At 31.9% G+C, this 122931-nt stretch overlaps 8 protein-coding genes and 3 pseudogenes across 11 annotated transcripts; 2 read left to right on the top strand and 9 right to left on the bottom strand.

Moving 5' to 3' along the window:
• Positions 1–4017: 4017 nt before the first annotated feature.
• Positions 4018–11481, bottom strand: LOC105769787 (protein LAZ1 homolog 1). 4 transcript variants are annotated; one of them, XM_052631262.1, is made up of 9 exons: positions 9736–11481; positions 9280–9640; positions 9108–9164; positions 7657–7765; positions 6394–6578; positions 6202–6290; positions 5783–6038; positions 4866–5111; positions 4018–4689 (listed from the first exon to the last, which is right to left on the bottom strand). In XM_052631262.1, exons 2-9 carry the CDS (start codon positions 9493–9495, stop codon positions 4399–4401), a joined length of 1449 nt encoding a protein of 482 aa, XP_052487222.1. In that variant the 5' UTR covers positions 9496–9640; positions 9736–11481; the 3' UTR covers positions 4018–4398. The 4 variants fall into 4 exon arrangements, with proteins under 4 accessions (XP_052487222.1, XP_052487221.1, XP_012446110.1 ...); XM_052631261.1 differs by having other exon boundaries at positions 9280–9651; positions 11100–11481; XM_012590656.2 differs by having other exon boundaries at positions 11100–11481.
• Positions 11482–24281: 12800 nt separating this feature from the next.
• LOC105770717 (uncharacterized) lies at positions 24282–27323 on the top strand. Its single transcript, XM_012592036.2, has 5 exons — positions 24282–24761; positions 25410–25486; positions 25590–25765; positions 26441–26549; positions 26830–27323. The coding sequence occupies exons 1-5, from the start codon at positions 24431–24433 to the stop codon at positions 27136–27138; spliced, it is 1002 nt and encodes a 333-aa protein (XP_012447490.1). The 5' UTR covers positions 24282–24430; the 3' UTR covers positions 27139–27323.
• A 6592-nt stretch (positions 27324–33915) lies between these two features.
• LOC105769844 (serine carboxypeptidase-like 42) lies at positions 33916–37830 on the top strand. The gene is made up of 11 exons (XM_012590759.2): positions 33916–34105; positions 34284–34583; positions 35232–35339; positions 35446–35538; positions 35661–35753; positions 36006–36091; positions 36234–36512; positions 36637–36770; positions 36947–37039; positions 37141–37258; positions 37348–37830. The coding sequence occupies exons 2-11, from the start codon at positions 34304–34306 to the stop codon at positions 37513–37515; spliced, it is 1452 nt and encodes a 483-aa protein (XP_012446213.1). The 5' UTR covers positions 33916–34105; positions 34284–34303; the 3' UTR covers positions 37516–37830.
• A 1082-nt stretch (positions 37831–38912) lies between these two features.
• Positions 38913–46786, bottom strand: LOC105769781 (putative transcription elongation factor SPT5 homolog 1; annotated as a pseudogene).
• Positions 46787–60069: 13283 nt separating this feature from the next.
• On the bottom strand, positions 60070–62163 carry LOC128032022 (stilbene synthase 4-like; annotated as a pseudogene).
• Positions 62164–63737: 1574 nt separating this feature from the next.
• On the bottom strand, positions 63738–65211 carry LOC128041279 (chalcone synthase-like; annotated as a pseudogene).
• Positions 65212–67917: 2706 nt separating this feature from the next.
• On the bottom strand, positions 67918–72188 carry LOC105766863 (chalcone synthase-like). Its single transcript, XM_052630254.1, has 3 exons — positions 72014–72188; positions 71587–71897; positions 67918–68055 (listed from the first exon to the last, which is right to left on the bottom strand). Exons 1-3 carry the CDS (start codon positions 72186–72188, stop codon positions 67918–67920), a joined length of 624 nt encoding a protein of 207 aa, XP_052486214.1.
• Positions 72189–89927: 17739 nt separating this feature from the next.
• LOC105769770 (thioredoxin M-type, chloroplastic) lies at positions 89928–91273 on the bottom strand. The gene is made up of 2 exons (XM_012590629.2): positions 90885–91273; positions 89928–90446 (listed from the first exon to the last, which is right to left on the bottom strand). Exons 1-2 carry the CDS (start codon positions 91108–91110, stop codon positions 90127–90129), a joined length of 546 nt encoding a protein of 181 aa, XP_012446083.1. The 5' UTR covers positions 91111–91273; the 3' UTR covers positions 89928–90126.
• A 233-nt stretch (positions 91274–91506) lies between these two features.
• LOC105769768 (scarecrow-like protein 1) lies at positions 91507–94719 on the bottom strand. Its single transcript, XM_012590628.2, has 4 exons — positions 94519–94719; positions 94169–94229; positions 93162–93474; positions 91507–93086 (listed from the first exon to the last, which is right to left on the bottom strand). Exons 3-4 carry the CDS (start codon positions 93433–93435, stop codon positions 91696–91698), a joined length of 1665 nt encoding a protein of 554 aa, XP_012446082.1. The 5' UTR covers positions 93436–93474; positions 94169–94229; positions 94519–94719; the 3' UTR covers positions 91507–91695.
• Positions 94720–98226: 3507 nt separating this feature from the next.
• LOC105785124 (polyadenylation factor subunit 2-like) lies at positions 98227–99105 on the bottom strand. Its single transcript, XM_012611063.2, has one exon. It carries the CDS (start codon positions 99103–99105, stop codon positions 98227–98229), a length of 879 nt encoding a protein of 292 aa, XP_012466517.2.
• Positions 99106–101151: 2046 nt separating this feature from the next.
• Positions 101152–101683, bottom strand: LOC128041000 (uncharacterized). Its single transcript, XM_052630253.1, has 2 exons — positions 101467–101683; positions 101152–101357 (listed from the first exon to the last, which is right to left on the bottom strand). The coding sequence occupies exons 1-2, from the start codon at positions 101672–101674 to the stop codon at positions 101152–101154; spliced, it is 414 nt and encodes a 137-aa protein (XP_052486213.1). The 5' UTR covers positions 101675–101683.
• Positions 101684–122931: the final 21248 nt, after the last annotated feature.

Here is a 122931-nt window from a genome sequence, read left to right as displayed (position 1 = left end):
ACGAACGTTTCGTGGTTGTTCGATCGGTAAGAATTAGTTATTGGACGTTCCATAACTAATTTACACAAGGAAGAGTTGGTGTCCGAGGCGTCCTTGGTAGCTATAACTAGCTTATTGGAAAAGAGGAGTTCATCCAATTTCGAGGATCGGTTCAAAGACGAGGAAAATTCGTGCCTAAAGCTAAGCTTATTCTAATTAAATTTTTCTTAATATTTATTTCACAGTTTTTATTATTCTGTTTTCAACTTTTACTTTTGACGTTATTTTTCTGTTAATTTCAGGTTTTCAAATTTTTATCCCCCCGAACGTCTTGGGCACGACAGCTGCCCCGACATAAATCTGGTCAAGCGAGCAACAATTTACAGTAAACCAGTCTCTGAGGGATCGACCCTACTCCCTATACTGCATAATTTGCAAACTAAGGCGTAGGTTTATATTGGTGGATTCGACACCCATCAATGGTGAATAATGACTATGTTTTAAGTTTGTTTCGTTGGTTATATATATATAGTTATAAGTGACATGTTGATGTTTGTATTAGGTTATGAAATATTATGTTTAGCTTAATTTTGAATGGTGGAATTGGTATGTATTTTGAGGCTAATTTGCTAGCCGAATAATTGAGAAATGAATTGGTTGTGAATATGAAATTTTGGCATGATGCTTAGCATATGAAAATGGTATGTTTAGTATTTAGTTAAAGGCATGAAATTGTACTAAAGGGTGTCTTAATGTATGCTCGGTATATGAGGTGAATTATGTTTAATTATGATTTAGGTATTCAAATGCCATGTAATTGATGGTCACATAGCTCGAACTTTGTATTTCTGAAGCACGTGTATTATGATTTTGATGATTGTTGGTTGGTTAGTAATTTTATTGAATAGAGGATATTGATATGATTGAATTTGAAGCATGGTTCGTATTTGTAATATAATTAATAATGCATGCTTTAATTAATTGGTTATGGGCTTTATATATATGAATTTGACTTTTATAAATAAGTGAATGGTTCCTATTTGAATTTGATAACTATTGTAAGAAGTCATTATAATTTCGTGCATGAATTGTAATAAATGATCATGATGAACTATGTTTTGTTCGGTAATACCTCGTAACCCAAATCCGGCGATGGATATGGGTTTGGGGTGTTACAGGTTAATTTCAAAGTTAGGACTCGAATCCAAAATCAAAAGTCAAATTTCAAATTTATGTCTCGAGACAAGGGTTTTCGTGTCTCAAGACAGGTCATAAATTATTATGGGATTTTTAGCTTCGAAGTTAACATGTCTCAAGACACTACATGTGTCTCGAGGCAAGGTCCTTTATGTCCCGAGACTAGGTCTCAAGACCAACCTCCCCTATTTTTTTATTTTTGCTTTGATGTTTGAATCTCTCAAGACAAGGGATTCTTGTCTCGAGACCTGGAGCAAGGCAAAATCTATTATCTTCGATATTCTTTTGTCTCGAGATAAAGACCACTTATCTCGAGCTTAGGAACAATTGTTTCGAGACCTCAAGCACTTAAATGTAAAATTTAAATGAAATTTATTTTAGCGATCTCGAGACAAGTTCTTTCTGTCTCAAGACTCAATGACCAAATGCTCGAAATCCTGCACTTTTAAGTATTTTAAGCCTTAACCAAATAAACCTAAACATGCCTAAAATGTACCACAAAACATATTCCTCCAATTAACCTATCAAACTTGTTCAAACATTTTCAGATCATAACCTCCAATACAACATTAGTAAACCAACCAATTTGTTCATTCAAATTAATATTATTAAGCTTAATTAACTAGCAAGCACAAGATAAATTTCAACCATTATAATATTATAAGTCACTTACCAAAAGTGTCAAAACTAACTTAGGCAACAAGCCAACCAACTTAATATTGGATGCTTGACTGTGGAATTTCTTTAGCTTTATTCGAAACCTGCGCACGAAAACACATAAATTCATACATTGAGTAAAGTATACTTAGTGGTGCTAACATAATTCGATTCAAATTTAATCCATAACTAAATTTATATCAATTTTCATTAGCATGTATATACCATAGAACCAAATACCCCATTATTATTCAACCATGTTCATTTCATTTAGATGCTTGTTAACATTATAAGATTTCTATGCACCCTCAAGGTATTTGCATCTGACCAAATCATATTTAAATCATATTTCATACTAGCATTAATATCTCTTTCCAATTACATATATGTTTAACATGCTATTTTTACATTTTAATCCCTATTAACTCAATTGGATACAAAAACGGATACACGGATCAATCCACCATCACACCAAATACACCGAAGTGTTAATCGAGTATAAATGCACTGATCCCACCAACCACACCAGAATACGCTCGTACCCCCTAAGGTATTTGAGTTGTTCTTGACCCCCAGGGTATTAGAGAACTATCACAATATATACGCGCAAAGTGCTAAATCTCCCACTTATTAATATAGACCCTATGACATGCCAGTTATATCTGTGACTCTATTCGACAACGATAATAGGACAATATATCATTATTAAGTATTGAATATTATCAAGTAGTCATATACAACTACAATCATTTCAATAATTTATCACAATTCACGTATTCAAGTATATATATACCTTTCAAGCATAGACATAGTTTGGTTTGGTACATTACTCTTCATAAAATTCCTCCATTTTGTCTCACATCTTAAGTTAAATTTGATCCATGTTGATTCAATGTTTTATGTTTATTAACAGCTTCAAATTTATGTCCAGTTTCAGTTTATTTACAATTACTATGTTCAGGTTGTTTCGCTTAAATAGATAGACATACAATTAAACATGTTTGTGAATGATTAAGATTATGCTCCTCATCCATAAATAAATAATTTTATATAATAATTTAGACAAACAACGAATAAGCATTTTCTTTAATTTCAAATCAACAATTTAGTATTCCTATTTTGATCATTCATTTTTTTAATGTTGTCACCTCATTAGGTCAATTTCAAATTATAACCATTCTACTATCAAAGATCTTTTAGATTGACTTAACAATAAATTTAATTCTTAATTTTACATATTATTTCAATTGAATTCTAAATTTGAAAATTCAACTAAATTAATCTTTAACATTTACACATTATAAAAACACAAGGTATAATAACTTCAAAAACCAAGCATTGAAAAAATTTGAGAAAGCAAAATTATTCTTGCATTTGATTATGCAACCCTAGAAAATCTTCATATAATAGCATACCTCAAAAATATTATAGATTTTTATTTAATATTTTAAAGCTTAACCATTTTAAGCAATTTTATATATTTTTAATATTTTAATTTATTTTGAATTTTTTTATAAATTTCAACAACTTTTTGTTTGTATATATATTTTTTTGTTTTTGAAGATATTAAATTTTTATAATTACATTTTAGATTTTTAGAATAATAATTAAATTGATCAAATATGTAGAACATTAACAATTAAATTAAAATAGAATTCTTTTAGGTAGATAAAAACAGACTAAGCGAATACAATAACAATCAATCCGTTGTACTTCCAATCCTATCAGCATGCAAAGAAGCTATTCGATTTCATGAATAACTAAGAGACTAGATTTGTTATTACACTAATTGAAGTAACGAGGCAACAAAATTATAAGAAAAAGAAATTTCAACTACCAAAACAAGAACCCCCTCCCTTGAACCATGATTGTATCAGTATAGTCTACCCTTTTACTAATCAGTTGCTGAGAACTAAAAAATAAAAATATTATTAATTATATTATAATCCGAACAAGTAACAAATTTATTCTCGGGGAAAAAAATAGAATGGGCCATCGTTGACAGAACCCTCAAAATCTAATTCGTAACTCCGTATATCCCCGCGTTTCGGTTCGCATAGTAAAGCAAGAAATAGCTTCTACAAAACATAAAAGCCTCAATAAGCTACTACCACTCTCAGGCTCAGCAGTGATCTTTGCTTCCAAACGTTTCTGTAGTTGAATATAAATTTGACAAAGGCAAAAGATCCAAACCAAAAAAGAAAAAGTAAATATTACTTGTACAATGGGGTGTATATAGTAACATCATGATTTTCACCTGTTCATAAAAGTGTATTCTATACAATTTACCAAACTGCAGCAAAATTTTGCAGTTAAGTCGGGGGGCCTCTGCTCTATACATTTCTCAATGTTAGAAAAGTATGGAGGTTTTGTTCCCTCCCAACCCCTTTCCAATGGGACCATCATTCCAACCAAGCATTTAAAAGGGGGGGGGGCGCAAGTGGGAGAAAACAATATCTGACAAGATTCGAATTTCCAAAGCATCTTTGATATTGTCCACTAAAATTACCATGTTCAAATACTTTTTTGTTAACTCCAATTGCAATGAACAGCTACCCGCACATACTATCTAGCACTTCTGTTCCGAGCTTGGATATTATTATTTCTCTTCCCGGTGGCTGCCAAACCGCTGTCGCTAACACTGCCTTCTACAACATTCTCACGAGCTTCAGAAAATTCCCTATTCCATGAACTTAAAGGGACAAGGTAACTGTCATCCTTAGAGTTCCTCCGCCGCTCCTCTTCATGGCGTTTCACATTTTCTGATATCTGATGGAAGGTCTTATTTATTTTTGCAATTCCCCTTTCAACTGGTTCAACAACATGTGACACTGTATACTTCATGTCATCAACAATCTAGAAATACGATACAAGGATGACAAAGTCAGAACATATATATCTATACAGCCATACATACATATATAACTATTTTTCCTGCTCTTTAGTAACTTTCATCTCAAGGCAACAAAAACTAAGAAAACAAGAAAACAGAAAAGTATCCTGCCAGACAAGCAGATACTTAAGTGTCTTACAATTTCACCACTTCCCAAGACCACATCACGAACACTCTGGGGAAAGTTCAAACGCTTCTCCCTTTCATAATGTCGATCCAAGCGCATCCTAGTAGTTCTTTCACAATCTTGGACCTCCTCGGGATCTGGGGGTGTTCCCAGAGATGCATAGTCAGTCATAACAGCTACATTTCGGACACATCTTTCTCCACGCTTGTAAGGTACCGCAGGGAAGACATAAAGATGCACAACAGCAGCAACACCCATCTATTTTGCAAAAATTACTTTAAACCTCCCGCATGAATATAACTTTACATTTGGAAATAAATTATAATTTTAGCAAAAGAAACAACAGTTTTTCAGCAAATGAGAATAACTACACATCATCAGGAAACCTAATGACAGAACTCATCCATAGTATGCAGACTCTCAGAAACATCACACCTCAAATACGAATCTAAATGCTAAAGGTACCATTTCAGGCATTTCCAACCTACGTTGCTCAAAATCAGGAATGTCAGACCTGGATCAAGACAAGTGTGTTTAACTATTTCTAGCTTTCTCTCACATTTGGAGTATCAAAAGACCCTATCACCATGCCAGCTTTGATGTGTTAGATATGCAAGCAACTTAGTTTTAAAAGAGGTTTCAGTCTCGAGAACAGGCACTTCATGTAATAATGCCTAAGAGGACAGGACAAATAACACCCTACCAGGACCCAAAAAAGAACAAAACAAGGAGAACAAGATCAGGAACATATCATCTTGTAGAGACCAGCAACAGGAAAATTTCGATACCTCAAAACATCATTGCTTTGTTGCTCAGATACTAGACTAGTTTGTTTCCAGAATAACCAATTTGTTGCCACTAAGATGTGGGGAAAACATCGTAACAGTTGCAGCGAATTGTTAACATAGATATATTATTTAAAAGAATACCTCAATACAGATAATATAATCTTGAATTCTTGTTTTCAGTTCCTGAGCCAATGACCCCTTAAAAGCTCCCATGGAAAAGAGAAATGCAACGGCTACACCTTGCCACCATGTCAGGAATACAATTGACTTGAATGTCAAAAACTTGGCCAAAGGTCTAATTGGTTCCAACTTCTCTTTAGTAACAGCATAGAACTGTAAAAGACAATATAGGGCCCAGGTCTGACTGAAATTAAGTACAACAGCCAAGTATGGATAACTGCCACAGAATAGGAGTCGTAAGGTCAGCATGTGATGATGTACACCCCAACAAAAAAAAAACTACTAAAAAAAAATATACAAGAAATCCATAGCCATCTATGATGATTATTTACGTGCAATGAAGTTTTCAGATTCTTAAATGTGGAAAGCATATATCTCACCCATATCTCCATTCGAACTTTCCTTCTCCATAAACTCCAAAGGATTGCAAAATCATTGCCAATAATGCGCAGATCATCTTCAGTATCATCTGAAAGACAGATGCTTTGATAAGCACTGGAAGGCTGTAAAATTTACAAAAAAAAAAAAAAAAGGTAATCTAATGGAGGCTTCTTAGAAATATAAACACATACATACTGAACAATTCCAATCTTTACAGCATGATAGAACTTGGGACCAAGATACCAATCCTTCAAGAACCAATTTAATGGAAAAGGATGTTCCACAACACCATATGAATATGCATCTTCCAAAAGAGGGGTGCTGGCAGTGATTACCGTCTGACTTTCCATAAATTGAATTGTACGCTCCTCCCCACCTACAGACACCATCTTTTTCAGCTCACAGCATAATTAGGGGGGGAGGGGTGCAAACACTAATGTATTTTCACTAGCCAAAAATGGTATTAGTAAGAAAAGTAAATGGAGGTTACAACACTTCTCTATGACCCTGTCAAGCAAAGCCATGGTAGGAATCCAAGCAGTCTGTTGCTTGCTTGTCAGTATACGTCCCTAAGCACACATCCAGACTAGTGCATATTACAAAGAAAAGTTCTACACATAAGAGCAAAATTATTCCACACATGATAATTCTTTACGTCAGATCACCTGTCTAGTGCACATAATATTACTACAAGATGAAATCATGGAACTGTCTAGTTTCATCTAATTTGTATTACAAATAGGCTACCATCTAGGCAACAGATTTCCTTTTATGATGTAGCTAACTAGACGAGCTACAGCACTAAATACTATAGGATAGGCTAGAAAAGACAGAGTCAAAGATTTCTTGCTAACTGATAAAACAAATGCGAAACCTCAAATGCCTAGATAAGAACCCAACAGCTTCAAATAAATCAAGAGAAGTCACTTAGCTCATTAAACCTCTATTGCAGTGGTTACCTACATAAGTCAAAGAGCCTACATAGGAACTCAAAGATTTCCATGTCTAACTTGTGATAAAAACCTCTTATATGCAGTGTCCACCAATTCAAGGTTTCTAAGGGGGCAGAGATTATATGTTTTCCATAACAATGTCGCTAGATAAAAAATGACTTAAAACATATCCATATAACACAGAAATTTCCTATTTCAATCAGACTCCTGTTGAGCCCTCTGAACGCAGATCAACGCACATATCATCTCGTCAGATACACAGTCCTCATATATTTCTTTGCACAGTTTATTCATACTCAAAAAAGTAAAAACAGATGAAGGCAAACAGAAGAAAGAAATAAAAAACGCATCTCCTAAGGGGGGGGGGAGAAATAGAAGATCTAAAAGGTACTTTATGAGAATGTAATCTATTATTAATCAGTCTATTATAAATAACAATTCAAGACATAAAGAATGTTAGTTGGTCAATGCACAAAGAAAAATTCGGTCATCTTAGCATACCTAAACAAGCTATCAAATATCTCTCAAAGCAGTACAACGCAAAAGCTTCATAACAGTCCCGAATTACTTCACAATTGAAAGCAGCACCTGAGTCCAACAGTGATAAAAACTGCACGAAAAAATATATATCCAGAATACACAAGGAATTAGATGCCATTTTATAATAGGAGCCCAAGTACTGCTTCTTGAATGGACAAACTTTTAAAGCTAACAGCAGCAGAAGTTGAAGCGGTAGAACTGTATACTTATTAAATAAAAAAAAGGTACTACATAATTAACAAATGAGCATCAGGACTGTTCCAATGTTAAATTACAATAAAAAGCCAAAGGCCTTAGTGAGGTCAAGGCAAGCGCCTAGGCGCTTAGTCCCAGTGCTAATGGCCACTACCGCCTCACCCACCTCAAGGCGAGGCGACTTTAATCAGGCAAGTGCCTGGTGCGCTTTTCAGGCACCTTTATTGCAAAACCAGGCTCAATAAAAAGCACGCCTCACTAAAGAGCCATTCCATTCTCCTGTTTTTTTTTTTTTTAACTTTTAAAAGAAAAATATAATAAAATATAAAAAACAGTTTTTTAAATTAATTATTGACCTAATTTAATTATATAAAAACCTAGTTAACTCTTAAAAGCTAAAACTTTTCAAGAGAAGATGAAGGAAATTTAAAGCGAGTTTCTGATGATGAGATTTAATTTCATTCTTATGGTGTTTTATTTTACAATACATTAAGTAAATTATTAAACTATTGAACAATGTTTTGAATTTATAAATTGAACTATATTAAAATCTTTCTTTTACTATTCAATTAATACTTATTAATTATATGCATCAGTTACATATGATTTTATATACATTTTACATATATATTTAAATTTATATGCTTGCGCCTCAGTTTACTCTGGCGAGTGCTTTTTTGCGCCTTGCGCTTCAGGCTATATAGAGGTCCTAGCACCCTTGACAACATTGGGCGTTAGAGACAGAGGCCCTCCACTTTTAGGAGGCTGTGAAATTATCCATTAGTCAGATTAATAACAATATGATATCTACTTCCCTGCCCCACTGCACTCTCCCAATGACTAAGTAGTTAAGACAATTAACAATCAACATACTACACTTCACAATTTGCCCCTCCAAAGATAATAAAAAATCTCAGTATGACATAAGTCCACCAAAATTGCTAGTAGTTCATGGTAACTTCAACATCACCAAATATTAGGAATATAAGCAATGACACTATCCAACAAGGTGCTGCCATCACACATTAAATCATGTAGTTCAGTTTAACTGAACCACCAATGCACACTTATGTAAATAAGTGATTGTCTGATAATGAGCAAGGAATATCCCCCATTCTAATAAACAGGATGCATTGAACTCATAATCTATTAACCATCAAATAAACAAGTGAAGCCAAAAGGGGTAGGGAAGAAAAATTGGTAGTTAATACTCATACCGATTCCAACGCATAAACAGGAACCATAAGAATGAGTCCTATTAAAAACTTCTGCTCCTGAAGTTGAGAAGAAAAGCCACGTCATATAAACATACAACACAATAATAACAATAAAATACAACAAAAAAGGAAAAGAAAAGATCCAGAAAAGGAAAGGAAGATGATAACAAACCTCTGGTTGATTATAAGAAGCTAAATGCTCAAAGATGAGGTACATAGAGAGGACAAGAGCGACAAAGACAAATATGCTAGCACTGAAGACTGGCCAGCTGAATTCTACAGCTTTTTGGGCACCCAAGTTTGAGAACAATATTTTCTCTGATCTACTTGAAGATTCGACTAGAGTGAGAAGAAAAAGTGAAGAATAGAAGACACCTCTCCATCCCATGGAATCGTAGCAGGCGAATCTTATTCAATGGTCCAACAGGAGTGTGCTTGTCACAATTTTAACTTGCTGAAGAATCTAAAACTCGAAAAATATATTCGCCACTCCTTGTTCTTTGGTCACCCAATATATGTTTCCCTTCTGCAAACTGCGAGAAAACTGCTATAAAACTCAAAATTACAAAGAAAACCACCCTTAATTTGTTGCCACAAAAATGCCCCAAACTGAACAAAATAATCATACCAAACTACAATTCCATTATCCTTCTCTGCTCATATCCTTTGTATGGTATTACCATGAAAACTTGCTTCCAAAAGAAAAAGAAATAAGCTAGGTAGACCAGGACCAAAATTACCAGTAGAGAGCATGGACACCAAAAATCAACAAGAAATACCATAAGAACCAACAGAACATTGATAACCAATATTTTAATGAAGAGAAAATGGCATTCAGGTTGAAAGGAAGTATTGCATAAATGCAGTTCCAAAGTTCCATTAATACAAAGAAAAAGAGTCGAGATTAAATATTGAACCATACTAACCTATAAAGAGGTAATAAATTACACGTCTATACAAAAAATAAGCTCAGCCAAATAACAAGAAGCACTGATTAATGACAATTCCAGTTTGAAAATATGGGAAGTAAGTTACAACCCATCTTAATTTCAAAAAATCAACTGAACAGCATGAAAAGCAAAAACAGATGAGCTTAGGAGTGACTCTATGAGAATGGTATAATCTGCCCACTTTCAGTAACTATAAACTGATGCTAAAAGGTGATTACTCCAATACAGATATCCAACAATTTTTCTGTATGCATAGATCCTTTTATCTTTTAGTGTTCACTCATCTACCAATCTTCTTAGCAATCCAAAGGTTATGAGTCATTACATTATCAACTAGAACATGCTAAAGCGTACAGTATACATTAAATAGGAATAAATACATAATCAGCAAGAATAATACAAAGCTCTTAGCCGCTCTGTTAGGAAGCATAGTTTCAAAAAGAACAAGGAGACCCCAATATCAAATTCATTTAGAGGAACAAAAACAACATAAAGTGAATAAATATTCCGAGGTTCGTTGCTTAGCTAGAAAGGTTCCTGCACTAAGAGACAAACATTTGTTTTGTATATGCCCAAATTTATCAACATTCAAGAAAAAACATTGTAATATTCACAAAATATATATCTAATGTTCAATGAAAGCAACCGAATTAGCAGTACGTACTTCAATTAAATTATCTCAAGCACACCAAAGCAAAGCAAAGAAAGGAACTGTACTTGAGTCAATTTTCGCCTAAATCAACGATTAATCAAAACTGCATTTTTTTTAGTTTTCTCAGCAAACAAACAAGAAAATTACTTAGCCCTAATTGCCATCGATAAACAAAAGCAACTAATAATTGACTAGAAGGAAAACAAAAGGCAACATTGAAAGAAACCCTAGAATGTCGATCATACTGAAGAAAAATAAAGCCTAATCTAGTGTTACTAAAGCCACTTAGAAAGAAGATAAAATAAAAATAACATAAATATTGCAGAAAACGAGGGAGTTATCATAATTTTTTTTAAATGAAAAGGGAAAAAAAACAGTTAAGGCTCAAACCTGTCGTCGAAATTTCCCCCCACTAAATGCAGGGAACAACAATTAGCCTTATCAATTCTAAGAAAAAGGAAAAATGATCGAGAAATGAATGAAAAGAATAGTGTGTTTGGACGAAAGGTAAACAAAAAACCGAATGTTTTTGGTTAAGGCGGTCGGGAAAATATTTCTTTTCCCCTATAAATGGATGCTAAAAGAGAAACTGTGACGACAGGGCTTTTTCTACTTTCTATACCGAGGCAAGGAAGAATTTCAAACCCTCTTGTTTTGGATCCACGTGGCTTTGCTCGTTGGAGGTAGTGGCTGAGGTGCGGGATCCAAGTGAGGCTGTGACGGTGGGAGTTGGTAACAGGCGGTCGTTTAAGAGGCTGGGATTAAAGAAGATTACTTTTTAACGAAGCACCAACACTCGGCCAAAAAGATAATGAAGGGGAGAGATGAATGCCACGTCAGCCGATGAATGGTAGTTCGTTGACTAAAAGTTTGACGTCTTAACGACGACTGCTTGTTGGCAGATGCGGTGGTCCCCCATTTGGATATGTTTTGCACACCCGATTACTTAATCCCCTCAGCTAAAACTAATTTAAAATATCTCCACAAAAAATATTTAATACATTAATTGTTGAATTTAGTAATTTAATCACATATGTTGAAGGATAATGCTATCTTTTCATAGCTAATATAAAAAAATTAAAAATTATTGATTGAATTTTAATTTAACTGATATTGTTATTATCATAAATTTTAAATAAATATTATCTATGTTATCACTAAAGAGCAATGTTATAAAACTTTAATATAATATGAAATTTAGTTTGAAATGTAATTTATATGTTTAGAATGGTAATTATTTATCATAATGAAAATTATGTGCATTGAATTAACGTAAGTTATATGAAGTTATAAATTTAGGGATTTTATAAAATAGAAAGTCGACAATAATACTATTTTTACATTAGGAAGGGTAAGATATTTTATTGTAGCTTACTTTCTAAATTTTATTTATTTTACTTTGAAAGCAAATCAAACTAATTTAAAATTAAAAGCAACAATTCTATAAAAAATAAAAATACATGAATTTCATAAGATATATTTAATTAAATTTATAAAATATACATTTAAAACTATTACACCCATCTTTTAGAAAGTAAAAGAAAAGCTTATTACGTTACTTTTAAATTATTTCTGTTTTAAAACTTTAGATTTTTTATATATAAATTGATTCGAAATTAAATATAAAATAATTTATAAATATATAATTTTAACTAGTTTTAAAATAAAAATATAATATTAAAAAATTAAAACTAAAATAAAATTACCACGCGTAGAGCAATAAAAGGAGACATTTATTGAGCATATTTAATTTCTAAGAAATTAATATTTGTATTTGTCAGTTTGTTAATAATTATCAATTTTATTAGAAATTCGTACTAATTTTAGACTATATTTGATAAATTAAAAATTAAGTGTTGGAAAAAATAAGTGTCCGAAACTTAAGTTATAAAATATGTTTGGTATATTATTTAAAATCAAATATTGAATAGGATTAGATTGCTTGATAAATATAATATAATTTTATATAAAATAAAATAAAAACAATTAAATTTATTCACAATTAAGTGATAAGTAGGTCTTTATCTATTTATTATTTTTATCTAATTGTTTTCATTTTGAGTTATCAAACATGTTTAAAAATAAAGTTGTTGAAAATATTAATTTTCAATAGTTTATCAAATATTTAAATTTTAAAATTATTACGTTTAAATTTAAATTGCTTCAAATATTTGCTTTCAAAGCTAAAGGAAAAATTTAAAAGCAAAATTACAAAACTTTATTCACCCTTTTTAATATTAAGAATGTAATTATACACATAAAAATTTAATTTAATTTGTTACTTAACGTGCGCGGTAATATATTATTTTATATACAAACAATTCTCTACACCCAACATGAAAATGACTTGATTTATATGTTTTTCTTGATCGTGTGAAAATAATGGCTTTTATTTTGACTTAATAAATGATTTCTTATTCGAGCTTTACAATTTTTATGTCATGCTTACGACTTTTTTAACAATATTAATATTTTAATATTTTATTTTATTTTAAGATTAAATTAATAAAATAATTAATAAATAATATTAACAATTAATTTTCAATAAATCAATTTTACAATTTCAATTATTGTATTTAACAAATTAAACAAGTAAAAAAAGTAATTCATAATTAACATTAAATTTAATTTTTAAAAATCGTGAAAGTTCATATTTAATTCGAATTGAGCACTAAAAGATTATATCATTACCTTTTGTACAAGCCCAATAATGCCCGGGCCCAAGCAAATAAATAAGCCCAATTATTAGTCCAAACTATCCCAAGCCCGAAATCAACAACAGAGACAGGTCGAGAAACCCTAGTGATGACGCCAAGATTCCAATCGTCGACGACTCGGGAAAGGGGACGACAACGCAAGCAATAACAGAGTAATGTGATAAAAAAGCAAGCGAATATTGAAGAGAGGATTTTTTGTTTATTTTATTGTCTTTTTTCGGCTATTTAAAGGCCGATTTTAATCTGTAAATGGGGGGAGACGAGTGCAAATCGGTTTTTTTTCGGTGTAAAAGGGAAGAGAAAATACATATATCGAAGCGTTTTTTTACAAAGGTTTTTTTCTGTTCATTTTTTCAGTATCCATTTTTATTTTCATATGTTTTATTTTCTTTTATTTTTCATTTTATTTTGTTAAAAATAACATAAAAGAAAGAGGGAACGCTTACCTGTGCCGCCACGGTGCGCCCTTCTCCGCCGTGATCGGAGACTGAGGCGACCGAGGGCGGGGGGCTGGCCTTGACTGAGAACGGCGGCGGAGAAAACAAAGAAAACCCTAGTTAGGGTTAGTTTTTTTTTTAAAGAAAGAAAGCTGAATGTGATTTTTTTTAGGAAATTTTTAATGTTATAAGAAAATTAAAACGACGCCGTTTTGGGGGGGATCCGCGCGTCAACCCGACCTGGTTCCAGGGTCCGCGCGTCAGACCTTAAATGGTCTATTTGCGCATTCGGTCCCCTTGGTCTTGCGGTGTGTTTAAATTAAGCTTCTGATTTCTTTTAAATTTTCCCGAAAGTTCTATTTCTGTTTCAATTTGGCCCATGCTGTTGCACAGCGTTTTGGGAGGCGGGAATAATTTCCCTTTTGGTCCTCCCCATTTGCGCGCTAATTCAATATGGTCCTGTTTTCAGATTTATTTCGAATTTAGTTTTTTTTTCCTTTTTTAGTTCAATTTAACCCTTTTTTATTTTATTCATCTTTTAAAAAATTATGTTATACTATGACTTGATTTCTATTATTATTATTATTATTATTATTATTATTAGTATTATTATTATTATTATTATTCTTATTATTATTATATAGTATTATTATTCTTACATATATACGCATATGTATGCTAATAGATATATACATATTTTAAATGTTTTTAATACATATACATATATTTTTATATATTTTGCTATTATTTCATTTTCTTAGTTTCTATGTACATATATACGTATGTACATTTATACTTTTATAATATTTAAACAGTTTTCATATTTTATAATCAAAATTATTGTAAATAGATCTTTCGTACTTTATATACATATATACACATATTTTCAAACTTACTTGAATATTGTGCTTATGTTTACATATTTTGTAAATACATGTACATATATATTTTAAATTTAAATATTTGCTTCATATTGTACATTAATTTTTAACATACCCTTTTTGAAAATATAGTTTGATTTTAACCATACATCAAAGTTATTTTCTTGACTCAAAGATTTTTTTTTTTGAATAAAAACAATATTCGAAGTTTGGGATTTTCGAGGGAAATTGAGCCCTAACGTATTGGGTTCTGATTTTCTTTGTTAATCTTAAATAACCGAGAATATTCTTTATTCAAAATGCATGAGCATAAAAATCATTTTTGGGAACTTAACTTGTCGTGCCCTAATGTATTGGGTGTGGCATGTTACTTTCTCGAAATGAAGATTTTCGTATAAAATAAAAGTGATATTCAAAGTTTGGGGATTATGAGGAATTATACCCTAACGTATTGGGACTCGATTTCTTTACATGACTTGAACAATTGATTATCCTTTTGCAAATTTCATCATTCAAGCTTATTTTAAAATATTTTTTAACTTTCGACACTAAGACATTAAATAGTCAATTTGGTACCGATTTTTGGGCGTTACGAGGGTGCTAACCCTTCCTCGTGCGTAACTGACTCCCGAACCTATTTTCTCAAAATTCGCAGACCAAAATAATTTTTAAGGTGGGCCGGTCACACCTTAATAAAGGATCGGTGGCGACTCCAGTTTTTATTTTTTTAAAAGTCGACAACTAAATTTTTTGTTTTCAAAAAACGGTTTCGACACCTTTTATTGTACCAAAATCTATAATTCTTGCCAAAATATAAATATTATATTCAACAAGAAAAGAACTCAAGTATTATTTTTGTGAAAATATACATATTAACGTTCTTTAACCAATTAATGTTACGTTTGTTAGGAGTATTATTTTTTTACGCATATTTTAGCATATAAGTGAGTAATAAACTAATTCAATTGGCAATATTTAGACATTCTCATCATGAATGTTTTTAGTAAAGAAAATGAAAAATTTTCATTTATTTTGAAGAGGGGTTTTTACAAAATAATATAAAAAACAAAATATTACCAAAATGTTATAACTTTTTTTTATTTACCAAAAAATATATAATTTTTTTATTTACCAAAATATATATATAAAAAACCTAAACTGATTTGACAACTCCCTGGGTGGAGGGAAGCAGGTTGGCGGCACCAATGGAGGGAACCAGGTTGGCGGCACCACCCTTGAATTTAAGGGTGGTCGGTTGGTGGGGGGAAGAAGGAGAGGGGAAGAAGAAGAAAGAAAGGAAGAAAGAAAAAGAAGGAAAAGGAAAGGAGAGGAAAGAAAGAAAAATAAGGAAAGAAAAGGAAAGGAGAAGAGAAAAAAAAAAAAAGAAGAAGAAGAGGGAAGGAAGGAAAAAAAAAGAAAATAAGGTAATTTTTATTATTAATTTAAGATTTTTGTAATATTTGTGTGTTAAAAATAATGTTAAGTACATTTTACGTATTTTATTAATTTATTTAGGATATATAATTTTGAGATATATTTAGCATGAAAAATTCATGGTATGTACATTATATGTTGATTAGGAATTTTTTATGAAATTGACTTAGGATGTTGAAATTAGTTTTGTTAGGAAAATAACATTAAAAGTAAAATGATAAAGAAATATATTTAAGAAAACATAAAATACGAAAAGAAAAAACGAAAATTATATATTCACGAAAGTAAGAAAATGCGAAAAAAATTATATCTTTAATAAATTTTAAACATAATGCACTGAAAAAGTATAAAATTATAAAATTTAAAATGACGATATTTTTAAAATAATAAAATGCGGAGAGAAAATACGAACAAATGGCCAAAATAATAGTGTATTACTAACTTTTAAAAATTGAGAAATAGTTAATACAAATATTTTAAAAAATGTAACGAAATAATATAAAATAATAAAATAAAAAATTTTTATTGAAAGTAATAAAATCGGAAAAAATACAAGCAAATGGCGGGGATAAGGATTTTTTCTTACACCAAATAAAAACCCGTTTTAGTATTTTTTTATTTTGGTAAATAAAAAATATATAATATTTTGGTATTTTTAATATTTTATTATTTTTGTAATGTTTTATTATGGGTTTTATAAAAAATAATATAAAAAATAAAAATTACCAAAATATTATAAAATTTTTTATTTACCAAAATATATATAATTTTTTATTTACCAAAATATATCAAAAAGTAAAAACAAAAAAATAAAAAAACAGGAAAAACACACTAAATTAATAAATTAATTTTACACTAAATACACTAAATAATACGAGTAAATGGAAGGGATAATGGTTTTTTTACACTAAATTAATTTTAAAAACACACTAAATTAATAAATTTAAAACATTATGTAAAATTATAAAATTAGAAATGAAGATCTTTTTTAAAGTAATAAAATGCGGAGAAAAAAATACGAACAAATGGCCGAAGTAAGAGTTTTTTACTAACTTTTTTTTTCAACTTCCAGGCATCGCAATGGCTTCATTGATTAGCACCAAAAGCTACATATCTGATGCGGCTAATAACACGGTATGATTTATTATTTATTAATCACGGGTTCTATTTATTTAAAAAGGATAGACGTACAAAGAAATAATGTTATCGTAAAATTTTTTCTGTAATTTAACACTATCAGGACTCGTACCGAGTTTTAAGAGGCCGTGTGAGTGTTTTGAAGAATACTCCGAATGCACGGTTGATGCCGTACTTAGAGCTAGCCGGATTTGGGTCCGTAGCACAGATCCGGTACACCATCTTGCGCTTTGATTTATTATCTGCGCTAGTGGAGAGGTGGCGCCCGGAGACCAACACTTTTCATTTTCTGTGCGGGGAGTGCACGGTGACCTTGGAGGATGTAGCGTTGTAGCTTGGGCTCCCAATTGACGGGAGTCCCGTAACGGGATTATCTGCATTTATCGATCCGGATGCACTTTGCTATCAGCTTCTATGAGACTCACCAGGGGACGGTGAGTCATATTTTTCGGGCTTACCATTTACATGGCTGAAAGCCAAGTATGGACAATTATCAGCGACAGCCACTGAAGGCGAGTTGATGTGCGCTGCTCGAGCGTACATCATGCATATCATAGGGGGAGAAATCATGCCTGATGCAAGCAACGACAAGGTGCATTTGATGTACTTGCCCCTGTTAGCTGACTTGTCCAGTGTTAGCTCCTATAGCTGGGGCTCAGCCGTGCTAGCAGTCTTGTATCGAGAGCTTTGTCGGGCGACAGATCCGAAAGTTCGCGACATTGGCGGATGCCAGTCCTGGGCGCTGTATCGGATGCCATTTTTGGCATCGGTTAGACACAAACCGTATGTTTATCCACTGCTGAACAGGTGATAAAATATAACTTCTCATTATTTGTAGTCATAATATATTGACTAATGTTACCAACTCTAAACGCTATATTTGTTTTTTGTAGGTGGAGTGCTCGTCCGGGTATCGGGAAGTCGTACAATGTCCCGCTATACCGCCTCATGATTGAACAGTATGCCCAGGATGGGGTAAGATGCTATTCTAATATTCATGCTATTCTAATATTCATGACATCTTACTTTCTATATCTTACGCACACGTTATGGCTAATTATAACCATGTTATTAATCATGCAGTTTATATGGACGCCGTACCGAACGCCAGAAATTACCGCCGTGGTACCCTCGTCTGCGTACGTGCATTCGTACATATGGTGCACTAACGCACCAATTATAAATTTCAACATGGTCGAGTGGTATCACGGGGATCGGGTGCTACGGCAGTTTGGCTTCATCCAACCTATCCCGGATCCACCGTGTGAGGTGGGAGAAGTTCACGGCAAGAATAAGAGAGGAAAATCGATGATAGATTGGGGAATTAAGCACCGAAAATTTGTGGCGCTGTGAAACGATCGATTTCGTCGAAGACCTCAGATGGTTATGGCTACCGACACGCAACCATCAGTAGAGTATATGCAATGGTACTATAGTTGCGGGAAGCCATATTTATACGGAGGCCAGTCGATTGTAATCCCCCCGCACATGCAGTGACATGGGGGCCGGCCACAGCGGCCCAACATGATCTGGATCCCATGGCATATTATTCTCCGGAACCACAGGAGCCCGAGCAGGAGCCCCAGCCAGATCCGGAACAATCTGGATTTGTCGGTTCAGATAGCTATCATCCGGATTTGTCAGGCACTGACAATTTGCCGAGCTTCTCAGGGCCAGAATATGCATACGACTTTGAACTATTCGGATCCTACTCGCCCGGCCCATATCCGTAGCTTTATGGGACTCCCTCAGGTGCATCAAGTTCATCGCTGCCGAACGAGGGACATGCTCAAAATGATTTCCTCCCTATTTTTACTACACCACCACCTGCGCCAAATGATAATGTCGGTCGTCCCGGGCACCCAGAACGTGACCGTCGACCTCCGAATAGGTATACCCCTAGGACTACACCATCGAACCATCAATTTTAGGGGTGTATGGCACATGTTTGTACATTAACATGTTTGTACTTTTTTGTATCAATTTAATTATTCTAATTTAATTATTCTAGTTTTAGTTATTGTGCTTATTGTTCAATTTCTTTTTACCAATTTAACTATTTTAAAGTTGCATTATATTAAAGCTTAATTTAAGGTTATATGCCTCCATTTTCGATATAATATTAATAATTCCAAATGCCTTATTTTTCTTTCTTTCCTCCCTTTTCCTTTTCTTTCCTTCTTTTTCTTTCTTTCCTCTCATTTCCTTTTCCTTCTTTTTCTTTCTTCCTTTCTTTCTTCTTCTTCCCCTCTCCTTCTTCCCCCCACCAACCGACCACCCTTAAATTCAAGGGTGGTGCCGCCAACCTGGTTCCCTCCACTGGTGCCGCCAACCTGCTTCCCTTGTTTGGTGCCGCCAACCTACTTCCCTCCACCTAGGGAGTTGTCAAATCAGTTCAGGTTTTTTTTTCTTCTGTTTTTTATTTTTTTTGTTTTTTTATATATTTTGGTAAATAAAAAAATTATATATATTTTGGTAAATAAAAAAAAGTTATAACATTTTAGTAATTTTTTATTTTTTTATATTATTTTTGTAAAAAACCCTTGAAGAGGTCTTATTTTTAAAAGAGTATTTACTCTTCAAGTTTAAAATTGTCTTGATTATTCTTTATTTTATGTCTAATTATTGTAATACATATGTAATAAATAAGTATTTTCATCATGTTCTTGCACTAGATTCAACCATCCGTCCAGTTTAAAAATATTGGTTTAAAATGCATATGTCCTAAGTTTAAATCCTATTGTAGTATTATTTGACTAAAATGAAAAGACAATAACACCCTTCTATAAAATATTTGTTACTTCTCAAAAGTAAGGGTATTTTACAAATTGATGTCTGATTGACTTGTGACATCAACTTAATCATTAGCTTAATATATATATATATATATATATATATATGTATAGATAGATAATAATAAAATTTCGGGTAAACTACCAAAATAGTCACTTTTGTTTGCCTCAGGTTACATTTTAGTCACTTTTGTTTGAAATGTTACGTTTTAGTCACTTACGTTATCGTGTTGTAACATTTTAGTCACTGAGTCGTTAATTGCCGACAATGGTGTAACGATAAGCTGAGTGGCACATTAAATCATCATATCAAATGAAAATTTTAGGTTAAATTCTACAATTGGTCCCTAAATTTTTTCATTTTCAACAATTTAAAAATTTTCTTTTATGTTCTTCTAACTTTTTTTTTCCATTCTCTTATGCTTCTCCCTCTATTTTCCTCCCTTCTTCATTTCTTTTAACATAGTTTTTCTATGCTTTCCATTTGTAACTAGTCCACAAGCTTGCCTCACTCGAAAAAATTAAATTGTTCAAAAAAATAAAACATAGAAAAACTACGTTGAAAGAAATGGAGAAATGAGGAAAACAAAGGGAGAAGCATAAGAGAATGGAAAAGAAAGAAAGTTAAAAAAACATAAAAGAAAAAAATTAAATAGCTCCAAACGAAAAATATGGGGACCGATTGTATAAATTAACCTAGAATTTTTGTTTGAAATGGTGATTTAACGTGCCACATCAGTTTACTGTTACACCGTTAACAAAAACTAACGGCTCAGTGACTAAAATGTTACAACGTGAAAACATAAGTGACTAAAACGTAACATTTCAAACATAAGTGACTAAAATGTAACATGAGCCAAACAAAAGTGACTATTTTGGTAGTTTACCCTAAAATTTCATTAGAACTACCTATTTAATTAAGATAATATATATATATAATCTTTAAATTTTATCACTTTATTCAAGGATGGAGTCAGAATTTTTTTTGGACTGGGATTAAGTTGCATATATTTACGATAATAAAAATATAATTTCACCATTTTAATAGCTTATATCTTTATATATTTTAAAAGATAAAATAAAAAATTTATCATTTTGGGGGCAAAAATATAATTTTATCATTATAAATTTAAAATTTTATAAATTATTAAAGGCTAAAAGGATAATGTTTGTATTTTAAGAGGTCGGGACCCATATTTCATGGAAATAGCTGTCTAAAAATAAATGCATGCTCCAAATTTGGTCTTCTTGCAGATAAAGGTCTAGATTCTGTATTGATACTCAATGAACATGCCCACTCTTGTCTCGTACATTACTCCCATGCAGTATAAAGAGATCATTCCAAGAATTTTTCAAGTATGTTGTATGAGTATTTAAGTTAAATCATAACAAAATCTTAAAAGGAAAATTGCGGAAATCAGCATCTCAAAACCTATCCAAAGAGTGAAGAAATTAGATGAAACTCCAACATCACGCACATGACATCAAACAGATCTCAAGCAAGACCATAACATGCTATGCTAGAAGACGTTAAGGTTGTAGGTGACAATCAAATCCCACCAACATTTACCATCACAAGGAATAAGAAATTAATTAATCCATACCATACACAATGTCTACTAGTGCAAACAATCATCAGGTTCAGGTGTTCTAACGCCTTGGCTGCCTTGTCTCCATAATTTGCAACAACGATGATGACAGCGTCTCGACTGAGATCGGAAGCAATTTATTTGTTTATTGAAGAACCCAAATTTGCATGAACTAATTTTGTCAAAATAAAATCCAGCTCAAGGTAAATAAACCATGGAACAAAAAAGTTAGAATGTCAATGGAACTATTGAAGATTGAAATGAAATAAGAAGAAATGTATCGATGAAGAAGTTGATTGGGCAGAGGTGGCCAGCTCCCCTCAATATTTTAAAAGATGTTGGTTTTTTCTTTCAATTTTTTAGAAAATCTTAATTAAGCACTCCAATTTTTTTTAAAAAATTGTCATTATATCTTTTATTTTTTGAAAATTACTTTTAAAATTCTCATTGATCTCATAACAATTTTAATTAGACTCCAAAATTTATTTTAAATATTCTTATTAAACTCTTGAAATTTCTCAAACTTTTACTAGCCTCTTAAAATTTCTCAAAAACTTTTTGTCTATACACCTTGATTTGCAAAGAAACAATTTAGGAAAAACACCAACTTTTAACTTTCTTAGAGTAAGCATGAAATTAAATCGCTCTATAACAATAAAAGAGAATGTCACTCGAATTGAGACCAACAATAATTAAGGGTTTTTGTTTCTCAAAGAAAATCCAAGAAGATAAAAGAATAAAGAAGCGAGTTTAGCACAAGAGTTAAAAATTGTGTAAAATGTTCTACGGATTTTACACTCACAACAAAAAAATGCATTCTCCCTCCATTGATCCGGAAAATATTTTACTTTAACCTAATTGGTTCTACACAACTAAACATATTTTACTTCAAACAAACACACCTTATGATACAGTCACAATGTGAAATAATTATGTAATAAATATAATTTATAAAAGCTTGATATAAATAACAAATGGTAAAGTATAACTATTGAAATTTATAGAGGCTTGAGTTAAAATTTTATCATGTGTATTTCTATTTTATTTTCTCTATATAAAAGATATAAAATACCTCTAAAATAAATACAATTTGCTTTGTAAAATAAAAATATTTTTATTATTACCCAATTGAATTTATGTCCATTTGACTTATGATATTAAACTTTATAAAGAATTTACTATTAATAGAGATTGTGTGTTTGAATAAAACAACATGTGTTCAATAGCATTAAAATACAATTTCATTATCACTTCACTTTTTATGGAAACTTAATATTTTTATTTGTTTTAAACTAAGCCTATGTTTGATCAATTGACAATTTAAGTACTGAAAAATAAGTACCGAAAGATTAAGATTAAGGTGTGTTTGGTAAACTAAAATTTAAATGTTGAAAAGTTAAGTACTAAATTTTTACTACTAAGTTTTATAAGTGTTGAATTTTATTAGAAAATTATTTTTAAATTATTATATATAATTATGCTCTTTGATAAAAGTAAATATTGATTTTAAAAGACTATCTATTTTTATTTTTAATATTATTAATATAATGTTTTATATTATTTTAGATAATTTTGGATCAAAGATAAATATGGTAATTTGAATATCTCGTTTTTTAAAAAAGAGATAATTTATTTAAAATTTTAATAAAATAAAACCCACTTAATATTTTCTACCTCAAGTGATAAGTGTTGAATATAAGTTATAATATCTATTTGGTGTATTATTTAAAATTAAATACTAATTATAATTAGATTGTTTGATAAAGGATAATATAATTTTAGACGAGAGTGTGTTCGATACCCTTATTAACTTTTTACTTAATGTAAACTTTTCAACAAAAAATGTTAATATGATAAATAGAGCTACTTATCACTTAATGTTGAAAACATTTTCAAAATTTATTTTAAAATAAACTATTTCTTCAATTTATTAAAATTAAAATATTCAAATTATTATCTTTAACTTTTATACAAAATTATTCAAAATAAAATAAATAATACCATATTAATATGGTTAAAATTATGAAATAATGAATTTTCAAAATTAAATGCTTAATTTTACTAAGACTGTTTTGATAAATCATTGAAAATTTTCAACATTTAATTTTTTAAATGTGTTTGATAATCATTTTAAATTTTTTATTTAATATAAAATTTCAACAAAAAAGTGTTGAATAAAATTTCCAAATTAACATATTTATCTTTCATCTAAAACCATCCAAAATTATTAAATTTCAGTTTATCAACCACATATATCAAACAATTTTATAGTATAAATTCAATACTTAATTTTTCAGTATTTAAACCCTAAAATAGACTAAAATAAAAAAATTGTTGAATTTATTCTCTATTAGATAAATAAGTCCCTATCTACTTATCATTTTCCACAGTTTTTGTAAAAAAATTATTTAATAAATTTCATTGTAAATTATCAAATGTATTTTAAAAATATTATTTTTTAGTTAATTGAATTTATTTTAATACTTTATCAAATAAGGCCTAAATCAATTATCAAAAAATTAGGTATCAAATAAAATAAATACTTGATAACAAAGCCGAAAACACGAAACTAACCAGTATCCGACACCGTTTAGTAAACTCTTTCCATAGGAGTTGCGTTTTTGTTTCGCTTCGTTCTATATCCTCAGACACATTTGCCTTGACAGCACTGTTGTTCATAGCATTCAGGAAAAAAGAAAATCAACACTCTTTCAAATTATTGGTGATTTCAAGAATGGATTTATTAGTTTCGGGTTGGAATTTTAAGCAGTTTGCAATTCCAGTATCACCTCCGCCTCCACTTCCACCACCGGTATCACCGCCATCCACCGCCACTACTTGTAGCTTTTACAAGCCTCCAAGCTCAGCACACAAGGTTTCGTCCCCGTTTCGGACATACCGTTTGGCTAGAATCTCAAACAAGTCGTCTTCTCCGTTTGCAATTCACGCCAGGAAGAAGAACTCCAAGTCTGAGCCGCTTTTGGAGCCAACCCTTGTTGAAGAAGTTTCAATGGACGACGATGACGAGGAAGATGAACTGCTTCTTTTTGATGACTTCGAAGATGGTAATTTTATGAATGCTACATACCCATTTGCTCTATGGGTGCGTGATTGTTGGTTTCTTTTTAGCTACAGTATTTCTGCTCAATGTGGTTGGCTGGTTGCTAATGAAAGGTAAACAGAAGTTAGGAATTTCAAGAAAAAAAATTACTGGTTTTTTTAGCCTTAGGGGGGGGGGTGAGTTGAGAGCTGACCCAACTCGGGAAATGCTCGGGACTAGTCGAATCGAGCTTGAGCTGGTTTAACTCGAGTAGTCCTGTACAAGCATCTTAGCAGCTCCTTTTTTTTTTTCTCTGAAAGCTATATATATAAATATCAATTATAGGTAAGTATACATACGCTCTATTAACTAGGTAAGTATACATACGCTCTATTAACTTGAATTCTCTCCTTAGTTGAGCTCAAGTTTGAAAAGTAAAACTCGATTGAGCATGTTGCCATGTTGAATTTACAGTCAGACTGGAGCTTGAGAGACGAGATTTATACTGTATTGAGAATTGACTTGACTAAGCTTTGTTCTACCCCTGCTTATGTTAATTGCTTAAAGTTTCTACCGAATAATGTTTACCTATTTCTTTCTTTACAATTTTAATAGAGTTCTTACATGTTGAATAAACTTCTCATGTCTAAATGAATGTTTCTTGACTGCATAGATGAATTGATGATAGACAATGATGATGATGATGATTTCTTTGAAGAAGAGTACACAGAAGACGAAACTGAACTTTATGTAAGTTCTAGTGTTCTACAACAATAGTTATTGGCAACATTTCCTATATTCTTTTTGGTCAAAGCTTACCCAATTTGCTAAAACATGAGTGTATATTTTTAAGGTCGGTGATGGAGCTGGAGGAGGAGGAATTTCTCTTGCTGGAACATGGTGGGATAAAGAAGCTTTATTGTTAGCTGAGGATGTATGTCAATCCTTTGGTGGTGATTTGGGTATATATGCCTTCAAAACGTTGTCGAATTCTTCCATTCAAGTCCGCATTGAAAGGCTTACAAATAAGTAAGCATTTATTGGCACTTCTTTCTTTCAATTGAGAAATGCTGGTAAACCTGCTTTCTTAATTAATAATGTGGTGATATTTTTTCCTGACAATCCTGTTATACTGTTACACCTGAGTGTATGGAGTTCTGTTTGCAGGAATCATCTAATGAATAATCAAAGTTTTAATGTTGAATGATACACATAAATTTAATGGGGTATTCTTGAACATTTCCCATCTTAATGCTTAGCATCTTATTGAAAGTGGAGCCTTTAAGTTACTGGTTAATCATTCAACTATTGCAAATTTCTTATGGTAAGATTTGAGGTTGTACGAGCAATTGAGCTTCAAGCAGTTGAATTTCCATATTGATGGTATCTTTTTACTTCTGATATGGTTTCCTTTATGCTGCTGATTCTAAAAATTCATGGAGTGGTGTCGTCCCTTTAGCCTTGCAAAGTGTCATGTTAGCATGTGAAATCAAAGAATTTGTGATGGCCTTTTGTTTATTAATATAGCTTCCAGTGTCATGATTTCTTTTAAGTTTTGTAAATTAACCAGTGTCATGATTTCTTTAAGTTTTGTATAATTTAGTTGTTCTCAGTCGGCTCTTTACTATTTTTCTTCCCATTATAAACCATCTTCTTAAAAAATAAAAGAATGCCTCTCGAATCTAATTTATAATGATCTGACAGATCTGGTTCCCCCAGTATGGAAGACATTGAAGCTTTTTCTGTAAGCTACAGAGCAAAATTGGATGAAGCTGAACTTGCTCGATCAGTAGCAGAGAATATAACCTTGGAGGTGATGATGTTTCGTAATCACTATTATTTTGCTTTCCATTATTTCTCTGTGATTGTGGTCAAAATAGTGTATTTTCTGAATGGGCAAACCTATTTAATGACCACTTAAAGCAGGCAACCTTAGGTTAAGTACACTAAATTCCAGACATGGCCAAGTACCATGGCTTTTTTAGGAGCAGAAATTAGTGGCGATTAATGCCTTAAAGCTGAAACTTGTATTTGGTTACACATCACACTTAAATCATTTAGCTGTCAGATCTAAAAACCTGTTTTACTTGCAGGTTTCATCTCCTGGTGTTGAAAGAGTAGTTCGAATACCACAGGATCTAGACCGGTTCAAGGACCGCTCTCTTTATGTGAAATATGTGACTGAGGTAGCTGACAGCGGTAAACTTTCGGAAGCTGATGGTGTTTTCAGGCTGGTCTCATTTGATATGGAAACAAAATGTTGCATCTGGGGTTTAGCAGACGTGAGAATAAATCGAGAAAAAGCTGGGAAAGGAAGACCACTTAGCAAAAAGCAGAGGGAATGGCGTCTGGAGACTAGCTTCGATTCTTTACGTTTAGTTCGATTGTATTCTGCAATATGAATGTTTTCTCTTTTCTTTTCTCTTTCCCCTCGCACAACATGCATAGTCAAGCAGTTAGTTGGTGATTTTTATTAACATTATCATCCAGCCTTTGAAATTGACTCTCTCAATCTATCTCCAAGTATGTGTTGTAAAGATATGTTCATCACTGTATTTAATTTGACAAGTCCTGTTTAAGCTCATAATTTGGTTGTTTATGCATTTGTTAAGGGGACAAAACTAATAAAAAATGCATACGTAGTAGTTTAGTTGGGTATTTGACAGGATACTTGGATGCTGTATACTGGAGATAAGTTATAAATCTCGAGCCTTGAATCTTTAACCTCCTAGGTTAGTACTTTCATCCTGGTACAATTGACCTTTATTTTTGCGATCTTTTTCAATCAATTGATTGGAAAATTTTAACAACTTTTTGGATTTTAGTTGTTCAGAATGTAATATTATTGCCTGGATGATAAACTAATAAATAGGTGAAAGTCTGATGATGGGATGGAGTCGGCCATTGAGCTCTTTAGGCTGGAATGGGATATTTCTCTTGGTATAGTATATTTGTTTTGTATATTTGTATTTTTTAAATAAATTGGTTTAAAAATAATATCTATTAATTATATTAATGTCCTTTGTATATTTTGTTTTTGTTTAAACTACTCATTTGGTAGCTATCTAACAAAAATAATATTTTAATAAATTTAAACTTAATAAAAGAATTTTAACCGTGTTAACAATTTGACTTACTTTTTAAAATTAAAAAGCAAGGGATTAAATTCCTACAAATAAAAGTAAAAGTACTAAATTCCAAATGTATAAAATTACCTAAACTTAAAAGCATATGTTAACGTAAATATTTTTATTATACTTTCCACCTAAAATTGAAGAAATAACCATACATAAAATCATAATTATTGACCATTGGAGATTGATTCGGAAGTACAAAATAGTTTTCTGATCTCACAATTAAGCTTTAGCAGAATGACAGTTTTGATTTCTTTCAGGGTAGGAGAAGTTGACTTTTACTGTTGAATAATTAGATGCCTATTTTAGAGCCATGGACAAACTCAAATGTGAAGAATAATGGTTGCTAGAAGGCCAATTTTAGAAATTAAATGTCATCAACTTATAGTCGTTATCATTACAAAGATGGGAATACAATAAGGTTCAGTATAACAAGTTCTGTTTACTAGTTTGTAGTTCTTATGTACGAAAATGATGGGGATTAGACCTTTGTGAGAAGAGAAGTAAAAAGATCCCATGTCCCACTCCTTTTTTTTCCTTCAAAAGGAGGGACATAAATATAGAAAAATATGAGTTAAAATGTATATAATTGAGAATGATGAGGTGGGTTTCTGGTACCTCCACCCAAGTAAGAAAGATAAGAAAGGTTAGAAAAGGTGAAGTTTATTGTTTCAGGTTTTGACATGCATAAGGGGGCAAACTGTTCTGACACTACTTAATGATGGAAAAGAAGAATTGGAAGGGGCGCAAGCTTTTTAATGGGTTACTTTGCTCGTGATATCAGAAAGCTCATGCATTCTTTGCTATCACCTTTTTTTCTTTTCCTTTATGAAGAGAAAAGTAGCATTTACCTGCGCCTTGATGATGATGATGATAAAAAAGAAAGCTCCTTTTGCTGTTTCAGTTTTGGAACTTTGGATAATTGGAGCATGCCCCCACTGTGAGTAAAGACAATGTGATGCAGACGTAAAGGGGCAGGAAGGGGTTTAGATTTTAGAAGGGATAATTGGAGCATGCCCCCATTGTGAGTAAAGACAATGTGATGCAGACGAAAATGGGGTAAATGCAGTAACGGGTTTAGATTTTAGAAGGATTTGCATGACAAAAAGTTTGAAGAATAAAGGGCTAAAAAGCAGGGGAAAAAGAGATTTGGGAAAGAATTTGGAGGATGAATTTGTGATTTTCTTTTCTTACTGCCAAACACACATTACATTCTTGATAAATGACTTATGTTGATTAAGTTTTTGTTCACATCATGTCCAAATTTAAATTTGGACAACCCCTTTTCCTACATCAATTTACAAGTGAGATAACTACTATTTAAAAAGAATTATTAATGTAGCGTTTGTGCTTTTTATATTATGATTTTTGGAATGTAATTGTCGGAAAATTTATTTTATAACGTTTGGTATACATTAAAATGTATTGATTAAAATCATAAGAAAGTTACATTATCATATTTGGTTCGTTTAGTATTTTTCTAATAATATAATAATAATTTATGAATTTAACCTTATTAAATAAAAGGTAATATTCATGTTTTAAATTTTATAATAAACTTTATTCTTAACAAATATTTGGATTAAATATTTAATAATCAAATTTAATTGATAATTTTAAATTATTTTTAATTTATAATTTTAATAGAAAGTAAAATTGTTTCAAATTTGTCTTGCATATATTTTCTAAATATAATAATGCATATATAAAATCATATATATATATATATATATAAAACATGTCTTGGAATAAATTTAAGAAAATATTTGAAATCACATTAACCTATAAGAATATATATAAAAAAATTGATTCTAAGTATTGCTATATATAAAGAAAACTACAAATAATTAAATCATAATAATATAAAACCATAAGCGATCTAACTCACGATTTTGACACAACTTAAATGGAACAATTATACTCATATTCTACAAAAAAATATTTATACAAATACAAATGGTAAATCAAATTTATAGCTAGAAAAATAAAATAAAATAAAATAAAATATAGGAATAAAACTTGTGAATTTATTGAAGTAAGAGAAAAAAAAGATGTAGGAAGGAGGCAATAGCTTTTTTTTCTTTTACCTTTATCAATAGACTAATATCCTAAACCAATATCAAATAGAATTAATTCCATCTTAATATATTTATTTTAACTTTTCAATCTACATTGGAAAATAATTTTTCACCTTTTATCATAAGAATCACATTATCATATTCATGAGAAAGTAACTCTTAAGGAAAATTTAGATTTCAATAAATAAATAAATAAAATTTGATATACCTAACATTAGAATTACTATCCAACTGGTTAAATTTTCAAGAAAGTGATTACTTTTTGTTGTATCAAATGTTACCTAAGAAAGAGAAAAGAAATGAGATGGTTTAAAGTTTAAACCCATATCATCTAAATGCTAAATGAAAATTTTAACTATTATTCTAAGTAAATTTTAATATTAAACACGCAGCGAAAGGTGAGTTTGAAAGGGTAGAAGTATCTCTTTCGTTCCGGCATATATTTGACGTTATTTTTTGAACAAGTATCAATAAGGTGTTAAAATGACACTCCAACCGTATAAAATTCACACCACCCTCGTAGTGAAAGTCGCAACTTTGAATTTAACTTCCAAATTTGAGTCATAATTTCCTGCTATAATGGAGTGCGTATTTGCTACAACTACTAATCGTTCGAGGTAGTTACTTATTTGGTTGCAATTTTACTACCAACCTAACATTCTATTTTTAAACTCATTTTTTGAAAGGTAAATTATAAAAAATAGTTATTTTTGTTTGTTTTAGATTACATTTTAACTTTTTATGTTTGAATTATTATGTTTCAGTCACTTACGTTATCGTTTTGTTACGAAATAGCCACTCTACCGTTAAGCTCCGTTACCTCCCTTACAATGCTTCTACGTGACAATCCAAATAGGTTTTAAATGCCAACTTGGTTGTCTTACGTGGTAGTTCAAATTAAATTTATTTAATTAAAAACATATTTTTATCCCAGCAACTCGACATCTAAGCTGATATTTAAAACTCATTTGGACTGTCACGTAGGATTGCCATTAGGGAGGTAACGGAGTTTAACAGTAGAGTGACCACTTGTTACAAAACGATAACGTAAGTGACTAAAACGTAACATTTCAAACCTAAGTGATTAAAATGTAATCTGAAACAAACAAAAATAACTATTTTTATAGTTTATTTTTTTTTGAATTACTATTTTTAAACATTTATTTTACTCATATGGGATCTTTCAATTGAGAAAATCGCGACAAGCTACCAGTTCCAGTGTTGTGAACATAACCTGCATGTGACTGCAATGCCAAAAGAGGTAGTAGACATAGCTACGTTTGTGCAATTTAACTCTGGTCAACATCAATAGTGGATTACTATAAAGGCACTAACCAAAGATGATAACTTTACTAGGCATTTTTAACTTCAACAAATGTTTTTGTTGGTTTGTGAGTGATTAGTAAAGGCTTCGGAAAATATAAATATTTTATTTTCTTTAAGATTTTATTCGCTTCTATCATATGTTGGTATATAAAAATTTATTAATAAATAAAGCTTGATAATACAATGAAGCCTAATAATTATATGTGTTTTGTGCATATGAAAATAATTCATTGAGTAGTGTATAATAAGAATATCAATTTTATAAAAAATTTGGATAAAAGACCTCTCCAGTCCCTCTCAATTTTTATATTGAGCAAATTGAACCCTTTCAAAAATCTAAGTAATTTAGTCATTGTCGGTTTTGAGAGTGGGCAATAAAGGATAATTAATCATAATGTTAATGTTTTTCCGTCAATTTTACATAAGTTTGATTGGGATAATAATAAATTGAGCTATTATAATTTACACATTCTATCAATTTGGTCATGATTTAACAAATTTAGTCTGCAATATTTTTATAAATGTGTAAATGTTTAGCTAAATTTATCGGATTTTTAGAATTAAGACTAAATTAACAAAATATGTAAACATCAAGGGATAAATTTGTCATGATTAATAAAAGACATTAATGCCATGATTAATTGCTCACTTTCAAAATTAACAGAGATCAATAATTGCTCCAATTTCTTGAGAGTGACTAATTTACTCAATTTTAAATTTGAGAGAGACTAGAGTGTTTTTTACCAAAATTTTGTAGAATAACCATTGAATATGAGGGAGAATAAAATAAATTGTCTCCATATTTTTTTCTAGTGTCTTTTAGTGTGTCAATCCAAATAAATTTTAAATCCTATTTATGAAAAACTTCTCATCCATTCATACAAACACAAATTTATTTTAGTAATAAACATGTCTATTCAATTTGGTATTCTTTTAATAATCACAACTCTTAATAAATAATTAAGAGATATGGATACACCTTTTTTTCGTGTGGAAGTGAGGGTCAAGCTTTGATAAACTTAAAAATTCAACATCACAAACTGCAGTGTGCGCAACACTATTAAGATCATCTAATAACAATTTGCAGATATTCATGGGCGGTTGCCTAAATCTATGAAGATAGAGTCATAAGTATTGGTAATCTTTATTATATGATCCACAACCTTATTTATCTCTTTGAAAATATGCTTGAACCTGCCTTGTTAATCTCTATTACATTGCCTTTCAACTTCATCCAATGTATGTCGAGCTTCACGACCATTGTTGTTACACATGAGGAGATCTATAGTAGTAGAACAATCACTCTCCAACTCTACCATGTGAAATCTGGCTTCCCAATTGCAATAGTATAAATTATGAATGTTGGAAAATTATTTTGGACATCAATGGGTCATGAAATCACTTCATTAATAAGCAAGTATAAACTTTAAAGCTGGCATATATAGTATGGTATAAACTGAATTTCTTTTTCATTCTCATAATACTTGTGATGATAGTAAACCTTACATTTTAACATTAAAACATTCTTTTCAATACAGACGAGGTCTCAATTGTTTTTAGTCATATTCACCATTTTCAACTTACCCTTAAAACGAGGAGCAGAAAACTTTGTTTTTCATCAAGTGAAACAGAACAAAAGGACCATACAGCACAAAGATTTGCAGCTAGACAATGGGATTCCATGTATTTTTTTTTTAATTATAAAAATAAGATCTCTTATGAATTTTTATTTTTTTCACACAACTTTAATCTTAATTTTTTATAATTCTAGAAAAATAAATTATGAATTTCATATATATTTTTTGAATTTTCTAATAATTTTGGATTTTTGTTGAAAAGTCTAAACATTTTAAATTAATATTTTAGTTATAGTTGAAAGATCAAATTAAGTAGTAAGGGTAAATAAATATAAAATTTATTAAAATTTAAATAATTGAATGATTGAAGAATTGAAAGAGAAAGTAAAATGTTAAATCCAAATTGAAGTCACTGGCGCGTGCCTTGATTTTGTAAACAAAAATAGATTCCTTTCAAAACCTATTCAACCATTGGTCCGTGCCTTTCAATCTCCCCAAATCATGTTAAAACCCACTTTGCATGGAGCAGCCGAAATAGCGACTTTTCCTTCCTTTGACTTATTTGACTGCAGAAGTTGTCAGACTTTTTGTCTATCAGAATCTGATCAGTTTAGAAGATGCCAAGGGGTATCTCTTTTTTTCTTCTCCATTATTAAATTACTATCTCAATTGCGGGGTTATACGAGGGGAAAAAAATAATCAAAATAATAAATAAGTAAATAAAAATGAAGTAGAAGAACCCAGATTTCAAATGAGTAAATTTAAACTTGAAAAGGATCTTTCTGATTTTCGAAGAATGAGGGGCAAATGGATTGATCGAGAAAGATCTCTTGTTCTTATTATAAGATCGTGTGATTAGATTCGCAGTCAAAGAAATAAAATAATAAATTAAATTAAGGATATTTTATTAAAACTAAACAATTATACGTACATATTTTTATTTTAAAAATTACGGATTTTAAATTAAAAATAAGAATAGGTTTTGCATGCTTTTGTTTTGGCCTACAGTTAAAAAAAAACCCAAAGGGGTAGTAATAGGTAGGTAGTAAACGGTAACACAGCTTGGCAGCAACTGTAAGGATGAAGCTTCTTTCCTTCCTCAATTCAAACCCCTATATATCTGTTTATAGCAAGTGTTCCTATATTGAGCACAATTCGGATCTCTTCTCGTTCCTAAAAATTTATATATAATAATCGTATTATACTCTACTTTTCTTTTTTGTTACAAGCAAACCCAGAATTCACGTGCTACTTGTAAGTATATGTAACAGAAATTAGATGTTAATTTGTATATATATATTGGTTAAAGATATTGCTTATGTTATCATTATCACCATCGTAATTATATTTTCTGTTTCTGTTTCTTTCTTTTTTTCCCTTACTTTATTCATTTATGTACTTCTTTTTTGGTGTTTTTCCTGACATTATATAGGGTTCTGAGGTATAATTCATATGTGTGAAGATAAAGGGTATTTTGAGATGGGTAGGTGGAACAGGTTTGGTGGGGTTTTTTTTAGCATTGCATTGGCGGCGGTGGCGGTGAGAGTGGGGGTGAAAGGGTATCCAGCGGAGGATCTGGTAGTGAAATTACCTGGTCAGCCGCCAGTTGGGTTTAAGCAGTATGCTGGGTATGTTGATGTAGATGTAAAGGCTGGGAGGAGCTTGTTTTATTACTTCGTTGAAGCTGATAAGAACCCTGAGAAGCAGCCCCTCACTCTCTGGCTCAATGGAGGTTCTGTGCTTTTTTGCTCTTCTATAAAACTTGAATCTTCAGTCCATTATTTTCAAATCTTTTTGTTGTTGTTGTTGTTGTTGTTGCTGCTTTGTGGACTGAATTATTGAGTTTTGATATGAAATATGTTCCCATTGTTGTCTGTGTGGTTGTTGTGTATTTGTACTTTCATTCTTTCTTCTGTCACATTGTTTTCAATTTAGTACTTAAATTTTTTTTGGGTTTTGTTTTCTGTCTTTCCGGGGTGAAGATTCATTTTCGTTGTGTGAAACCACCGTTTTCTCCCACATGTTGTACTTTGGTTCCTTTTATCAATGCTTGGTATTATTAACTTATTTCTGAAAGAGTATCTTTTGAGATTCTAAATATATGTAAAAAAAAATAAAACAAAAACTCTAGAACATTAATGAGTATATTTGTATTCAAAACGCCCTAAATTCGGGGGTAGTAGACCTTGCTCCTGCTATATTTCTCTCATTCATGTTTGGGCTTATGAACTTGGTCATGTTTAAAAGTGGAGACCCTGGTTTTAGCTTCAAAACTAGTTCAAATGTATTGAGAGAGAGAGAGAGTGATGATATGTTGTAGCCATGGGAGTAGAGATGATTCTCTGTTTATATTGATTGTTATCCTCAAATTTCATTTCAGGGCCAGGGTGTTCCTCCGTGGGAGGGGGTGCTTTTACAGAATTGGGTCCATTTTATCCTAGAGGTGACGGCCGAAGCCTTCGAATAAATTCAATGTCATGGAACAAAGGTACAAAATATGTTTATTGCATTAAAATGCAATGAGATTTCAGTATTTGATTGTTAATGAATACAAATAATGTTCTTTCTTCTTTTTTTCATTTTGTTCTCAATAGCATCAAATCTCCTGTTTGTTGAGTCCCCTGTTGGTGTAGGCTGGTCTTACTCAAATACATCTTCAGATTATATCCGTGGGGATGCTTCCACTGGTAATGTGATTTCACCAACTGATCTTAGGATAATTCCTGCAACAAGCTTCATTGATAGATATTGAAATTTATAGTTTTGGAGAAAAAAAATTGTTAAGAACTTGATCTCTTTTTCCTGTCAGCCAAGGATATGTATATTTTCATGATGAAATGGTATGAGAAGTTCCCAGAATTCAAGTCCAGAGAACTGTTTCTTACTGGAGAAAGCTATGCAGGTAAGTTTAGTTTACAGAAACACTTTGGAAAATGCCTGTCTACAACTACATGTTTCTACATGGCAAATCAGATGCAATAGCAAAATTCTATGTCATTTCCTACTCTTTTACAGTATCAAAATAGAATATGATATATTTTAGATTTGGTACCAAGTCTTAGTATTGTTGTTATTTAAGGCAGTAATCAGAAAATTTTCAGTCCACCTTTTACCTTGATTCAGTTTTACAGTTGCATGACGCGTTGTCATACAGGACATTACATACCACAGTTGGCTGAAGTTCTACTGGATCATAATGCACGATCAAAGGGTTTTAAGTTTAACATCAAAGGAGTTGCTGTAAGAAAACTTGCACTACCCTATGTTATTTGATAAGAAATAAAAGAGAAGATGATATTGGGATCTTGTGGTTCTTCCTTTGATTTGTTTAACATTTTTACTTGGCTTGTTTCATTTTATTAATTTTCTTTTCTGATTTTAGATTGGGAATCCTCTTCTACGACTTGATCGGGATGTTCCTGCAACATATGAATTCTTCTGGTCACATGGGATGATTTCTGATGAAGTTGGCCTTACCATCATGAATGAATGTGATTTCGATGACTATGTCTTTGAGAGTCCTCATAATGTATCCCGCCCCTGCTCCCAGGCCATAGTTGAAGCAAATAGAATCGTTGGTAATTATGTGAACAATTATGATGTTCTCCTAGATATTTGTTATCCATCTCTCGTCGAACAAGAATTGAGATTGCGGAAAATGGTATGCTTCTCTTTTCCTTTCTTCCTTCTTACAAGTAGTTGCATGAACTAACTGAATTAAACCCCGTATCCGTCATTTCTTTTTTCTCACCTCTGCAATGATTAACTTTTCCTGATATACACAGGCAACGAAGATAAGTATTGGTATTGATGTGTGTATGAGCTTTGAAAGGCGTTTCTACTTAAACCTACCTGAGGTTCAGATGGCACTTTATGCTAATCGCACCAAATTACCTTATGATTGGAGTATGTGCAGTGGGTAAGTTCAAATATGGTAGTGGGTTTGGGAGTTGTGTCAACATTTATCCTAAGGATAGTATGTAATGGATCTTATGGTATCTTAAATCAGTGACATGCTTTTTATAAAAGTATTGTTTAGAATTTCTAATGATCCTTTACGCCATGATGGTGGTTTTTTGTGTGTGCACTGAACAGTCGTTTAAGCTACAGTGACAGTGATGGTAACATAAACATCCTTCCTATTCTCAAAAAAATTATCCTGAATGGCATTCCTGTCTGGATATTCAGGTAAAATAGAGAATCTCTTTACCTTATTTCACACATGGAGCATGGATGCTATAATTATATATGTGTGTGTGTGTGTAATTAGTCAAAATTAATGATTGCAGTGGGGATCAAGACTCGGTAGTGCCATTGCTTGGCTCGAGGACACTGGTTCGTGAACTAGCTCATGACTTGAAGTTCAAGATTACAGTCCCATATGGAGCTTGGTTTCACAAACAGCAGGTTTTTAATGATTGCCAACAAATCTAAAGAGTTATGCTTTTAAGGTTTGCAACTTTCTTCACTTTCTTGGGTCTATGTTTTTTGGTTAGGTTGGAGGATGGGTGACTGAATACGGAAATTTGTTGACCTTTGCCACTGTGAGGGGGGCTGCACATATGGTACCATATTCACAACCATCAAGAGCCTTGCATTTGTTCAGTTCATTCGTCCATGGCCGGAGACTGCCGAACAATATACATCCTCCCATTCATGAATGAGAACACTGTAAACCATACAGCAAAGTGTGATACAGTTTCAAGTTGTTCCGAGTTTCAGAATATGCTCGTCCAATAGGGTAATAAAGGAATAAGGGGGTGTCTCCAGAAGAAAATGGGGGCAAACCTTGATTTGTAGTGGCAGAGAGAGAGAGAGAGAGAGAGAGAGAGAGAGAGTTTGATTGTAGGACTAAATTCTTTATGTGATTGAAATGGATGATCAGGCTCCGATTAATTTGATAAGAGAGAATATGGTTTTGATGATGGGAAAATGTAATTTGATTCATTGGTTTAAGGTTTATAATTGAAGTGTCTGCATCTGACAGCTCAATGAACCAATTCTCTGGAAAATATACACATCTCTGATGCATGATGTGGTTAATTGAACCTTCTTCCATATCCAGTTCCAAGGCCGTCCTGTCATTGTTACAAAATCTATCCTTCCTTGATTAAAAAAGTGTTTTTTTTCCAGCAGTCCAAAGCCAACAAATTATTTACTCTCTTAAAGATTGAAGAGTTGCAGCAGTAGTGAGTTGGTTTTCAAGCGTTGGCAGTCTCCATGTATTGTTACCCACCTTAAATATAAAATATGTGAGAAAGCCAACAAAGCTTACATGCCAAGCAGCATTAACTCATCCATTCTCCCACACTATGCTTTTTTACTTAATTATTGTTATGAAGCCACTAAATACCGAAGCCTTGAATGATAAAAACCTTTTTAATAATTTTTACATTCATGGTATGGGATTTTCAACCATTTTCCCATATTATTTTAATCACATTATTTTATATATCCCATCTAGTACTATCCAAGGGTCGGATAGCCTACCCGGCCCCGTAAACCCGATCTGAGTTAGAGCAAGCCTGGAGAAGAATTTTCACACGTCAGCCTGACCCAATTTCGGTTTAAATAATAAAAATGTTATATAAACTTAATTGTAAAAATATATAAAATATCAATTAAAATTAAAAAAATTAAAATATTATTATTTTTTGAAAAACGAAATGGGGGGAGGCCAACCCAGCCCGATAACAAGCACCGGACTCCTCTAATCCAATCGTATTTAATCTATTATTGGTATAATGAAATGTGACCTCAGTATCCTTAATAGATCCTGAAAGATATTCCATAAAATAAATTCAGGCTTTCTTAAAGATAAAGAAACAACAGCTGGAAAACATGCACAGTCTTGCTTAACATTACTTGATCCCGTGACATTTAATTAAAAGTCCAAATACATGCATGCATAGCCCCTCCATCTCCATTGAATACGGAAAAGCATAGATATGATAATAAAGAGTCATGGTCGACCTTTTGCCGCTACTTGCACCCACATTTTTTATACATAACACTGCAGCCCCATACATGAAAAATTACATCAACCATTGAAATTTGGGCATTGAGAATCAAATCATTCGTACTAATAAATAAGTTTGACTATGCACCAATGCAGAGAGAGAAAGGGGGAGAGCTCATATTATTAACAATTCCTCACAAAAAAATTGCTCAATAAATAATAGTAATAATATACTGTTAATTTTGATGTTTATTTTTTGTATATGTTGATTAGGGTAATTTTGCTAGCATAACCAAGTCCAAAATCTTGACATCAAGACTGTCATCTATCCTTACAATGCCATCCGTGCCATCCACACCAATTAACTTGCCAGTAACCCCACGAAGTGAGCCACCCATGATTTTGATCTTATCTGATTTCCTTGGGGGTACTATCTCCATCTCACTCGGCATCACAATTATGGTATCGCCACTGCCATTTAATCCGAGCCCCACCTTACACGATCCATCCTGTATTTATGGACCATCAATTATTTTTCAAACACTCCCATTACAGTCAATAACAGTGCCTTACAACATGCCTCACTACAGATGAGGTTTCAACAGCAGCTTGGTCCCATGAGGTCTAAAAACTGACCATTTTTTGTGGTAATATCTATTACAATACTAGAGTATATGCCCTGACTATGCTTCAGAAAATTAAGAGTTAAAATATCATAAATACCCGACATATGAAAACTTTAAAATCTATATAAAATGAATACAAAAGTTAAACTTCACATAAATTGTCATACTTTGGAAACAAAAATAACATATACACTATACAAACACAAATTTCTCTAAATTGAACCATTATGACAAATTACGAACACTTATTTGCCCTCTAAATTGAACCACTACCAAAAACCATGCAAGATATAAAATGAATTGAGACATTACACAAGTATAACAAGAAAAAAAAATCGCAATACGAGAAATAACATGAAAAAGACAGGAACACATGAACATGTCATAACATACATAGAGGTATCAATATTGTATCTAACAATAAAAGATTATTCCCATAACCAAACATATAATCTATAATTATAAACCCAAACAATTCATGCCATAAGCTATAGCCTAAAGTTGATTAATACCAATGCTCAGCTCTCAATTAAACATGGATTCAATTTCCTTAGCCTAGTATTGGTTTTGGGGACAACTTTTAAGAGGACTACACATGAAAAACTGAACCGAAATGCAAGTATTTCAAACAAAGGACATTCGTGGATGGTACATGCACCTTTAGAACATAGATATATTTGAAATATGTAATCATTAAAGATAATAACCAATTAAGCAATTGTAATAAAAATTAAACCAAGACCACTTCAATTTTCATGGCACTGAAGAAAATAATTTGTAAATGTATATTTATACAGAAGCAAAAGGCAAATATTTTTAGAACATTGATGGAAGACATACCTGAAGCACCTCTTGGATAATTCCAAGAGTCTCATCTCCAGATTTGTGCACATTGACCAAAATATCAGGCATGAACCATGGTCCTTCATTGTCAGCACCTGCAAGCACTGAATGTTAAATTGGAGGGATATTTACAGTTTACTTTTTTCTTTCATTTTCTTAAAGTTTTGAACTGCAATGCAGGAAATAAATTAACATAAACTTAAAGCATTCTAGAAAAACTACAGAAGTACCGAAGCCTTCATTTCTTCAGTCATAATGAAAAACAAACTCAAAATGGGTTCCAGGGTTAACAACAGAGAACTAATAAAAGAAATTTTAAGAACTGATCAAAAAGGTAAGTTATTCAGAATTTGTCACCAAAACAGATCAGGTATAAAAAGAATTAATGAATTATATGGGAAATAAAATTTAAATCCCATAAAAACATCCAGAACCTCCAGGCAATGACCCAAATAAAAAATGTTCAGTATTCTAAAAAAAACAGGTGGGGGAGACAGAAAAAGTACCTATTACAGGAGAGATAATATCAAGACCGCCAGTTCCAGGTGTCATTGGCTGCCCTCCAGGTGTACCTGGAATATAGAATCCCGAGCTTGGCGTCATAGGCTGCCCACTGGGAGTTGATGGCATATAAGGACTAGGAGCATTGGCTGAAACAAACATACAATATGAGCAACAGTGCAACACTAAAGAACATCAACACATTCAAATAGCAAAAGTAAGCCAAAATATAATTACCATAAGCCAAATTGCTATCCCTTGGTGTTCCAGCCTCACTGTAATTACCACCAGGAGTACTAGCCCAACCTGAACCAGGAGTAGGTGCTTCATATGCCCTTGAAGGAGGACTTCCAGGCTGAAAGGAACAGCATTACAGTTATTTTACAACGAACGAATCAAATTCATATACTTTCAGTTAGGAAAAATAGCTATATCACTAATGGCACCAAACCGTGGAAGAAATCTAACCTGATACTGCGGACTAGTTCCCCAAGAGGCAGGATTTCCTTCCTCCCAATTATCCCTAATTTGCAGTCATAATAATAATAAAAAACCAATCGTTAACCAGGCATGATTAAACCACTGAGGCAGGATGCACTCAATAAATGGAATCTACAAATAAACCTGGGTGGACTCATTGGTGCATAAGGATTCCATGCCCTGTCACGCATAGGTGTTCTCATGCCATCATGGATTGGTGTTGCTACAGAGAACATAAAAGTAACCAATTACTATGGTCCTAGTATATAACAATATCAGTTATTAATGGAAGTATCCACACTTGAAAAGCACAAGAAAACACTAAATACATGAAAAAAAAGGTACCTCCAGGATCTCTCATAGGAGTCATATATAGATGTAAAGGAGTTCGTGAAGGGTGCATAGGTGTTTCACTTCCCATACCATATCGAGATGTATCACTGGTGAAAAAATAAAACATACAACATCAGAACACGTAAGAAGAGAGCTTTCATAGTCAAGAAACAACAAAATGGATGCCAAGGAAATCATATTTACCGAGTGGGTGTTGAATAACCACATTATCAGATATAAAATTGCGATCGACTGCAGACATGAACAAGTTCTATAAGTCATAAAGATGCTAGAGAAAAGGAGAAAACATTTCGAACATTAACCTGAACTTGCCTGTAACAACCTTCATTTGAGACTCCAACTCAACTCTAACTGATTGACCTTTAATATCTACAACACGTCCACGGTAACCCTTAAAAGGACCCTGTCGAATTTTCACAGTAGTACCAATCAAAGCATCATGCCCTCCTCTTCCACCTCTGTGTCTCCCGCTGGCTGTTTTGAATAGGCAGAAACTAATAGCATCAAGCTTATACTGAAACTTAATCACTTAACTAGAGAAAATGAAAATTCAGACAAATCCAAAAACCATGTTTGTACAAACAAGAATGACAAAACCAACATACAATCAAATGGAGGACCTCCCCTAGCAAATCTGCTTGGTGATGGTGGTACACGTGGTGGAGTCTTGAAGCTACCAAATCTTGAGAAAGAATCACCCTAAAAGATTGAATCAAGTTCACTACCTCAATTAAATGGTGTTAATTACACATGAATTAACCAGCGAAAAAATGAAAAGAAAAGTCTAACATTTCTGTTCCCATTGGAACGTGATCCTCCCACTATACAACAAGAATCAGCTTTAACACATATAAACCCAGCATGCTCAAGGTGATGTCGATCATACACGAACAAAACTCCTTTGTATATGTGCTCTACAGGGCCTTGTTTCCCCTAAATTTATAGAAGTGGATGGTTAGTAAACTAAAAATTCATAAAGTGAATACTAGGACAAACCAAAATGAAAAACGAGAATCTTACTTTACAATGACCCTCAAGTATCCTAACCACATCTTTCACAGAAATAGGATTCCTATATCTGTCTTGCACATTAAATTTTTTGTCAAGCTTGCATTTGATTTCCCTCAATTTGACAAGAGAAACCTCTGGCCGCTCTGGAACACCCTTAAGAACCTAAAAGAAAGTAAACGACCATGAGAACAGTCAAAAGAGTAGCAGTGAAAATCCGGTTACTTAAGAGAGGTCACTCACCTGAAATGCTTCACTTTCTACACGTATAATTACTCCAAAGCTATTGTTACTGAAACATAATTAATACCTTAAGACCCCAAATTAACTAAAGACAAGTCCAAATCCTTCAGCGAAAAACTACTTACTCTAGTAGCACAAGGTCATGAAGCTCAAAGTCCCCAATTTTTGTAACACCAGTAGTTACTTCAGAGCTCTCAACGACATCATCAGCAAAAACACGGATCTAATATAAGAAATGCCAATTATTTTTCCACAAAGATATTCTTTAGGTCTGGACCAGACTTCAAAAGATGTATTACTTACATGTTCTTTGGTTGTATCAGATAAAATGATGAGAACATGCTGCTCAACCTTGACAACCATACCGGTTGCACCTTCCTTCGTCCCAGAAACAACCTTCACGTGATTCCCAGGCTCGAAGTACTTACACAACTCTTTTTCGTTAACAGTAAGAGTTTTCTGAAAAACATCGTTGAAGGCCAAGTATGACCTAGCAATAAGATATCTTACATGCACACTAGTGATCAAAGACTTAACTCAAAGAATACCAATATTGACTTACAGGAAGGCCTTTCATTTCCGGTCTAATATGGACATTCTCTTCCTCAACCTTTTCAACCCATCCCTTTAAATTTTTCAGATCTCCCTTGACAACAATAACTGCATCACCCTTCAAGAAATGGTTTTTCTTTCTGTTTGCAAACAAAGTTGATAAACCAACCATTTCACCTTCTCCATTATTGCCAGGTGTCCGAAACTTTTCGAGTTCATCAAACGTTGGTTTTATGTTATGAGCACTAATTGACTTCATCGACACCGTTTTGTACAAGAACCCATCTTTAAACAACATGCCCCCAATATTCTCAAAGTAATCACCAGTGATCGAATTTCGTCTGCGCTCTACACGAATATGAAGTTCCCTAAAAAAAGCACAAATATCAAGACATGTGAGCTTAAGTTTTCTGAAACAAATAAATGTGGTAGATTTTTCACTAGAGGTTGGAACCATTTAACCTACCTAGCTTCATCAACATTCATAAAACGAGGAGGAGGGACGAAAGCTTTCTTCTTTGCAACTTCTCTTCCTTCCTGTATGAAACAGTATAAGACCAGATCAAAGATGATGGAACCAGGAAAGAAAGCCAAATAGTTCATGTAAATCAGTTAAAATACAATCATATATAGACAACAAACAAACTATACCTGCATTGGAAAATTAAAACACTATCTTATTGTAAGGCTTTCAACATGCACAATCCATGAGATAAACACCTAAAACAAATGCAATCAATTCCATACCAATTTATTAGCAAGAGCCTGTAAGTCAATCCTAGGAATCAATTTCACAGTGACTCTCTGCCGCACATTATCCACATCAACCACCTATGAAATAGAAATTACACAGTCAGACTAAGATTTTTCAAAAGGGAATATTCATGAAAGTAGAAAAAGACAAAAGGCATACTTGAGCAAGATCACCCTTGTATGTCCCAATCTTCATTCTGACCCAGGTATCTCTAGAAAGATCAGCCGCTTTGCTTTCCACTGATAAAACATCAGTCATTTCTCTTATTGGAACAAGCATAATCTTTGCTGCAAATATGGTACGCAGACCTTTCACAGCCTGAAGCAGATCAAAATTGGTCAACAGAAATATATGTAGACATCTAAAGCTACAATATCCATCCAAAAATTAAAGCAAAAGAATAAAAGATCGCAAACCTCTCTCACATGGGCATCCTTGTCTGCTTCAATATAAATATAATTTTTAAGGTGATCAAGGGCAATAACAGACCTGATTTGTAGTTCAGATCCTTTATCAATGCATTTCTGCATGAGGCAAACTGCAGTTTCTCGTTCACGACCAATCTAGCATGCATGAACATGATCTTAGTTGAACTCCGCAGCTAATGTACTAACCATTTCTGCCCAATAACAAGTTTTCAAAACTTAAACTGCACAGGAAATCATCATCATACCGCACATTTCACCATCCACAGCTTTGGATCTCTTACTGAAGGCAAAAGTGCTTGCTGCTCCACATCAGTTGTCTCCTCATCATATTCTGTGTGACTTGATCTTGCATACCTAGCCTGAATGCTTCTCTCAAGAGCTTCAACATCTTCTTGTTCATCCTCCCGGAGTGGTAATGGGCGACGGTGCATCCTTCTACCAACGTCTTCATCAGGTAGATCAGCTCCAGTCTCAACTATGAAATCTGCATTTCCAGACATCAATATATCAGCAACATTAAGAAAATCAAGGATGAAAAACCAGGCACAAATAGAAGGTTCAACAGAAATCACCATACTAAGATATGCCACTTATTCATTACACTCTTATCAGCGAAATAGCTTTCTATGACAATTCCATAAGGGTTTACCAAATCAAATCATTGTGCTGATTATGCATGCCTCATCAGTCAATCTGAACCGCATTTATCTTTTTCAATCAGAGCAACATGTACGATAATTGAAAGCAATATTGTTTGGGGCAAAACATTGAAAATGTGAACAAATGATACCAGCCATGCTATTCACATGAATGCTTCTACACATCATTTCTATCCGAGTTACTGCTACTGCAGGAGCTATAACCAATTGATTATAGGTGGAATAGAAAGATTCTCAAGAATAATATGCTAAAAACTAAGAAGCATAAAAAAATGACTAAATTAGAACTCAATAACCAGGGGAGGAGTAAAAGAAAAAACAAAACCTTGAAATTGCAATTGAATAATTTAAATTTCAAAAAAAGGAAGTATTCTTAGAACTTGCAAAACATTGAATACAAACCATCCCAATACAGGTCCAAATGCAACAGAACAGTAAAAAGTGAAGCAAGAACTATGCAGAAATGAACTCTTCTTCAGTTCCTACAAATGATTGTGATTCAATGTAATGAAAGAGGGATTCATCACATAAAAGTTTAGAATAAAAAAACAATTAGAAAACAATGAGCTCGCTGAGATTTTAACAATTATCGAAGTAGCAAATTTTCAAAGTGAGTGATTATGTCCAAAAAGGAGGAATTCCTTGAATCTGCAAGCATCAAATGCCAAGTATGCAATGTAGCATTATTTCGGCCTTGCCTAGCCAATAATAGTCACATTAAGAGTTCATTGTAATGAATGAGACTTTTCGACAGACACGTTCAGAAGGAAAAGGTTGGAAAACTACCAAAGTCATTCCTGATGTTAAATTACACTACCATAACAATGTTGAAAACAACATTCTGATAATTGCTTAGATATCAGAATGACATACAACCACCTAAAGAGTTTTGAATTTAAGTTGAACTATATTGAAGTTGAACTAAATTTAAGTTTTGAATTTGAAACTAATTTCTAAAAAATAACTTAATTTAATTTATCTCAATATATGATCAATTAGAGCACATTAATCATCAATTTTCCCACTTCATTACCAATTTCAAGAACAAAATTAAGCACATGAAATTACCGTCCTCTCCCTCATCCTCTTCCTCTTCCTCATCGCTATCGACTTGAGCTTCAAGATCAAAAAACTGAGCGCCAACACGAGGAGCCTTGCTATGCTTTTTCCCACCACCGCCATAAAGCTCATCGTCATCGTCATCATCTTCGTCTTCCTCATCGTCCTCCTCTGCCACGTCATCGATGAAATCAGATCTCCGCCGCTTCTTACTTGAACTGCCACGGCCTCTCCCTACGTCTTCGTCCTCGTCGTAATCCTCATCGACCAACAATTGGTCGTCATCTTCGTACTCTTCGTCTTCAATGTCATCATCTTCCTCACCTCTTCCTCTGGCCATTGCAGCAACTCGATGGAGGATCTAAAGTCTAAAAAAAAGATTGACGATATCATACTTCTGAATTTTTTGTGAAACCCTAGATAAGGAAGAGAAGCTTACGAGACTTTGTATATAATTAATTAATAGTTTTTAGGTTACCTGCAGCAATTCTTTTTTGCTAATAAATAACTAATCAAAATTTGTATTTTGTGGCTCGCTCTTAATCAAAATAATGGTTCACTCTTCTTATACTGAGAGTTTAGATACAGATAAATTAGGATTGAAATTAGTTATATTAATATTAAATTAAGAAATATTATCATAAATATTAAATCAAATTTAATATCTCACATTAATATTAAATTAATAAAATACTATATGTCGTCAAAGAATCATTATCATCGACCATCTATCGGTCGTCGGATCGTTGTCATCACAACCATCGTGCCCGATGGTGTCATTGTCGACGCAACTTCCCCCTAGCACCCGAAACCATCATTGTTTTTCTCGAATGGGTCTGGTCGGCTCGGTGCCTCCTTACGAGGTCATCTGTGTCGTGGCTAGGGTGGAGCTAGCCCTTTGAACGGCTAGCTCTACGCCCAACCTCCCATTTTTCCCAATTGATAGGTGTCTTCTCAGGTCGATCGTTCGCATGACCAGCCGCACAGGGTGCAACATCCCTCGGCTAGGCGTTCGCACACCTAGTCCGATGCTACCAATGGGGTTGGCCGAGACCCCTAGCAAGTTGTTTGAATAGCTTGCTATCATGGTTGGGGCACCATGGGTTAGACATTCGCATGTCTGGTTGGTGTGACAGTAGATTCGGTCTGGACCAATGACAACCTGGCCGATCCAGTCCAACCACCGATTGGATCGTTAGCCCAGTTTCATACACAGCTCGGTTTATCCAATTTTTGGGTTTCGGTCTTGGGTTCAATTTTTTAATCTTAGGTCTAATTTTCAAGTTTAATTACCCATTGGGCCAATTGTCCGACTTAAAAATTAATTTTAAAAAATATCATATTTATTTTAATTAATCTAATCTTACTTGATAAAAAAATAATTTTCTCAAAAAGCACTGATATTTTCTAAATTAATTTTTGAAAAAAAATCTTTAATTAAATTCTTTAGTTGAACAAACTCTCACGACTGTCTAATTTAATTTATCATCGAATAAATCGACTCAATTAAATTATTTCCGAAGTTGTAGAAATTTTTTTAATTCAAATGCAATCCGGTCGAGCTTTCATTGAGCTAGTGGAGAGACCAAACAGACATATACAATTAGACTCGAGTAATTGCATTTATATCTAAAGGAATCATTCTGATAATTTGTAATTTACTTAATTATGGAGTCAGTCCACAAAAAGTACCATAATTGAAAACTCCTTATTGTATACACTTTACGAAACTAATTCATCCAATTGTTTTATCCAATGACCTCGTCATGTGTGTGTTACTTTCATATGATATTATTGATTCATTTGAGTTAAATCCGTTCACTCAATATAATCCTATTTTATCCCATTGTTACCATTGTGTCTTCTTAATGATTAATATGATCACTGTCAACTAACGATCATGATAAATTGCTCATTTGAGAACAAACAACCTGTGGCCATGTTTCATATTTATTAATCCAAACAATGCAAATGAGAAGATATCGTTAACTCTTTAATCGAGTTATAAATTTCATTATTACTAGTAAAGTCATGTAACCAACATACTGGCTATTGGCTCAATCATCTTTAGAGTATAAACCTCCACTTATATCAAAGCACATGAGTCACATACGCATGGTCAGTGACTAATCCAGGATTTAGGTAAGTCACACCATGAACGTCACAAGTGAATCAATTCACAAATGGATTCAGAATTAATTCAACTTGGGTCCAGTCCAATGTATCATTCTTTCAATGAGTACATGTATTTCTCTACCCGTAGGGTCAACTGTTCTGATAGCCAAGACTAACCATCTCCCTAATTGGAGTTGGAGACAACATAATAATCCTTCTAAGTATTTGAATCAAATGCTCACTTTGATTCTTTTACGGGATTATGGATTCGTTTAAATTATCTACTGAAGTAAGTTGTCTTTCTCGTAATGTAAACATTCTTACAGTGCCACTTATCATCAATTTGAACTTAGACAATCAATGGGATAATATTTGCTTATCACAACTTCGCTATGTATATAGAAAATGAAATACAAACACAAAATATATATTAGTGAAATGTGATATTAATTTTATCTATTTATTCATCGTTCAAATACATAAAAAAATAATTATATATTTAATACAATATAGGTATATTTCCCAATAACATCTTGAAGGTCAAGAGATGTTATTTCTAATATCCAGAATATCTTCCCACAACAACACTTGCTCATCATTAACATACTGGGCATAGATGTTAACAATAGCACAAGTGAAATCCATTTGTGTCCATTTTTCTTAAAGCACAATGTATCTGTCTCTACATAATTGATCTAGAAACACTGAAATCCTCTTTATCTCAAGCACAATGTATCTTCTAACTTTGCCTTTCCCCCACACCTCTCTCTCTACGTTTTGATCTTCAATTTTTTATCATTTTCCTGCGAGCTCTTTTTGCCAGTAGTAACCGACAAAGTTTGGTTAGGAAATTTATAATCCAAAAAAATAAAGGAAAATTAGGCATAACTTATTACAATCCGTCAATTTAATAGGGATCCGGTGATTCTCGTAAGCTCGATAATCAATAGTCACTATCTCTAACTTTTTTTTGTTATGGGCCCATTAAAAGCCAATTTTCACACATTAAGATCATTCACTTGATAATGCTCCACATTATCATATTTTTATATCTATTTGTTGTTGGGAGATAGATCGCATTCCTAGAACAATAAATGTTGAGCCTAACAATCTACTTAAGCCAAGGGTCCTCTGCAAGTACACACAATATCTTTGTCAATGTTAGGATTTTTGAAAAAATTAGTTTAAAAAAGAATATTTTTAGGTATAAGGAGAGCTTAAGTTTTTTTAAATTGAGCATTATAATATTTATAACAATAAATTCTTAATTGAATTAGTACTTGTGTTTTGTGCGATGAGATTAACGTTGTTTCTCAACTTTCTACCGACCACCTTCTCTATCATCCTTAAACCCAGATTTGCACGAACCAATGCACATAGTGAATTTTTTTTTTCTTAACTTTCAGTAGGCTTGTTAATTCTCTCTATAAGAACCGAAAACTATGAGCTCTCAAAAAATACTAATTAGGTTAACTTATAGTTCTTATTTATAGAGAAACAATACAAGAGTTTTGTTTAAATAAAATGTAATTAAATAATAATAGTTTAATAGAAAATACAATCTTCTACTAGAAGTGGAACACAAGGGGTGCAACACATTCTAGAAAATTCTAGAGTTTTTCGCCCCTTTCATAGAACAATGTTTATTGGGCCTCTTGTATATTATTTACAATTATATACGTTATCCGGATTTTTATCCAACACTTATAATTTATCTAACCCAATTATTATTTTCTATTTCTCAAAATATTAATTAAATTGATTTGGCTTAAGGGTCAAAGAAGCCCTTAGTAAAAAATGGAAAAAAAAATCATTTGAGCCCTTTAAAAAAAGTGTCCTATTGAGTCATTAATGACCAAACATAATCAACTAGGCCCTTCTATTAACAAAAACAATTAGTTGACCGGTTTGACTATTATAGGTGGTGACATGGTAGACTACAGCTACTAGAAGTTGACCACGTGGAACGATGTTGAAATAATTAATAAAAATTATATCTAAAATGAACCTGGACATATGATTGTCTATGTTCATTTGAATCTTGCTAACCATTTGATTAGAATTGTTCTAGATGAGTTTAAAACTAAAAAGTTGGAAATTATAAAAAAAATTAAAAAAAGTTAAAAACTAAAAAAAAGTTCAAGTTTGTATATAAATATATATTTTTCATATTCTTGTTGTTTAAACAAGTTCAAAACTGGATTCGCATCTCTGGTTTTCATTTTTCTCCTTTTTACCTTACTATTTTCCTTCCTCTAAATCCTTTCACAAGCTTCCTTCTCCAGGTTTCACCTGATGGCTATTTTACTAAAATGACTTAAAAAGATTAAATATTTATAAGAATAACCCAGGTTCAAAAACATTAATGAAAATAACCTGGAAGGAACAATGCACGATGGTGCCGACAACCCCATGGCTGGCACCCATGTCAGAAAGGATTAAGTTTTTTTTTTGGTGTCGGTAATGTAATGACCGGCACCCATGTGTATTTTTTTGCTTATATTTTGTACAATACATTTTACACATGGCTTTAAAAAAGTAAATTTTTTGGTGTCTTGTAGCAGGTGGGCAACAACAATACATATGGGTATTCCATGATAAAAAAACCAAAAGAAAAAAATATGCAAACTCATCTATTTCTTCCCAAACTCTTTCATTCCTTTTCATCATCTCCTGTTTCAAAAAATTAAAAAGAAAAAAAAAAAACTTACGATAGTTTAACTGTTTCAGAAAATGAAAAGCCAACAGAACATTGAAAACCAACAAACAAGTAACTAAATAAATAAATAAAACTAAAACAAAAAGAAATGAGTTGTATCCCTCATTGAAAACCCAACTGTTCCATTCATTTTCATTTTCCATATCTCAAATTTTTTTTTCTCTTCCTCCCTTCTTCTCAATTTTTTTTCATTTTCTAAAATGTTTTTGGCTTTTCATTTTCTGAAACAGATAAATTATATCATAAGTCTTTTTTTTTTCTTTTTAGTTTTCTGAAACAAGAGATGATGAAAAGGAGGGGTTTGGGAAGAAATAGCGAAGAGAATCATTTGCAAAAGATGAGTTTACATATTTTTTTCTTTTTGTTTTTTGATCACGAAATTCCCATATGTACTGATGCCGACCGATGGGTTCACGAGATCAAGAAAAATAATATTTGTCATTGAAAATGGGTGTTGGCTACCTCAGTACTGGCACCAAAAAATTAAGAAGGTTTGAAAATGGGTGCTGGCCACCTGCTACATTGCACCCAAAAAAATTATTAATTTTTAAAACTAAGTATAAAATGTATTGTACAAAATACGGGTGAAAAAAATATACATGAATGTCAACCATTGTATTACCGGCACCAAAAATATATTTTTTTAATCATTTCTGACATGGGTGCCAGTCATGGAGTTGCCGACAGCACTATGCACAGTTCCTTCTAGGTTATTTTCGTTAATATTTTTGAATCTGAGTTATTCTTATAAATATTTAATTTTTTTTGTCAATTTAGTAAAATAACTGCCTTTTTAACTCTCTATATTTTGAATATCATGGAATTTCTCTATAAACAAAGAAACCCTCTTTTCTATATATATATTTATCCCCTCCACTGCCTGACAACCATATGTTCCATTAAGCTATTCTTTGCAAATATATACTGTATCCGTATGTATGGTCCGCAAGTAGAAGCCAGACATCATCTGTAACTTGATTGATCCCTTTTTTCAAATACAATAAATTCTGTTGAAAAATAAAAGTTGCTGCTAAGTTTTTATTCTATAAAGAAAATGATTAGCGATAGTGACAGATGAGAATTGAACTAATTTCTACTTTTTATTAGCCACTAATCAATGCCTTTAAATAGGCAAAATTCCAACAACTAATAGTTAGGAAATAGGAATCCTACTACAACAAAATTTCGAAATTAGAGGAGCAATAACAATAAAATATTGATAAATTATTAACAGATTATTTGCACAAGACATGATCTTTTTAACCAACTACTTGACTCAATCAAACTCCACACACACACACGTATAGCTTTAACAAACTCTCCCTTAAACCAAAAACTCGCAAATATTTGGTTTAAAAGATTATAGCTTCAAACTGATGAATCTTCCAAAGTGCAGACACCAAGCAACCTTCTTAACTTCTGAAATGCAGCTCTCTTTAAAGATTTAGTGAAAATATCAGCACTTTGGTCTTCACTCCTACAACAAATCAAATCAATGACGCCATTATTTGTAAGATCCCTCAAATAATGGTACTTCACATCTATATGCTTGCTTCGTCCATGTAACACCAAATTCTTGGAAAGTTTGATTGCAGAATTATTGTCATAGAAAATTGTTGTTGCTCCTTGTTGCAATAAGTGTAGTTCAAGTATTTTCCTCAACCAAATAGCTTGACAAGCACAAGCTGTTGCGGACACAAACTCGGCTTCAGTTGTAGATAAAGTGACAATTTGTTGTTTTTTTAAAGACCATGAAATAGCCCCTGAGCCCAGCATAAATGCATAACTTGAAGTACTCTTTCTATGCATAACTTGAAGTGCTCTTTCTATCATCTCGATCACCAGCACAATCATTGTCTGTAAAGCCATACAAATCTGATTTTTCACCCTTTTTGTAGAACAGACCATAACTAGCAGTACCTTTCAAATACTGAAGTATTTTTTTTGCAATTAAAAGATGAATTTCCTTTGGGCACTCCATGAACCTACTAATGAGACTTACAACATGCATAATGTCTAGTCTTGTTGCAGTTTAATACATCAAGCTTCCCACCATTTGCTTGTAGATGGTGCTATCAACCTTCCTCCTTTCAGGATCTCGAATAAGCTTCATGCCCACTTCAGTAGGTGTGCAAACGGAGTTGCAATTCTTTATTTGAAACCTGTCTAAAAATTCTTACACATATTTATTTTGAGAAATAAAAATTTCAGCAGCAGATTGCACCATTTCAATGCCCAAAAAATAATTAAGCATACCGAGATCAGTCATATCAAATTCAATCATCACAAACTTCTTGAATTTGTTAAACATGGCAACATCACTCCTAATAGAAATAAGATCATCAACATATAAGCAAACAATAATCATTTTACCTCCATCACCAACCTTGGTAAAAAGTTTATGCTCATATGAATAACTTAGAAAGCTTTCTTTTAGAAAGTAAGCTTCGATACGACTATACCAAGCCTTTGGGGCTTACTTCAACCCGTAAAAAGCCTTCTTTAACCTATACACCTTGTGCTCATTTCCATGCTTTACACATCCAAGAGGTTGCTCAACAAACACTTGTTCTTTCAAATCACCATGTAAAAACACCGATTTCACATCTAATTGGAAAATAGGCCACGAATTTTGAGCCGCAAGAGTAATCACCAGCCTGATTGTATCATAACGAGAAACAGGGGCAAACACCTCTTTGTAATTAACACCAAATTCATGCTTATAGCCTTTAGCTACTAAGCGTGCCTTGAATTTGTCAACCTCGCCATTTTCCTTCAGTTTTGTCTTGTAAACCCACTTCACACCAATTGTTTTGTGCCCTTTGGAAAGATCAGTCAACTCTCAAATGTTGTTATGTTCAATGGCTACCATTTCTTCATTCATTTCTTTTTTCCATTTGGACTCTTTTACGGCTTCTTCAAATGCTACTGGATCATAATCTGAAAATAGAGCAAAATGTGTAACTTCCTCTTCATTAATTCCCTCTACCACAAAATTCTCCATCCATGCAGGTCCCTTCCTGTTACGTTAAGGATGCACATTTTCTAGTTCAACGACTTCAGGCCAAAAAGCTTTTGGAACTCCGCTCCTTGCTAAAAGACTTCGTACTATGTTCAAAATTGTGCGATTCTTTCTTTTGCAGATGCCATTTTGTTAAGGTGTGTATGTTGCTGTTAGTAGCTTCTTATTTCCTTTCTTATCACAAAAAATAACAAATTTTTCTGAATTGTATTCTCCACCACGATCACTACGCAACACCTTGATTGGAGTCCCTGCTTCTTTTTCAACTAGAGCTTTGAAACTCTTAAAGGCTGTGAGAGCTTTAGATTTTTCATGCAAATAATAAACCCAAGTTTTTCTACTAAAATCATCAATGAACGATATAAAATATCGTTTACCTCCATTTGACGTAGGAGCGATCGGTCCACATAAGTCTGAATGCACAAGCTCCAATGCCTTCCTCGCTCACCATGATTTTCCTTTTTGAAATGATTCTCGATGTTGTTTACTAATGACACATTCTTTACATACATGAGAAGGAGTTTGGATGTGTGGGAGGCCTGTCACCATATTCTTTTGCTGTAATATTTTTAAACCTCCAAAATTTAAATACCCATACCGAAAGTGCCAAAGCCAACTTTCATCTTCCAACCTTGTAGAGAAGCATGAGTTGGTGATGGTGTAGAGGTGCAATGAAAACATTCTGTTAGGTGTCAAATCAACTTGGGCAATTAATCCTAATTTTTCATCTTGTATTCTACAAACTTCATCTTTAATCGAAATCTCATATCCCTTTTCTTGTAGTTGGCCAATGCTCAACAAATTTGTTTTCAAATCTAGAACAAAGAGGACATTAGATATAGTATAAACAACATTACGTTTCATTTGAATTGTTATCTTTCCCTTCCCTATTATAGAGACTTTTGAATCATCACCAAACTTCACATTGTCACGAATAGACTCATCTAACACCGAAAACGCAGACTTGTCGCCACTCATATGATTGCTGCAGCCTGTGTCCAAATACCATAAATTCTTCTACGTTTCTTATTTGACATGATAAGCCATCAGCAAAGATACTTCTTCATTTTCTGCAAAGTTAGTTCTGTCTCTATTTTTATTATTCAAATTAACTCGACATTTTGATTGATAATGGCCATACTTGTGACACTGAAAACACTCAACATTAGATTTGTCTGTTGACTTTGTTCTGAAAGATGTAGAGTGATGACCTCCTCTTCCTCTTCCTCTTCCTCTCTTTTGGGAATGAGACTCGTGCTGGTGGTAACCATGATCATTGTTTACTCTACCTTCGCCTCTACCTTTTCCTCTACCACGACCTCCTCTAGTTGTGAGATGATTATCTTTAAAAGCCTTCAATGCATGATGCTCCTTCTCTTGCTAGCAAATTTTCTGCTCATGTATCAACAAAGAACTTTGTAGCTCATCAATTGAAAGTTCCTCGATGACATGAGCTTCCTCAATGGAACAAACTACAAAATTGAATTTTGTAGTCATGGAGCAAAGTATTTTCTCAATCACAGCAACATCTATTTTATCTTCATGAATTCGCATTTTGTTGACAATGGCCATTGTACGTGAAAAATAATCGATTATCGACTCACCCGATTTCATTCATAGAGTTTCAAACTCCGAACGAAGTGCTTGAAGTCGCTGCCTCTTTGCCCTCGCAGAACCCTGATATTTTTTCTTCATGGAATCCCAAATATGCTTGGACGTGTCTTTGCAAAGGATGGTTTCCAAGATTGAACAGTCAATTGTTTAGAAAAGATAATTTTTTGCTTTTAAATCTTTCAAGCGCAACCCTTCTATTTCCTTCTTCTGAGCCCTTGTCACTACTGTGTCATTTGTTGGTTCCTCAATTCCCTCAGAAACAACCTACCAATACTCCTCGGACCTCAAGAAGTTCTCCATCAACAGACTCCAATGATCGTAGTGTCCATCAAAGCGGGGAATGGATGGTTGAACAAAGTTGTAGATGGCCATCACTTTGCTTACTGTTGCTGCTGAAAAATCTAAGGCTTAAACCTAGCTCGGATACCAATGTTGAAAAATAAAAGCTGCTGCTAAGTTTTTATTCTATAAAGAAAAGGATTAGCAATAGAGACAGATGAGAATTGAACTGATTTCTACTTTTTATTAGTCGCTAATCAATGCCTTTAAATAGTCAAAATTTCAACCTTAATAGCTAGGAAATAGGAATCCCACTAAAACAGAATATTGAAATTAGAGGAGAAATAATAGTAAAATATTGATAAATTATTAATAGATTATTTGCACAAGACAGATCTTTTTAACCAACTACTTGACTCAATCAAACTCCACACACACGTACAGCTTTAACAAATTCAGGGTGAATGAATGCTTTGATTCTTGTGGAATTAACTCAGTTCCGGCCTCATAACCAAACCACTGGAAGGTGGATTGCCTGAAATAGGATTTGCTCTATTTAACTTGAACATGAAATACAACCCCATTTGCAGTCATTGTTTGAAAACTGGAATATGCATTTCTGAACACCCACTTTAACCACATACTCAGCAAAAGCCACCATCAACGACAACAGGTTGCAATCACATTCAATTCCAAAGCAATATATTGCTCCTTTTTTTTCAGTTTCTGGTTCCCATTTATTTTTTTTTATTATAAATTTAGACACTCACTTGGTTCAAAAAAGGAAGTCAAATGACCGAAAGTGGAAACCGACAGCACAGGGAGATATGCTGTTGCAAAATAGCATAGCGGGTCTTAATCATAGGGCTGAAGTTAGGACCTTAATCATATATTATCTTCTTTTTTATTTATTTATAATTTTTAGAATTTCTAAATCATTATTAATATTTTTTTATAATTTTTTTTAAAATTTTGAACTCATCTAAAACAAATTTGGACAAGTAATTATCTAGATTCAAATAGATCTGGACAACAATATGTCCAGATTCATTCTAGATGTAATTTTTATTAATTATTTTTTAAATAAATTTTTTTTAAAAATATTTATTAAAAAATGAATTTTTTGTTGATGTGTCATGTCATATCAACATTCTTTCACATGGCATGCCATGTGTCATCTCTTAGTGATTGTCGTCAGTCATGTCAGTGCCTTTAACGGTCAAACTGGTCAACTAACGGTTTCCATTAACAAAATGACCTAGTTGATTAATTTTTTGGTCATTAAAGATTTAACAGGGTGCATTTTTTTTTCTTAAGAGCTCAAATGATTTTTTTCATTTTTTTACTAAGGACTTTTTTGACTCTTAAGCCAATTAATTTCTCAATTAAATTATTTTTCAATCCAATTCTAATTTCGTTAAATTTATGACAACTTTATGGTATTAGAATCTATGAGGAAATATATGTAATTGTCTCATTCAATAAATTATGATGAGTAATTAGTTGAATTTTCACTTTGAACTTCACTTATTTAATTATAAATAATTAAATAATAATTTAAATAAATGAATTTAATCTTTTTGTACTTAGCGGAAAATGCATTCACTATAAATTGTGATACATGCGATCTATTTTTCCTACTTATCGTTCTCATTCATTGCACAATATCAATTTTAACATGTACTTCGTTCTTGATTATATTGAGTTAGCGATAGACTAGCCGGACAAATATAAATAATACTCAAATAATTTGTAATTAAGTTTTAACTTTTCACCTATTAATTACAACATTATTTAATCATTAAGTCGTTCCTTTGTAATACCATAATTAAACTCTACCTTATTATATGCTATTACGAAAGCTACTAGTTAAGTACTCATTCAATGATCTTGTCATAAGTGTGTTACCCTCATAAAATATTCTTAATCTCTTTGGGATAAAATTTGTTCTCCCAATCATAATATCTATTACATTTTTCGATATAAAAAGGTCAATTACTAATTCAAAGTAACTAAATAATTTGTCTTATGACAAATGACCTATAACCACGTTCCTTTTTCATCATTATGTCAGTAAAACAAATGAAGCCTAAAACATTGATTAAAATGGTATTCCATATACTTGCGGGACTTATTTCTGGTGTTGTTTTGATTTTGATTGAGTTAGGCCTAGAGCTAAGTGGATGCCCTCCTAATTTGGATAAGGAGCCCTTCATTTTTTCTTTTATCAAAGTCAACCTAAAAAAAAAATAGGCTAAATTAACCGGAAGCCTTTAAATTATTCATTTTGTTTGAATTAGACATCTAAACTATTTTTTAGTTGATCTATTTTTTAACCAATAGAATTGCACCATGTCACCACCCATTAAAAGATAATTTTATATAAATATTAAACATAAAATAACTATCCCTCCCCACGTCCTCCTCTCTCTCTCCATCTTTAAACGAGATGTGTTTCTTTTTAAATCATAACACCCCCTTTCTCTCTCTCTCCAACTTTAAGCCAAATGTCTTTCCGTTTAAACCCATAACAATAACTCAATTACCAAATATTAACCGGTAACATTGAATCAAATAAAACAACAAAACGATCAACCTTGAAAAAGTTTCAGCTTCAAAATGAACCAGAAATCATTATTCTAAAACCCAAATAGCAACTCAAATACATAACTCTTGAATCCATTCTTCAAAATCTGTCATAACATAACATCTTTTAAGTAAGTCACGATAATTCATGTACGAATATCATATATATATATATATATATATATATATATATATATATATACAAAATGTGAAAAAAAACTATAACAAACTAAATAAAGCAGAATCATCATTCCAACCGAAACCCAAAAACCACTTATTTCCCTACACTATATTAACTTATCCAAAATCACTCATTCATCCACCGGAGCCCCTCCAAAACCTTTGAAGATGGAGAGAGCGGGAGGGGATGCAATTTTTTAATTTTAATATAATTATTCTATTTAATATTAAAATAAAAAAAAATTAAATATATTTTAAGGGGGTGATTTGATTGGGAATGTTTTTAATGGTATTAAAGGCAAGTACCAATTTTAACACGGATTAACAAAAAAATAATTGAAGAATGTAACTCAAACAAAACCTATAAGATCAACAATAGCCAAAAAATAGAGATAAAATATGTGTAAAAGAGTCAATTTATAATTATATAATTTATGTAAGAACCAAATTATAATTCCGGCCCCCTAGCGCTCATTGCATTTATTTTTCATAATAACAAAATTTCTGTCTTATTTATTGACACGTAAATAATATAATTATATACCAATTAACTGAATTTTGCCGTCAACATAATATTCCGTTTGTTTTCTCTTTGGGTCAAAGACCTTCCCTCCTCCAAATCCACTGATCTGTTGAATGTTGCTTTAACAGGTACGAAATTTCAAGGTAATGATTGAAGTATATAACTTCAACTATAGCTTATTTTGGAGATTTTAGAAGAAAAATCACTCTTCTCTTTGTTTTTTAATTCAACCCTAACTGGCTTTCTTTAAAAAAAAAACGGATTCTACAAAGACAATACTATTTTTCTAGGTAACAAAAAGGAAGAAACTATTAAGGTTTAATGGGCACAATTCTTATAACTCCTAAAGTTTGGGTCAAATTTTGAGATGATTAATCGAAAAGAAATATGGTGGGTAGAATTCCTTAAAAAAGGCCACATAATGGTCAACTTCAATTTGATCCATTTTCCTGGCATTTCAAATTTGTTAAAGCAACATTCAATCGGTTTGAAGAAAGAAAAACAAACGGGGTATAATGTTGATGGCAAAACTCAATTATTACCTTCAAATTTCAGATCTGTTATCGCAACCTTCTGGATTTGGAGAAGGGAACACAATTCCCTCTTTGACCACAAGAGAAAACAAAGATTGACCACAAAACTCAATCCATGTGTCAGGGGAACACTAAGAGGCACAGAGTATACTGAAATTTGAAACAATAATACATGACGGTTCATTTTTCTAGATTAAATATTTTTTAAAGTTGTTTTTTAGAGAAACATGTATCAATCCTCTCATTTTATTGAGTATGCGTCACATTTGCATATTGATTTACACACTAGAAATTTTGTTCAACAGAAATAAAGTTATAGCTATGGACTATGGTGCTGTATTTGTAGCAATGCTACGAAGCACTATGGTCTCCACCGTGAGACCTTGCCCAAACCCGAACAACAAGCCCCACTCAAGACCAGCATCAGTTGTGGCTTTGCCTTCTAACATTGACATTTTCCTCATCTCGTTAAGAACACGGTTGGACTTCGCATGTTTCCATATTCGCTTAGTACATGCCAACTCGCTTTAAGCTTCTCCTTATTCAACCCAAGTTTTTCTTCAACTCCTTTGAGAATTGCAGCTCCACCAGGATGGACTACGTAAAACAAGTTTTCCCATTCGGTGATGCCAAATGGAGTAAACGCTTCAGCCATGCATTGCACGATGTTGTTAGCAATGTACTTAGGCAAATCTCTTGACATATAATACTCTATTCCCATTTCACGTACTTTCCCTATCAGCATATCATCAGACTCAGGGATAAAGGTCTGACTCGCTGAAACAATTTGAAATAAAGGACGCTCGTTGATGCTGGCAATAGGATTAGAACCAACAACCAAAGCTGCTGCCCCATCGGCAAAAATTGCAGAGCCGATGAGTATGTCTAAATGGGTGTTCGAAGGTGGTTGAAAACTAAATGGGTGTTCGAAGGTGGTTGAAAACTCGCAACAATAATCTCGGAGCACACGATAAGCACTCAAGCACTAGCATTGTTCTCGGCTAAATCCTTGGCAAGACGTAGGGCAGAGGCACCGCCAAAACAACCTTGATTATAAATCATGAACCTCTGAACGGAAGGTTTGAGGCCAATGAGCTTAGCAAGCTTATGGTCGGCACTAGGCACTAGGCTTTCAATGCCGCTTCCATACCTAGCTTAGGTACTTCAGTTGCAAGGATCTCCTGACGAATATCAAAAGATGGAGCCTTGTAGATAGTTAAGTTGGGATTTTCTTTTAGCATGGCCTTAGTTAAGTACATGCAACGTTTCTTTATTGTAGATCTCTCACCTGATAAGATATATAAAGAACATTTATATTAGTGTAGAAATGGAAAATTCACTTGATGAAAGATTATATATATGTAGGTATAAAATAACAGTCAATTCTTAGCTTTTACGAAATTATGATACTTAATATTCGTTAAATTTGTCTTTTAATTGCATCATGTGTTCACTTTTAATCACTCAAAAGTAAAAATCTGAATAGTCAGCTTGATAGAAATAGTTAGGTGGATTTGTTGTGCCAATAGCTAGAATAGCAACTAATTTCTCAACTTGAGAAGCCTCCAAGTTATTTTTTGTTGCCATATCTAAATATTTTTAGTTTCTTACTTTTTAGTAAAAGCTTTCAAAATTGAGTTTATATAAAAATTATTTTGAGGACTTCAATTACAAAAATAAGTGAATTAAGCTTTAATGTTAATAATTTCCCCAACCCAACTTGTCCAATCCTAAAGCTCCAAGAAGATTAAAGCCTATTTCACAAGTGTTTGGCAAATTCTCTTATCCGAAGATAAGTGGATTTTTTTTTTTTTGCTATTTCAATAATGCTCTTATCCGAATATAAGTCAATGTGCATTGTTGTTCAAAAAAAAAAGTCAATGCGCATTGATCTAGTTTTAGAGCGGAACAAGTAACACCATTTTCCGCACTGGTGAAAATTTCAATTCATATAATTTACATCAGCTCATTTCAATCAATTCCAATCACACCGATTGGAACATGGTGCATTGACCAATGCATGAATAATAGTAAAAAAATAAAACTTTTAACTATTTACTATTATTATAAAGACTTAATAACTGTTTACTTACATATTCGTCGAAATATGTCTTTCAATTGTGTCATATGTTCACTTTTAGTCACTCAAAAGTAAAAATCTAGATAATCATCTTGGTAAAAGCAGTTGGGTGGATTTGTTGTGCCAATAGCTAGAATAGTAGTTAATTTCTCAACTCTACAAGCCTCTAAGTTATTTTCTCTTGCCATATCTAAAAATTTTTGGTTTGTTGTTTTTTAGCAAAAACTTTCCAAATTGAGTTTATATAGAAATTATTTTGAGAACTTCAATTGCAAAAATAAATGAGTTAGGCAATAAAGTTAATGAAGTTTTAGTATTTGGGCAACCTAACTTACCAAATCCTCAAGCTCCAAGAAGATTAAATCCTATTTCACTAGTGTTTGGCAAATTATCTTATCTAAGGATAAGTGTATTTTTGGCTATTCAATATGATTTTATTAATCACATGTGCCTTCATTCATTTAGGGTTTGAATATAATCATGGATTAATTTATAACTTTATAATAGATAAAACCGGCTCCTCTTTTTATCATTAAACATTTATTCGTGTGCTATTATCATTTAACTTTACAATACTAATTTTGAACCTAATATTTTTTTCTATCAAGATTATTGAGAAAAAAAATTCGGTATTGGTTGACAAGAGCTTTGGCATATCTATTGAGTGTACAATCGCAACATCGATAAATATAATACGAGTAACGATTTTCATGCACAAAATATACATAAAAAAATTGAACTATTGTGGTTTAAGTACGAGCTTTCTTGTTTTGAATTAGAAAGGACAATGAAAAAGTCCATGAGAGTGGTAGAAAGAACATGGTGGTCAATACTGCATAAGTTCCAGTCATAGTTAAAGTACATTGATCCAATTTTAAAGAGTAACAAGCAACACCATTTTCTGCACTGGTGAAAATTTCAATTCATATAAATTACATTGACTCGTTTCTATCAAATCGAATCACACCGATTGGAACATAGTGCACCGAACAGCGCATGCATAATATTAAAAAAATAAAACTTTTAACTATTCACATGATTATCACAAAAAAAAAGCCCTACTCACCCTTTAGTTCTTTCTTGTTAATTCATTAAATAATAAATTTTATTTGTGGAGTTTATTGATGAGCATTTTATATAACTGATGAATACTTTATATTTAAAATTTATTGTAACGCCCCAAAACTCATCCCAGAAGTTTCGACTGAATTCCAGAGGTCACGTTGCTCACCAAAGTGTCCCAAATTAAAATACTGATCAAATCTAAAAAATCTCTTTTTGAAAACCCTTTTCTTTTAATGCTTAACAAAACCCACTAAAATCTTTACTTATGTTTTGCAAATTAGGGGTTTAATCATTGTTAGAATTAAAATAAAACCAATTTAATAATTGTAAATATTTAGTTTGCAGATAATTCAAGTTTTGCTAATCGTCAACTGAAATTTCAAAATTAGGTACAACAGAAAATAAATCTTTTCGGTGTGCTAGGAGCTCGGTTATATCTCTTACTAGATATTTTATTGTTTGTTTAAACTTTAAATAACGTATGTTTTCGGACTATGGTTTGTAAATTTGGATGTGGTGTTGGTTTAAGTAGTTAAGTGTTTTCTGTAAGATGAATTTTAAGATACTTAGAGGTTGGTTTTCCTCAAACGTTTTGATGTACCCTTCAGATTTTGTCTTAACGTCTAGGCAGAGTATGGGGTGTTACATTTAAGTGTTACAAAAGGAATTTTGTTCTGAATCCACTAGGAAAAGAGACTGAAACCTAAAATAAAAATATATAAAGATTATTATTTCATACATGAAAATTTTAAGGGTTCCATGGTTCATTATTGTAGACTTATATTTTTAAGTTGTTTTTTTTAAAGAAACATGTATCAATCTTCTCGTTCACATTCGCATATTGTTTCACACACCGGCAATAACTATGGACTATGGTGCTGAATTTGTAACAAAGCTACGAAGCACCAATGTCTCCACTGTGAGACCTGGCCCAAACCCGAGCAACACGCCCCACTCAAGACCTTCACCTGTGGTGGCTTTGCCTTCCAACACCGACATTTTCCTCATCTCATCAAGAACAAAGATCACGCTTGGACCCCTCATGTTTCCATATTCACTTAGCACATGCCTACTTGCTCTAAGCTTCTCCTTATTCAACCCAAGTTTCTCTTCAATTCCATTAAGAATAGCTACTCCACCAGGATGAACTATATAAAACAAATTTTCCCATTCCCTGATTCCAAATGGAGTAAACGCTTCAACCATGCATTGCTTGATGTTGTTAGACACGTATTGAGGTAAATTTCTCGATAGATAATACTCCATCCCCATTTCACGTATTTTCCCTATTAGTAAATCATCAGATTCAGGGATAATGCTTTGACTTGCTGATACAATTTGAAATAAAGGACACTCGTTGATGCTGACAATAGGATTAGCACCAACAATCAAAGCCGCTGCCCCATCGGAAAATATTGCGGAGCCAATGAGTATGTCTAAAATGGGTCTCCGAAGGTGGTTGGAAACTCATGACCATGTTCTCGGAGCAAACAATAAGTACACGGGCACTAGCATTGTTCTCGGCCAAATCCTTGGCAAGGCGCAGGGCAGTGGCTCCAGCAAAGCAACCTTGATTATAAATCATGAATCTCTGAACAGAGGGTTTGAGGCCAATAAGATTAGCAAGCTTATGGTCAGCACTAGGCATGTCTATCCCTGATGATGTGCAAAATATAAGGTGAGTGATCTTTGAAATGGGTTGTCCCCATTCTTTGATGGCTTTCAATGCTGCTTCCATACCAAGCTTTGGTACTTCCTTTACAAGAATATCTTGACGAACGTCAAAGGATGGAGCCTTGTAGATAGTTAAGCAGGGATTCTCTTTCAGCATGGCCTCACTTAACTGCATGTAACGTTTCTTTATTGTAGATTTCTCACCTGGTAACATATATAAATTGCATCTATATTAGTGAGGAAATGGAAAAGTAATTTGGTGGAAGATTACATATAAAATAACAGTCCATTCCTAGCTTTTACAAAACTATGGTACTTACATATTCGTTGAAATTTGTCTTTTAATTGCGTCATGTGTTCACTTTTAGTCACTCGAAAGTAGAAATCTGGATAATCAACTTGGTAAAAGCAGTTGGGTGGATTTGTTGTGCCAATAGCTAGAATAGTAGCTAATTTCTCAACTCCACAACCCTCCAAGTTATTTTCTGTTTCCATATCTAAATATTTTTGGTTTGTTGCTTTTTAGCAAAAACTTTCAAAATTGAGCTTATATAGAAATTATTTTGAGAACTTCAATTGCAAAAATAAGTGAGTTAGGTAATAATGTTAATGAACTTTTAGCATTTGACCAACCTAACTTGCCAAATCCTAAAGCTCCAAGAAGATTAAATCCTATTTCACTAGTGTTTGGCAAATTATCTTATCTAAGGATAAGTGTATTTTTGGCTATTCAATATGATTTTATTAATCACATGTGCCTTCATTCATTTAGGGTTTGAATATAATTATGTATTAATTTATAGCTTCATAATACATAAAAACAGCTCCTCTTTTATCATTAAACATTAATTAGTGTGCTATTATCATTTAACTTTATAATACATAAAATATTAGGTTAAAAAATAAAACTTTTAACTATTCACATTATTATCAAAAAAAAAAAGCCCTACTCGCCCTTTAGTTCTTTCTTGTTAATTCATTAAATAATAAATTTTATTTGTGGAGTTTATTGATGAGCATTTTATATAACTGATGAATTCTTTATATTTAAAATTTATTGTAACACCCCCAAAACTCAGCCCAGAAGTTTCGACCGAATTCCCGAGGTCACATTGCTCACCAAAGTGTCCCAAATTAAAATGCTGATCAAATCTAAAAAACCTCTTTTTGAAAACCCTTTTCTTTTAATGCTTAACAAAATCCAATAAAATCTTTACTTATGTTTTGCAAATTAGGGGTTTAATCGTTGTTAGAATTAAAATAAAACCAATTTAATAATTGAAAATATTCATTTTGTAGATAATTCAAGTTTTGCTAATTGTCAACTGAAATTTCAAAATCAGGTACATTAGAAAATACATCATTTATTTTTAAAACAGAAACCATAAGTTATTTTTTCGAAACCGTGTGTTCTTTATAAAGGAATACTAATTGATTAACTATAGTCCATGCATGATAAATCATAACTTCCGTTCAAAACCAAAATCTCGCATTCTTACGAGTCCTAACGAAATCAAAATCCATACCACAGTTCCTAAAACTTATTTCTAGTCCAAATTAAACAGATTATTATAACTCACAAAAACTTAATTAAATCAAACCAAAACGTGTCGTTTCAAGATCTCCAATTTGCTGAGTCCATCCTATTTTAAAGTGGAACAAGCAACACCACTTTCTGCACTGGTGAAAATTCCAATTCATATCGATTACATCGGCTGATTTCGGTCAATTCTAATCACACCGATTGGAACATGGTGCACCGGCCGATGCATGAATAATATTAAAAAAAAACTTTTAATAATTTACTATTATTCTAAATACTTAATTGGAATTTACTAATGAATCAAAATGATTACATTGAAAAGTAAAGTTTAACATTTTAAACATTAAAGGTTTTAGTTTTGGACATACTTTCACAATTAAAATATAAAAACCCTATTCACATTATTACAAAAAAAAAATCTCTACTCACCCTTAAGTTCTTTTCCTTGTTAATCCATTGAATAATGAATTTTATTTGTAGAGTTTATTGTTGAAAATTTTATATAATTGATGAATATTTTATATTTAAAATTTATTTAGTGTTATTTATTTGATATTGTAAATATTTTTATACACATATATTAAATACCTTTCTTTAAAAATAATGATACATCGAAACAAACTAATACGTATTAATTTTAATAAAAATAATATATCTATAAATATGATACTATTTACCTTATAAAAAACCCATGTCAATTGTCCAACAATTCATACACGATTATGTTGGTAATTATTGATCGTACTTTCACAAACTTCAGATTTTTATAGAATATGGTGGCTCTCAATTCTTGCTGTAGCCTGCGGTCATGTTATTACTTTCTTTGGCATTAGTTTATTGCAAGTACCACCTATTTAATTTTAGTGAAAAGCTATTATAAGTTGAAACATTTTCAAAATATGTATAATATTCTAATAGTGATAATTGGAAAATTAAAAATATTTAAAAATTATGTCATTGCTTATTAGTTAAGAGTTCACAACCAAGAATTATCACTATTTATAGAGATGAGTTATTTCTCTTGTTACTAAAAGTTATGTTGATTATTACTAAAAATTCATAAATATTCAAGTAGAGATCTATTGAATAATTATGTTTATTATTAATAAATGTGACCATTCATTTGGATAGTTATGTTATCACTACAAATCAAAATATTTCGAACCTCTGATTGGGTTAATCGACTAGAAAGAGGTGAGTGAGCATGCGTATTTGAATCAAGAAAGGATTGAAATGATTTTAGATGTGATGGAAAATATGATTCCTATTTGTTTTTGTGTAATTGATGAATGGTTAGTTCTGATTGTATATTGTGTTATTCTAATTTTATCTTTTAGCTTCACATTTTAAGCTCTAGTTCATTGATGTATGAGCTATAGGCTTTTATTATTATTATTGAAAATAGATATTTACATAAGGGGTGAAGGAATTTTTTTTCTGAATCCACTAACAAAATATATTGAAACCTTAAACAATAATATATAAAGATTATTATTTCATACATGGAATTTTTAAAGGTTCCACGGTTCGTTGTTCTAGACTTATGTTTTTAAGTTTTTTATTAAAGAAACATGTATCAATCTTCTTGTTCACATTCACATATTGTTTCACACACCGTCAATTTTGTTGAACAAAAAAAAGTTTCACACACCATCAATAGCTATGGACTATGGTGTTGAATTTTTAGCAAAGCTACGAAGCACCAATGTCTCCACCGTGAGACCTGGCCCAAACTCGAACAACACGCCCCACTCAAGACCTTCACCTGTGGTGGCTTTGCCTTCCAACACCGACATTTTCCTCATCTCATCAAGAATAAAGATCACGCTTGGTGTATTACCCCAAAAATTTTTTTACAATAATATATTATCTTTGATATAATAAAATAAGGAAATAAAGCGACAAAAAGGGAAAATTTTGGAGTTATGTCAACATTGGGAAGTATATTCTGACATATTAGTTCAAGAAAGGATTAAATCGTAAAAGTGAGAAACGTTTTGTTGCCCAAGAGTAAATACTCAAAATTTGAGGGGTTAAAGTGTAAATATAAAAATTTAAAGGACCAATGGTGTAAATATTTTAAGGGTGGTATGATCTAGAAACTAAGGAAAATGGATGGATTAGGACCAACTTGAAAAATGTGAAGAATTTTGAGGGACTAAATTGCAATTTTACCAAATTAAGTGATGACTTAAGGATGGAATTTTAAAAGATCATAAAGGGCAAAATGGTCAACTAGAATAGAGATAAATCTAGAAGATAATGATGATGTTGAAGATATTTTAGATTAATTAAATAAATAAATATTAGTTTATTAATATTTTAATTTGATTTTTAAATGATATTTTATTATTTTATTATTATTTTATTTAGTATATATATAAGAAAAGGAAGATGAAGAATCATCATCAAACTCCCATGCATTCCAACGTGTGGGGAGAAAAGAAAGAAAGAAACTTTCTTTTCTTTACAATTTGGTCCTTTTACCAAAAATTCACTATTTTCACTTACAAATCAAAAGAATTTCCATAGCTTCCAAAAGAGAAAAATAATAAGGAGACAATGGGGAGCTAGAATATCAAGTTAGATTCAAGAAATAGAAGCTGGAGGAGAGAGAAAATCAAGTTAAAGATTGAAATCAATAGCACAAGGTAAGAACATCAAGATTTCAATATATTTTTGAGTTGGATATTATTGAAAAAGTAGGAAATTAATGTTATAGTAGAGTTTTCTTATATAAGGTCTTGTGTTCTTGATATGTTAGTGAAGAGAAAATAAGAGAAAGTGATGAGAAATAGTGTAGAGAAAGAAAGTAAGGGTGTTATAAACATGGTAGTAAACATCTTGCACTAAAATAGTTTTGGATAGCAACAGTAGGGTAACTTTGAAAAATCACCATAAATTATGAAAATTGAATTAGAGAATGAAAAAATATGGAATTAAATATTATTAAGTCTAGTTTCTCATAGAAGAAACGTTGTAAGTAATGGAATTGTAAATCATGAGATATAATAAATTTTGTGAGATAAGGTCAGAATGAATTCGAGTTTCCTGTTCGACTTTGGAAAATCATAAAAATTTAATAAAAATAATTAGAGGATTAAATTCCTATGTTTAAAATACTAAAAGAGTATATTTTCAATAGAAACAAACGAGAACATCATCTGAATTCTGTACAAAGAGATAATTAATTTTTAGTGAAAAGGGTAAGAACTATCAAAGAGTGAAACAGAGAAAACTTTAAAGAATAAACTGTACTTATTGGCTAAACCAAAAATTATGAAAATTTTATGGTAAAAATATATGTGAGTCTTGTTTCATGGAAAATTTGTGGATCTCAATTTGAAGTTCTGTAGCTTAAGATATAATTAATTTAGTGACTATAACTCAAGTGAACGACTTGTTATGAGTAAACAAGTAAATAGTGGTATTATGTATATATCAATGATGTGGAATGGAGTGGAGGAGGATGAAAATATATGTGAATATTCAGATAATATGAGTTTATTTTAAAATAGCTAATTTACATGTTTTAGATTCGGGACTAAAATGAATAAAAGTGAAATTTTAAGGGTAATTTTGTAAAATGTCAAAAATGACCAAATTGCATGAATTGAATTGTTTTATTATTTAAATTAATCAATTGAATGAAATATTAATTTAGATCAAGATTGGGTGGAAATTCGAGGAAAATGGAAATGTATCAAAATGTCTCTGAATTTTGGTATTTCTGTAATTTAGCCTTGTAAGTTTGTCTAACTTGATTTATATTCTTAAATGCTTGAAATCTATGTTATTGATGTGAATATGATTTGAATGTTTATTATATGAAAATTGATGAAACATTGATATAGTTGATAAAAAGGGGAAGAAATCCCGGTTGAATGAAAGAAAAATTCGATGGATCTCTGAAAAGGAATTGATGGTAAAAAGGATCTAGCCCAGATGGGTGATCCTATCCTGATATAGCCCTCCCGAAGAATATGTGGAAAATGGATTTAGCCTAGACGGGTAATCCGAATTAGGGTCTAAATTGAGCCTAGACTGGTAATTCAGATCCAAGCTCATTGGAGTAATTGTCATTGTAGGGGATTTAGCCTGGACTAGTAATCCCGACAATACTCTATGAGTTTATATTACAGGGGATTTAGCCTGGCTTGGTAATCCCGCTATAAGGATGAGGTTCGCGGGACTGTGCTCTCTGAAATGGAAATGTGCACACATGAATATGAATTGATGGACTCGGATTTGTACACTTAGGTGTACCCCTGAAAATCCATCGAAATTCCAAGTAGTTCAACGGGATAAATATGAAAAATAATAAGGGTAATAGAAAACATGAAATTGAATTATTATTGGAAATATATTATCGAATTTAATACCCAGTTTGGATTGAACGCGGGATTGAGTACAATCGTTCTGTGCCAAAGGATGAATTGATAAATAAGACCATAACTGGGCTATGGCATTACAAATGTAAAGGATGAATTGACAGTAAATTACCCAAGTAAACCGAGGTTCAGCATTTGTTGCAGACTTTTGTGTTTACTATCTGTTTAGCTCTCATGAGCTTAAGTTCAGCCTTCGGGCTTCTGAAAACGATGTACTCATATCCGTAAGTCGTTCTTCGATACAGAAAGAAACGGTAAAAGACTTTTGTGGTTGAATTGAAAGATTTATAGATTATTATTGGTATTGATCTAAAATAAATGTAACCATTGATATTTAAATTATATAACGGGTAAAGTTTTGAAGTGAGATAACATGAGAACTATTACCGGTATGTACGCGAAATTCATAAAAATGATGGTACATGAAATATCGAAATAATGAAATGAATGATATATACCTATTAAGAAACGATAAGAGAATGATATGTATCATGACATGTAAATGTATGATTATCTTTAATATGTTGAAACAAGAAAATTATGCATGATGAGTTTATATGTAATGTGTGCAAGTACACTAATCAGTGTTGTTGCTTGATGCTTAGGCAAGTGCCAAGCTATTGGTTGAATAGTAATTTGATTTTTTAATGGAAGCATTGAATTGATAAGTATTTGAAGGAAAATATGCTAGTGTTCATGAAAAAGTGGTATGGTTTAAATTATGCAATTTCTTATGAAATGACTTATCATGTGATCAGTTCAGGAAAGGATTTGGGTAAATGCACTAGTTTGTGACCATGGTTGAATGATATGTTTAGGACTTGTGTGACATGTATATGGAACAAGCGTAGAAAGTAAAGAAATGCAAATGAAAATAAAGAAATTATCAAGAGTTAAAGTTATATAAAATCCTACTAAGCTTGGGATAATATGTTTAAGTGATACTGTGGATTTATAAATCATGAATCTCTGAACAGAGGGTTTGAGGCCAATAAGATTAGCAAGCTTATGGTCAGCACTAGGCATGTCTATCCCTGATGATGTGCAAAATATAAGGTGAGTGATCTTTGAAATGGGTTGTCCCCATTCTTTGATGGCTTTCAATGATGCTTCCATACCAAGCTTTGGTACTTCCTTTACAAGAATATCTTGACGAACGTCAAAGGATGGAGCCTTGTAGATAGTTAAGCAGGGATTCTCTTTCAGCATGGCCTCACTTAACTGCATGTAACGTTTCTTTATTGTAGATTTCTCACCTGGTAACATATATAAATTACATCTATGTTAGTGAGGAAATGGAAAAGTAATTTGGTGGAAGATTACATATAAAATAACAGTCCATTCCTAGCTTTTACAAAACTATGATACTTACATATTCGTCGAAATTTGTCTTTTAATTGCGTCATGTGTTCACTTTTAGTCACTCGAAAGTAGAAATCTAGATAATCAGCTTGGTAAAAGCAGTTGGGTGGATTTGTTGTGCCAATAGCTATAATAGTAGCTAATTTCTCAACTCCACAACCCTCCAAGTTATTTTCTGTTTCCATATCTAAATATTTTTGGTTTGTTGCTTTTTAGCAAAACCTTTCAAAATTGAGCTTATATAGAAATTATTTTGAGAACTTCAATTGCAAAAATAAGTGAAAAGCTATCATAAGTTGTTGAAGCATTTTCAAAATATGTATAATATATAATTGGAAAATTAAAAATATTTAAAAATTATGCCACTTGCTTATTAACCAAGAGTTCTCAACCAAGAATTATCACTATTTATAGAGATGAGTTATGTCTCTTGTTACTAAAAGTTATGTTGATTATTTATAAAATCCATAATTATTCAAGTAGAGGTCTATTGAATAATAATGTTTATTATTAATAAATATGACCATTCATTTGGATAGTTATGTTATCACTACAAATTAAAATATTTGAACCTCGATTGAGTTAATCGACTAGAAAGAGGTGAGTGAGCATGTGTATTTGGATCAAGAAAGGATTGAAATCATTTTATATGTGATGGAACATATGATTCCTATTTGTTTTGTGTAATTGATGAATGGTTAGTTCTGATTGTATATTGTGTTATTCTAATTTTATCTTTTAGCTTCACATGTTTAAGCTCTAGTTCATTGATGTATGAGCTATAGGCTTTTTTATTATTCAAAGTAGATATTTACATAAGTGGTGAATATGATCATGTGTTATTTTATTTTATAATCACATGTGTCTTCATTCGCTTTCTGATTTGAATATGATCATGTATTAGTTTTTAACTTTATAATACATAAAACCAGCTCCTCTTTTATCATTAAAATTAATTGTTTACTATTATCATTCAACTTTATAATACTAATTTTGAACCTAATATTTCTTTCTCTCAAGATTATTCAAAAAAAAAATTTCGGTATTGGTTGACAAGAGCTTTAGCATGGTATTGAATGTACAATCGCAACATTGATAAATATAATACGAGTAACAATTTTCATGCACAAAATATCCTTATAAAATCTGAATTATTGTGGTTTCGCTACGAGCTTTTCTTGTTTTGAATTAGAAAGGACAATGAAAAAGTCCATGAGAGTGGTAGAAAGAACATGGTGGTCAATTCTGCATCAATTCCAATCATACCAATTAAAGTACATTGATCCAATTTTAAAACGGAACAACCAACATATTTTTTGTACTGGTGAAAATTCTGATTCATATCGGTTACATCGGCTTGTTTCAACCAAATCCAATCACACTGATTGGAACATGGTGCATCGACCGATGAATGAATAATATTAAAAAAAGAAAACTTTTAACTATTTATTATTATGCTAAAGACTTAATTGGAATTTACTAGCGAATTAAAAATGATTACACTGAAATGCAAAGTTTTGTTATGAATATTTTATTAATTGGATGTCCATCAAGATCTAGATAAGTTTTTATATACTTTAAATTCTAATAGTCATTAGAAGTAAATCTCTACTTGATTTGTACTTCTTATGCCTATAAATTGAGACTTTGGAGAAGCTTTGTAAATATTCCGATTGATCAATAAAATATGCTCTGTCTTTGCTCTCCCATTCTCTTTTCTCTCATTTTCTCTTTGTTCTTTACTTTCTGTCCTTTTATTTTATAAAATGTTACCAGAACGATTCTCTTTTATTTTTTTTCTCCATAAGTCACAAGAATATCCCCAAATTTTCGAATGTCTATTGTCTCTTAGGGTTGCTGCTATTTCAATTGAGGCCTGCGCACTATGGGTAATTATTAGAGCCTTTAACAACTCAATGCTCCTGATAATAACCAAGGTGACGACGATGTTGTTAAAGATCTTCAGGTATATTTTACTATGATTTATTTATTATATCATGTTTATTATAATTGGAGACTAATCATGACAAACATGAATAGATAGATTTTGATTTGAAATCCACGTATGTTTCCGATGGTGATTATGAAATAAAGAATCTATTGGGACATTTATAAGTTTGTCCTAGTAAATCTATTGCATTACCCAAAGTGAATACAAGCATAAAAGAAAATAAAGACCAATATTATTCCAATATTTGGTAGTACAAGATTAGTCGAAAGCTCTAGAAGAGCTAATATATTAATATCTTGTAATGGTTAATCCATTGATTTTAAAAGATATTCATAATGGATCTCATATTGAGATTGTGAATAAGGAAAATATTATATTTCATTTGAATCAAAAGAGGATTGAATTATTGATTACTCTTGATCTTAAATGGAATTGATTGTGACTACCTTTATGACATGCTTTTGTCATCATCCCCATTAAGGTGTTGAAAGAAAAATATTTGATTGTGAAAGATTTATGTAAAATAAATAGAATGTTGGTAATGACAATATGTCACAAAGAAAAGAGAAATAAAAAATAAAGAACACACAGATTTTACGTGGAAACCCTTTCCGGAAAAAAAAAAACTACAGGCAAAGGAGAAGAAAATTCATTATGTCGAATTCAAATGATTATAAGAGGAGTAGACTATGTCTATTTATAAGCTTGTAAAATCATATTCTAATAGAAGTATAGTAAGATTGAAACACCTTATTTTAATCAATATCAAATAGATGAAGTTTAATAAGGTTTTAAAACCTTATTCTAAAATAAAATAAAAGAAGTGTAGTTTTATATGGATTTTACTTTTATTTTATTTTACCACTGTATTTTATTTAAATAAGGATTCAACTCACTTAATTCTAACAATCTCCACCTTGACATGAATTCTCAATGAACAAGTTCTTCATCGTGAACTCTCAACGAACAAGTTCTCCATCTTTTCCATAAAACCCCTTAAGGGTTTAACTTCAACAATGAACACTAACCAAGTCTAAGCAATGCTCAAACTTGGTTATAGGAAGTGACTTAGTCATCATATCTGCAGGATTTTCATGAGTACTAATTTTGCTCACAACAAGATAACCACGAGTAATAATATCACGAACAAAATGATACCGAACATCAATGTGTTTTGTTCTCTCATTAAACATTTGATCTTTTGTAAGGGAGATGGCACTCTGACTGTCACAAAATACTGTACTGATTTGAAGGTCTTTGTTGAGTTCACTAAAGAGTCCCTTCAACAAAATAGCTTCTTTACAAGCCTCAGTAATCGCTATGTACTCAGCTTTAGTGGTAAACAAAACGACTGTAGTTTGCAAAGTGGCTTTCCAACTGATTGCTCAACCTCTGATTGTAAAGACATAACCTGTGAGAGATATTATTCTATCAAGATCTCTAGCAAAATCAGTATCAACTTGCCTAATGACTCCATTTCTAGTTTTTCCAAATTGTACACAAACATTAGTAGTACCTCGTAAGTATCTTAAAATTGACTGAATTGCTTTCCAATGTTTTTTACCGAGATTTTCCATATATCTTTTTTTATCGGGATTTCCATGTATCTGCTAACTACACTGACTGCATATGATAAATCTGGACGTGAACAAACCATAGCATACATGAGAGATGCCACTGTACTAGAGTATAGAACATGTGACATGTACTCAATCTCATCATCTAATTGTGGAGACAAAGCCGATGAAAGTCTGAAATGGGCTGCTAAAGGAGTATTAACAGGCTTAGCACTCTGCATATTGAACCTGCAAAGAATTTTCTCAATGTACACCTTCTGATTTAGGTACCATTTACTTGCTTTTTATCTCTAAGAATCTTCATACCAAGTATCTTCTTTGCTAGTCCCAAATCTTTCATCTTTAATACTTCACTTAGTTGGCTTTGACCTTTCTTATCTCTCCTTTATCTTTCGCTGCTATCAACATGTCATCAACATAAAGGAGTAGATACACAAAAGAACCATCATTATTTTTCTTAAAGTAAACACAACTATCAAAGCTACTTCTTTTAAAATCATGAGAAGTCATAAAAGAATCAAACCTCTTATACCACTATCTTGGTGATTGTTTCAAACCGTAAAGGGACTTTTTCAGCAAGTAAACATAGTCCTCTTCTTCTGAGACTATAAAACCCTCTAGTTGTTGCATGTAAATATCCTCCTCAAGTTCTCCATGCAAAAATACAGTTTTTACATCTAACTGCTCAAGCTCCAAATCATGTATGGCCACAATACCAAGCAAAGCTCAAATCGAACTATGCTTCACAACTGTGAAGTCAGATCTGTGAAGTCCACTCCTGGAATTTGACTATAACCCTTTGCAACAAGCTTTGCTTTATATCTGGGTTCTTCAACTCCTAGAGTCTCTTATTTCTTTTTAAACACCCATTTACAACGAACAACCTTTCTACCTTTCGGAAATTTCACAAGATCCCACGTTCTATTTTTGTGGAGTGATTTCATCTCCTCTTGCATAGCAAACATCCACTTTTCTGAGTCTTCACAGCTAACTGTCTCAAAATAATTAGATGGCTCTTGGTTTGCATCTATATCTTTAGCCACATTTAAAGCATAAGCAACTAGATCAGCCTTGTCATACTTCTTTAGAGGTTTAATTTCTCTTCCAGTTCTGTTTTTTGCGATAGAGTATTGTGGTGAATAAGCAACTCTATTATGAATTTTTGTGCTAGCTTGAGGAGTCGGCTCTATTGTAGATTTTGGATTAATCTGATGCTCCACTTGCTTTTGATTTTCTTTATTGGAAGAGTCTTTAAGGGATAAGTTAGGTAGCATAGCAGTTTCATAAAAAACAACATCTCTGTTAATCACAACTTTTCTATTTTCAGGACACCATAACTTATACCTTTTTACACCAGCTTTATAACCAAGAAATACACATTTAATGGATCTCAGTTCCAATTTCCCATTATCAACATGAGCATACACAGGACACCCAAAGATTTTTAAATCAGAATAGTCAGCAAGATTACCAGACCATACCTCTTGTGAAGTCTTTTTCTTAATGGCAACGGATGGAGATCGGTTGAACAAAAATTATGCAGTAGAGGCTGCTTTGGCCCAAAATGACTTTGGTAAGTTGATATTTGACAACATACATCGAACCTTCTCTATGATCATTCTATTCATTCATTCTGCAACACAATTTTGCTGTGGGGTATGACGAACTGTCAAGTGTCTCATGATCCCTTCTGACTTGCATAGTTTATTAAACTCATCAAAACAAAACTCTAAGCCATTGTCTATGCAGAGGTATTTTATTCATTTTTTCGTCTATTTTTCAATCATATTTTTCCAAGAATTAAATGCGAAAAACACATCGCTTTTCTGCTTCAGGAAGAACGCCCAAACTTTTCTGGAAAAATCATCAATAAATATGCCCACAGATCAGAATGAATATACTCCAACGTTTCCTTTGTGTTATGAATTCCTCTGGTGAATCAAACTCTCTTTTACTTCCCAAAAACGCAGTGCTCACAAAACTTAAGTTTGCAAATTCTTTACCTATCAAGAAGTTCTCTTTTGCTCAATTCTGCCATGCCATTCTCACTGATATGCCCTAGACGCATATGCCAAAGTTTAGTAATATCATCATCTGACAAGGAAGAGGAAGGGACAGTTGCATCACCAGTAACAGTAGAACCCTACAAAACATATAACTTGGCAGTATTTCTCTAGCCTTTAATCACAACAAGGGAACCTTTTGAATCAAGAGTACTCAACAAAATTAAATTTCTCTTCAATTCTGGAACATGTCGCATGTCACTAAGTGTTCTGACAACTTCGTCAAACATCTTAACTTTAATCGTTCCAACACCTGCAATTTTACACGAAGCATTATTTCTCATCAAAACAACACCTTCGGATACTAATTCGTAAGTTGTAAACCAATCCTAATTGGGACTCATGTGGAAGGTGTAGCCCGAATCAATGATCCACTCATCGCTCACTTTAGAATTGTTGATAGAAGCAACTAGAAGTTCACCATCGCTGTAGTCTTCTACAACATCAGCTTCACTGGATTTTTCTGGTTGTTTTCCCTTTTGATTTGCAATCTCCCTTTTGATCTTGTTCTGCAGCTTATAGCACTTAGATTTAATGTGCCCTTTTTTTCTTGCAGAAGTTACAAGTTTTACCTCTATTTGAAGACTTTGATCTACCTTTAGATTTACCGCGAGGATTTCGTTCTTATGTCCTTCCATTATCATCACTAGCATTTCGATCTTGTCTCCCACGAACAATGAGACCCTCTCCTTGAGACTCGGGTTTAACCAAAAGATGTTTCTCTTATTATACGAGGTCAAAGAATCATAAACCTCATCAACTATGAGAGACTCGCGGCTATATAAAATCGTGTCTCTAAAGGTTGAATAAGACGGGGGCAACGAACAAAGTAGAATCAACCTTCGATCTTCCTTATCATACTGAACCTCCATGTCCTCCAAGTTTGAGAGAATTTATTTAAACATTGTTAAGTGTTCCTACACAGACGCACTGTAACATTCCAGTTTAGACCTTAGTCGGAGAGTGATTTCGGGACCACAAATCCAAGTTAGAAAAATATTTTAATATTATTTTTCATGCTTATAGTATGCGAATTGAAATGTGTGAAATTTTCGTGAATTAATTTTATCGTTTGCGCCGATTTGCGAAAAATGACTTAATCGCGTAAAATGCAAAAGTGGCTAGCTATTTGTTAAAGTGCTTTATTGTTATGGCTTTTCTAATGTGGGGTCCTTATGTTGATATTATACCAATGAAAGTATGATTGGACTTTTATGGACATATGGTAATGGATTTTTAACTGAATTAGTTAAGATTAAAATAGTAATTAGTAAATAACATAATATTAAATAAAACAAAACACAAAATGCCATGCATTTGGCTTTGTTCTTGCCGAAAGTTGAAGAAAAAAAAACACATTTTGTGTTTTAAGCATTCTGCACTTTGGAAGCTAAAATTTGGTATGTATTTTGCTTGTTTTTTTTTTGATAATTTTCATGTTTTTGAGATCGTTGCTTCGTATTCTAGCTAGCCCGTGTCCTAATTTTTGAATTGGTTGTGTATTTTGTGAATTTCCATTGATGAGAAATTGTTGTTTTTGTTGTTTGATGATGAAAAATAAATATTTGTTGATAGATTATTAAATTTTGTTAAGTAATTTTTGATAAAAATCCAAATTAGGGATTTATTTGTGAAAATAAAAATTGAAGGGATAAAATGTAAAATAAATGAAATATGTGGGCTTATATGAGCTATAGGGATATTCAGCCAAGCTAGGATATTTTTAAAGTATGTGTATTTTGTGTTTTGTGAAATAGGGACTAAATTATGAAAAATGTAAAATGTTAGGGGCTAAAATGAAAAGTATCCATTTATATGTTTTTGGAATAAATTTGAATGAAATGTGTTATTAAATAGCCAAATTCGAATTTATTAGATCAAGAAAAGGAGAAATTGGATTTGGATCAGAGGAAATCAAAAGTTGTCAAATAGTCGTCTCGGTCAGTTCGTCTTCGTCCGAGGTAAGTTCATAAGTAAATACATGCTGTTAATATCGAATATATATAAATTATAAGTTCTGAATTGAATTATTAAATATATTTGGGTAAATGCCGAATTTGATATAAGCATGGGAGAATTAATTACGAGCTCGATTCGATCAAATTACGACGTCTGAAAGCCCCGTATGAACCATAGGAATAAATAGGATACATATGTCATGACATAGGATTCTGATATGTGATCTTGTGTAAGACCACGTTTGGGACGTTGGCATCTATTTGAGATTTACGTCTAAGACCATGTCTGGGACATTAGCATCGTATATGATTTCGTGTAAGACTCTGTCTAGGACAGTGGTATCGATATTTGATTACATGTAAGACCACGTTTGGTACGTTGGCATTGTACGAGCTTTTCGAGTTATCTGAGTATCCTATTTGATTCCGAACGGTTCAACGGGCAATGATACGGTAAAAACCGAATGTAAGTTTGAATTAAATGATTCAGGTATGTTTAAGTTTATATAAAGTTTGATAATAAAGGTAGGTGTTGTTGTATAATATGAAATTGTGAACTAATTGTTTAAATGTGATTATAATGCATGTGTTTGAGATTGGGAGTACTCGGCCTACTTGAAATAACCATATTAATGTTCGTTTGTTAATTTAATTACTTATGACTTACTAAGCTTTCCAAGCTTACTTTGTATGTGTATTTTTTGTTTTATAGATTTTTTTTGAAAGCTAGCTCGAGCTCGGGATTGTTGAGGAACATCATCACACCATCGCTATCTATTTTGGTACCTTGAAAGAAAACTTTTATTTATATCATATGGCATGTGTAGTCTAGCTTGATATGCTTTGTTTTGAATTGTAGATATTTAGCCATGCGAAAATGGCTTAATTTTGATATTAATGTTATGCATATTCGGTCATGGCAATAGTTTATTATAGAAGTGGATTTCATGGTATATATATATGGTGTTTGGTTATATAGTTTGGTAATAATGTTAAAGTTTGTCCATATATGGCTAGAACTTGATACTATTATGAAAGCGAGTTATTTATTTATATATGATTGAGATGTTGGTTATAAATCGGTATGGAGAATTGATAGGTAGATTAAAAGTTGGTTTGATAGTCGATTAATTTTGGAAATATGAGTTGTGGAATAAATATTGAATGGTGGATATTTTTATAATTTAGTTTAGTAATGTAAAATGATATATATATATTTGTTGGAATTTTGATTATATAAGTTCGATTGTCCAATGCAAGAATGGGCATTTTCTATGTTTGTTTGATTGATGGTTTTGTTATGGTGTTATAATTTGAGGAAATTTTATATTAGAAATAGTTTGAGAGTTAGTATTTGATGTGTACGTGAATTTGGATATTCATTAGTGAAGGTAAATGTATATGCTAGTATTGTAATCACTTAAGGTTGAATTACTATGATTAGGTTCGTGATGGTATGATATGTTTCAATATAGGTGAAAGAAATTTGCTCAAATAAAATGATCATAAGCGCATAATCGCATGATGAATGACGTGGTGTATTTGGTCTTTTTTTTTCTAATGATGGTTTTTGTGTAAAAATACACGCTACTAGGCCGTGTGAATGGCTAAATTTTGATTAGTATGCTATTTGAATAGTTCATGAGGTGAATAAATAAATAAATGTGGTTTGGCTTGATTATGAAATTTGTAATTTGAGTGCATGATTTTGAAGCTTAAAAATTTCATACATGACCATTTGTTGAGGTTATTTAGGCTGAATATGTTGGGGTTTATATGCTAGGTGATATTGCGTAGTAATTATAATATACATGATATACATTATATATTAGTTTAAGCTTAGATAATATTTTTTTTTAAACGCAAATGAGATGAGTATGGGTGATTTGAGATCTAAAATTTAAACGGGCTAAATGTATTGATAAGGTTAATTTACGATCATAAGTTGAAATGAATGTCTGTTTTAAGCTGTAATCTGTTTGATAATACCTAGTAACCCTAATCCAGTGACGGACTCGGGTTCGGGGTGTTACACGCACCTTCCTCCAAACGATGAGTATAAAGACGCTGTTGCATATGCAGCTTGCTGGTTAGTATTTTCGACATACATATTTGTTCCAGCTTCTTCCATAATGCAGCGGTGGTTTTCTCCTTCATCACATCCTACAAAATTTCATTAGACAAATGTAGATGTAATTGTGTTAATGCCTTTCGATCCTTACGCTTCTTCTCTTCATTCGTTAATGTCGAAGGCATCTTATCTATCCCTAGCAGGGCATCCTCCAAATCCATCTACGCAAGAACTGCTTGCATCTTAATATGCCACAACACAAATCTGGTGTTACGATCCAACAACGGAATTTCATACTTCAAAGATGTCATTACCGTGATCGAGATGAACAACCTGGAAGCTTAGATACCAATTTGTAAAATAAATAGAATATCGATAATGACAATATATCACAAAGAAAAGAGAAATAAAAAATAAAGAACATACAGATTTTACGTGGAAACCCTTTCGGGAAAAAAAATCACGGGCAGAGGAGAAGAAAATTCACATTGTCAAGTTCAAATGATTACAAGAGGAGTAGACTATGTCTATTTATAGGCTTGCAAAACCATATTATAATAGAAGTGTAGTAAGATTGAAACACCTTATTCTAATCAATATCAAATAGATGGAGTTTAATTGTTTAAAAAACCTTATTCTAAAATAAAATAAAAGAAGTGTAGCTCTATATGGATTTTACTTTTATTTTATTTTACCACTGTATTTTATTTAAATAAGGATTCGAGTCACTTAATTCTAACAATCTAGTTATGAGCAATAAAATATGATAATTCTATCTAAAGCTCATTATAGTTGGACGCACCTGAAGTTGCAAGGTTTTAAAACTGTAAGTATAACTCTACACTATTCAGAATAAGTTCTCAATTAAAATTATGTGGAAGAATAATACTGATGAGAACTTGTAAGAGAGAAAACTTATGTATGAAAAATTCCTTGGTTATATACCTGTTGTACACCTGGAAAATAAGATCCACTCTTAAATTTTGCTATTAATAGATTTTGATTGGTTTCAAAGTTTACTACTGAAGTTAAATTTGCTTACTTTATTGGTTATAAAAGCTTGCAAAAGCTCTAATGCTAACTCGAGGGTGAATTAGGACTAAACTATAATATTTACAAAATTCGAAGTTGACATCGCGATGTCGAGGGTTCCTTGCCGCGATGCCAAATACTGACTTGGCTCCTTATTGTAACGACCCATGCTCAATGTCGGGTTGTGGCATGGTGGCTTGATCTCGTCACGACGTCACTTACTTGACGCTGCGACGTGACATGTTGATTCTCAATGTACCAATTAGCTCCAATGAGTTACACCTAAAATAATAATTCTTTTTAATTACAATGCACCAAGTCAACCAAACCATACCATTTACAAAGGTTCAATCCTAGAATATTTTATCACTTATGTCTTTAAACTACCTAAACACATATATTAGTTAAACAACTATACCATCTACCATATATTAAGCAATTTGTTATACATACATTCATACATAAGTTACCAAAATAACCAACTTTCATACAACCAATTATGCAAGCCAATTCGCATATGCATCTCCATCATTTAACCATTTTCAAGCTATCTATTCAAGCCTCAATACAACAAAATCATCAATTTGACCGTAAATTGACTCGACCTAGGTACATGCCATATTTGAAACGAAACGAAACTATATGAACTTTGTTGAGTCGGGGATCGCCTCCTAAATGTTGGATCTACTTATAGCACTCTCGAAAATCTACTAAACTTGCGCACGGAGAAAACAAACCGTACGCTGAGCGAAAACGCTCAGTGGTAATTCCATGAATTAAGATAAAATAACATATGCATTAGTAAATAATCACAAGGTATATAATATCAATGGTAAAATCAATTCAAGTCATTTATCAAATACCTATCTATAAACCATTTCCAATACATTCAATTCTATTTTCATTTAACATCTATATATTGTCTAACCCACCATCTAATCGCTTTCTGAAGTCTATCGACTCATTCATATTCGTTTGGCCCCCAGGGCTCGTTTTCAACTGATTCATATAGTATTTTACACACCTCATCTATCATAACACACATATAAGCACAATATACTAATTTATCAACATGCCATATCTTTTTATACTATTCTTGTCATCTCGAGTGGCCCGAAAATGATGACTTTTGCTATCTATATTCACTATACCATCTCGGGTGGCCCGGTAATGATGGTTCAAAATATACAATATATTACCATCCCCGATGGCTCAAAAACGATGGTTTACTCTATTTCAGTATACTACCATCCCGTATGGGCCGAAAATGATGATTCTCTAATCCAATATTCTACCATCCTAGATCGCCCGACAACGATGGCTTTCACTATTCTTACATTTACCCATCCCGGCTGGCCCAGTAATGATGGTTTTCACAAATTACTTATCCTACCATCCCAAATAGCTCGACAATGATTGTTTTCAACCTAAGGCATGCCAACTAATTCAACGGTACTCGAGATTGTTTTTAAGGTAACATCGAATCAGTATACATTATAACCATATATCACAATTCAATCTCACCATCAATATAATTCATACATTACATACCATTCAACATACTGTGTTGTACTCATTTTTCCAATATTCAACCAGTACAGAGTTTTGACATTCAATATCGTTATACAATTTAATCTAATACATGCACTCAATCACATTCATAACCACAATACAATTCATTTTCTAAACACATATATTCATATTTTACACATATTCTACTCAACTTCCATAACATATATCACATTTCAAGATAATTCATATCATCTTTCATTTTATTCGATTTGGTCCATATCTCGATATTCAATCTCAACTATAGCAATTCAATTCAAGTAACCATTGACAACTCACTTCAACACCATATAATGCAAAATGTCATGAATATGCAGTAATTAAATTGATCCTGAACCATAGAAATACAAACTAGGGGTCTCGTGTCACCCGTCAACGACTCTTGCTTTCACTTTCCCTTTCGATGACCCAATGCCGACGTTAGCTACATACGATCATAAAACATATATCAATATAAATTTTCAGCCAATTCAAAACCAATTACCAATTCATGCATATTTTTCAATTTATTCCATTTAGTCCCTAAATTGAATAAACATATCTTTTAATTTCTAGCCTCAGATTAAAACTAGATTTCATATATATTCATTAGTGACCCTATACTTTATATTCCTAACAAAATTTCATAATATTTTTGCATTTTATTCAATTTAATCCCTAATGTACGAAATCAATAATTAAGCTTTACAATTTAGTCATTTCCATAAACTAAGCTTAATTTCAATCAATTTCACACCTAATTCTTCAAGAAATCAATAATGAAAACTTTCTAAAACTTTAACAATTTCAAAAATTAGTACATGGGCTAGCTAAATCAAGCTCTCATGACCTTAAATCTACAAAATTAAAAGAAAATGACTTAAATTTACTTACCAAGTTATAGTCGAAAGGTAAGGAAACCTTTTTAAGTTACTTTAGCTTTTATACATGGCTTATGGCTTAAAGGTTAATTAAGCTTAATTTATTTAATTAATTATGTTTACTTAACTAATTAATCTTCAATTTCTTAAATTAATTAACACGCACGTTATCGTCCACTAGCACATGATTAATCATTTTGGTCCTTTGGATAATTGCAATTTAAGTGCCCAAGCCATTTCCTAATTAAAAATCTATAGAGAGTGAACATTACAATTTAGTCATTGGGTTATAATTAACTATTAATTCAACAAATTTATTAAATCAATCTTTAATATATTTTTATATAAGCTCCATAAATATTCATATTTAATATTTAGAGACTCAGTTTATGGAATGAGGTTCTGAAACAACAATTTCCGGTACCAATAAAAATTTGGTCATTACTATTCTCCCCCCTTTAGAAATATCGTCCTCGAAATTTTACCTGAAACTCAATGGGGACGATGTACTATTGGATCATTTTCTCTTCACTGTCTACCCCTTGTGATTGAGCCATCACGATTGATTTCCCGACCTCTAACTACAAGTGTACACAATCGTTAGCAAGTAATATAATAGTAAATACTAGAGTTAGTGTTTCCACATGGACTGATTTTAAAACATTAATTGCAAAATTAACAAATGACAATTTGGAAAGTAAATAAAAAATTGATTAAATTCAAATAAATATGCAAATAAATTTAAAAATAGCAACACAAATTAACATCAATGAATTGAAGAGCCAGATTAATTATTTCCCCCTAACAAGCAATTACCGGTAATGATGCTGCGACAATGCGACAATTTATTAATCTGAAATCGACAGTTTATAGCCTTCTCTCGAAGTCACTATGATCAATCCTATAACTAATTTAACATATGTCTATGCCAAATTAATTTCAAGAATACAACTACAAGCACCATTCTTACAGGATTATGCACTGTAACAATATATGTCTATATCATTACACATATAAAAATAAAGAAACTAAACATGCACTATTCAAGTTTTATGTTCATTAATCACAACCTTTTCAGAATTAAAAATTAACTCAATTACCCATTAATGTTGATCAAGCAATAGCAAGTCTTAAACATGAATAACACTTAAATGAATAAACATCATATTGCAACAAGCATACTTATCAAAATACCAATAATCTCATATTAGGGTTCCATAATTATTCTAGCTAATAAATATTTAGTCCATAATCATCAAATTAAAAACAATCAAGCAAAACTCAGCCATGGTTCAAATTAGCAAAGGAAAATGATTAAAAGGCAAAGAGAAAGGTGAAGAGATGATAAGCCGAATGATGTGGTTCTCCTCCAGTCGTTCTTCTATTTTTTTCCTTCTTCGGATCCTCTTCTTCTCCAACGTGCTGCCTTCTGAAAATTGATGTTCTGTTTTTTTTTTGCACCCGACGGTTTCACCTCTTTATTTTCTCAAAGTGTGATATTTATATCCCCCAAAAGATTGTGGACTAGGTTAACTCACTTTCCTATTCTATTTTTCTCCTCTTGAGAGTGTTTGAGCCTTTATATTTTCTCATAGCCTATTCTTTTTTATTATTGGTCATTATCAACATTTGTTAAGAGACGGGTTAAGCCCAAAAGCTGATGTGATGTTCTTTAAGTGTGAACTTCTCAATCTCTTCCTGTCAAGCTCGATGCTACGACATTGCTGCGGCATTGGGGCTTCAGATGTCAAAATTCAGCATATTCTTTTCTCCACCTTTCCGATGTTCTATTAGCCACCTTGAAGAATAAAATTTCACATTTTTAGTGTCTAATTTGACAAAAATATATTATTAAAATAAAAACTTTAAAAGTTACCTACTTAACATAAACATAACTAAAACAATTAAAAAAACTCTAAATCACTCTTAACTTGATTGAAATATAAGGTTAAGAAGAATAAAATAACTCTATATCTTAGAGTTACATTCCCTAATTAAAAATCTATAGCGATTGAACTTTAGAATTTTGTCACTAGGCCATAATTAACTATTAATTCAACAAAATTACTAGATCAATCTTTAATATATTTTTATATAAACTTCATGAATATTCATATTTAATATTTACAAACTCAGTTTATGGAAATGAAGCTCCGGAATTGTAATTTTTAGTACCACTAAATATCAGGTTGTTACACGCTCCACTATGCGAGCAAGCCTATGCGCAGTAAGGTATTAACACTACATTTTTAAAATAAAAATTAATTCATTTATTCCATGAACGAGACCATACAATCTGAGGAGAAAAAAATAAAGAAACAACAAATAACCGTCATTGGTAGTGAAGGACAAGTTTTGTCAATACAACAAAGGCTTTAGCCTTAACATGAATAGAACATTACAGCACGTTGACAATTGATTTTTTCATAACTCAAGTATGGCATATCTAGGTGGTTGCAAGCACCTATCATGATAAGGGAACTAGCCTTGAAAAGTCCAAAATGAGGGGCAAATCGGCCAAAGAACTAAGTGTCCACCAAACTTGAGAGGACGACGATAGAACCACTCCTAAAAGCTCTTGCAAAAGCAAACCCTCTTGAATAAATAAGACTATAACTTGTAGATGACAAGACAAGAAAATTTTCAACATTTTCATAAGAAAAAGAGAAGACTTATTAAACAATGGGAAACAACACAAAGCACATAAAACTTAAAGACAACACGTGCCCTAATTGACTTGTGAAATCATTTATTATTCCCCTCAAAATATAAATAGATCAATGAGCCAACGAAGAGCTAGCATTCGAGTACTTACAACCAACTTACTTTTTAAGAGAAATTGTTAGTGGCCGATGGAGGTTCAACCACGATAGTCATTGATATTTGTCCATCAGAGCCCACAAAGACAATAATGATGCCTACAAAATAGATCTATAAAATGAAGAGAGACAAAATATGTGGAGCGATTGAGAGAAAAAAAAAGGAAAATTGAGTTGGTCGGAGGAAGGAAAACTCGAGTGGCAACCAATTCGGAGGCCACCACCGTTGGTGAGCAGAATAAGGGAGAAGAAACAAGTGGTGATGGGGAAGGAAGAGGGAAAAGTACCAAAAATAGAATATTGAAAGTATACAAAAAATTCTTAGGGAATACCAAAAATATAAGGAAGTACCAAAAATTATGAGGAAATAAAAATTATTGGTTCGTTTTAAAATTTTTGCATTATTTATTTAACTTTCTATATTTTAAAATTTATTAATAGATATAATAACTTTTATTAGTATGCAAAATAATATTTTATACCAAAATTGATTTCTCATGTCAAAACTTAATTTTGAAAGCATATCATACTAAAAATTATGAGAAATTACAAATAATTATGAAATACAAAAATTACGAGATACAAAATTTTAAGAAAGTAAAAATGTATATGAAAAAGTACTAAAAATTATGAGAGAATACAAAGAAATCGTGAAGAAATATAAAATAAAATAAAATAAAAAAAGAGAGAAATTTTTGTTCTTTTCTTTTACCAAATTACCCCGTACTTTAGTATTAAAGGGGAGCTGACAGGAAGCTAACTGTAGGAGCTTTCCTACAAAATTCCCTATAACTTAAATTCATGCGAGGAAAGTTTTTTGAGAGAATATCTGCGAGATACGTCCTTTTGGCTTTATTAGATTTATAAGTTAGTCCCTATTTTTAATTTAATTTATCTATTGAAATTAGTTTATGTTTTATATGATTTGAATTATTTGGTAATACCCTTTCATGAAGCTTCAATTTATTGTATAATTTATTTAGCTTCACTGTGTTTTGTATAATTAATTTTGATTTTGATTTTGTTTGAGTTGAACTTTAAGTGATATGTTTTGTTAGTGAATTCTAACATAAGATTAGTTTGTGTTTTTCTATTTTAACTCATTCAAGATTTTAATTACATGCAAGTTGGTCCTCTCTAATCAATTTTAATTCAGTGAATCGAAAATTTATAATAATTTGCACTTTTAGTCCTATTTTTTTGAAGTTAGATTGGGTAGATGTTTAAATCAGCTTTTAACTCCTTCAAAATTTTAATTACGTGTAAGTTAGTGCAAGTTTTTATGAAGCAAGTTGGTTATATTTTCATAATTTACTTACAAATTTAAATTTAATTAAAATAAAAAATGTAAAACTTATTTAAATATACTGTTAAAATCATAAAGAAAATTTTAAACAATTTATTATTCGTTTAATTTATATAATAATTAATTCAAAATAATTATTTAAATTAAAAGCACTTTGTTATACACAATAGTTTAAAAACATATTACAAATAAAAATTTGGATGGTGATAATGGATTTAATAATGAAATAATATTTGTTATATCTGTCAATGGAGTTCTTAGACTCTACAAGAAGGGTTAGAAGCTTGACAAGTGTTACGTAGAGTATAGGAAAATATTAAGCAATAAATATTAAAAAAAAACATGTGATAATTTTTAAGGTTGCTTGTGAATATAAAAAGTACACTCCCAATTTACTAAATACTAACCTTAATTTTAATAATTAATTTAGGATAATAGTTATATATTTATTTAAAATTAAACATACATATTATTTTGTTTTAATTTCTTAATTTTTTTAAAAATACTTAATAGTATTTTATTTAATACGTAGATAATGTAATCGTTTCATTAAATTCCTCATCTTGAACAGAACATAATAGGGTTATACATATTGGTACATAATGAGCTGAAGTCCCTCTGAAGCGCACAACATCCAAAAACTTGTATGTAGCATGCATTACATCATTAACGAGGAACAGAGGAAGAAAAAAGAATGAAGTATCGTTGAAAATGCAGGTTAATTAAAGAGCATTGTAGATTAGAAAGAGAAAGGATTTTTTGTCACTAGTATTCACGAGATAATTAAACAAGGAAAAATGTTGATAGATGGATTGGGCAATTTGAATGAATGATATATAAAAACTGGTATGTCATGAATAGACCATGTACGTAGCTCTTACATTCGATTCCACGTACACCAATCTTTTGATTTGTTTTCAGCTATCAACATATTTGTCGATGCTAGCGGCCAAGGTGGACTTTGGCACAGCACCGATGATGCTCTCTTTCTTCTCCCCATTCTTGAAAAACAGCATGGTCGGGATGCTCCTTATCCCGAACTCCGTGGCGATGTTGGGGCTTTCATCAGTATTGAGCTTGTAACAAGCTATCTTTCCTGCATATTCTTTTGCTAAGTCTGCGATCACTGGCTCAATCATGCGGCAAGGTCCGCACCATGGTGCCCAAAACTCCACCAATACTGGGGTCTCACTCCCCAGCACAAGCTCTCCCCAGCTTGCTTCTGTCACCGCTTCAACTGCAAATGTGCAGAACCTTAATCAAATTCTGCCTATAACTTTATTTCCTACAAAATTTCATCATTCATGCCACTGTATGATAGTTGAGATATTTTTCTTTTAATTTAAACCTTTGGGATAATCAACCACCCAATTTAACATAGCAATAGAATCCTTTTCCTATGACCCATCAGGCCTCAATGCCTCATCCTCACTATTCCTTAAAAGTATAAAATTCAGGTCATTCATATTTCATACAATAACCAAATTACTTTAGGAATCTTATTGATAGGCAATGCATTTAACTTCGTATCTCTAATGCTTACTCTTTAATTTTAAGTACATACCATGGACGCTCAGCTACTGAGCTTGTTTACTTTAAAAACTTATACAGGACTTGCATAGCATTAAAGGCAACAATAAAACAATGTTTTAATTTATAAGAGATAGCTGCGTACCCTGATCAACAGCTTCACTAGCTTTGCAGATGAGCCTGGATTTTTGGCATCTGCCTTTGAATGAATGAACAAAAGATGAAGAGAATGACAGATTGGGTTTGTTGAACCCTCGAAATGTCGGCAAATGAATCTTCTCAACAGATGAAATTTGATGGCGGTAGCTTTGCATCACACAAGTTCTAGTGGTGCAAACTGAGCTCAATTGAAAACAGTTTTCCAAGGCCATCTTTAGCTCTTCCCTTGAAAGTCTCGCAAGGATCGATGATAGATGTTAAAGATATGGACCTTGCAGGGAGTGCCTTTTTTTTTTTTTTTTGTTCTTTGGAAATTTTTGGCTTGATATTTGTGAGGTGCTGGAGAGAGCTGAAACTGAAGTGGATAACGTTTAATATTTAGTGAATTGTTTACATTAGGCAAAAAGGGAAAAATAAATCATAAGGCAGTGGAGTGGTTTCCTTGGTTGACCACAAATTTCTCATCCATTAAGCATTCACAAAATGTAGGCCTTACGTACATTGGTTGGCCATCGGCCCCTCAGCTTGGTAGGGGCAGGTTAAACCCTAAACTGTGGGCTTCTCAACGGGTTCTAACTTTTGAGAATATCTAATTGAAGACCCAATCCTTAAATGGGAGCAAATATTTTATATGGATCAATATTATATTACAAGAAACAATCCCTATTAGTCCCTGAGATTTGACATCAGCACAAAAGAAGTGCATCTGGATCCTACACAAAATTATAGTTACAATGACCATACATAACTGAAATAAGCCAGGTACCCAGGAAAAAGGTAACATTAACATGATAATTCTACCTCCATGCTGAAGCAACAATCAAGCTTTTGTCTTCCCAACCAAAATGAAGTGCTCCTAAATCCTCCTTCAGCTTGTACCTGTCACAGTACTCCCTGATTAGCTTCCGGATCATATCGATCACATTTGGACTCATTGGACAAGAAGTGAAGCCAGCCATCGTCATCCTTGCCCTCCACTTTCCTGCAACTTCGTACCGCTCTATTCTTTCCTCTCCCTCACAAGCGACAATGTTGACTATGTCCCGTGCCAAGCACTGCCTTTCAACATTCATCCTGTCTTGACTCTCCCTTGGAAGTGTAACGTCCAGGGACTCGAAGACAGTGGAGTAGTAACTGTAGGCCTCAATGAACCTTGGGAAAAAGGGAGAGGTGTTTGTGTTCACATCTTGCTCAACGACAGTAACAAGTTTTGGATTTAAGCTCTTAACCATCCGAAGAAGCTGGTCTCGCTGATTTATTGTTGAAACACTCTCATCAGGCATGTGGTGCAGCTGAAATGCGAAGTTCACTACAAGTGCTTCTCCAGGCCGGCAATCCAACATAGATGGAGTGACAAGTGAAGTCCTTGAGGCAACAGCTTGAAACTCGAATGAAACGCCAAGTACTTCAGCTAGCTTCTCGAGTCTTAGTCCAATGATTTGAAGACCTCCGTTAAGACGTTGAACGGAGTCGGGATCATCAACCCCAGTTAACCTCAAGTGAGGTGGCTTACCAGGCAACTTAGCAATTGATTGAATCAGTGTAATATATTGGCTACCTTGATTTATATCGAAATCTATTATATGTACCCTCTTTTCAGCTTTAAATGCCTCTATAATTGCACCATTTGCTGCCATAAATCCGAATTTAAAACAAGGGCACACCTCAAAGAGGATTTGCATGGCTGCAAGCCTATCAGAAGAAGGGGGCTCTTTGCATCTTAAAGCTTTATAAAGATATTTTCCAGATGCAGCCACGCGAGCAGCAAGACCTTCAACCATGTAGGCTGCGATTCTCTGAGGAGGATCTCCATGAATCGACACCAGCTGGCGAAGCTCATTTATTATGGCTGAAGCTCCTTCAATGTTGCCTTCCGCGAGTACAGCAGCACACTCGATAAGCATTTGCTTAGGAGTCCTAGATGAAAAATGTGATGCCTCTTTGTTGCTGCTGATGCTACTGAGATTAGATTCTGAGGAAGATGACTCCTTTGGTGGTTCATGAATTGGTTCTGTCCGGACAGGACCGGACCATTCACCATCTATTTCCATGTTCAGACCAGTGCCAAACATATCACCTACATCAACATCATTATCACCAAGCAGATCTCTCTCCAGTTCTTGAAGCATCAGTTTCATCTTATCTGTATCATCGTCTAATGTATCTGCACTTTGAACTTCCAAGTAATCTGACAAAAGAAATCAAATTAAGAAAACATAAGAGTTCAATGGTTTCTGACCAGTTAAGGAGAAAACTGAAGTACCTCTTGGCTGGTAAGAAGAGACATCCTGCTGGCGAATTGAACTTTCTGAAACATCAGAACTAGATGGATGCATAAGCTCTTCCGAAGGAGAGCCAACAAACAACTTTTCATAGCTCTCACTGCTGTATGAATCAGTAATGCATCTAGGCTTATGCTTATCAGAGCCAAACATTTGAGTGGACAAGCCAGAACTGTCACCGCTACCCTGTACTGAATAGAGCTTTGTATTTCTACATGCTGTGATAGCTGGTTCTGTGGATGTTACTAAAGACATGGTTTCAACTCTCGGGATGGTCGTATTACAAAGTGAATCCTGAAGAAAAAATTGCTAGTGCAAGTTAAACAGTTGCTTATCTCATGTTCGTAGTAGGAGGAACCTAGTATGCCTGCTGATGGAAGACATGAAATAGAAGAATGCCTCTTCAAGTAAAACTGGCTATGAACTTGAATAGCTTATGAGTAACATAACATAATCCATGCTATGTGACTAATCATCGGCAGCAAGGTAAGAAGTTTCTGCATTCAAGACTAGGAACATCTTAAGGAGGAGCGAGATAATGAATTAATAGAACAAATTTGCCCATGATTTGGTAACATCATGAATGCACAAATAACAGAGAAGGTAAGAAAGTCTATGATGCTGGAAGTATATCCCCAGAATAAAGATTGGCAGTCTTTCAGGTAAAGATCCCTAGGCAAAGAACACTCTTTTGGGACAAACATAAATCCCAATAGGAACATAACCAAAAATGAAATTATGAATAAAGTCTAAAATCTAGTTTCTTACAAGGACCAAATTCCAAGAAAAGACTGTTATGATAGAAAATAGGCAGCATACAGGGAAAAAGCTAAACATTCAAATTCTGGGGTTATGGAAAACACATCAAGAGGATCATACTGTAGTTAATTTTAAGACGAGATGCGGATTCATATCATTTGAACAATAATCTAAAAGGGAAAAAGAAAATCAATGAAGATCAAGAGGTTCCAAGGCTTTTCTACTTCACCTGACAGATGAGAAAGGACTTTAGTGAAAGCAGCAAATACCATCATTTGTACAGTCAAATCCTGCAATTTAGCAGATAACTCTCAATATAAAGACGACCCTCCCAAGGGAGAAGAAAAGAAAGGCATTTGACCTTTGTGCTGAAGTAATTAAATACCTATCCAAAAGCAAATATGACTCCTTTATTGTTATTCTTTAATCATATATTAAAAGGAAAAATAACTTTAGAATATGAGGTTAGGTATGAATGAAATAACAAATCCCAACAAAGAAGTAGAAACAAAACAAAACTTGTAAGAAGAAAAAATAAAGAAACAAGACCCAGATAAGGAAATATTTAATTATATATACCACGGGTGATTGCAAAGGGTTTAAACTTTAAAGCTATCCCATCATATACACAACTTGGTGATTCGAGTTTAAGCTGAAATTTCGTTTTGGGATTCCGACTAACGTAGTTACTGAAGGCACGGGAGTAAAAAAAAAAGCTACCATATGCAAGAATCTGAAGATATGAATATTCTATGACCTCATTTTGAACAAGTAGAAGAAAGAAATTGGAATCTCGTGAAATCCGAAGTAGAGAGAAACTGACCTTAAAACTCCAAAAACTTGCATTTCTTTTGGTGGGGTTCTTAGTTTCTAAAGATAGAAACTTCTTGTCAACAACTCTGCATCCCTAAAAAGGGTTAAAACAAACACTTGTTATTTTCTTTGTATGCGTTTTAGTCTGCATGTTTATACCAACTTGTCTGACTCAGATAAGCATGGTGTGTTCCAATAGCACCATCACTTCTCATCACCCTATGTTATTTTTTTACCTAATTATAAAATTTAATTGGGGAGGGGAATGGGATTGTTGGCATTAAATTAAGAAATTGTTGAGATTATTAACTTTTTTTATTCATGAATTATAAATTATTTAATACTATTTTTACCTCAACGTTATTAATTGCTTACAAATGTTTGTTTTGAAATTTTTATATTTGTCAACATGAAATTTGTTTTATTTTATTTTAATATTAATTAGTACGTTGTCAATTATTTAATATTATTTTGTAAAATATTTTTATAATAAGGATGGTTAGACTTAATTTTGAATTTCTCTATTAAATTACCATAATTTAATAACAATTGAATACTATTTATATTAGTTACAAATTATAATTTGATAAACAGGAATTCTTTTAGAATTAATGTCACATTTATTTAGTTTTAAATTTTTAAATACCAATTAAAGATAACTTATTGACTTAAAAATTCATCAAACAATTGTTATGATTATTTAAAATTTTATATAATTATTCTATTATGTAATCATTTACTATTGTTTTATCCTAAATTTATTAAATTTTAAAACTTTCTGATAACAAATTTTACTAAAAGAATCCATTGATTAGAAAAAGTAACAGGCTTTACTTTCTATATTTAGTTCATTTGAAGTTAAATAAATTAATAAGAACCATATACGAAAATTTAATTAATTCTAATTAAATAAGTTAATAAAAAGTTATATGCTTAAATAGACAAATTTAATTAATTCTAAAATTAAATAAATGAATAAAAATCAATCTTAACCCCTCTTTGTTGATATATATATATATATATATATTTCTAGCTATGTTTGAATCTAAAGTTCAGATAGACATATTATTATAAAATCTCACTTAAAATAATAGTGTTAATGTTAATCACAATATTTTATATTTTTAAACATTACCTACACACTTAAAAATAAATAACTAGGCACATGATGATTGAGCTTTAGTTTAGTTGATACAATTACTATTGCAAAGAACCATTAAAATATAAGTTTGAACGCATTTAAAATATGTTTTTTTCTATTTAAAAGTTTGATAGAAATTATGAGTAAAATAGATATTGTATAAAACAAATAGTATCTATCCACTTTTTTTTCTTTCATAAACTACTGCTTTATCATATATTAATATATTTAATTATTTTCTTTTGTTAATTTATGATAAGGGATAAGACAACATTAAACTTGATCCTAAAACTTTTTTGGGTTTATACTTTATATTAATTCTTAAACTTAAAATTTTTCTTAATTTTAATCCATAAAATAAGGTAGCATTTTGATATTGTACCACTTCATCATCTACGTGTTATGCTATCTCTTATATCATAACTTTTATTTTATTATTATCTAGAACCCATTTTAATCTCTCTCTCATCCACATGTAATAGAACCCTTTTTTTCATGGGCTTATATGAAAAATAGGTATTCAAACTATGCAACTTTTCTCATTAACTTACCTAAAGTTTTAAATTTAATATTAATTAAAAGGGTGAGTATTTGATACCACTTTCGTTAACTCCTGTTAAGAAAACTTCTAAATTAATCAAATTATGGCACATAACATTTTTTTTTGTACAAGAAGAAGGAATAAACCACAGCTACACTAAGCGAGACCAAGCCATTCCAGAGTAGTCATCGTGCAATAAAAGGAGCACTTCATTCGACGATTGCATAAAAGTATATCTACCTAACGGTCTTGAGAACGCCATTAAAGCCAATCCATCAGCAACCCTATTGCCCTCTTTGAAGATATGTGCAATCCTAACCATCCAAGGAAGTTGGAGTAGGTTCTTGATGGCTCGCATACAACAAAATAGTATTGATCCGCTTCAATTGTTTGAATCACTTGGATCACTTTAGTACTGTCCATCTCAAGGATTACTCGTTCAAGCCCAAGATTCGAGGCTAATTGGAGACCTTTCAATGCAACCCAAAGTTTGGCGGTTATGATTGAACAACAACCAATATTCTTTGAAAAACCAGCAATCTAGCTCTCATGCTTGCCACAGATTAGTCCACCTGCTAACGCATTCCCAAATCCATTACAAACAGCACCATTCGTGTTCACCTTCAGCCATCCATCATCTGCCAGAATCAACTTTATTAACTTGCAAATTTTATAACTCTATGCCTCGACAGACTTACCAACCCATGATTGGAGGCCAGATAATACTCCCTCATGTGATAACTCTTCTCCGATAAACTTCCACTTTCTATGAAATCTGCGTTAAAAACATAATTGTTCCTTCTGAACTAAAGTTGCCAACAAATGAAGCCAAAAAGTGATTGTCAGTCAGTAGAATCACAAGAAAAATATTGAGGATTAGAGAGATTAATCTAAAATCACTTAGCCAACCCAATAGAGAAAAACTCCCATCTCTTTACAGCCTTGATTACCGAATGTCATGTTGCTATAGTTGGAGTACACATATGTAGTACATGATCAACGCTTTCAAATAGGCTTCCACATACCTTGCAACTTGCATCCGAGGTTAGTTGTCTTCTCACTCGGTTCTCATCAGGGATTTAAATTGCGGTCGCGGTCGCGTTTTCGGTCGCGTCGCGTTTGTCGCGGTCGCGGACATAACGGACGCTATTGCGGTCCTTCATGCGGTATCGCGGTCGTGAATTTTTCAAATTCGCACAACTTCTTGTAAAACATAGTAATTATAATTATAATTATAAAAGTCACTTTTAATGATTTTAGAGTGTTTTCTAACACTTATGAACCTTTATTAATATGACATGAGAACACAACTTTTATAATCATTAATTATTCTTATATTTATTTACTTAATTTTCTAAGAATGTTATATTAACTAATAACAAAGTAAAAAAAGAAATATTAAACATTTATCATATTTAATAAGTTTGAAAGTTTTATAAATAAAAGAATTGAGAATTCATACATGAGAGATGTCTTCAATATTTCTTGATGACTTTGAAGATAGTGAATATATAAATATGTTTTAAAAGGAAAAAGGAATAGATAAATTAATGAATAGATTCTCATTAATTATTCCTATTTCCTACCACTTATTCTCATCTCATTCTACTTTCATATATAATTTAACATGCTTGATTCTTCATTATCTTTTCATAAAATATACTTCATTCATTTATCTAAAGATATATATTATTTTAAATGTTTTAATATCATCAAAATTAAGAACAATAACAAAGGATTTCTTTAAAAAAAAACATACCTTACAAATAATGATAGTGGCACGATTTAGTTTTCACCAATTAGTGGAATGACGAGGAAGATCAAATCCTTCACCTTCACTTTGGGAGCGTTCTTGACTTGATTCTCTTGGCCTTTGTCCAAAAATATATCCAAAAAAAGCAACATTTTCACCTTGGTTTTCATTCAATTGATATGGAGGATATATTTGAGGAGGAGGATACATGAAAGGTGGAGGTGGGTGATACATTGGTGGAGGAGGATACATTTGAGGCTGGTATGGCACACCATAATTAGGAAATGGTGGATAATAACCATATGGTTGTGGATAACCATGTGAAGGTTGTTCTGGTGGATAAAAACCTTGAGTGCTAGTAGATGAATCACTATACCCAAGGTTACTAGAACTCGATCTCCTACCACTACCAGATGAAGAGCCTATAGAAGTATGCTTCTTGCCTTTTCCCTTTGATGGAGCTCTAGGTTCACTTCTATCTCTCCTAGGTTCAGGAAACATATTTCCATCAAACTCTAATCTGTCACGAAAATGTCCACCAGTGGTACCACCCCCATATTCTCCTCCATACTGACTAGAAGACCTAATTTCACCTCTATCACCACTATATCCGTCATCCTCATCAATTGGACTTAAACCACCACCATCGGGTCCATCGCCACTCTGACTTGGAGTTGAACTAGAACTTGAATGAGACAAAATTTGTTGTTGCGATTGATCAACATCCATTTCATCATCAGAGGTATCCACAGGCAACACACCGACATTTTCACCATCTAACAATGGATTCTCTTTCTCATGAAGCCATTCTGATAGTGGATCAACATCTTCAAAGATATAATCAAGGCCGATAGGATTAAAACTAGCATTTATATCATCAGTGCTCATTCTTTGTTGATGCCTCATCTTAAGCCTCATATTATAATAGGTAAACACTAGTTTTTCAAGTTTTTTATACTTTAACCTATTTCTTGCCTTGGTGTGAATATAACTAAATGTGCTCCAATTTCGTTCGCAATTTGATGCTGAAGTTGTTTGACTAAGCACTTTAATTGCTAATTTTTGTAATTCGGGAACACATGTGCCATATATCATCCACCACTCAGTTGCATAATATTATTTAAATTTCAAAATAACTTTAAAATGTACAATATAATTAAATAATATAAATTAAATTAAATAATTTAATTAACTGTTTACCCGGATTCATTTGCTTCCAAGCTCTTTGTGCTTGTGGAGTACCGAATGTCTCATGTTTATCTCTAAATAATAACAATCGCATAAATAAAAGATAGAGTAAAAATAAAATAAAATTCTATTTCAAATTATTTAACTAAGTTACAAATAATAGTAGTTGAATCTAACTTTGATTAACCATTCGACTTGAGTATCCATAGAAGGTTCTAATCTTTCAATTCTTGATCGTGTACCTTCTAATGTTTCTATTAATACATTCTCAGAATGCTCCACCCCAAATTGAAATTGAGGGTTGAGAAAATAACCTAAGTATAATTTATAAGAATATCATCAAATAATAATAATCTAAAGCTTAAAATAATAAAATATAAAAATAGTTCTTAATTATATGAAATATTTTATCTTACCAGCTGAATGCAAGTCGGAATGCATAAAATTCCATCTATTGTCAATAATCTTTTCATACTCTGTGAAATATCGACAATTTTGTTGAATTGCTCGTTTAGCCCTATCAACAGCCTCATAAATAAAGCCCATCGTTGGTTTTTCATCGCTATCCACAAGTCTCAATACTCTTACTAAGGGCTCATAAACTTTTATGAGGTCATTGGCTTTTTTCCAAAAATCTTTTCCCAAAACAATTTTTTTGGCTTCATAAGCAGGCCCTGACTTTTGCTTTCCCCATTTTGATTCTTTAAATTCCTATATATTCATAAGAAAAATTTTAAAATAATATAATTTAAATTATTTGGAACTAATAAAATCACTAAAGGTTACTATATTTTAGTAATTATATTAACTAATTATAAAATCTCGACCTTTGAATTAAACATTTCTCTCAAACCTTGCTTTTGTCTTGTTATCTCTTCAAGTTGAATGAAATGAGTTACAAATCGAGTAAGAGCGGTCAAGTATTTGTTTCCTTGTGTATACTTCTTCATCAAATCAACAGTCCAAATGTGATTGTATATAAAGCAAGTCACTTTCTTTGCCTCATCTAACACTTTTGCTACATCGGGCTTTTTCCCAATATCTTCAAGGCATAAATCTAAACAAAGGAGTGCACATGAGGTCCAATATAGATGTTGTCTTTTCAACATTAACTTTTTTCCAGCAGCTTTCATTGCTGCCTCATTATCAGTCACTATTTGGACAATGTAATTTTCTCCAATTTCTTCTACAACTGAATCTAACAAACGGTATTAGAATTCAGCATCTCTACTACGGACACTTGAGACATCTACCGATTTCCAAAAAATGGTTCCTTTACTGCAATAAACAAGGAAATTAATGATGTGCATTTGATTCAAACTGTTGGTCCAACCATCACACATTAGAGTTGCACCCAATTCTTTCCAATGAGTCTTTAGTACATTTACCCAATCATGAACTCGTTGATACTCTGACTCCAAATACACATCTGAAACCTCATAAGGTGTTGGGAGCTTTACACCTTGTCCAACTTCTGTTGCCACTTGAATTAAGTTATACAACCATGGAGAGCTTGCTAATTGAAAAGGAAGTCTTTCATATATTATAAATTTAAATACCGGTTCACCTATCTTCCTTCGAAAACTCTTTAAAAAAGAGTCATTGACCTTTGGTTGCTTTGAACTTTTGCTTCTAACCAATTCAGGTATAGCTCCCCTTAAGGTAAACTCAGACTCACCGAATAGATTTACTTGTTCTTTCTCTATTATGTTCTCTAGTGATCCATGAGAAGATCGCCTTCTTCATAAATGTTATCCCAACCACCAAGATTTCATCTCAATTCTTCCTTCTATGCCACTCGTGTTGTGATTGGATACTTTCTCGAGTTGCTTGCCTTATAGCAGAAACCTCATCAATGAATCCCTCATGCTCATCCTCCTCTTCTGTTAATTGAGATAAGAATTCATCTTTTCTCCTCTTTTTGTCTATTTTCTTTGTGTTGCTTTCTTTTAGTACATTCATCATACTTTCTCTAATGACACCTGTTAATAAAATAAAAATAATTCACACTTTATATTATTATCAATTATATATAATCTTTATTGATAATTTTACAATAACATTTAATAATAATAATAAAGTATCACATACCAGTAACATTAGGGCATGGTGCAACATTGCCGGTTTTATGAGCAATGTGCTCTTTAAATCGTGTTATTCCTCCTTTCACAACTTTACCACAAAGTTTACATACGATACTTCCTCTCGCATTTGGCACTGGAGTTCCAAAGTGCCAACCTATATCATTACTTGGTGCACCCTCCAATCCTTTAGTCGGGAACTCTTCACGTGGTGGCATGCTTTATTTTTATTTATATAAGAAACATAAAATTATATTTAGAAATATAAGCAACTCATTATTTATATTATCAACAATATAATACCAAAAAAGTAAACAAAATTTAAAGCTAAAGTAAAGACCTAATATTATAGAAATAAATAAATAAATATTGTGTAAAACAATTTAATAATAATAATAATAATAATGATGATGATGATGATGATGATGATGGTATTAATAATAAATAATAACAATAATAAAAATTTAAATAATAATTAATATTTTTTAGATATAGATCTAGGATAAAATCTCAAAAAATCACTCTATGTTGCGATTCAAGACATGCAAAAGTGTGATTCAAATAACGGATTTTTGAGATTTTTATCCCTAGATCTATATTCTACACAAAAAAGGGGTTTAAAATGTTTTGACGATTTCGACCACTGCTGCAACGCCATGGCTGATCACGGTGACCAATAACGCCACTATGGTCGATGGCCGATTCGGGTAACTACAGAGAAAAAGATAATTGAGAGAAAAAGGAAAAAATTATTTGAAGAATGGTCAAATGAAGATTCAAAAAATTTATTTAAATAGGTTTTCAAAACGACGCCTGCTTTGGGCAGCCACTGGCACTAAAACGACGCCTGCTTCGCCTAACCTGCACTTACCCGAACCCGCTTCCTAGGATCCACAGTGGTTTTAATGGAAGGGTTAATTTTGCTTTTAGCCCTTCCTATTTTTTATTATTTACAATCAAGCTTATTTCTTTTTTAATTTTGTCCTATAATTTATTTCAGATTTCAATTTGGTCCACCTTGAAGTCGTATGCTTTGAAGGATGGGGATTATTTCCCATTTGATCCATTTTTTTATTTGTGCATTCAATTTGGTCCTTTTTCGTTTTATTTATTTCGGATTTGCCGCAAATTTATGTTTTAAGTTCGATTTAGTCCCTTTTTTGTTATTTTGCTATTTTATTATTAAATTAATTAATTTAATATTACTATTACTATTATTATTTTTCCTTTTTTATTTTATTATTTATTTACTTGTTATTATTACCATATTATTAAAATTTAATTAGTTTTGCATTATTATTTCAATTATATTTCTTTTCATATTTATTTACCTAAATATTTTAAATACATTTATTTTATTATATCATTTTATTTATCTATATAGTATATCCTTTCATATAATTTTTAATTTTAAGATTTTTATTATTGTTATTATTATTATTAATACCACCACCATCATCATCATCATCATCATCATCATCATCATCATCATCATCATCATCATCATCATCATCATCATTATTATTATTATTATTATTATTATTATTATTACCATTATTATTATTATTATTATTATTATTATTATTATTAAATTGTTTTACACAATATTTATTTATTTATTTCTATAATATTAGGTCTTTACTTTAGCTTTAAATTTTGTTTACTTTTTTTGGTATTATATTGTTGATAATATAAATAATGAGTTGCTTATATTTCTAAATATAATTTTATGTTTCTTATATAAATAAAAATAAAGCATGCCACCACGTGAAGAGTTCCCGACTAATGCATTCCGACTTGCATTCAGCTGGTAAGATAAAATATTTCATATAATTAAGAACTATTTTTATATTTTATTATTTTAAGCTTTAGATTATTATTATTTGATGATATTCTTATAAATTATACTTAGGTTATTTTCTCAACCCTCAATTTCAATTTGGGGTGGAGCATTCTGAGAATGTATTAATAGAAACATTAGAAGGTACACGATCAGTAATTGAAAGATTAGAACCTTCTATGGATACTCAAGTCAGAATGGTTAATCAGGTTAGATTCAACTACTATTATTTGTAACTTAGTTAAATAATTTGAAATAGAATTTTTATTTTTATTTTTACTCTATCTTTTATTTATGCAGTTGTTATTATTTAGAGATAAACATGAGACATTCGGTACTCCACAAGCACAAAGAGCTTGGAAGCAAATGAATCCGGGTAAACAGTTAATTAAATTATTTAATTTAATTTATATTATTTAATTATATTGTTCATTTTAAAGTTATTTTGAAATTTAAATAATATTATGCAGCTGAGTGGTGGATGATATATGGCACATGTGTTCCCGAATTACAAAAATTAGCAATTAAAGTGCTTAGTCAAACAACTTCAGCATCAAATTGCGAACGAAATTGGAGCACATTTAGTTATATTCACACCAAGGCAAGAAATAGGTTAAAGTATAAAAACTTGAAAACTAGTGTTTACCTATTATAATATGAGGCTTAAGATGAGGCATCAACAAAGAATGAGCAACGATGATATAAATGCTAGTTTTAATCCTATCACCTTGATTATATCTTTGAAGATGTTGATCCACTATCGAATGGCTTCATGAGAAAGAGAATCCATTGTTAGATGGTGAAAATGTCGGTGTGTTGCTGTGGATACCTCGATGATGAAATGGATGTTGATCAATCGCAACAACAAATTTTGTCTCATTCAAGTTCTAGTTCAACTCCAAGTCGAGTGGCGATGGACCCGATGGTGGTGGTTTAAGTCCAATTGATGAGGATGACGGATATAGTGGTGATAGAGGTGAAATTAGGTCTTCTAGTCAAGATGGAGGAGAATATGGGGTGGTACCACTGGTGGACATTTTCGTGACTGATTAGAGTTTGATGGAAATATGTTTCCTGAACCTAGGAGAGATAGAAGTGAACCTAGAGCTCCATCAAAGGGAAAAGGCAAGAAGCATACTTCTATAGGCTCTTCATCCGGTAGTGGTAGGAGATCGAGTTCTAGTAACCTTGGGTATAGTGATTCATCTACTAGCACTCAAGGTTTTATCCACCGAACAACCTTCACATGGTTATCCACAACCATATGGTTATTATCCACCATTTCCTAATTATGGTGTGCCATACCACCTCAAATGTATCCTCCTCCACCAATGTATCACCCACCTCCACCTTTCATGTATCCTCCTCCTCAAATATATCCTCCATATCAATTGAATGAAAACCAAGGTGAAAATGTTGCTTTTTTTGGATATATTTTTGGACAAAGGCCAAGAGAATCAAGTCAAGAACGCTCCCAAAGTGAAGGTGAAGGATTTGATCTTCCTCGTCATTCCACTAATTGGTGAAAACTAAATCGTGCCACTATCATTATTTGTAAGGTATGTTTTTTTTTAAAGAAATCCTTTGTTATTGTTCTTAATTTTGATGATATTAAAACATTTAAAATAATATATATCTTTAGATAAATGAATGAAGTATATTTTATGAAAAGATAATGAAGAATCAAGCATGTTAAATTATATATGAAAGTAGAATGAGATGAGAATAAGTGGTAGGAAATAGGAATAATTAATGAGAATCTATTCATTAATTTATCTATTCCTTTTTCCTTTTGCAAAGATATTTATATCTTCACTATCTTCAAAGTTGTCAAGAAATATTGAAGACATCTCTCATGTATGAATTCTCAATTCTTTTATTTATAAAACTTTCAAACTTATTAAATATGATAAATTTTAATATTTCTTTTTTTATTTTGTTATTAGTTAATATAACATTCTTAGAAAATTCGTAAATAAATATAAGAATAATTAATGATTATAAAAGTTGTGTTCTCATGTCATATTAATAAAGGTTCATAAGTGTTAGAAAACACTCTAAAAATCATTAAAAGTGACTTTTTATAATTATAATTATAATTACTATGTTTTACAGTAAGTTGTGCGAATTTGAAAAAAATTCACGACCGCGATACCCGCAGTGACCGCAATAGCGTCCGTTATGTCCGTGACCGCGACAAACGCGACGCGATCGAAAACGCGACCGCGACCGCAATTTAAATCCCTGCATGCAGGTTAGTTTTCTACTTACTTGATCTTGATCTATTGCTTTGCTTGCTGTCCGTGCCTTGTGGTTGTGTTTTTTCACTTGCCGAATTATGGAGAATGAAGAAATATATTTTGCCTTTTCGTTTGCTTGTGTTGTGACTTGTGAGTGAGTTTTTAATCTGACTTTCAGTCTTTTTTACTTTACTTTATTTTACTTTGTTTTGATTGAAAGTTTGAAACTTGACCGATTTTGCAGGTTGGGAGGGAATATATTCCCTTGCCTTTTGTTTTATTATAAAGTACATACATTGATTCAATCTTTTTTTCTCACTTTTCACTATTCACCTCCATCTACAGCACTTGATTTTTTGTTTTTAATTTACGGAAACGGAAAATAACGGGAATAGCGGCCCGTTATTGCCGCAATTGTCCGTTATCCGTTAAATTGCGGCCGCTATCCACCGTTATCGGTGTGAATCCGCTTCCCTCCGTTATTTTCAGCAATAGCGGTTTCGGTCGGCGGCGCTACCGCTATATAACGGCCGCTATTCTGAAAACGTTCCGTTATTTGAATCCCTGGTTCTCATTCATAAGGATCCTATTTAAAAAATCCAGCCAGAGAAAAACACGTACCTTTTGAGGTCCCGGATTATGCCAAATACTACCCTTTCTAGCCATTTCCATTCCGTAGTTAGTGGAGTAGGCAGAACGAACGAAGCAGACCTCTTCTCATGTCGCCATCCAATAAAGTCATCCACATCCTAAGCTGATGGAGGTTTATAAGCAGAAATGCTCAAAAGAACCTGGGATGGCAAACCAAGCAAATCACAGACCAATTCCACTCCCCACTCGGCATAGTAGGGATATTTTCAGATTGTGTGCACACATTAATAAGTGGTCCCCAATCTTTAACCCAGTAATCTCTCCAAAAATCCACATACGAGCCATTTCAACATTCCATATAATACCATCGCAGATATGACTCCATGCGTGACCTGTCCCCTTCTATAATCATGACGCATTTCTGGCAAATAAAACAGCAGGTAGGTGACCTTTCCTTTTATATTTCAATCTCAACACTTGAACCTAAAATTGCTTAGGGTTCTTGATAATATTAAAACCAATCTTTATGAGGAAAGCATTGTTGAGGTATTCGAGCTTCGTGAAACCAATGCCCCCTTGTTTTGTGTCTTTGCAAATATCATCCTACTTAACCAGATTAAGCCCTTTTATTTTCCTCCGTGTTCCCCCATACAAAATTACAAATGATCTTCTTTATTTCAGAGCAAACTCCCCTCGGAATAATTGCCAATTGCATAGCATAAATAGCATAAATATTTAAAATTAACATTAAATAAAAGGGTGAGTATTTGGTACATTGGCAGTATACTTTGTAGTTTTAAAAAAATTGACATGTGCCTATTTTTTAAATATTTTACTATATCCCTATGGATCATTTGTCAACCCCTTGACTCCACTTATGGGGTTAAACCTTTCCACATCAAGTGTACCAAATAATTATCATTTCTTTTTTGCTATTTTATTTTCTATTTGATTACATAATATGGAAAATGGGAGTTTGTTTTAATGGGGTTTATTTTAATATTGAAAATGATGTTTGTTTTAATGGGAGAAATTCGGAATAGAATTTATTTCAAAACTTTGTAATTTTTTTTGTAAAGAAGATGAAGATGGGGAACATGAAGATGGAAGGAGAAAGATTGAGAGATGATATTTTATTGAATATTAATTTTAATTATTTTAATTTAATTAAAAATATTATGTGTTTAGAAATTTTTTTATCGGAGAGTTAATAGTTGATACTTAAAGTGATAATGAAATAAAATTTGAAATATCTATTTTAATAAAAAAACGTTAAATATTCAAATAAAAAATTGAATAGTATTAAATCTTTATTTTTCATATAACCCCTTGAACTATATTTCTTAAAAAATCCATCCGATAGAATTACCCATATATTCACTAAAATAATGGATGTCCATACACGTTAGATCGTTAAATTAAATTTTTTATGTGTTTGCTTCGCCTTTCCAAAACGCGTGAATAGATAGGAAGACGAATAAGGCCTCGGGAAATTACTTATTTTACATCTTCGTTCTTAATTCATTGTGACCGAAAAACACGTCGAAAGTGGTAACTATGGAAACATGAGAAACAGTCAACTTCACAGTAAATAGGTTGTATTTTATTGTATTTTAGAATTGAGTATACTTCATCACAAACCTATTCAATTATATAAGACCAATACCTCACTCCCCAAATTATGTAATTGGATAGGTTGTTAGAAGTTATCTCCCAATTTTGTAATTTGGTGTAGATATGGGTCCTAGCATCCACTTGAGTGTTCACTTTCTCACTCCCCAAATTATGTACTTGGATAGGTTTTTGAAAGTGCCTCCCTAACAGTAAATAGTCCAATGAATTGCATCATCAACAATAATTATAGTGCATCCTTTTCTCTCCTAAACCAACAAAAAATAATGTCAAATTCATGATGATTAGAGACGACACACGATTCAGCTCATTCCTTCCTTAATGAATCCGTATCCTTTTGCTTTTACTAGCAAGCCATTCTGCATAGTTTAACAGATCTTTTGCTTGTCTAATTACTGTAACCGAACTTGGAGAAATCTTGTCAAACAAAACTCTATTCCTATGGCACCAAATCAACCACAATTTATACGTCAATTTAGGCCCTTTTCAACACTTAATCTACTCAAGTATTTATAGCTTTATTTAGTACTTTTTAGTAATTATTAGATTTTTCTTTAGAATTTTTTTTATGCATTTGAGTACTTTTTGAGATCAAGATGACAAAATCATGCCTTTGGAAATTTATCGACTAACTTGAGCTAGTACAAAAAGTGATAAAGGCCAAAACTTGAAGAAATGTTGCCATTGGTGTCACAACATCAAAGTCTTCTATCACCACGAGGACTTAAACTTCAACAAAATCACACTACAAGTAGATTGTTGATGGAGTCGCGACATCAACCTTAGGAACGCGACATTGAGCCATCAATGTCACAACATTGTGGGCAATCACTAGGTTTGAGGAGTCCAATTCATCCAAAGGTGCAAGTTGCGACATTGGAGATCATGGTCATGACACTAAAGCTAGCAAACATCCATGGGAGTAGACTGTTTAGGTTACTACGACATTAAAGTTTGGGTGTTGCAATATCGAAGCTCAACGAGGCAAGTTTTGCAAGGGGCATTTCTCAATCAATTCAAGCCTAAGTTAACTGCTAAATAGGGACGTTTTTATCCATTTTAGGTTAACTTTTGTCAAAACATTTTTTTTGGAGAGCTTTTTTCATTAGAGTAATTTTTAGGGTTTAGTTTCTACTTGTTTTTAGATATAAATTTCTGCACTTTTCTTTTGGCACTCAAAGGTACCGTGACCATTTATATCCTTTGATTTTTACACCCAAGTTCAATAGATTTTAGATTTATTTCTTAATCCAAACTTGCAATTGAATAATCAGGGTTGTGGATTTCGTGTTTACGCTTCATTTCAACGACCAAATCGAGGACTTCATTGAGATTTCTGAACATTTTCTAAACTCTATTATTTTTGTGTGATTTAAATCTTTAAATTAATATGAAAATGAAGGGGTTTTGTTTGATAAATATGGGCATGGACTAATTTTCTATTGTGGTTGATTAATCGAAATGTTAATTAATTAATCTAAGGTTTAAGGGCTAATTGAATAAATAGAGGAACCTAGAATTGACAACTCTATGTGAATAATTAGATAAGTAAGATCAATAGGAGACGTTTAGTATATATTAATAGTTCCTATTTAGTCTAAGTGGTATTGAGAGATTAATGGACTAAATTGTTTAATTGGTTAAATTAGTGATTGATAGGTAAAATTAAACCGATTAGAAAATTTATCAATTTGGCTCCCTAATCCTAGAATTAGTTATTAACATGGACATTGATCAACTACTACATTATTCTCTGATTATTTCAATTATAATTTTGGTACATTTACAATTCAATCCTTTAGTTAATACATTAGTTTAATTCGACAAGTTCATGGTTTGTAGTACCAGGCTTTTTAGATATTAAAAAAATTATAAAACTAGTTCAATTGGCTTAATTAATTTTTTAATTCAATTTAACCGATTTTGTTACCTTACTTTAAACTTGTATACTGATCCGTTCTTGATCCAATCAACCGGTCCAATTTAGTTTCAACAGCCATGGTCTTAAATTAATTCTAATCACCTCAATTCTTAAGCTTATTTATTTAAAATTTAGTAATATACCATTTTTGTATAAGAGGTAAACAGTAAGGATTATTTAATGATTAAATTTAAAATTGATGTCCACTTGTTATTCAATTTGCTAAACTGAACCTCTATTATTAATTTTTAATATGAAAATGAATAAAAAAAAATGAAGTTGTGATAAGAATGAGTGGGGTCCTAATCACATTATCCATTTCCTATGTTACAACTCAGAAAGGGATAAGAAGACTTAGTATTAGTATGTTAGCAACTTGGAATTTTGTACTAATTAATGGCCTACTTTACTTCCTCTTAACAACTAATCCCATTTTATTTAGTTTTAATCACTTGTGGCAGCCATCATGCCCATCAATTTAGGCAATCTTTTATCTATATCCAATTATGAAAATATCATTTTATTTTTTCTGCTACCTAATTATTAAAAATTAACGCATATTATCCCACATCACATTATTACCTTTGAAAAACTAAACTTACCAATGCCTAACTGGGCTTCCACTCCTTGTATATTCTTCAGATTTTTCCAATTGCTCCTCCATATTTAATTCCAATAATTTAGTCTCTATACTTATTTGATCTAAATTAAAATTAAAGTCCAATTGGTAACTTTTTAATTCACTTCTGCTAATTTTGAGTATGTGTTATCACTTCATCTTCTAATTTTTAAATCAAACATTTGAATATTAAAATATCACATATTCGAATTGATTGGACATATAATACAATATTATTAATTGAACTTTAATTTTCACCGATGTTGATACAAGTGTTCAATAAGGAGGAGACAAGTTGGAGAGGGTGGTGGTGCTAAGGAGGGTTGGTTCACTTAAGTAGTCGAAGAGCCGAAATAGAGAATAAGTTAAAGAGGAATAAGGAAGCAAGGAAGACTTAATGCAGGTAAAGGCTTAAGGTTGTTGAAAGGGAAGGTCATTCCTTCATCGTCTTGGAGGGTATTTATAAGGTGAAGGACCCCTGGCTGGTAGTGCCACGTCACCTACAATACGAGTGTTGGACTACTCGTGTGGTCGACCAAGTGGCAGGCCAGTTGTCCTCATACATGGTATTGTTCTAATATTCCTTTGGCTGAGGTAGTACAAGGTTAAGCCCTAGTGGCTCATTGGTGGTCTCCTCTTGGAGGTGAGTGCATTCTCGCTAGAAGCGAGTGGCTAAGATGATGATACTTCTAGGTGGCTGGTCACCCCATGACCAACTAGGTGCTGTAAGACGATGGACCATTTGAGTACTCCTCAAGTGAGGAGCTAAGTGATGTAAGGCAGAGGGTCGTTCATAGATATCTCTCAAGTACCTTCTTATGGTGCCACACGTCCCTCTCGAATTGGGAGTATAACAATATCATATAAGTGATGGACTAAATTTTTGGAAATAAAAAATGCTAGACTAACTTTCCTGACATTACCATAGACAAAATAAAATGACAATCACAAAGTGCTAAATGAAGAAAAAAATATGCTAGATACCATTATTATAAATTCAGAAAAAGGTATTAGGTGCATTTAAAAATCAATTATTTATTACATATGACATATAATAGTTAGATAAACAATTATACATTTTAACAATTTATTAAATTTCTTATTAAAGTTTTTAATACTTACCGTTTTTCCTTAAATATTTTCTCTTAAAAGAATATATCTTTTCGTGATCATGATTAAGGATTTTTTTAATTATTCTGTTAGGACTCTTTTTCTCATTTAGAGTGTGCTTGGGGATTTTTTTTTTCAAAAATAATATTAAAAAATGATTAAATACAAAAATTAAGTGACAAACAAATTAATTTCGAAAATGGTATGTTTCTTACAGCATTTTTTGGTGTCGTCATTGTGTCAGGTGGCACCAGCCTACTTTTCCCCCAATTATGCTTTAATAATTTCCTCTAAAAAAACCATTTTTTAGTGGTGTCGCTTGACACAATGGTGATATCGGGCTAAAGTGTGATAAACCAATATATTTAGGGACGTGATGAAGCAATTGTCCTTTTCAGATTGGCTAGAAAAAGGGGTGTTGCCTAACAGTGTGACGACACCAAATTAAAAGGAAATTTTGTTACGGATATATTTGGGTAATTTAAATAAGAATTTTATATAAATTTTTATTTTTTATTTTTTTTAATAAAATAAAATGAGAAGGATTTATTTTTGTTATTCTTATTTTTTTAAGAGCTATTTAAATTTAATTTCAAAAGAGGATAGACCTAACATGCAAATAGACCAAAAGTTAAAAACCATTTAATTTGGTGTCGCCACACTATTAGCGACACCCTTTTTTCAGCCAATCTAAAAAGGGTAATTACTTCATCAGATCCCTGAACATTTTAGTTTATTACACATCAGTTCCATGTTGCCATTGTATCAGATGATATCACTAAAAAAATATTTTTTTAAAGGTAATGATTAAAGCATGATTAAGGGAAAAGTAGGTTGGTGTGCCTAACATAGTGGTGGCACTAACAAATATTGTAGCAAGCATATTATTTTCATAATTAATCTATTCCCCACTCTATTTTTTATTTAAATTTTTAGTATTATTTTTGAAAAAAAAAACTGTGTGTTTAGTTAAGTAGAAAAGTGGAGAGATAAAATGTGTGGATGAATGAAATGAGAGAATGGAAAAATGGAAATAAAATAAATTTTGAGTGTACTTAGTGGGAAAAAAAACTGACAAAGGAAGAACAATTCACAAGCCCATGAGCCTGAAACTAAACCCATTTTAGACTATCTTACTAAATTTATAATATGCTAAATGGCCCAAAGGAAACTATAACAATCTAAATTAATTATAATTAAAAATTAAAATAGATAGTTAACACTTAAAAGTAATCGCATTTATAGTTATTGGGCTATATAAATCTTAAAAACAGAAAAAAATTAACAAGTAAAGCTATTTAAGGGATGAGAAAAATATTAGAGAGGTCTTAGTTAAAAGAGTAATGTAATAATTAATTCATTTTAAAGGAAAAAAAACTAAAATTTATAGTACAGAAAGCACAAAGAATTTGAGATTAACTACATTTAGCTTTATTTTAACAAATTTTGTTGTGTTCGCATAAAAATTGTTAAAAGCAAGTAATTATTTGATAAATAGATTTAGAATTTGACAAGTGTATGGATAGTAAAAATTAAAAATAATAATTATATAAATAAATATGACACTTGTCATACCCTTAATTTATTTGTGAAATTCAAAATTTTCACTAACGGTGTTACCTATAATTATATATTAAAATATAAACTATTTAATATATTGTTAGTGAAAATTTTAATTCCATAAATAAATTTCTATTATTACCACCTATTTTAAGGGTTAATATTTGGTACATATAATTTTTTTATTTTATAAGTAATTTTAAAATTACCTTTGCTTTTTTCAAAATATTTTACTATATTATTATAAGATACTTAAAATCTCCATTAACAATGTACCAAATATTATATTTTTAATACATAAATTTTTATTTTTATTACGAATAAAACCCAAACCTTTTTTTTAGAGGACAACGAGTAGTGATGAGATTGAAATTGATGGGGAATAGCAACTAGTCAACTTCGTTTTATTACGCTACCAGCTTAGTTTTATCATTGATTGATCACTTTAAGTAGGTTTTTTTTTTTTTTTAGTTGCACACATTATTCATTTTGAATAAATGAAAAATATCTAGAGAGATGATTTAGGTTTTTGGCCAAAAAAGAAAATTGTAAATTTTTTATTTCCCTCCTACGATAGTTCTCGATCTTTTGGAAATTGATAAGATAGAGGGTATTTTTTTTAGAATATTTTATGTAATTAATTGATAATATTTTATATTCACCAAAATTAAAAAATACTTTTATTTATTGAAGAAAAATAAAATTGAAGGAGAAATATGTGGGGATAATAAAAGAATGACGGGTGAATAGTAGTGAAACAAAGTGACCTTCATTGAAGTATAATAAACATATTAGATTATTTGACATCTATGAGATTAGATTACATGAATGTCATCAATCATTAGAAAATAATAAAACTGGATTATGTCACCCATTATTTAGGTGAAGCAAAACATTTTATATAAAATTATTTTTCTTTTTCTTTTTAAATTTAATCAAGAATTGATCATTGGTAGAGTGGTAAAACAAATTTGTGCTTAAATCTTATCATTAAAGAAGCATTTGATTCTTAGATATATTCTTTAATTCTTTTATTTAAAAACATGAAAATATAAAATTATTATCGTAATAATATTAGTTATTATTTAAAAGAAAAGGATAAATGAATTTTTCTTAAGGTTTGAATAATTTGTGACACCAGCACAAATAACATAAATAACAACATATCAAATATCTTTATTTTCCTTAATGTTGTTGTATTTATTTTTTATTTAAATAAATAATTATTTTAATAAAAATAATATTTTAAATAAGTAATTAATCTTTAACGTATAATAATATATTTAAAATTAATTTGAACTAAGGAATAGTAATGGCTAAATAATCATATAAAATTGTTTTAAATTAATAATAATATAAAATTCTGTTAAATAATTATATAGTTATATTGAAAAAATAGTTATAAATAAGAAAATAAGTAATAAAAAATCTTACAAATTGCAGAGACAATTTTATCCCTATACTTTAATTATATAAAAGGGTAAAGAGGAGGAAACCACCGATACCATACGATTATTTTTGGGTTATTTTTTATTTGCTTTATTATTAATTAAGATTGGGTGTATATATAAAGATTTATTGTGACGCTTTAATTCGAAATATGGTATAACTGTAATATGATTTGCCTGCATATGAACATGGTTGGTCGAATGTCAAATAACAGTATCCAATATATGAATAACCGTTCCAACTTCCCACTATTTATTAATTGAATTTATACGGGTTGAGTTGGCGTCATAAGTTAATTCGATATTAATTAAGTATTAAAATAATTTTATAAATTTTAAATAAATTATATCATTATAAGGGTACTTTTGATTTTTTATTAAAAATCGATAAAATTTATAAATATTAAAATTTGAACTCATGCAACCAACATCTTACTACTTCAACCAAAGTTTTATTTTACTATTTTTATACATATCAACTTTATTATACAGATTGCTTAACCCGCAGATTTGTATATATTGATAATATCGTTGGTGCCATAAGTTAACTCGATACCAACTAAAAAAATAACAATATCATGATAAATAATTCGAGTGCATTTAATATTTGTAGTATGATATATTTATATATTTTAATTTTCTTTTACTCAACCAACAAGAGTTGAGTGTGATGATAAAACACATTGCACTCATAAGAGGAGAACACAAGTTCAAATCATGGAGGCAACATTATTGAAAGAGCACGCAACCCATATATATGAATCGTAAAACGAAGATGATGTATAAAAAAAAAATCATTTTACTTAGAGTTAAAACTATTGTTATTTTAATTTTGTACATATTAGTATTCATGTGGTTTAAATATATAAAGTGAAAGGTTGTTAGATGTGGGAAGCAAGTAAGAGCCTCGCCCATATAGTTATTTATGCAGCCCAGAAACAGAATTGCTCACCTTAAAGGCGGCTTGATGGTACAAGACTCACCTACTTTGATTTGGAATGTTAAATAATTCGATCATTAATCTACTTTTTAAGTTTGTTGAAACACTTTAATTGGATCAATGGTCTGCAAATGGCGTTGGGTTTCCATATTGGATATCTAAGCCTTGATGCTTTTTATTATTTAGTTAAATTTAAAATCATTAAATATTTGTGTTGAGGTGGATTTTTTTCATGACAAGTCCATTATTTGCTGTTTCAACCTTAAACTTACTGACATAATTATAGGTGCAATAATTAAAAAAAGAACTCAATGGGTTATGGATATTATATTTGAATTTGAATCAAAGATGAAAAAATAGAATGATTCTGAAATTGAGCACAGCAACTATTTGGGGTATGGTTTGATGGCGATGAAATAGTTACAACAAGATTGACATGATTTTATGGTAATTGAGAAGGATAGGTAAATGGGCAACCTAGCTTTTATTTTTAAAATAGAATAAGAAGGATGATGAGGGTTTCAAAAGAGAAGCATAAAGGTAGGTAAAATGTCATCTTCACCCAGCACTCAAAATTGAAGATGTCATTATCTGCTTTATAAAAAGAATGGAAGTTTCAATTATACCAAAGAAAAAATCAACTAAATTGTACTTCACCCATATTTAAAATTCGTATATAATGGAGTTAGTTTTAATGAGCAAGGAAAACAAGAAATTAGTTTCAACAATGAAATCCTTATGGGTTACTTCACCCTTGTGTTGGATTACACGTCATCGCTTTTCATTTTCCATTTCTCATCTACGGCTGCTGCGTCTACTTGTCAATGAGAAATGGGAATCAAGAAAACGAATCCATGGATATGTAAGCAACATAAAAGAACTCTTTTATTGACCCCAAACATCACCATTGTTTTATACCACGTAAATAATTATTTTAATTTTACATTTTTGTCAAGTCTTACCCTTCTCGTCTCACCATTATAAAGTTGATTAGAATCATGTATTTGTTGCACTAACACCCTCTCTTCCTAGTATTCACGGAAACAATATCTTGAAATCGAGTAAAAACAATGTATTTTTGTAAATGTCTAATTAAATTTTACCATGTTATCACATTCAAAGTTTAAAACAAAAACAAAATAAACGGTTAATATGTTTAAGTATATATATATTCTTTAAGAAGTTAAGTAATGGATTTAATCAGGATTTTATAAAAAAATACAAAATGGCATGACTTGAACTTAGTCAAATTATATGAAGTTGAGAGTATAATTGATTCCATGGTAGGTAGGATTAAGAGAAGGAAATGGGTTAATTTGCAGCATTTTCCCCCTTAATCCCATGAGCAAATATTCCATCCATCCCGTCATATTTCAAACTATAAATTGAAGAAGACAAGATTAAATGATGTTAGCATAAAGACCAACTACCATTATTGTAACAAAAAGCATCATTTCTGAGAATGACAAGAAACATATAAAAGATTGGTGAAAGATAAAAAGGTTAAAATGAGATTTAACCTTGTAAGAGTCAAAGTAGTTTGTTGAGGGATTTCAGTTGGGTTTTTTTTTCTTTCTTTCTAATCTATAAATGCAGAAATTGGGTGTAGTTGGGAAGATGGGCGGGTTTGCTTATTGTATTGGGAAGGTGAGAGGGGAAAGGCATAGGTAATGTCACGGTTTTCAATACAAGGACGTCCCAAGAAAATGAAGGTTTGGCTGTTCAAGTAACTGAAATCCATTTACTTTTGGAAAGCTATTTCAGACCCTTCTATTTATAAGGAAATTAATTAATGTTATTTTTGGAAATATGAATATTAAAATCTAGATTTGGATTTTACTTGTTTTATAAATTATAAAAATGAAATGCATACATAATGAATAAATTATTTGCTCCCAATTTTGTTATCCCTACTTATCAAAAAGGGGTTCACCAAACATGCTTGCCAGCCGCAACCTTGCCCATGGACGACACCTCGCTAGCACATGTATGGCTAACACATGGAGCACCTCCAATCTACCTCATCAAAGACAAGTGTTGAGCCTCTTCCTCGCATGAAGTACACGTGGAACTTCACTAATTCCACGTAAATCTTGTCATTGCCTAGTTAGGAAGGTTATCATGTCCTTTAAGGAACTGACCACAATAAGACCAAAGTGGACATGTGTCGAACCCTGAGGACAAAGGACGAATCAAGCTCATTTATAAATACATTTCCTTGACCTTAAGGAGGTTTCTTCTTCAATCTCTTTCTCTTATGCTCTTCCCTTGCTCAATCTTCCTCTTGAGTGGCTTTCAGCACATCACCACCATGCAAATCACCTTTTTCCTTATCCTTCCTCTTTTCACTCTCAACCAATGTTTTAAAAACTAGACCAATAGTCAAATCAATCAAATCACAGTTCTCGATTCAATGGTTCGACCATTGATCAACAATAATTAAAAATCATAAAACTTAAAAAAATTATATACTTTTTTTTTCAATTGATACTTTTTTTTCAATTTTCAGTCTAATTAGTTTGACCAGCTGGTCTGGTTCCAACAACACTATCTTCAACAATTTAACGCAGTGAGCATGGACGACATAACTCTTGAAGAGAAACATCCCTGAGAATCCTAGTTCTACAACCAATCCTAGCACACAAAACTTTCCACACTAGCCAATCCAGAAACCCTCAACTAGCTACACGCCCTTACAACCCTAACAGTGATGCGTACAAAAATTCATACCGTCAACAACCTAGGTACCATAATCTGTCACCCCTCACCTAATACACGACCAATGTTAACCTTCGATGAACAAACAACCCAAAATCCCAACTTTTCCTCCTAGAAGTTCATGAAGCTACAAGAACAAATGAGAGCTTTGAGAGGTCAAATGATGCAACAGAAGTTGAGACATAAATAATAATACTATTAGTACCAAAAATCATCTTCGTCAAAATACTAAAATGTTGAGAGAGCTAAGAGTAGGCTAAAACCCTCCACCCATAATTTCTATGACAACATGATAAGGTTGCCTTTTCACTTAATTTACAAGGCCAAAACTATAATAAGTACTAGAAATACTAGCCAAACTCGATCTTTCTATAATAGCAACCTCAAGCTTGATATAAAGAAATGGAAGTGCTAAGCTGAGATATTCAGGCTTTAAGGCTTGACACTAAAGACATGGATTCGGATTCTTATTCCAACAATCCCCTTGCCTTGAAATAGTAGTTGTAGACCTACTAAAATACTTTAAATTCCCTAAGGAAATTTATGAGGGGGATAAATACCTGGTTAAACACTAATTACATGTATGTTTTTGTAACAGCTCTAACCCGTATCCGTCGCTAGATTAGGGTTACGAGGCATTACCGGATATTTCACATCATTAAACAATCATAGCACAAACATAGTTCGATCATCATCATATCATAGTCATTCATACACATTGTCTCCCTTTAAATGGTTTACAAAACCTAAAACATGCTTCTTGTTTCAATCAAAAGGTACCAAAAATTTGCATCATTTAGGCAACTCAAAAAAATGACCATTTCATGCATAATTCATACTATCAGTCTCAACCATTTCAATACACAAACCCTACTCCCAAAACATACCAATTCTACGTATATTCAACTAAGCATTTTCACATCTATTCCACAGTAATTCAACCCCATCTATCATACCAATTCCTCAATTCAATCAACTACTAAATATATTATGATATGCCTTTTTTCATTTATCAATACAACATTGTTTTACCAATAAGACAACCATACCAAAACAACTATATATATATATCACATATACATTATTTCATCTCATAAAATAAACCAAAACCATTTCATCATTTCCATCATTCTCAAGCCACATCACATGGCATGAGTCCCAACACAAAATACATCATCAAGACACTAGCCTATACATGTCATATACCATATATACAACTTCTAAAATAAAATACCAAAATAGATATCCGATAGTGTGATTAAGTCACTGACGATTCTTGGATCCGAGCTAGCTTTAATACACTATAAACAGAGAAAAATTCACACAGTAAGCTATAAAGCTTAATAAGTTCATAATATAACACATTTAATTCAACAATTAAATGCAAATTTATCAATTAACCAACACTTAATACAATTCATATCAATACTCAAACTCTGTCATGACTATTAATCACTTTCATACCATGTCATTAAATTTGTAAACAAGCATTCATATTACTACTCAATCCAACCTAATAAACATTATTCATTCTCATAATCTTCCATCTACCTTATTTACAACATCACCAACCACATAAGTTTCGTACATACCTGTACCATTACGTATTTATCTATCACTTTACTATTTCATAGCTCGATACACTAATTCATTTGTAGTCTTTAAACATTAGAAGAACTCGCACACTTAGTGCCAATTTAATACTCAAAGTTGTAATGATATCGCAAACTTAGCAAACATATAGCCAAAGATATAAAGATATCACACACGTACTGCCATCACATTATATTGAAACTATCTCGGTCTCGCACACTTAGTGCCTTTTATTAGTCTTAGTTAATACATTTCCACACACTTAGTGCTATTTATCATAGAATCATTTCCGAGCATAATCATACTTTTCATTCACATTTCCATTCATTTCATAACAAATAAACATTGCTAAAGTAACAATTATATCGCACAAACTTACCTTGGATGCTAAAATGTCAGAATGAGTCGATTAATCGAATACTTTGTTCTTGCCTCGATTTAAGCCCGTATATTGCCTTTCTTGATCTAAATAAATTCAAAATTGACTAATTAATCATTCATGTATTCAATTAAATCCATAAACACACAATTTGGGTATTTTACATATTAACCCCTAAAATTTCACATTTCTTACATTTTAGTCCTTATTCACAAAAAAATCACAAATTACACAAAATTTCATTACACCCAAGCTTAGCCGAATTTCATGTGAGTCCCTAGCAGCCCATATATTTCATTTATTTCACATTTTGACCCCTAAATTTACAAAATTCACAATTAAATCCTTAATACACATTTTCCCCAAAAATCACTATACAAAACATGTTCATCTATCATTCAACACTTATTTTTCATCATCAAACATCATAAAACTCATATATTCAACAATGGCATCTCATGAAATCATCAACAAAATTAGAAATTTAGACATGGGCTTGATAGAACACAAAGCAACGATCTCAAAAACGTAAAAATCATAAAAAACCGAGCTCAAACCATACCTTAATCAAGACCTTGAAGTGCTGAAATATTCAAAGCTTTCCAAGCCCTAATTTGGTTATTATTTTTGGTTAAAAGGTGGAAGAATAAATGAATTTTCAACTTTGACTTTATTAAACCATATTTTATTTTACTAATTACCATAATGACCTTATTTAATAATCATTTAAAACATCAAATACATGCCCATTTATGCCAAATTCCACTATCAAGGGTCTAATAACATTATAAGGACCTTTCATTTAATAAACCATAGCAATTAAACACTCTTAACTTATAGCATGCTACATTTACACTTTACACGATTTAGTCCTTTTATCAAATTAAGCACATAAACAATAAAATTTTCACATGAAATTTTCACACATAACACCTACCATGCTGTAAACATAGAAAATAATATTAAAATATTATTCTAACTTAGATTTGTGGTTTCGAAACCACTATTCCAACTAGGGTCTAAACCAGGATGTTACAGTTTTGGGAGCTTTTGATGCCTTTAAATGTAGGCCCTTTGCCACTACTTTGAGGAGAAATGTAAAAAAATGGTACTTTTCTCTCCTAAAAGGTTCCATTTGTTGGAACATTTTCAAAAATTTTATAATCTTCCAATAGTTATAATTGAAAAGTTACTAGTAGTCTAAAAGTTATTCACTTATTTGTTAACTAAGAGTTGTATCTATTCATAATGATGGGTTGTCTTTTGTTACCAAAAGATATATCACTTAATTAATACTAAATGGTCATAAATATTCAAGTAGATATATATTGAATAATTATATTTATTGCTAAAAGATGTGGCTATCTATTTGAATAATTATATCTTTATAAAGAAACATGAGAATTTCTATAAATAGGAATCAAATTTCATTTGTTTGACACACCAAAACATATAAATTCTTTATAGAAATTGATCTAGCTTTGCTTTGTTTGATGCTTAGTGAATTTTTTCCGTCAGTACAAAATGTAGACAGTTATTGGACTTCATTGTATTCTCGAGGTTGCTAATAACTTTTTTGCACATCGAAATATAAGTGGGGACAAATAGAACCTTAAAGAAAATGGTGTTGATACACGCTTTGAAGCCTTTTTTAATTTATCATAAGTTCATTTTTATCCCTACGCACTAAAACCATTCACATATTTGAACAACTGGGTTTCCAATTTTTAGGTCTCTTTCGCACATACAAAACTATCTTGAAACACCACTAGCTTACTAGCTATCAGGTAACAACTCAATAAGCCCTTGTGTGATTATATTAAATGCTTTAATATTACGACCATGGGTAATAGGGATTTGACAAATTAATGGGCTATGGAAGCCTTTATAAAAAGAGTAAGTCTTGAGCATTTGAAATATCTTCTTGCATAAAATAAGCTTAAACACTTCACTAATTTGTATGACAAGGCTCATAAATACACAAAAACAAAAGAGATGAACTTGTCTAACATAGAGTTTGATTTTAGGTATTTTGGCTCCCATGCCAGAGATTAAACCACCCTTCCCCTGGGCAACCTTCCAATCGAGATCAACATAGAATGCTCCCTAGTTTGCGAGTAAACTTGGGGGAAAGGGCAATATCATTTTCGCTCCCCTAATTCATTGAGGAATATTGCATCCCATTTTGAGTTATATGATGAGAGAAGGCAACAAGCATCATCTAACAAATTTTCTAGTTATACTCCATTGAATTCATCACGAGTACACATTTGAAGCCAGTTTCAAGATTAGGGTATTCTTGAGATATTACCATAAATGAAGCCTAATAGATATCGAGGTCAATCAGCCCAAAGATGTCAATTTCATGGTGATGTAGGCCACAAATTTGAAGATTGTATTTTATTAAAAGATACTACAAAGGAAGCTGTTAGGCGAGAGGTCAACTTAAACAATTTTATGGCTTAGGATCCTCGCCACAAAGAAAGGGGCGAAGCTATCTCGAGCTTTAGAAGACATAATAAAGGCAATGGTAAACAACTAGTAAGAGGAGTAACACATATGAATATGGGGACCAATGAAGTATGGGTTAGTTCTAACACAAAACGAAAAGCTTACTTGAAGATGATATGGTTGATTTATGGAAAATATAGAGTGGTTAAAAGGATTATCTTGCTATCCTTTCTGTCTTGCAGATTAGGAGGGATAATTTAATGAGATTTACTAGTTGATTGGAGTCTATAAACTACAATCTTCAATGAATAACATGACTTAAGAGCATTAAAGTTACTCAAAATGAGTCTTCTTTCTTGGCGCATTTTGTGAGATAAGTATTTTGTTTCTTTTAGTAAGAAGGTACTTGAAAACAAGAGTTTTTTGTTAGTGT

This window comes from Gossypium raimondii, chromosome 5 (genome assembly GCF_025698545.1).
Source record: "Gossypium raimondii isolate GPD5lz chromosome 5, ASM2569854v1, whole genome shotgun sequence".
Lineage (NCBI taxonomy): Eukaryota > Viridiplantae > Streptophyta > Magnoliopsida > Malvales > Malvaceae > Gossypium > Gossypium raimondii.
This window is presented reverse-complemented; position numbering and strand designations above follow the sequence as displayed.

What these genes read in the sequence shown, in the direction of transcription:
- LOC105769844 (XM_012590759.2), top strand. Translation starts at nt 34,304, where the DNA reads ATGTGTGAAGATAAAGGGTATTTTGAGATGGGTAGGTGGAACAGGTTT. An exon ending in TTCAATGTCATGGAACAAAG is followed by an intron (nt 35,340 to 35,445) that starts GTACAAAATATG and finishes TGTTCTCAATAG; the next exon opens with CATCAAATCTCCTGTTTGTT. An exon ending in AATTGAGATTGCGGAAAATG is followed by an intron (nt 36,513 to 36,636) that starts GTATGCTTCTCT and finishes TGATATACACAG; the next exon opens with GCAACGAAGATAAGTATTGG.
- LOC105766863 (XM_052630254.1), bottom strand. Translation starts at nt 72,188, where the DNA reads ATGGAAACAGAAAATAACTTGGAGGGTTGTGGAGTTGAGAAATTAGCT. An exon ending in AGACAAATTTCGACGAATAT is followed by an intron (nt 71,898 to 72,013) that starts GTAAGTATCATA and finishes ATATGTTACCAG; the next exon opens with GTGAGAAATCTACAATAAAG. An exon ending in TCATGATTTATAAATCCACA is followed by an intron (nt 68,056 to 71,586) that starts GTATCACTTAAA and finishes ATTCTTGATGAG; the next exon opens with ATGAGGAAAATGTCGGTGTT.
- LOC128041000 (XM_052630253.1), bottom strand. Translation starts at nt 101,674, where the DNA reads ATGCCACCACGTGAAGAGTTCCCGACTAAAGGATTGGAGGGTGCACCA. An exon ending in ACCATGCCCTAATGTTACTG is followed by an intron (nt 101,358 to 101,466) that starts GTATGTGATACT and finishes TTTTATTAACAG; the next exon opens with GTGTCATTAGAGAAAGTATG.
- LOC105769770 (XM_012590629.2), bottom strand. Translation starts at nt 91,110, where the DNA reads ATGGCCTTGGAAAACTGTTTTCAATTGAGCTCAGTTTGCACCACTAGA. An exon ending in TAGTGAAGCTGTTGATCAGG is followed by an intron (nt 90,447 to 90,884) that starts GTACGCAGCTAT and finishes GCACATTTGCAG; the next exon opens with TTGAAGCGGTGACAGAAGCA.
- LOC105769787 (XM_052631262.1), bottom strand. Translation starts at nt 9,495, where the DNA reads ATGGGATGGAGAGGTGTCTTCTATTCTTCACTTTTTCTTCTCACTCTA. An exon ending in CTTCTTATAATCAACCAGAG is followed by an intron (nt 9,165 to 9,279) that starts GTTTGTTATCAT and finishes TCTCAACTTCAG; the next exon opens with GAGCAGAAGTTTTTAATAGG. An exon ending in ATATTTGATAGCTTGTTTAG is followed by an intron (nt 6,579 to 7,656) that starts GTATGCTAAGAT and finishes TGGTGTCTGTAG; the next exon opens with GTGGGGAGGAGCGTACAATT.
- LOC105769768 (XM_012590628.2), bottom strand. Translation starts at nt 93,435, where the DNA reads ATGTCTTTAGTAACATCCACAGAACCAGCTATCACAGCATGTAGAAAT. An exon ending in CTCTTCTTACCAGCCAAGAG is followed by an intron (nt 93,087 to 93,161) that starts GTACTTCAGTTT and finishes TTCTTTTGTCAG; the next exon opens with ATTACTTGGAAGTTCAAAGT.
- LOC105770717 (XM_012592036.2), top strand. Translation starts at nt 24,431, where the DNA reads ATGGATTTATTAGTTTCGGGTTGGAATTTTAAGCAGTTTGCAATTCCA. An exon ending in TTTTGATGACTTCGAAGATG is followed by an intron (nt 24,762 to 25,409) that starts GTAATTTTATGA and finishes TTGACTGCATAG; the next exon opens with ATGAATTGATGATAGACAAT. An exon ending in CAGAGAATATAACCTTGGAG is followed by an intron (nt 26,550 to 26,829) that starts GTGATGATGTTT and finishes TTTTACTTGCAG; the next exon opens with GTTTCATCTCCTGGTGTTGA.
- LOC105785124 (XM_012611063.2), bottom strand. Translation starts at nt 99,105, where the DNA reads ATGAGGCTTAAGATGAGGCATCAACAAAGAATGAGCACTGATGATATA.